Source organism: Lytechinus variegatus, chromosome 7, assembly GCF_018143015.1.
Source record: "Lytechinus variegatus isolate NC3 chromosome 7, Lvar_3.0, whole genome shotgun sequence".
In the NCBI taxonomy this organism is placed as follows: domain Eukaryota; kingdom Metazoa; phylum Echinodermata; class Echinoidea; order Temnopleuroida; family Toxopneustidae; genus Lytechinus; species Lytechinus variegatus.
The window spans coordinates 44,249,263-44,372,837 of record NC_054746.1 but is presented as its reverse complement, the minus strand read 5'-3'; the positions used below and the strand labels follow the sequence as shown (position 1 = coordinate 44,372,837).

General features: G+C 35.9%; 2 protein-coding genes across 3 annotated transcripts; one reads left to right on the top strand and one right to left on the bottom strand.

The window, feature by feature from the left end:
* Nucleotides 1–2,000: 2,000 nt before the first annotated feature.
* Nucleotides 2,001–26,852, bottom strand: LOC121419415. Of its 2 annotated transcripts, XM_041613873.1 has the most exons (4): nucleotides 26,692–26,852; nucleotides 26,068–26,378; nucleotides 6,039–6,313; nucleotides 2,001–4,765 (listed from the first exon to the last, which is right to left on the bottom strand). In XM_041613873.1, exons 3-4 carry the CDS (start codon nucleotides 6,232–6,234, stop codon nucleotides 3,732–3,734), a joined length of 1,230 nt encoding a protein of 409 aa, XP_041469807.1. In that variant the 5' UTR covers nucleotides 6,235–6,313; nucleotides 26,068–26,378; nucleotides 26,692–26,852; the 3' UTR covers nucleotides 2,001–3,731. The 2 variants fall into 2 exon arrangements, with proteins under 2 accessions (XP_041469807.1, XP_041469806.1); XM_041613872.1 differs by having other exon boundaries at nucleotides 26,068–26,852.
* An 11,600-nt stretch (nucleotides 26,853–38,452) lies between these two features.
* Nucleotides 38,453–107,865, top strand: LOC121419414 (usherin-like). The gene is made up of 65 exons (XM_041613871.1): nucleotides 38,453–39,314; nucleotides 42,865–43,024; nucleotides 45,446–45,578; nucleotides 48,742–48,907; nucleotides 49,588–49,765; nucleotides 50,234–50,421; nucleotides 51,352–51,567; nucleotides 52,412–52,505; nucleotides 55,959–56,110; nucleotides 56,342–56,516; nucleotides 60,136–60,331; nucleotides 61,664–61,962; nucleotides 62,514–62,871; nucleotides 63,377–63,569; nucleotides 64,071–64,234; nucleotides 64,710–64,868; nucleotides 65,892–66,092; nucleotides 66,552–66,845; nucleotides 67,271–67,540; nucleotides 68,060–68,226; nucleotides 68,525–68,669; nucleotides 69,064–69,291; nucleotides 69,620–69,895; nucleotides 70,707–70,997; nucleotides 71,655–71,809; nucleotides 72,501–72,756; nucleotides 74,363–74,566; nucleotides 75,213–75,293; nucleotides 75,884–76,075; nucleotides 76,443–76,553; nucleotides 77,140–77,343; nucleotides 77,787–78,073; nucleotides 79,683–79,830; nucleotides 80,226–80,540; nucleotides 81,049–81,228; nucleotides 81,441–81,591; nucleotides 81,850–81,992; nucleotides 82,611–82,747; nucleotides 83,194–83,329; nucleotides 83,754–84,050; nucleotides 84,428–84,625; nucleotides 85,206–85,421; nucleotides 85,892–86,137; nucleotides 86,759–86,968; nucleotides 87,334–87,536; nucleotides 87,925–88,133; nucleotides 88,860–88,959; nucleotides 89,765–90,050; nucleotides 90,560–90,619; nucleotides 92,459–92,646; nucleotides 93,108–93,319; nucleotides 93,786–93,946; nucleotides 96,081–96,278; nucleotides 96,639–96,793; nucleotides 97,198–97,399; nucleotides 97,887–97,994; nucleotides 98,512–101,675; nucleotides 102,236–102,355; nucleotides 103,071–103,306; nucleotides 103,846–104,063; nucleotides 104,564–104,749; nucleotides 105,333–105,407; nucleotides 105,975–106,216; nucleotides 106,764–106,988; nucleotides 107,485–107,865. The coding sequence occupies exons 1-65, from the start codon at nucleotides 38,824–38,826 to the stop codon at nucleotides 107,566–107,568; spliced, it is 15,693 nt and encodes a 5,230-aa protein (XP_041469805.1). The 5' UTR covers nucleotides 38,453–38,823; the 3' UTR covers nucleotides 107,569–107,865.
* Nucleotides 107,866–123,575: the final 15,710 nt, after the last annotated feature.

The window sequence follows — 123,575 nt, the reverse complement described above, 5'->3', positions numbered from 1 at the left end:
CGATTATGCCTTGCTCGCGGGCAGAGAATATCAATGCCAGGGATCGAACCCCAGACTTCCATGTGTCTGGTCAAGCATATTAGACCACTCGGCCACACACTCACTCTCTCTCACTTACACACACACACACACACACACACACACACCCGCCCTCACACACCCAACCACCCTCACACACCCTCCGGCCCACCCTAACACACCCACCCAACCACACACCCGCTCGCCCACCCTAACACACCCACCCAAAACAATGCCAATGTGTCAGATTTATGGAGAGTCAAATCACTGACAAAAATAAACGAAAAATGTCCCAAGCATACGCTCCAAATACATGTTTAATCAAATACCTTATTGGAAGCTCCCCCCCAAAAAAAAAATGAACTGACGAACGATACACCAGTTGAAAGCCGATAAGATACAAATTACAACAAAGCTAATTGCAAGCATTTTTACAGCTTTTATACCAGCTCAGTATTTCTTTTAGAAACGTTCCAATTCGCAAATCTAAAAAGGGTATCATTTTGCTATTCACAGTTCACCAACAAGGATTCTCTGACGTCATCTTTTGTGGATGCAGCGTTATTACCTGCGTTTGTAAAAAGAAAATTCATATTATTTTCTCTTTTTCAGTAATTTTTTTTTGATGATTTGCAAAGAGAAATGTCTTTGGAGTTATTTAGTGCTTAAATCAACGTTAAGTCACAGCTTTCTTGTCTACATAAGCATTTCATCTCAACTCCGACGGACCACATCGGACATGTAGGATGACGTCATTATAATTCAGGTGGTTGAGAAGCCCAATGAAGCCCATTATCGAGAATCACGAATTGGAGTGTTTATAAAGCAATATACCTATCTAGTAAGCAGTGAAATATATCAAACTTGCATGATTTATTCCGATTCTTCACATTACAAACAAACTGACAAAAAGAACACCTTAGATTTTGTCTTGTTTTTGTTTCAAAATCGATTTAATTTCTCTTGATATTTTATACAAGTTCACACTGAAGATTTTACGAGTGCACACACGACACAACTTAGTAAAACAAGATAGACATAAAATCAATTTAGAATTTCATGCAATTGCACTCCAAAGTACCCTTTTCATAAAAATGCGCATTCCCAACAAACAAACATATATAGGCCTACTGTTCTCTTCTGTTCAATCGTCTTTGATAATGACATCATGCAATATGTACCTTCATTCATTTGCATAAAGACAAATGCAGGCGCGTTCATTATTTTGATCGAACAAAATAAAAGTTATAAGTTCTTGAATGTAGTACAGTTTATAGCTTGGTGGGATATTAAAAAATAAGAAGGAATGGAAATACTGTGAAACGAAATATTTTAGTGATGTTTAAAATTATATTATTACTATTATTATTGTTAATATTATTATTATTATTATTGGGGAATGTCATTCAAGACGACAAAATAGATTGTTCTGTATGTCTATTTATGGCTTGTATATACTCTGAATTGTGTATTATTTCTGGGGATATAAAGTCAGAGATCATAGAAATATTGTATTACACGGAAATTGTTGGGATTACTGTTCAGCAGAAAAAGGAGCATCAGTCGTGCAGAAAGTCATTCATATATACGTTCAGCGTCACGAAGCGATCGCTGGGTCCCGTTGCATGGAATATATAATTATAGTAAAGTCTACTGAATCCATTCATTTGATTGTCTGAAGAGTAAATGATACTAAGATCATGATGGTAGATACGAGTGATTGAATAAGTAGCATTATTTTAAGTTAATATGGAATGGAGCTAAGAAGGACTTAATTTATATGTATTCATCAATTTCTTTATTCGTTTATGCTTTTGGGTGGGGTAGGGTTAGAGGGCTTTTTTTAAGAAAAAAAAAACAAGTGCACTCCAATTAAGTTACCAATAATGCATATAGCATTTCCATTTATTTGAAAGCAGGATAAAAGAGCATTGTAGATTAAATGCCTTGCTCACGGGCATAGGTGCCGCGGCCGGGGATCGAACCCCGGACTTTTTATGTATAGCCAGGTGCCTTAGACCACTCGGCCACGGCACCTTTTGATATATATATTGAATGATCGACCAATCGATCCACGGGAGCCAGGAAAAGCTATAGGTCTGCTGTAAAATATTATTCTTTAACAAAGTTTTACTGGCCCAATTTATTGTTCTCTTTCAAGACACATTTATTATAAGCAATTGGAGGGAGCGATGAAAACCCCAAAATTTCCATGGTTGGGAGCGTTATGTTATTCATCATATGCCCATTATATTAAAAATATCGTCTGCATTTAGTCATATGGATAAAATCTGTGGAATCCGTATGCTTTCCGAAGCCATTTTGCATCTATCAACTCGTTAATAACAAATTATAATGACTCCATATGCGACCAAGCGCAGCGAGCAAGTAAAAGTCAACTTTTGCCCCTTCATATTAAGTGAGGATTCACAGAGGGACTCGACGTCGATGAAATAGTTATCATCATTAAACAGCATTTTTTTCTTGTTTGCTGAATTAGCGGGTGGGGTGTGTAAGTGAAACCCAAAATCTGTTTGTAGAACCGCGTCTGGTGTTAAGGCAAATTAACTTTTAAACTAAAAAAATATTTGAGTTTAATCGAAGTCATCATCACTATGCACTCGTGATCAACAGTAACAAAAAATCAGTTGATAATGTTTTATTTCATTCTCTCCAAAATATAGGAGGAAATTAGAAATATACAACAAAGTTCCTTCTATCTTGTCAAAGATTTAAAAGGAGTAGTTCATTCAGGCACAATAGCATGTTTAAAATGATAAAAGAAAATCCCAAACAATTTGAAAATGATTCTTGATTGTCATGCAAATGATTATAATGGTGGGTCAATCGCAACTTCAGCTGCATACGTACCCTGTTATTCATGATTTACGACGTTGATAGAAAATATATATCCAGACACTTTCGCCCACTTAAAGTGATTATATATAGTACACAAATCATAGCTGATACTTGAATAATATCAGTAAATAATCATAACTCTAGGCGAATCGAATGGATCAATGAAATGGATACATGACATCATCTCTTAAAAGTGTCATTTTTTTATCCTTGCTTTGTATTATTCAGTATTATAAGTCTCGTGTTTTGTTTTTATAGTAAATCTGGATGTATTTATGCAATGTTTTAATGTATTGTTTATTATAAGGGCCCTGATGAAAACCAACAAATGCTGACTAGGGCTACCCTTTTTTAATATGTGAAATAAATAAGTAAATAAATAAATAAAGCAAAGTATGTTTCTCAGATGTTGGGTTTGACTAGCTCATGTCAAGGACGGGACAAATCACCGTGTACAAGTATATGGACGGAACCCGTTTATATGCATGATCCGTGAAAGTGTGAATAACTGCATGACAAAAAACAAATTATGAAAATTTAAATTCAATAAAAATCATTTTCAAAGGGCATGGTATTTTACCGACATTACATCATGATATCATTGCTCTCATAAGTGTGTTCTAAAGCAAAATTACTCTGTGAATACACACGCAGAACCGTTAAATCTGTAATCATTCATAAACGTTATGCAATTGATGAAGCAGAGAGGAATATCCGTGTCAACCTATTTGGAAATCCTGAACAAAAGCTGACAGTATAAATCTATGTGAAGTAGATTAAGTAGAATACCATGCCCTTGATGAACTGAAAAAATAATTTGCCCCAAATGAACAAATTGTTCAACTTTCATTGCGTTAAGGTCCTCCAACACAGGCCATAAGACTTTGAAAAATACTATCTATATCCCCAAGCACTGAGTTCCTTTCTTCTTCTGGCATAGAGGTTTGAATTTGTTCATGGCACTGATCAATTGGCTCTTGACATTGAATGTCCTCATGTTCTGTGTACCTTCCACCATTGTTCAAAAGCATTTCGTTAGAAGGATAGACTTCCCAAGCCATATCTTCAGAGAAACGCCTCCTAGGTTGGTTACCTTGATATAAACACGGTGGTTCGGACACTCTATCAGGACCACCTAACCATGGTCTGCGATAGCTTCGACGTTTCTTAGGCAATACCGTTCTACAGTAGTCTTCTTGCCTAATCTCTTGCCTGAGTTTAGTCACCATGTTGGCTATCAAGACAGACCTTCGTAATGAGACCTCAGGGTCATCTATACATCGCATCTTATGCAACGACATGTCCAAAACTCTCCTCCTATCACAAGCCCTGATAGCTTCGACGTCCTCCTCAGACATGACCATCAAATCAGAAGTTCTACATGATGGAAGTATATCCGGAATCACATTGTCCATGATATCGGGTGACGTCGATGTCATCGATCTCGACTTGAAATCGTCTCCGTCGTAGCACATTGGTAATTCAATCTCACTGCTTACATCAGGAAAGAAATCATCCGGATCACAGCGACAACATTCCTCGATAGGTCCACAACCATTACATCTTAAGATGGCCTCTGCATGATTCATCTGCAGATTCTCTGAGACCATCGTCATTTCCTGAGGTGTCCTACACCCGCATTCTTCTGTGTCATCTAGCATCTCACATAATTTTCGTTTTTTGGCGCCATGGCAGCTGGTAACTGTCTGCTCATCCCTACCATACTCCACCTCGACGTCCTCATCAAGGAGACTTCGCCCACCCATTGCTATCGGTTTTCGAACACAGCAGTCAGATCGTGAAGACGGTGCTATCGGAGTTTGGTGGTGATGAGTCGTCTGTAAAGGAGTACGAGTGCAGCTTACCAAGGGACTACGAACTACGTTCCCTGCATGAAAAAAATAAATCAAAAGTTAACTTAATACTTACGGAATATCTCTAAGAAGTTAATTATATTAGAATCTCACGTTCTTATGCCAGAAAATGCCAACCTGTCAGAAGATCGCAATGAAAGATCGATGTTCCAATATGATGTGTTAGGTATGAAGCACTATCACCATCAGTAGGATTATAATAATAATGAACATCAATCTTCAAATCAATTAGAATTACAATCATCATTCCGATCTATGATGCCGCATACAATGCCTATGTCGACTAGATTCACTGGATCTTTCATTACGTCAGACAACTGAGGTTTGGAGCATCTATCTAATGCTCTCGTTTCAAGGGAAAAGGTGATATTCCAACAGAGCAAGTGAATCTTACCGATTTATATACAAATACATATATTTTTTGCATCATTGCTTTGAACTAAATGCTTCGGCACCTCTCTATTACGAAGGAAGCCATACAAGAAACACAGGATGAGAGTGATACGAGTATAAACGAGCTCAGAGAAGTCTCCCATGCTAAGTACAACATTAGGTCTTCGTCAAATTTCGACGATTGTGAGGATTCAATGAGCGATAGCGTCTTGGAAGTTCTGAACACTTCATTTGAGACAATTAGCAATATTTTACTTAAAAGCAAACATTTATAACCAACAATCCATACATTTATATCTCACTTTATCGCCTATATTTTCTACTCACCAAATGTTCTCTACATCATGCAGAAACCACTATTTGTTTACTATATTTAACAACATTTTCCTGTGATAACTCGTCTTCTACTCGTTAAGGATTAAATAATATAATCTTTCAAAACACCATCCTTGACACCATCACAGAGATCGTCTATTCTTTGATTAACCCACCACCGCGAAAGCCATAGTCATAGTGAGAGAAATCATTCCAACCATCTCTTACTAATTAGACCGAAAGCCCGAACTTAGTATAGCTTACATGCAATGCACAAAACTCACAATTATGCATTTTGCGAAAGACTTGGAAATGGGACTTACACATACACAGCGCGCACACTCACGTTGTTGCCGCACACACTCACACGCACACTGCATACGTCAGCCAGCGCATAAGTGGCGCCTGAAAAGCAGGGTCTCTTATCCAATCAGCATGATTTGAGTACGAGTGAAATGAACGGTCACACAAGATGGATTTTCCATGCATTAACTCATTCCTTTATTCCCCTCTCTCTCTTTCTCACTCTCTCCCTCTCTCTATCACTTTCCTATATCTATTCTCTCCCATTTTCCGTACCTGGGCTGGTTGCGTGCGTCGTAGATTGGTGGTTGTATCGGGGTGAGATGCTGGAGACGTCATCACAGCCATCGTCAGATGCTACGAAAGATTCGTCATGGTAACAGCAGTAGGGTTGATGATCGGGGCAAGGCAGATGGGATGCGGATTTCCATGGAAACGGAGAATAACGCTCAACGGGCACGGCAACGGTCATTGCTGGCGGACAGTAGTTGAAGTGAACGAACCCTTATCATCAAGGCCACGAGGAACTCTTCGATTCAACTGACATACATCTGAAACAAATCAAAAGAAAAGTCTAGAGAGTTACTCTTTTCATCTGAGTGTTCCTACGGCAAAATGCAAAATGATATCATGATTTACACCTGAGTATAAGAAAAACAAAATCTGACTATCTAATGTATCATTCCTGAGGGTACGTAAATCGTCATAAGTAATGAGTATTGAATCATGTAGGGCCTAAATGTATTTAGGCTACATCAATATAAAGCTCACTTGAAAGTAAAAGAACATTATGTTAAATAATGTAATGTCGAGAGAGAATTAGCATGCTGGGGAATATGCAATGTCTTCTTTAATGTTCGTATTAGATATAAAACATGTAAAGTATTAAATTTTGAGACTAAATACACTTTGACCACAAATGGACTGATAAAACAAGCAGTGAAACAATTTTAGAATCACACCCAAAATATTAAATATGAAAGAATTCGTGGACTAATTCAATTTTTATGGATCATAGTGTAAATGAAATAGAATGACTGTCATTTTTTTATAATATTAATAATTTTATATACCGCAAATTGTTTTTAAGCGGATAAATGCAATATTACAACTGCAATGAAAGTCATACAACATGTAAAATATTAAAAATTACGTTTCATGCATAATTAAGAAACACTGATGGGGGAAAAAAAGAAGATATTTATGAACATGGTGGTACCCGCATGGCAACGGTTGTGGTGATAATGAAGATGATAATAACAGCAATGTGACTTAAAATAACTTATCCTTGGCTAATCAACAATCATTTTGGTAAATCCACACGTTTCAGGTTATGACAATACTAGCAAAATTTCACGTTTTGCTCATATTATGAGAACTTATCGATTGATCTTTGTCTTTCTCCAGATATAATCATTCATATTGGTAGCTTTAAAGTCTCATCAGCTATTAAATCATCATCATTATCAACAACAACAACAACACCATCATAATTATAGCTGAACAAAACCCCACCCCAGTATTTTCTCCAGGATAATGCTTCCAACTCATCAATATGATATCTTTCTGAGCGATGTATATCATACATTTTCAGTGATTTATTGATGTACAGTGCGTCCCAGAAAAAAAAAACCGTGATTCCCACTTTTTTTTCTTCAAAGGCAATTAATTATGATATTTCATTTACATTACCATATAATTCAACTATTCCTCTACATTTTCATATTTCATATGTGACGAACACTTCACGCATAATGAGCAAGACGGGTTTGAAAGTTTGATGTCAAAATCAGGACAAAATTGGACAAGATTGGTTCGTGATATGACAACCGTGCTTATTCGACAATTGACTCATTAGCATTTTTTTGGTATTCGTTGTTAAGTTTCTCTCACTGATCCCTGAAATGAGAGTGAATTCAGATTAATGCGTTAGTTTCTACGCAAATCGTTTCTGATATAAGCCTCAATATTTATTGTTTGTAATCTGCCATACGTGATTTGCTAAGCTGTTGGTCTCAAATTAAAGATGAGATTCCATCCTTACCATAAGTATCAAATTCATAGTAAACACATGTTTATTGTGGAATCTATCTCTGAAAACGGTTTCCATCTTTGTGGGACGCACTGTATATATATAAATCTATATCAACATTGTAGCTGTTTATTAATATTGTTTGACTTGTAATCAGGCCTTTGGTTTCCTTTGTTTCCCTAGAAAGTTAAGATGGGTCATTTTGATCGCATAGGGTTGGCATCCTTCTTAACTTGCGTTCACCAGCGCTTCCATGTAAAATAAGTAACTAGAAACAGTTAAACTACTGATTTACTCTGACCGGCTTTTATCCAAGGAACCTTACCATCCATCAAGTAGGTCCAGCCTTTATAAAGGTAATTTATTTTAGTATTTGAAAATAAAATGCAAATGAGACAACCTACTTCTCAAGGGATCACCAACGGCGATAGCTTCTCAAAATAAACCTCACGGAAATTACATCTACCAAAGAAGATTTTTTACAAGCCATCTTTCTATAAGGCTTCTCCCACCTCCTCATATGATCCGTGTACCGATCGCACGCTGATGCTATATTCAGCCCCTTTACCCTTACAACACATTTCCAAGCCACTGTTTGAAGTGTTAGTTGGTGTCATGCCCTAGTTTATTCACCCCTACATGGTCACCTTAGATTCGTCTATCCTAACCCAGTGTTTACGTGACAAGATCTTCGTTGATGAAATTTGTTGGAGCAAACCATTAGTAGCACTCAGAATGATCTGTCAGATAGACGATGGCCGATAAGATACCTATCGACACGGCTCATAAGATCAATGCAAATGAGTGTAAATGGATGCCGAGAAGGAGGCACACTGTCAAGGAAAATTCACTAAGACCAAGTGACATAAAGCTTATGCGATTGATTGTATCATTGAGTTGTACACCATTTGATAGCATTTATCACTTTCGTGCTTACTAATTATTTCACAAAAATCAACTGACCAATCGATTGATAGCACAAGGATCGTGTCATAAAGGAAAGAAATGTATGTATATATATATATATATATATATATATTTAAATGGATGTCGTTCTAAGTGTTTGACAGGCCATTAAAGAGTGCGGTTACTATCTCAGAACGGTTAGTTTGTAGTTAAATCTTTCAAAATACTATAACAATAAAAATATTATTTTCCGCCCTCGTTTATCTATGGAATAAATATTATTTATGGAATCAACCAAGTATTTTCCTCATTCTTTCTATCTTACCAATTTATTATTCCCCATGTTCTTATAATGTTTTAGTGGGTTCGTGAAGACTACTTCAGAAAGATTAAATGCTCAAATAAATTAGTTTAGCTCGCAACATATGTTTTGAAAAGTGAATTTTTATCATAATACCTTTGAATACCTTTAGAGGAGTTTATTTCGAAAATGAGCATAAAGGTATAAAGGAACTTACCAGCCACCCCAAAACCAACAATAAGTAGCCCAAATTTAATATCTAAATTTTATATTGAGCATGAAAACCTTTGTTTGAGCTTTAAAATGATTATAATGACAACCCCCACAAGTACTTGATTGAATGCAGAGGAAATTCAGCGACAGGTTTCAAAAATAAGAATAAAAGATTTGAAGTTCAGGGTTTATTCAAGCATGAGATATTTGCACTTTGCAATCTCAGTTCAACTTCCAAGCAGCACGAAGAAATGGTGTCAAAAAACTCTTGTGTCTTTTATTTTCATTACAACTTTACAACTTAAAACTTTACCAGCATATAAAAGAAAAATGATAATATGGCTCTTTTGGTTAAGTTATTTTTTTTTTTAATATTTCGGTTATTTACCGAAAACCTTCCCTGTTGGTTTTGGTTTGGCGTGTTACTTCGTTTTGAGCTTGAATTTGTTCGTTGAACATATAAGGATATGTCTGTATAATACAGTGCTTTTGGGTCATATTTTGTTCCCAAATGTTAGTTCCTTCAAAGACAGGTAGCTAGATCGAGATTATACTGTAGTAATATTATTTAAAAAAAAACACATTTAACAGCAATGATGGTAATGATGCCCCTCCCCTCCCTCCTCCTCATGTCCACCTCTTCACCTTCCCCCTCCTACATCACTTTCGTTTTTGAAACAAATATATTCATACATTAAAAAGGTGTAACGTCGTAAACACTGAATAAAATAACTGAAAATTTCGTTAACATTTACATATGGCCTATAATGAAAAGCTAAAAAAATTATATAAAAAGTAAACCTTTGAGCATTAACCCTGGTAAGCATCTTTTTGCTTGCTAATCTCTTTCCCTATTAAAATCCCCATCATCAAGGAGTGATTTTTGGTCATTTTTTTCTCGACAAAACCATCAGCACCTCTATTTAAGAATCGTTCCCAGGTGCCTAAATTAAGCTTTTTAAGAAAACCAAAACAAAACAATATGTCTCCTCGTAATACAGCAAATTAGTTCTCTTCTTTGGATAGACACATGGAGCTAACAGAGATAGCTCTTTGGATAGACACATATAATTAGTTCCGCTTTAGCTCCACTTGGAATTCATTTCACTCTGTTTTAGTCCAAAATGAGCTAATAATCTTGTGCTTATGACACAAATCAAAATGATCATTCAGGCGAAGAAGATGACTAAATCATCATAGATAATCGATAAGGCTGAAGTAGCGATGATTTACATATTCCCTCTAGCATACACTACAATGACATCGCCCATCCATTAGTACGCTTGAGATCATTGTATGCATACGATATTGCCTCATAATATAGAATGTGCCCACAGACCCTTTAAATATCCCCAGCCATTTCAATCTATCATTTAGGTATATGTAATCTGGTAAGCAATGTATGCAATCCTGAAGTGAATCCGAACAGTGATAATAATCAACAACAATGATACAGGAAAGATAATTGTTTTTCATCGTTTATATTCCTATAATCATAATTTTTATTTTAATCATTTTATTATCATCTCCCTCATCACTAGGCCTACCATTATCATTGGAGCTTTGACTGTGACAAACAACAACAAAGAAACAAAATAGATTCAATGAATGAAAAATAAAATACATTTTTGTTTACTTTTCATAAAAAAACAATGATAAAACTCAAAATGAGCCTAATCATACACCAAAGACATATCATATCAGCCACGTGGAAAAGGCCGACAATTTTTTTCTTACCAATGTAGAAAGCGGGATAGAAATACTGTTTTAGAAATAAATGATTTTCTTTTACGATTTTCCAATATATGTATGAAATTAAGGGATTTTGTTTTATTAGAGCTCCACCCACACCAAAGAAAACTACTGAGTTTATTTCAATTGAGAGTTGAGCGGTACACAAAACGCATAAATTCGATATCAGATCACATCCCATGGTTTATAAATTATTATTCTAGTCTAAGTAATGAATCGTGTCTGTATTCAGAGTCTATACTTGTATGTCCATTTGTATGCAGCCTATTGGCATGGTTTGGCTAACAAGGTATTGTATGCATACAACATGCCCCCTTTCAGACGTGCTCTCATCACCATCCCTCACCGGAAATTAATATGGAGTCTCAGAGTCCGTCCCTGGGAGAACCTCTCTCATACAACCACCAAGTGTGTCATAATCATAGGGAGGTTCTCACTTAGGGACATCCCCCATCCATTGTTGGGTCGCTTAAAAGGGTGGGAGTGTCAAATCCACCCCTTTAACTTTTAACCCCATTTTATCCAATATGAATTGTTTATGTTATTACCTCATGTAAATCTAATTCAATAATCTCTTTCTAAGATATCAAAACCAATCAATAATTGAGTGTACATAATTTAATTGCATTTACTCTTATCACTGGTACTCTAACGGGGCCTATTGACCTAATTTCTTTTTCAAAATGATATCTCGTGTTTAATTTTTGTATTATATTTATACGCCGTAATTGTATTGGATTTCCTGTAATATTATTACGATTATACGTTATCCAAACCAAATATGTTCAGTATAAAATCTAAAAATTCGACGCATTTTTTTTATTGTTTACCTCTAGCTTTGCTCACTCGCAAATGTCTAAATTGCATATTTTAAAACGCAGTCCCATTACACCCCTTTCACTACTGTCTATCATATGGCCCCCATTCCCTCTATTAAACAATATATATTTTTAATCTAGTTAACTTATATCCTACTGGTGTAGTGTTCTGTTTTGATCTATCAGATCAAGGATCAGCTGATTCGTATTAATCTAAGTTACAATCATAACATATTTTCCTTCCTCTTTCCCATTATCCTCCTTCCAGATTAGCTTCAATCCATTTTAATAATCCCAGAGAGATTTTGATTGCTCGGAAAATATTTCCTCACCTTCTTGGGCTTGGGCCCCTAGCCCGCCCTCATCTAAAATTACGAGAAAAAAAGGAAACCGATATTACAATATTGGAAACCAGACACAAATCAAACAAATTGTTCTGTGAGGCATAGGGGTAGTATCGTACATCCTCTACTGTACTGAGTTCTGAGTGGAGGTGCCGTGGCCGAGTGGTCTAAGGCGCCTGGCTATACATGAAAACTCCGAGGTTCGGTCCCCGGCCGCGGCACATTATGCCCTTGAGCAAGGTATTTAATCTACAATGCTCTTTTATCCTGCTTTCAAATAAATGGAAATGCTGCATGCATTATTGCTTAATAAGTGTGCACTTTTTGTTTAAAAAAGGGCAATCAAGCGTTGGGGAACAGGTTGAGGTGACTGATCAGTTTTCCTTTACATCTGAAATGAAGACAGAATATTACATAACTAACTGCCCTCTTCCCCCCCCCTCCATGCCCTCACCTTTCTATTCTTACAAGTGACTATCTAATCACTTCAAATACAAACTTTCAATATACTTCAATGTGTTATTTCATGGTGATTCGCTAGGCCTATATGGCATCTGATGGTCATTTTTAATACCGTCATTCAAACAAACGAACCAAAATGGCTTACATAAACATCTGTATCAAAGCATTTCAAAAATATGATACTTTAAGTAAAGTGTTTTACTATCGGAATATTGGAGTCAGTGAAATAGAGGTGTGTACATATAACTTTGACTTTACTAAAACGGAATCTGTAAGACAACAACAAAATTACATGAAACGCTTGATAAGGATAGTACTCAGTGATTGTGAGCACACAATGGAGAAATATTAAAATCGGCCTTCATATCATAAGAAGTACTATATTGCCATTCATTGGCTTAGATTTTCACTATTAAAACATAGTTCTCATCGATATTTTGATATAAAAGTGGTCATCAAAATATCATAACTTATACTGTTTAAATACCATTTCAAATAACCAAATAATATTTCTTTTATGATCTTAGAGTGTATTAAAGGCTCGTTACAAATCCTGACCGTTTAAAAGAGGCGCATGGTGTAGTGGTTCTAAATCCCGTCTCATAATGAGAGGGTGGTGGGTTCGAATCCTACTCCAGGCGTTAATTTCCTTCAGAAGGAAATTGATTTACTATCAGGTAAATGGGGACCTGGTAGCAATTTATATCGTAAAATACTGAACGCCTAACAGCAGGTTTGCTACACAGGGTAATCATGCTGCATTTATTGAAGAGCGCTTATTACACTTCTGGTAAAGATATATCAAGCAAATATACATGTTATCATTTTTTAAATATTGGCTTAAATCATTTCACATTTGAAATCCCCATACACTACCATAATAGTGGTGATATAATCAAGACCAATAATGGTTTAGTGAAATAAACACACACCTATGTGTTGCAAGGTATCATACAGCGGCGCGGTATTAGTGAAACTTTGAAATTCAAATGCTTTCATCTTAATAATCTTCCCTCTTTTTTCCCTGACGCATTTGCTAGAGCATTTCTTTTATTTCTTTTATTCTTTTCCCAATCAAGTAGATGTATATTTTTCGCCCGCGAAGCATTGTCCGTGATCAGGTTACATCAGTTTCGAGTCGCCAGCTCTCTCGCGGCGCCACTATTAGTCTCACTTCCAAGGCTTTTAAAAATACTTCGTTGCTCATCCGTTCTAGATGTTAATATTAATTTCATTACTACTACATTTGAAGTAGAATTTACATCACATAATATAACCTTATCCAGCTAGGGAAGACATATAAATTACATGCTAGGTTTGTTCGAAAGATATTCATTTGTTCTAATTGTTTTTCAAAGAAAAAGTATACCCGACGCCTTTAACAGAAACTATGATATGCATATAGAAAACGGTAAAACACGACCTCTCTACTTACTCCTCTTAAAAATAAATCTTGAAATCCTTTCTATCAAGTCTTCACGTATAGGCACATCACAATTCTCATTTAATACTTGAAAAAAGCGAGGACTTCGAACTCTATTAAAGATGTTCATACTCCATTATGCAGACTATGGTCACACCTATATATCGTAGGCAGTGTATAAATAGTGGAAACTTTTGTGATTTGATTCATTAACAGAGTAACAAACTGGTGTGAAAATTAGCATACAGCATGAGAAATGGATTCATCAAAACAAGCTTGTGCATAATAACAGCACGATTAGAATGGATATTTCATCGTGTGAAAGTAGTTTGTATTGATGATCATTTAACAAAATCACGTTTCCCACTTAAAACCAAAAATGGACATGTGTATTCTTTAGACTAAAAACGTAGGAGTCACGATTTTTGTAAGCCTCATCCATAATACTTAGTGGTAAAACTTAGATGCATTTTTAATTCTCGAATAGTGCGATCGCCGTTCTTATTATTTGTTGTATAAACCCACATCGTTTAATTTCATATTCATATAAAATCATGGTAATGATTAAGATATTTTATGTCTGTAAGCACAACTAATTAACACGAACATCTACATAATCCATTAGTGAAATATAATATTGCCAATATGTGTGATTTGCGAAGTATACTCTTGAACGAGGTTGATAATATCGTCTGAGATACTCCTACATGTTGCTATGGTAGCAGTGTTTCCTATTGTATACAGCCTATAGACTCCGATAACTCTCTTTCAGTTGCGGGAAAAATTGGGTCTATTCACATGACACAAAAAGTAGATCGATATATATTTGTATTTGATTGTTTTCTTTTCTTTGACTAATGATACATTGGGGATTTTATTCATGATTAGAAAATTTTCGATACAAATTCTAATTTGAATTTGTTTTTATAATCTTTAACAGATACAAAATTGTTACATAATTCCATTCGAGAGAATAACTGAAAATCAACTGATAAAGAAAGGGTAGATACATAATTATCAGTTTGTCTTGTATGCATATTACATAATTTGTATGTATTTTTTATGATATGCCTTGTTTGGGTAAGATAATCAATTTTCATGTCAGTTTGTTTCTAAATAAGACAAATCCTTCTTACATCGCGGCGGGGTAATTCGGGGGGGGGGGCATTAAAACAAAACCAAGGGTATGACGTGGATGACTCTTCCTACAAAATGGAGCTATTAGTTTTGCAATACAAAATGACACTCTCAAAACTGGTATTTTAGGGGAAACCCCACAAGAACCTAAATGACAAGAACAAATGAAATGATAAGTACACATTCAAATTCCAAATCGCTTCATTTAAATTCAATCTCTGCTATAAACAAACATGTAAGATATGCATACTAAACGATTGTTCTCTATCAACTTTCTGTTTGAGTTGGCCTTACCTTTAATAGATTAGGGTAGGTTATTATATAATCATGGATCTTCATCACATTACTTTGTCACCTGTTAGCATAACAGAGGGATATTTATTGAATAGAAAATAACGCTCCAATAATTAGCGGGTAAATAATTACAAATACAGTAAATAAATGTATTTTATCTTTTTTTTCACATTTCATTGATTATCAAAATATCTTGAAATGAGATTTACTGGCAGATAGGTTAACGTAATGGGTAAGAATTGTTTTATAATGATGTATGATATTTGTGTAGTTTAAGTATTGTTTTAGTTAAATGTTGAAATAAAAGGGATAATGGGGATTGCGATTTTCGTGATCATGAGAAAACTTACATTACAGGAAATATCCAAAGTAAAATATGCTTATACCTGTAAAACGGTGATCATGAGTATCGGCATTTTACGTTCTTGTGAACTTTATTGACCGTGATTTTTACAAGTCGACAATACAATATTGGCGATTGCGATGCTGGTATGGCATTGAAATATGATTCAAAGTAGACAATCTAATTCATGAGTTCAGTTGGTATTGTTAATAATTAAGATAATCGTAGTTTACCATCAGGAATGATGATAAAATTATTCGAAGCATGCATCACAAAGTTTATTTTTTTTAAAAAATAGGCTCAAAGGGGGCTAGATTTTACTCAAATATATCATGCATTAATAAGTAGAAGCTTGGATAACATGAGAATGAGCTATCGTAGGGATCCAGGGAGCGTTATATCAAAGGACTATCGGCATGATCGGACGTTTTATCCGACAATTCATGTCTCTATCTGAGAGTTACCATAGTAACGGTGCTTCTTAACCAATCAAAACAAGGAAAGTTGTCAGATCTGGCAACTTGTCGGACAAAAATGTCAATGAAACGTTCCACTGGACAGAGGCGGCTCAAGGGTAAATTTAATTGGGGAGGCAGGGTAATCTAGAGATGACATTACATTGTCTCAGTTCAATTATAGGGTAATGCATAACACACACCAGCCCCCTTTTTTTAATATTCTTCCTTTTCTCCCTCTTAGGAGTCTATTTACTATTCTTACCCTATTTTGCTACTTTTAAAATTGATAGGAAAGGTCGCCCCTTTCTCACTGTGGATCCACCCCTGGTGTAGTAGTATTGTTCTGATCACATTAGTCTGTTGAGTTACCTTGGATGTAGTCATAATAGCTTCACGTGATTAATATATCCACTGAGGTTGACTAATAGACTAAATTTAGCTCCTCACTTTACGACGAGAGAGAACCGACTACCAATTAACCCATAGCCAATCTGATCGTCGTCATACGCATGGTATTGTATTACACATTAAACCCAAATCAGATGTCTAAATCAGTTTTCTGGCTTTGTCATTGGAGCTTTTAAAACAAATTCAAGAAACCTATTTGTAAAAAGGAAAAAACATAAAATATCAGGGTAAAAAAAAATGATTGCATAAAAAGTATTCAAAAATAACCAACACGACAAATAGAAAGGTAGAAGATAACTCGATTTCGAGACATTCTGTTTCAAATGCGTATTGTAAATAAAATGCTATTTTAAGAAAATAGATGTACTTTGCACGTTTTCCTTCGTTGGTAATATCGAGTGATAATGGAAAGAATCGTTAATATACAAGTAAATCTCGATACCATACGTCTAGACTAGTGAGATAAAGTGAAGTATAACAGGGCTGAGTTGAAACACACATAAATAAAATCTGGGAAAAAATCCATTTAGTAATGAAATGTAATAAGCATATTGTAGTTTGAATGGCAAATAATTTGCTCTGATTTATATTTCATTTCTAAAAATAGAAAGATCACAATGGGAAACTGGCCATAAATGCCTTGCATCAGTTTCATTGAATATATATGAAATCTAAAAAGCCAATCTTCATTGGCAGTTTCTGAGAAACGAATGAATCATGAATACAAAATGAACGCTGAAGACATCTAAAAGCCGGAAGGCGATATACCGGTGGAAAACTGGAATCAGAATAATTGATCTACATCTGATGGTGAAACATTCTTTATATCACATGCCGAAGCGATCTTTTGCCAATACACATTGCACTTCCGAATAACCGTCAATCGCAGACAGCATATCCATAAGCCATTCATTACCGATCAACGGTCATATAACGAAGTTAAGAATCATCTTACTTTTATCTCTTCTTAAATCAGAAATATTTTTGTCTGTCTTCGATCTGATGGGCACTAAAAAGCTCAAAAGTACTAAAAAAGAACATAATATGCGCCCCCTTCACTGAGGTTTATTACATCCACATAGAATCACTATTACACGTTTAATCGCTCTGCTAAGATGGTTATTATGTGAGGGGTAGGTGATTGTATCACGCACGTCCCTGGCTAAACCTATTAATTCTTGATTAGGTAATTCCCCCATGAGAAATGATACAGACAAGTTCTACTACTGTTTGACAAAATATCTCGTGGCCTAGTTCACAGGAGCTCCACTCATATACGATCTGAGTCAATATGTGGTCTGTGATGGCCATTTTTTTCCTTTTCATTTTATAATTCTTTTAAATCTGAATGTTTGATCAGGGGTATCGATTTATAGTGCATGGTCCATCTCATTGTGAAAACATCTAATGCATTTTCCAAATATAAGGTCCTGAATAATCCATTTGCAGGGATAATTCTAGGGTATTTGAAAACATCTTGATTCTAATGATTTCATTCTTTTGTTGGATAAGCTACAAATTACTGAAAACTTAATCATGTTAAAAGACGAATTTTGAATAACTTATCTTTACATAAACCATCCGGATTTAGACATCTACTGAAGACAAAAGTATATATTTACTCGGACAAGAAAAGGTGTTTCATAGTGTCTTCAATGTTCAAAAGTAATTGAATGCATGCTGAGGTTGTGTGAATATATCATTTTGTATTAGGCTGTGACTGACCTGGGACCAAGAGACTCTAAATTGAAGACTAGAAGACAATTACTTGTCGGGTAAGACCAATGTGACGAGGCACGTATGATTCATACTTGGCAACCGAGCTGCCCGGAATCGGAAAGGTGGCCATTCATTATGTCAACTTACTGGTGAGGGAGCTTAGCTTCCTAGTCGGGAAGCTTTCCCCGAGTGTCATGCTAGTTACATGATATATCCTTACTATTTCGCGCAGAGAAAGAACACTAATCAATTTCATATGTCTTTAATCTTATCGCTAAAATTTGCTCGATTACTCAGTGGTATAGGGTGATGAATGTCAGATATAGATCATAGTGAGTTTAGAAAAGTCTTCTTCTTATGACTTGTATTTTGGTTTTCAATGGCTGAGCTATTATTTATAATAGGGTATAAGTGATTTTGAAAGTTCGCAAAGAGTACTTTGTGGTAAAAAAAGATCAATAAAATATTTTAATATCAATTCAAACATTCTAAACTTGTAAAGTGCATGTAAGCATTCAAAGTTCATCTATACTTCTTAGATTTTCCCCCCTCAATGACATAAGGTTTGCCCACATGAGCGAGTAAAATATACTTTTTAGATCACAGGTCATTGGTACGTTTGATAATAAGATTCATAAAATGTCTCTCCATATCGGTAAGACAATAGTTGCAAGTATTGAAATTGCGCTAATTGAGATGTAAAAAAATTAAGTGCAAAAAATATGTAGGTCCCTCATGATAACGGAAAAATTTCTTTGTGTTATTGTACCTTGATTGATATTCCCTTGACACTCGACATTAATATGCAAAGTTATGTGATATAACTGTATTTATTTTGTCGTGCTTATTTACTCCATTTTAATGTTTGATGCACAGAATGTGAATGTGATTTCAGTGTAAGTTTTGTTCTTGTATGACAATAAATAAATTGTATTTTATTCCATTAAATTCAATTCAGTGCTACAATACTACTTTACACATGGAGTGAAATTAATGGATCACTAACACGTGAAAATTGTCACTGTGAGAAGAAACATATATTTTCAGTATGCTCCTTTTTTTCCTTCCCTATTTTCTCCCTTTTACACTTATTTGGCAACTCAATGTGTATTTCTGGTTGATTATTGTAAACAGACCACTGTCTTGATGGGTTTAATCATTAAAAACCGTTGCATTGATTTATTACCATAGTATCACCCTCAACTACATATTAGTAATATTGTCATGAACTTTTGACACAGAATACATAAATCAGAAATTAAGTTCTGAGTACGGTTTCACAAATTCATCATTGGTGAAACTTCAGAAACGATCCAGTGAAACATAGTATATCGAGCGGTGAACTTGTACTTTATGGCGGTTTTATGAAACGACACCCAGTGTCTCAATGCCATTGGATAAAATTTCAAACGCAGACAAGTAGCTATCGAGGCTGGTATAGTCACACACCCATCATTAACCCGTGATATTGAGGCATCCACTCGCATCCATAGGGGGCACGGTTGAGCGCTTTCCCAATAATGGAATCATCACATTGGATGAGTTCTCCATCAGGTCTGGGGTTGATATAACTACCACGCAACCTGAACACGTCTCGTATATCATTCGTCATTGCGTTATATTCAACGTCGCATTAATGCAACGTGCTCTCTACTTATTGTAAATTTTATTCAAATAGACATCATTCAGAGCTAATTTTTGGTATCAGTCATAATTATATTGCTATCTTATTCAATTTCTATAACCAAGTGAGTTCAGTCTCTCCCATCTATATCAGTCTAGATAAACACTGAATTCAGCAACGATCATGATAATCATATTTAAAAGAACAACTAATTCCTTACAATTCCTTCTGACCAATCTTAAAAAATGTAATTACAAACGAATCCGAAACAAATCATCAATCATTAATCTTAAATAATTAAAAAAAAATTATGATCCAAATCGCTCGTCTTGTGCGACACTGTCCCTATAATCACAATTGTTTGAGATTGATTTGAATAATGAATGATTTCAATATTGTAAGCTTATGCCATGAATTCATGTTCAACAAAACATTTATCACATATCAAATATTGTGAACTGATTCTACTTCTGACTTACAATTACAATAAATTATGATGAGATGTTTACAAAGATGAACCTACGAAGCTGTTTTGTAGAGGTAGCTGTTATATATTCTCTTCATGAACTAGATTTACGCTTTATACACCAATGGTTAGTGACGCGAAGACGGCGCCAAAATCTCATCTTATATTGATGTGAAAGCGTGAGAGACAGCAAGATCTAACGAGCAATGTATTTCTATTAGAAAAAAAAAACAGTATTAAACGAACATGAATTATCCACCTAAATTAAATAAGGATGGCAAAATATGTTATGTGCTATTACTTGCATCAGGCTTTATAATATCGGTATATTTAATAACTCTTTGAAAAGGCCTACCTAAAAATGCTGTCAAATTGATTATACTTAATTGGGAAATATAAGTTGATATGAGATGCTACAATTAGCAAGCAAATGTTGTAGTGTGTGACATACTTATTAATCTTCGATATTAATGGGTCCCGTTTCATAAAGACTTGTTATAATAACAAATGCACAATTTCTATAGCAAATTCACTATCAGCCAATTAAATTGAAGGATTTCAGTAGCATTTAACTGTTATTGTAAATTTGTTAATATGACAAGTTTTATGAAACGGACCCCTGACCTCTAACAGTCTGATTTACTGATCTCATGGTATTCTTAGAAATATCATGAGGGGTTGATAAGTGTTGGATATTTATAATAAACTGCTTTCAAAATTATGTACCTGAGCGATGAACCCCCTCGAATTTAAAACAAAATTATTTTCAATGATTTTCAATGGCATATTAAAGAAAGATATATTGCCCACGTATTACAAACATTTCGATGGAATTGTGATGTTGAAAAATACCATTATACATTATTTAAAACTGAATTGAATTTAAGTATTTATTAACAAAAACATATCATATTTGTGACAGTTTCGGGGTGCGGCAGCCCTCAGCCTGGAAAATCATAGCTCCAATCCAAAACAGACTTGTTAATAAAAAATGAAAAGATTAATTGCAGGTTTAATTGGAATTTTGAAAAAAAGAATGAACCCGGTACACGAAAAAGGAGAGCTAATCACATTAATATCATCGCAGTCGAGATTGGGTGTTCGAATTATGTTCATATGCAGGATAATTAAAGGTTTTGCCTGTCTAGCAAACACTGCAGAGCATGCTCGTCATTGTCTGGGCCTTTACCCCCTCCTCAATCTAATGTCTGCCCCCTGGCAGAAGCACGCTTGCATTGTTCACTCGAAAGACACTTGAATAATGACCGTGGACGGAATGCACCACGCAGGAACGGCGACAGATGTGGAACATTGACTGCTTCAATAAAAGTCCCTTTCAGTGAAATCCACTTCACATTAACAAAGGAACACTCACATTTATATTTTCCGTCAACCAACCAGCCAAACCCCCATGCAACCCCTCTCCCACCTCTGTTCATAAACCGTATTCATGCATACTGTATTGACTCACAGAGAATTAATATCTAAGGGTTGATATTACAGGGAACCAAAGCATGAGAATAGTACAATAGGCATGATATGTCTTTCACATGAATTGAATGTTGACATGGAAATCAGCTGAGTCTTCAATATTCACACGTATTATGTTCAAAATCCGCTTATAGATCGATCCAAATAATTTACATTTACGTCTTGTTTATTACGTGATTCAAATTTATGGATTTTTTTTCCTGGGAACGAGGTATAGTAATCATCATACTAAATATTTTGATTTGCACAAATTACCTGTTGCTATGTGTGGCAAGCTTTCAGGTTGTCGATAACGATGTTTGTTTTAAAAGTATGCATGAAATTTGAATATGTGAGTAAATACTTCTATGAAAATTTGACATTTCAGAGAAGTGTGACATATTGAGTAGAGTTTTATTTCTACTTTTTGACCAAAAGCTATTCCTGACGAGACGATCCGGAAGTCTATTTATCCTTGCCTGATATAGCAACAGTACATGGAACTTGGATTCAATGTTTATTTTTAAAAATTATTAACATGATAGATTTTGATAGTTTCTCTCTTGACATGACTGTAGAACTGACATAGTCTGTCATAGGGGTGAAGGAGTGGAGTCTCAGCTCACACTGATTTTAATACAATCAGTAAACATTTTAATGAAAGTACATTATAAGCTTGAGAGAAGATAAGACATTTTTGTGACGTCTCTTCTATTATGCCGTGTAGGTTTACTTAAAACTTCACAAAATGACAGACATTTAAAATGAACACACATGTGCATCAGATGTAAAATAGGAATCACCATTCATACGCAATCTATTATAAAGAATCATGCATTTAAAATGTGGAATTGATGAGTATTTATAGAATTTATGATACACAGCGTAAAGTCGTAGACTATATCGGGAGCAGCTCGCGGGTGACGTCAAAATTTCAACATCTAATAATTCATCACTCTGTTGATGAATGAAAGTCTGTAATTTATTATTTATTCTCAGTATGAATGATAGGATGGCAATACTTTGAGTGAGTGTGTAGAAAATGTCTGACGTTGTTCGTGATGACTTGCCAGACATAGCGACATCTTATTCATGACATCAAATATTATTTTAGTCAGTACTATCTATTCAGAGAATACCGCATCTTTCATTATACCGATCATTGTTACTAAAATAAAGAGATGATAATTAAAGCCACCATCTGCCTACCACCAAGTTCACGAAGCTTGTGTCTTTACATCGTCCAGAAGAAAAAATGAAGGAAGGAGGGAGACAATGAAAAAAAAACCCAACAACTATGGTCGTGATACTCGTTTATTATCAAATGTAGAAAATTCACTTTTAGATTGCCATGCCCCATCCCTATAAAAAAGGGCCTGTATAGGTGCTGTCCCTGAAAAGAGTGGTTAGGGTTAAGTTTTAAATAAAGAAATAAATAAAGTTTCAGAGAACAGGATGCAATCCTGGATACTTTACTCTCCCTTCTTGAGCTCAATATTCGTATCACGAAGCACCACATGGAACTAGAGGACCTTAACTGACTACATAATGAGCAGAATCCTACCTTCACTAGTCGTACCACAGAGTATCATACCAGCTCTCATGAGAGATATCTTCAATATACCAATCAAACTTAACTGACGTGACAAGCAAGTGTTGCTTCATTACAACATAATATTTTGACAAGCATTGTAAATAGATTACTAGCACTTGATAACCGTTAAATGCACGTCTGCCAAAACCCGTCGCCCCAAGTCAGAGGTAAGGAAATTAAATATCCTTCATTGAAGATAAATACTGATGGTGAATGCTGGCAACAAATCAAAACAATTCGAAAGTATTTGAAACACGCAGAGTGATGCATTTATATTACACTTAACGATTGATTAATTATTCAAAGATTGCTTTCTTAACATTGTATATATAATCTGTAATTGGATAGGTTAAGTCCTTCCCGTATTGATATGAATTACAATGATTACTCTTTCCTATTTATCGTGACATTTTCGTCGATCAAATAACAGGAAATAGCATCATCATTGTTATATCGCTTGCATGCATTATACTTCATGTGTGAGAAAATATGTACATTCAGCAAGCTTCTGTTTGATGTATCGTTGCTTTAAAATAAAAGAGAATTGCAGAAATGGACAAATAAATTAACATGGAATTAGATGAATAAATATATTACGAATAGCAATGCAATATAGGCCTCTTTCATCACAATAACATGGGATATTAATTCAGATTATCATTAAAGATTTGAATAGTAGTGGTGTATTACTTTGTACCTGCATTTCACTGAAAGTTTAATGAAGCAAATTTTGTTGCATGTATTTCATTCTCTTCTACCACTTCCCTTTTCTTCGTCGCTACTTTCCTCTTTCTTATTATTCAGATATTCATCCAGATATTGATATAATAAATATTCGAAATGCAAAGATTAAATGAAAAGAATGTGACTTTCAGGTCCCGTTTCAGGTTGGTTGAATCAGTTGAATGCATAATTATGACCATGATGACTGTAATATTGAACGTTGATTGAATGATGTTCAACTTATAGAATGTAAAGTATTGTTTTATTTCAAAAAGAAAAATTATATGAACATAGAGGTGCAAATGATCGATTCACTCAAAACCATGAATCAGTGATAAGGGGTTCTAAATTTAACAAAACCTGTTGATTAAACTCAATTTGATTCAAGAAGGAAATCTATTTTTTTTCACAATGTGAAAAATGTTAGTTAAATTAATTTTTAAATCTCATTAATCGAAAAAAAGAGTTCAATTATATGTTTATGCTAAAACATATAAGTCCTACAGTATAATACTAGTTTAAGTCAAAACTAGTGTTGTCTGTTTCACCCATTACTTGAAATTAATTGTTAATATCAAATTTTTCTCTTGCCATGACAAACATTTTCTCTTTTAGCAAGTAAATTATGATTAAATTGACAGTATCTAGAGTAGACGTAATGAATGTGTGCTTATATGTCTGTAGGAATAACTCAAACAATGATCTCGGGTTGTCGAGAAGAATCCTCTAAAAACTTTGCTAAATTATAATAATCAACGGGTCTACTTTAATAATAAAATCAATATCATTGCAAGAATACATGGATCACTATAATACCTCAGTCGCATTTGCTCAACGGCGACCGTACGGCTATTTGATAACAGCCGTTTAACTATTTTTTTTGCAATAGCTACAAAATTTACAAGTGGTTTGAATTAAGAATGAATAAAACGGCTGTTTTCTATACTCGCCGTACGGCCGCCGTAGAGAAAATGTGACTGAGGTATTAATCATGTGAATCAACCATATTACAAAGTTCATCCGATAGTTACTACAGTACACATTCATCTCATGTGACTGAATAAATGATACTTCTGCCAAATACCAAAGAGATTTATCTGATGAAGTTTTTCAACACAAAATTTCCATCGATCGATATTCAAATGAATAAAAATATCATAAGCATATAGTCTGCATCGGGCAGTCTTTCTGAAAATTACCAAAGCTTGAATTCATTAACGACAACATAATGATGCACATTCTAACAGAATATGGTGGGTGCAGTATTTACAAATGCATGAATATTATCATGACATTGGTGGTAATATTATCCTGGCATCTTCCCCACCCCATCCAAGACAACATTAAAGTATGTCTATTGATCAAACAATAGATCAGCCGAAATTATGAATTATTATTATTATTTGAATATTACTGATTTACAAATTGAGATCTTATTCACGGCTTACTCGTCAATAGATGTATACCGAATTTTGAATATTTTTGTTGTGTTGTACAATCGTTACGCCTATTAGTTTATTTTGAAAGCTAATCGCTTAAAAAATGCCATACCAAAGAACATCGTTTACTTGTACCAACCAATCAAATGATTACGCTTTTCTTGAAAGATAAAAATTCAGTGAGTTTATTATCGTCCTTGAGTTCTATTCACAGTGTGCCTGATGAGGTCTATCAAGTTATCTGATGGTATTTTTAAGTTCATAAAGTCCCATTGGATATGCATCATAATTGAGCAATAACAACAATAATATAAATAGCATAAATCTATGCATGCCTGGCAGGATGCCAACAGGTTGACTATCATTAGAAGATACATACCCTTGATTATCTGTCTGGGAGTTAAGTTCATCAAAGATCTACAGATAATGAAGCAGATGAAATCAGAAAGCACGCATCGACAGTCAATGACCTTCATAAGATACCAGTCTGAGATGGTATACAATCTTCACTTTGAATCCATTAATCCGATTTTAATGGACACACCAATTACCAAGATTCCAATTACAAAGACGCATTTTAAATGTCCGTGCCCCAAGTGGTTGTTAAAGAGAGTGTGTATAATAAAGTCCTAGATTTTCTTCATGAGCGTTAAATATCATACTTTATGAGTCAATAGCAGAACGTAGCACCTGGAAACAGTCCAAATGAAAGCGGAGGGAAATTATGAATCACTGATTATAGTCCTTTCCAAATGTGTGTTATCAGTGGGAGACAGGATTGCAAATACCCCGCTCAACATTACATCCGCGCGCTTTTTAATTGCCAAAATGCGAATCACATTCGTGAAGTACAGAGTATGTCGTCTGCAATCGTTCTCAAATCACCCCCATACAGTGTAACAAATGTAGGGTAAAATTGAAGGCGCATCATTTGGTAACAGGTAAATGCATAATATAGCATTGACTTTGTAACCTCGCTCGCTCTATCACTAAACCCACCCACCTAGACTACTGCTATTAATAGCAGCTGGGACTCTGAATATTACAGCAAATCGCACAAAAGACTCGACGATGAATGCATCCATATATTAATCACTCCTCCCGTCCGACTACGCAGCCAACATCAACGTCGGAAAAAGCGCCCGAGGCCCTTCCCGTTACCAAGCCTACTCCCCCGTGTAGTTGTGAGTTGAATGAATATTATTCACGGTCCTTAGTCATGAACGTTGACCTGCTCTGCCGTGTGGAAATGCAAGAACCCGCAACAAAAGATGAGTGTTTGCATTAAACCATGTTCAAAATTGTTTCCCTTTTGTGATGAAAAGATGATAAAAAAAATCGCGTCATAATAAAAACTCGCCTGGATTCTAAAGCTTGCACTTTGCTCCCTCGCTCTTCAGTCTAAGTGTTACATTGTTGTATCTTCTGTAAATTCTCCTAAATAGTATTTCAATAACAATAAAAGACTGCATTGAAATCTCGTATTCATTAACAATACACAGATAATTCAAATAAATCATTTTCATACAACTTTTTTCTTCTTAATTAGTTCGGCCGATGCCGAATCATATTGTGTATCATGCCATCGTCATTATCAAAGTGTGTCAAAGGGTTATGTTTGTGTATGATGATTATCGTGTAAATATAGTATTCAGGGAATTGATAATCACTGAGTTTTCTGTTTACATTTGTGTTTTATATTTATCCAAACATGCAGACAAGTAATCCTTCTCATGGAATGCAGTAAAAGTCTATGTACAGTAAAAATATTCATAAAAAGACAAATACGTGATCAAGATCAAAGACAAGTACGTGTTCAACGTTGGTACATCAAAACAGTTGGCCAAAAAGCATTAAACAAGAAGGACTGTGCAAAATTAATGTGATAAATTATTGATCATTTATTGCCCATTTTATTGAACTAAACTAAATAAACAGCAAAAGAACAACCAATTTATTTGCAGTGTAGAGTTAGAATACTGATAAATGATTTAGCTGATGCCGTGTTTATAATAGTTGTTTGCGCTCTGTATCTTCTGGAAAATTCTTCACATTGTTGCTGCTGTTATTGTAGTTATGATATAATAATGTAAACAAATGAATATATTAATACATAAACTATAATGATTGATGAGTATCTTCCTATTACACAAACTGATAAGATTTCTAAGTATGTCAAAAGTTTGAAATTTGTATATAATTAACAGACTAACCGTTCTTTAGGGTGTTTTGACCTCTCTTTGTATTTTTTTTAAATTCGTACGCAAATTGTTCAATATAATTTCCGATTTTCGAACAATATTTCCTCAAGGTATAGGGAACAATTAGGCATTCTCGGATATGAATCCAATGTATTGATAGAATACATCAATTTTTTTATCAATATTTCAGAAGTACGAATCAATATAATTTTTGTTTTAGATTTAAAGTTATTTCATGGTGTCTCGGTCTATACCACCTAATCTATTTAGTAAATTTATACTGAGAGATGATTTGAAGTATTTTATTATACGAACAAAATCACAGTGTCATGTTCTTGGCACAATGATAAGTTCAATATATACTATTCTAAATGATCTCGATAGATGTGAATCTTCTTCGAATCTCAAGCCTACACCTGGTACCAAATTGGACAAGGTGCACTGTAAAAACTGTGGTGTTAAAACTGACACCAATTGGTGTTAATAGAGGACCGCATCCTCAGGTGTTAAAAACACCCTAGAGATTGAACATAACTCCAAAGATTGTAAATGTAACAACCATAGGTGCTGTAATAACACCTATAGGTGTAAAACTAACACCACCAATTTAACACCGGTGTAAAATAACTGGTGTGGTCCTCTATGTACACCGGTTAACACCACAGTTTTTGCTGTGTGGTATACCAATCGTCCGATGTCTCTTAGAATTTATCATAAAACTCTCTATCCTCTGATTGCTTACTTTAATACCATGCATGTTTTCTAAAGTCGTCAAAATACATCGATCATTGCCATGATTGATATCATTATAGCATTAACCATATTGTTTGAACACTATGGCACTATGGCCCGTATTCTGAAGTCGGGTTTAACATAAACTCGGGTTTAAAGTTGTGGTTTAAGTAGCCAATTGTTACATAAATCACTAACAGAAGAGATATAATATTTCAGCTCATTTGGCTCTCATCATTGTTGTCAAGGAAGTATGAATAGATAATTGTCTTCACCATTGAAGAATCAGGAAAGAGCACAGTAAAGGTAAGAAACATACAATAAAAATTTTGACACTTTTGGCTTCCCATAATTTAGCACAGAGTTAGACAATGGTCTAAGTTAAACCTGACTTCAGAAAACGGGCCAATATGTCTAATAACTGTTTCCGTTATTGTATGAGTTGTCAGCACGTATTTGTTCCTGTATATTTTCTTTTGGAAAATTCATAAAGTTAGTAATATGGCTTTCGTTTATCATTCAAACCACATAACACAGATAAAGAATCACGACACGATGATATTAGAACGAGGCAAACAATGATTCAATTAATGCAATCATGCATGGTTATCTCTCACTTGAAATTATTCATATTTCACAATATGACTACCAGCATAAATCCTCGACCTTGTCCTTAATACGTATGTTCCATGATATATAATGAGCCTCTTCCACATCATGCTATATAATGTAGAAATTCACAGTAATACTAAAACTCCTATACCAGCGGGGAAAAAACCTAATTATCTTCGTCATGGCGGTATCATGTTAATTCAAAAGTTAAATTCTCAAAAACATAATGAGTAAACAATAAACCTTTTCCATGGCCCTGGAAAGCTGGGGTGCTTTTAAGCACCCTCAAAAATTCCCTTGGGGTGCTGCGTATATCATTCTCCATAGGCAGCACCCCTAGGTCTTATGGAAGATGTGAAAAAAAAATGGAAAATGTAACCTTAAAGACCTCCATCTTGTAGGTGACTCGACATTTGCTTCGGGCATACACTGTAAAAAAATGAAGTGCTAATTTAGCACTTACAGTGCTTGTGTAGTGACTGCACTACGAGTGCTGATTTTCTAGTTCAAATTTAAACTAGAAAATCAGCACTGTCTTGTATTGCAGTCATATACAAGCATTGTAAGTGCTAAATTAGCGCTTCATGTTTTACAGTGATGTAGGGATAGGGTTAGGATTGTAATAGAGTTTTGGTTCCTAATAATGTAAAGAGAAGGGTTCGAGTTTATTTAGTTTTGGAGGTTAGATTTTATGTTTATCTTACTGTGCATATCTTGTTCCATCGGAGCAGTTGTCGTCGGAGCAAATGTCATAGAACCATTTTGTAGCACCCCAGTGAAAATATCGTTCCCAGTGCCTTGACCTTTTCAGAAATAGTTTTGGGTGACGGTAATGTGTGCGTGTGAACTTGTGCGCGAGGGAGGGTGTAGGAATGTGTGTGCGTGATTTTTTTTTAAATTGACAGTTATTCAACAGAAAATTATATGGTTACTCATATTTCACTGTAAGGTTTACATTTCATAATCATGTGCACGTGTAGGCGTGATTTTTATTGACAATCAATTACAATAATAATGATTGTAACATTTGTAGGACGCTTATTACAGGTGTTTCTAAGAGAAATTGTGTTGTTACTCGTACATGAGCTTTTTGTGCACATGTAGGCGTGTAGTTTAATGAATTTGTTTGTAAGCGGATAGCCAAGATATGTAATTTTATTTTCGTTATACCCTCCCCCACTGATGTATTTTAATCTTTATTGCTTCAATTAAACAAAATATATGTACAATTTTCATCGTGTACAACAAGATAGATCAAGTCTCAACTTAGTTCAAAATTAGTAAAATGGCTCCATTTTTATAAAGTAGCATCTCCTTGCCATTTTAAAATGCAATAAACTATCCAACATTTTCAACAAATTTCAACTCATTTATGAATAAAGCTAAAGAAAGTAGTCGTTCTAGACATTTTGTTCGGAAAATGAAGTATTTTACAAATAAAATGATTGTGTTTGAAAGATGTCGAAACCCCTTTGAAACTTACTTGGAAAACCAAAACATACATCAATATTTGAAATTTTTTCACAACTTATATTGTGAAAATTCAGCCATGCAAGTATTTACATATGTCCAAAATTTAGTTACAATAGGACATAAACAGGATAAGTGTATCGAAGTTTGTGGTTCAGTTTTACAAAAATTACATAATGGTGAATTCTTCACACCTATCTTAAACAACATTTGATATACGACGGTGAATAAACTTATATTGGAACATTCTGATGTTTGAATCCAAAGTAACCCAATAAAGAGTCAAAAATCTATTTTGCCATTGGATCAAAAGACTTACATCTACACTTTAATCATCAGACCATTTTTCACACTGCTTGGTTTCTGATATATCTAAACAATGTTTTTTATAAGCTTTAAATAGCAGGATTAAGTCACCTTCTTATATAACTTATAAATCTCTTTAAACTATTTGCATCGTCAGATTCATCATTTGTATCACTTGATATTAAAGTATTTTCCATTCCTTTTTTTAAATAAGAAATCAATGAAAAATATTCTAAATAACACTTTTTAGGCAGGTTAAAGTTGTCTTGAAGTTCATGAAAAGTTTTAAATAGTCCATTATTCTTTATAATATCTTTTACATATAAAATACCTGCTTCAAACCACTGTTAAAACATATTGTTTTACCGTCTATTTTAATATAAGAGTTATTCCACAATATTGATTGTGTGATGTTCATATACCGATAAATGCTCACTTTTATTTAAATTATTGTTGAAATTCAATGAATTCAATTTTGAATTCGTTGAAGAGTGGTCTTGAAGTAAGGTGCATTGACATGAGTACAACAATCGAGTGTCTCTGTCATTGATGGTTAAGTGACCATTTTGACCTTGCTGTATGTACCTAACATGCCTAGGTTTTGCCGCAATAGCCGCAGTAGACAGTAAGTAGGTTTACCCACTGCTCTCAGCATCTTGTCTATCCAGGTAGCCATTCAACCTTCAATGACCGATTCCAACCGATGTTGTGTGTGCGCTTCGGTCAGAAATGAAGTTTTAAACACGTTGGAAAAGTCATTGAATCATCCGTTTTACGGCCGGCCAATAACGGTCAAGACGGTCACATTAACCCATGATCGAAACGCAACTGTTTATCTTGAAAAATAATAAGATTTCGTTAGATTTCGGTCCATCGGGGTGGGGGTGACGATTCTAAGCTACTTTACAAAATTTGAAAATCGAGGGGGAATCGCCGTCAATTGTGAGAATGATATAGTTCAATCTTCAGTCTACAACGGTTGTAATACGGTCAACTATACGGCTGCATTACGGCAGCCGCTCGGTTTAGAACCGACACTTGATCGTTGCTCATTGTGCAAGCATCTTGTTAAGAAACAGGTTGCTCAAATTGAGAACGACCTAACCAAAATAGTATGTGATATTTCATTAACTATGTGTTGTAAAAAGCTTGGCTCAAAACAAATCTTTGAGACAACTATTATTGACACAGAAATAAAATATCCTGCTTTTTTTTTGGGGGGGGGCAGAAGTAAACTTAAATGTTTTAACTTTACTTTGCTATGCTATACTTGGTATAATGATTATTTTGTTGTGAATACATTGAAAGGTGTGTTATCATTCAAGTGTGGCGACATCATTGCACAGAATGTTGAATTATGGTTTAGGAACCTGTCTACAGTAGATTTTAGTAATTGTAGGCTTGCGGTATATACAAGGCTATATGTTTGTATTGGCTGTGATACTACTTAAAGGACAAGTCCACCCCAACAAAAACTTGATTTGAATAAAAAGAGAAAAATTCAACAAGCACAACACTGAAAATTTCATCAAAATCGGATGTAAAATAAGAAAGTTATGGCATTTTAAAGTTTCGCTTATTTTCAACAAAATAGTTATATGAACGAGCCAGTTACATCCAAATGAGAGAGTTGATGACATCACTCACTCACTATTTCTTTTGTATTTTATTATATGAAATATTTTGATTTTCTCGTCATTGTCTTGTAAAATGAAGTTTCATTCCTCCCTAAACATGTGGAATTCCATTATTTTAACATTTTGTGCTTCAGGCAAGGAGGTCCTAATTGTCAAATTCGTAAAAATTGAAATATTGTATAATTCAAACAATAAAAAACAAAAGAAATAGTGAGTGAGTGACATCATCGACTCTCTCATTTGGATGTAACTGGCTCGTTCATATAACTATTTTGTTGAAAATAAGCGAAACTTTGAAATGTCATAACTTTCTTATTTTACATCCGATTTTGATGAAATTTTCAGCATTGTGCATGTCTGATTTTTCTCTATTGATTCAAATCAACATTTTTCTGAGGTGGACTTGACCTTTAATAAAAACGAAAAGGGTGACAAATCTCAAGAAAACAAAATAGAGGAGTGACAATGGTTGTCGCCATTTTAAACACACTGTCATATACCGGTCTTCTGATGGTTTACGCCTTTCCAGAGTATCTTGAACGCATTTGTTCAACAACTGATAATTAACTTTATGGCGACCGCACACCTTACGATTGGTCTGCGACTCAGTTTTGGAAAAAAAAACGTAGTAGAATGTGATGCTAATATTGAGACTTGGAATATCTTAACTTTGTAATGTTCAAAATCATCGTACGAATACCTATATTCAAATCTGTGACTATGCTCCTTCTTAGAATAAAAGCAATTTAATATCTAGTCGCAATGACGTCATAGCAGTCGTAGGATTGGCTACGATTTGAAACTAATTTGGCCTTTACTCCAAAATTAAGGCTTGCAATCTTTCAAAATGGTTATATTAGTATTCTTTTAATTAATTTTAACCTCAAATAGAATGATATGTTCCATTCACAATTTTAGAAAAATGAGCAAAATTCGATTTGTTCCAAAAGCGGATTGCGAACAGTCGTAAGGTGTGCGGTGGCCTTAAGGCAACCTGTGAATTTTATGCAATATTTACGTGTTCCGCATTCATTTTTCTAATTGAAACAAAATTTCAATTAATTTAATTTAGAAGACTATGTGAGAACATTTAAGGTTCAACATTCAAGGACATTTAAGGTTCAATATCGTATTCCTGTAATATCTCATTCAAAAACATATATGAAAAAATAACTCATTGTGCAGGGCTATTTATAATAACCCAAGGAAATACAATCAAGTATCGTTATTATTGTACACCAATTTTATTATTAGAAAAAGGTAATGTTTAATTAGCTAACTTATATCACTCCTATAAGGTAGAAGCTGAGATTACAAAGGTCTTCTGTCATGCCTATATAAATACGCTGAACGTATTATGGATAAAATACACACGGTAATAGGAACATCAAATTTCTTCAGCCACTTTAAAGATTCCGGTTGCTATGCATTTCACTCTTTTGTTAAAAGTCAAATAATTGTTAACTTATGCCTTTCTAGTATTGTTACAAATAATAAAGCTTATATAGGACTTATTAGTTTTTTAATGATTATGTGTGTGACTCTATTTGAAGATGCGGTTTGTCGTAATACGCAGCATAAGAGTTTGTGTAGTGTGTGGGGGTGCGTGGGTGTGTGTGTGTGCTAGTGGCGCATATTTTGAGGGGGCTTCTTAACTGACAGTGAAAGTTGGTGATAGATTTTGACATTATATCATCCAAAATATATCATATTTTACCATTTTTCTCTCATTTTTCACCTTTTCTCCCTCTTTTTTTCCTTGATCATGGAACTTTTTTGGTGGGCCAGCTGGCAAGCCCCCCCCCCCTAGTTTACGCCATTGGTATGTGTTATCTTATCGGTCTGAGCTCCTGAAACTTCATAATTATGTTTTCCATGCGTTATATGTATATGAAAAAATGAAACCGTTTTCAAATCGATTCAAATACATTATACTGTAATAATACATCCAAAATATTATATTTAATATAGAAAACTGGATCCCATTATACGAAATAATCTGCCACAATAATTTTAACAAAAAGAATAAGAGCAAAATCAACAACTCGCCAAGCGATAATGAACAGATGAACATGTACTCAACTTAATAATAATCATTTACAAAATATTTTTAATCCTTTTTTAGAAAGCTTTGAAAAAACATATCTCAACCTTGGTCTGTATAACTTGTAATATCTCTTTTGATTCATTACGGCGTATACTCCCGGTAGAAGTACGTGTGTTTTCAACAGAATCAAGAATACTTGAATAAAACATTCCACTCTCATACGTCATGAAAGACGTAATACCCAAGCCTCTCGTGTTGTACCCGTAATAATCAGAATAATTGTGATACCCTAATACAGAAAGGTAATTTTAGACTGCATGCCTGGTGACGAACTTTTCTCAAATAAACAGTAAAATTTATTGTCATTTGCAGCTATATTTATCTGTTCAAAAGTATTTCTGAACAGAGACACCTCAAGATAATGGATGATCGCCTGCACGGATACCTTTATAGAACATAAACCGCAAAAAAAGTCAATTTAGTACAACTAAGTTCTTTGGTGCACAGTGATGTGGGAGTCACCATATCAAATAAGAAGGGTGCCTAAGATTTCAAAATAGGTGTAAAAATATATATATCAAAACTCACAAAGGAATAAATACTAGACGTTTATATTCCCATGTTTTGTATTTTATTTTTTCATATTGCACTTGAAATCCACTTTCACAAGTGTTGGTTTTATTGTCAACAATTTGTTCGACGTTATATGACGTTTGTATCCAGCCCCCATACTATTTCTTAAAAACAAACATAGTTACCATTTTATTTGTTGGCTTTGAAATCCCCTCTATCTCAACCCCCACAGACATTCATTCTTATCTTGTGATATTGTACCAAATCAACTGTCTTTGTATAGATATTGCTGTCCTTTTAAAAATCTTATCACAGTGATTTTGTATGAGTTTGGAATTGAAAATGGTAGAGGGTGGGGGGGTAAGGCAATTCCCCTGCCCACCTATAGCAATCAGTTTTAAATTTAATATTCAAAGTGATATTACCCCGTTTCTGTATGGATTGGATGTTTTATGCTTCTTATATTCCTTGGAGAATAAGGTCTTCTGAATGAGTAAAATACCGTTGTAATAACTAAACTTTATTATAGAATCCTTATATCCATACACGGAATCATGGATACGCCCTTATTATCATGATTATGAGAAGACTAATAAAGAAGAATATAAAAAAGTACTCTTGTCTATCTTTAAAGTGCCAACTTCGAATACAATGTTCATGTAAGTTCGTGGAGTATGGCTAAGATCCCGTGTCGGGGCGCGTGTGAATATACATGACACAAACATGATAAGAGAGAAAGAAGGAGAAAAGGTGAGCATGGTGAAGAGACGGAGGGAGAGGAAGAGAGAGGGAGAGAGAGAGAGAGAGAGAGAGAGGGGGGGGGGGTAGTTGTATTTAGACAAACATTGCTTACAATGCATCTTTCATGCTTATATATAGAAAGGTAAATGGGCATAATACTCAGCAGAAGTTTATAAATAATATTTTGGAAAAATACAATGGGGATTTTTTTTTGGAGGGGAGTAAGGAGAACTTGAAGGAGACCGCCCCCTCGAAAAATCACTTAGAGCTTTGAAATGGGTTTGTATTAAAATATGGTGACACAAACATGGTTATGAAAGTGTCTATTGTTCGGATGAAAATTAATACCCATTTGTAAACGTTTCTTTTAAAATTCATTGATTGATGATTATTTCATTTTGGATTAACACATTCAAACATAAAATGAATTAAGTTACAGTCAATTTCAAAAGTAAAAAGGGATACTAATGAATTGTCCCTGTATTTATTCCCCCCCCAAATAAAAAATTGGTAATCAGGAAAAAAAATAATCCTTACAAGTTTTATAACCAGTTTATATATCAAACACTTAAAGGACGAGTAAACTCCAACAATAAGTTGATTTGAATAAATATAGAAAAATCCAACAAGCATAACCCTGGAAATTTCATCGATATCGGAGGTAAAATAAGAAAGTTATGACATTTTATTTTTCACAAAACATTGATATGCACAACGCAGTGACATGCAAATGATAGAATAGTATATACAGGGATATTGCATATCCCTGGTATATATGTGATACTCGCTAGCTATTTCTCCCCTACCCAGTGGCATACCTAGGACTTTCCACAGGGGGGGGGGGCAAAAACGTCCGCCAAAAAATTTGACAAGCAAAAAAAAAGGTCTTCAATCACAAATAAAGCATTTCGTACCAGAAAAAAATTGACAAGCAAGCAAAAAAAGGTCTTCAATCTCGTCAGGGGGGCAAGAAAGGTCTTTCAAGCTCGTCGGGGGGGGGGGCAGACTGCCCCCCGTACATGTAGGTACGCTAGTGCCCCTATCCCCATTAGGAAGATGAAGAAAGAATGCTTTGAAGAAATATTGAACTTTTCCGTCGATCAGCGGATTCTTGTTTCACGGTCAACTGACGTTCAATTTGAGATGGCGCTATAAACGAATATGCGCTTTTTAACCATTGCCTCAGTGATGATATGGATAGTGTTCCCCTGTAATTAAAAGCCATCGAACTTTATAATGTTAGAAGACAGCTCATATTTTATCAACAGGGGCGGTGATCACCCAAAGACCCTCAGGGATGAGCAACAATGAATCCCGATCAAAATATCCTGGTTCAAATTTTTTGTAGTTCGAAATAAAAAAACAGTTTGAATAGTCACTGCGAACAGCAGATCATTTATTAAAAGGCTTGTGATTAATGATATACTATCCAATCTATCCGATTGTAAGATTATGTTTTCTCAGTTTTGATGAATTTCTTTATGAACGAACCTCCTTACAAACATGGTCATGTATATACATGTATATCTATAGGCCTACATCCATTTTATTTGTATTCGAAGGCCTGGGGTGCATCCAGAGAGTGGATTAGAATAAAAGAGAAAATTTAAACAATAACGCTGGTATTTGATTAAAATCTGATGTAAACAAATGAAGTTATTACATTTCAAATTTTCACTTATTTTTCACAAAATTTTGATAAGCACTGTGCATAACACGGTCATGGTAACTTCAATCAATTTCTAATCAAGCCTACGCTTATTAGGGCCTGTGTTCGCCCCTTTCAAAGAGCGAATCAGTAATTATGAAATTCTTCGTTGTTCGTCTCGTCTTCAAGATTTCTCTCTGAATCAATGCAATGACTAATAGACGTGTTATTGGTATTTCTTCAAACTACTTCACTCCCGCGGGCGAGCTTATTGACATACATATTTAGCTTACTTGCATTGAGTAGTTTTCAACTTTATATGGTATTAAATTGTTTAGAGTAAGTATTTTTTGTGAGTTTGGCTTCGAAAAGTATTATATTCAAAATTGAGGTCAATACTTGAAATTGTCTTTTTTTAGTTAATAGCAATCAGAGGGGGGACGCGCGATGGACCAACCAGCCAATAACAGTGGGTGTAACGTGAAAGTGGTATCTTTTATGCGGCGCCACTCACCCATGTTAATACCCCTCTTAAGCAAATTTTGAAAATGTCCAAATGTCCACTCTTAAATTTGACTGAGAAGAAAGCATTGCGATCAAGGATGAATAAATGTTTTCCATTGTTAATAAATGAAAGACATGGACATACACGTATATTCGCAGATTGATTTTCTTCATTACGAGATTATTGCAAATCAATCCCAATTAGATTAGGTTTAATAGACTCCGAACCCATCCGAAGCTACATGTATCTGCATAATTTTTGATTTTATTGCGGTTACATCATTGGGCTTGTATTATTAAACTGAGGTTTTATTCAAAGATTGAATTTAAATTCAACCAAATTGATAGGCCGTATTACTTTTACCAGAAAGGTCTACTTTCGTAGATATACTATATAGTGGGGGAATTCTACGGTGACTCGAACAATAATAAGAGTTGGGTGGGATCATATTTCAATTCCACCTGTGACTCACTACACTACCAACCGGCAACGGACGCCATTCCATCGCTAGCGTCCCTTGTTACGAGTATTACCATGTTCGTGTACAGGATCGGCTATTTGAATTTCAGGATGTAACGTGTCAATAATCGACATTTTCCCAACCGTTTTTACTGCTCGCTTTCATTTCATGTGAATAATGTTCGTAATTCAGTGATCTAGGAGATGGAATTGACCAGAGCAAACAAAATGGAGCCATTTGTAACGTTTATTTCGTGGATGTTCGTTTGTGTTATTGGCCGAGCAGCCGCACAAGGATCCTTCCCGGATTTGTTCAACGCCGGGGAGGGCCGGACGATTTCGACCGAGCCTCCGGTGGGTACGTGCGGCTACAACCCCAACACCGGTGATGCTGCTCGTAGTGGATTTTGTAGGAGTTCAACAATATCTTCCTCTGTTTCATCATGTACAATAGCTTTATGTGATCAGTCTTGCCCAGGTAGAACTAATTTGCCATCACCAATTGGTCTTTTAAGTTCCGGTAGTTGTATAACGGAAGATTTCGCAAGTACAAGACCAAACTCTGAACCAAATGAGCCATCATACATTTTTAGAAACACTCCTGATTGTTTTTCTGCTCCCGCTGTACCAACTGTTGGTAATGATGGTAGATTAACCATTTCTCTTTGGATTCGACCTGATGTCACCACCGATGGGTAAGCATCAGTTATGGTCTTTTGAAGTCAACATGGTTTTTACGGGGGATGTGAAATCAGATCACATACATGTAAACCACAACCTTGTTCATGGAATTCTAGTCCCATAATCCGATTTCAAAATTGTTATTATCAAGCATTTTTTTTAAGATTGAGAAAGATGATTAAAGAGGGAAGGTTTTAGGTACATGTACATGTTGCATTATTTTTTTGGTCCCCAAAATACAAATTCAGCTATAAATGTTATTAAGGTTATTACGCCATGCTGCATTTTGGTGCTGATCTCTGATAAAAGCGGAGGAAGAAGAAGAAGAACAAGGCAAGAAAAAATAAAAAACATTTTTATTTCTTTGTATCTGTCACCTTGCGAGGTCCGATGTGCCACAAGTAGTTTGTGAGCCGTTAATTGAGAGCAATTGATCTAGTGTATAGTACTCTTTAATTACTCTTTTTATTCTGCAGAAGTGTTTAATTACAATTTGATTTAGCCTAATTAAATATCTTATTTTTTCAGTTGTAATTTGATTTCTAAAAAAATGCTCATACATGTAGTTTCCATTCTTAGTGTAAAGTGAATATTTAAATTAGTTTGCTTTCTCCAGGGTCTTTTAGCCATCAATGTATTTCTTTAATATAGATGTACATGTAATACTGTGTGAATCATTCAAAATGCTTATTTTGTGTTTATTTTATGGTAGAACATGTATTCTAATTGAAGTGAATTTGAATTCATTTTAAATCTTAAGAAGAAAGTGTAAGAAGGAGGAGAAGTTCAATTTTGCGTAGTTTTGTTGACGCCAATGACTTGCACCTGGATACATTGCACATGTTCACTTTAAATTTCACTCTTCTGAGATTTAAAAAGTGGATAAATGTACCTAAAGCAAAGTAAATCAATGTCATGTGGCTGTCAAAGTATATGAAAGAGAGAATTTCTTGAGATTTGCCCTTTGTCCCTGTGACTGTGAGCAGTTGCCATTGAACTGGATAGCCACCAGGCTAAGACCACACATACATTCATCTGGATTTCAAAATGGGATTATACTTGTCTATTGATGTCAGATGTTAAACCACATTTTCTTTCATATTTTGTAGCATTTTAAACATAAACAAAATATGTAGCAGTGTGTCTAGAATTTCAAGTGAATATAGGGTGGGAAATGGGAATATGAAAACAATTGATAGAATAGCAAACCTTTTTATCAAAGAGGACTCGAAGTATTATAAACCTTTTGGGAAATAAAGGCATTCACACATGTGACTTTGATCAGAATTCAATTGACCTATGTAACCGATATAGAAAACAGATAATATTACAGATAATGTACTTGTAGGTTGTGATAATTAAAAAAAAAGCTCGTTCTGTACACATACTTGTGAAGAATCCATAACCATCAATTTGAGAATTAATATATTTTCAGTCCTATGATAATTTGTTGTAAATCATGGATTGAGACTACACATCTGTAAATGCATGTACTGTCACAGATCTGAAAGCAATGTATACTTTGGGTTTAATCTCTTCTACTAATTCTTTCTCTGTAAATATTGCTGTGTACATGTAGGCCTATTTGTCCTGTACACCAACGCTAAATAGGAAGTTTTCAACCTTACATCCATCTGTCCTGTAGCTTTGCTGAAAATATGTTTTGTAGTCTCCAGACAAGATTTTATCTCTCAGATCAGAGAGATAAAATGTAGTTCAATGGCAAATAAGACTGATGACAGTAAAGAGTGGTGTCCTATCAAATTTGCTGAGTTGGACTCTCCTCCAAATTTGTACACTGTGTATTTTACGATTCATACATTCTAGGCCTATACATGTATGTATATTATTACTTTTTTTATGATTCAAAATAATAAAAACAAGCAGCCAGTACTTACTTGTACGTAGAAAACACACAATTGTACATGTATGTTGATGTTAAAAAAATAACATCTCTGTCTTCTTTTTGAAAAATTCACTATGAGGTGATGCTGTGAAGTAGCAAAGACTGTTCTGTTTTATAATTGAAAAGTGTTATACACTGTAACATGCCACAGAAATAACCAAAGTTATACATGTCCATAGGGTACATGTAGTGCTAGGGGCATTAACCTTGTTGGCTTTTTAAATGTCAAGTCCACCCCAGAAAATTGTTGATTTGAATAAATAGAGAAAAATCAAACTAGCAAAATGTGGAAGATTTCATCAAAATCGGATGTAAACTAAGAAAGTTATGACATTTTAAAGTTTTGCTTATTTTTCACAAAACAGTGATACATGTATGCACAACTAGGTGCGTCAGTTAATGATGCCCATCACTCACTATTTCTTTTGTTTTTTTATTGTTTGAATTATACAATATTTCATTTTTTGTAGATCTATTTGACAATAAGGACCAACTTGAATGAACCAGTATTGCATGTAATTAATACTCATTCCACATGTTCAGGGTAAAATCAATTGTTGTTTCACTTGACAATGAGGAGAAAAATAGAATATTCCCTATTTCATATAATAAAATGCAAAAGAAATAGAGTGGATGACATCATCAGTTATTTGCATATCCACCAGGATGCGCATACATAACTGTTTTGTTAAATTAAGCAAAACTTTAAAATGTAGGCCCCTAATAACTTTCTTATTTTACATGCGATTTTGATAAAATTTTCAGTGTTATGCTTGTTGGATTTTTCTCTTTTTATTAAAATCAATTTTTTGCTGTGGTGGACTTGTCTTTTACCTTGACATATTTCTCAACATACACTGTACCTCACATTCTAACTAAACTGTACCTGTACATGTAGGTCACAATGCTCTTTGCCCAAATGCTACATGTACCTTTAATTTAAAAACAGTAAGAAATATCACTTGAGGATTTTTATCATTTTGATAGAAAATTCCTTGAAAAAGGTACAATGTAATTTGGAAAACCATCAAGTTCTGTTGAGTCAACACTCAAGTCAAAGGGGATTGTTGTGATGGTTGATTGATGATAACTGTGAAAACAATGTGTGTTTAATAATGTGAAGCTATAAATCATCTTCTATCACATCTATTGCTGAAAGGGAATGTCACTGTAGTAAGTAGAGCGTGGAATCTTGTAGACATTACAACCATGAAGGAATGTTCTGGTGAAATGATGTGATTTTGCACCACAATGGCTTCATGAGAAATATATTTGAATAAATATTGACTTGTATTATTTTCTCAATCTGAGAATGTCAATCAGTCTAATATCTCCCATGATGATGATCTCTAATAGCCCCCTTTTTTTGGTTAATTTTTTTTTTACTTATTTGAAACTTTACTAGGCTTATGCCTTATGGTAATAATTTGATTCCTTCTGTATTTGTAATCTGAAAATACAATGTACAGTTTAGATCCTCAAAAGCACATTTTTATGTCATCCATAAGGTTTGTAAATGTAGTAAAGTAAAGTAGTGAAAAAATACTCTTTGGGAATTACCAAAATTAAGAAAAGATTTTAAACGATACTGTATGAGTACAATATGATGATAGGGATCCTCACGCGGTTGGCGCTTCTTTATTTATTTTTTTATACAGTACTATAATTGAGCGAAGGTCTTCAAATAATGACATCATCTATGCACTTGTTGTATCTTCGTCGTCTATCACATTTGATTATCGAACTGCAGAGGGCGCTAAATTTCTCCAAATTCAAACTGGCCTTCAGGTCAGTGAATGGCAGCACATTTCCGTACAGGTAAGTTTAATTTACCCAGGGTGGCCACTTCAGTTCCAAAAACTGTTCTCCCAGCGGGCCTATAAACATAAAAAAGTGATATCTGTTGGGTATTTAAGATTAGTGCCATTCTTAATGATAATCTCATTCTAGTTTTACTTTGGATTCATTTACAATTTTTGACTGCAAAGATCTTTTTTTGCCAGTGGGTACAAAATTTTTTTTATTGTAATATCTGAATCTGAGAAATCTTTCCATGATACTGTTTACAAATTTTCTGAGATTCAAGTAATTTTCATTTATTACAAAATATACTTGAACATGTATGTACATGTAGGCCTATGGCTACTATGGCATACATGTATGCATCATGAACAATTAAATTAATGCTTTTGCATTTAAAATAATTTGCTATTTACATGTACATTTGTAGGTATCTTTTTGATTGGCACAAAATATTTGTAAATATGCTGTGAATCTGTTGCATGAACTGCTTTAATCAATACAAATGAATTTACATGTACGTACCATTTGTTGCTTAGGGAGAGCTATACTGGAATCTGTCATTTCTGTTGTTTACTTTGACTGCTGGCGACAGCTGGGATGTTAGAATGCATGACTTTCTTTTCCATGTATAGGGGAAGGCGGGGTAAGTTGAGCATAGGGGCAAGTTGAGCCACCAGCCCCAGGCCAATAATGAATGAGTCAGACATTGTGGTGGTGTCATGTATTGATGACCCATAGCATAACCCCTAACCCCACCACATTGTTTTCAACTTTGAAACAAAAAGTAGTTTTTTAGAGGGAAAAATATGAATTTCAGCCAAAAAAGTAAAAAAGAGTGTGAAATAGATAAGTGTTTTATAAACACACACGTCTTTAAATATAATAAAGACATGATAACAACATTATTAGTCCAGGTATGGATCTTCCTTCTTGTCATAGTCTTTTATATGATGGATGCATAATAAATATGTGGATACAAAATTATCGCACTAAGTTCGGACTGGGGTAAGTTGAGCCAAACAGCATGGGGCAAGTTGAGCCATGGTCATTCCTATGGTAATGTATCTTAAAAAACGAACAAACCATAAAAATCGATTGAAATGCTGGCTGAAAGGAGCAAATTTACATGACTGCTCTTTTCCTTTTAAAGGATGTTAGTATTTATAGAGAATTAGCAAGTGAAAAGACTTTAAACAAAAAATTGACATGCTGGTTCTACCCTCATACATTTTGTACATAGTTTTTGTGGCTCAACTTACCCAAAAGGTGGCTCAAACTTACCCCATATATGGGGCAAGTTGAGCCATTTGACATCGTTTTTTTCAAAGGTCACGATGACTTTCAGTGTTGGGATAGAAAGTTATATATAGGTGGAAAATATTTCAGAAGAATTAAATTTCAAGGCAAGGTACTTATTTCGACAAGATTATTAATCATATCAATTCTAACATGCAAAAAGCAAAAACTGTCACAACTTACCCCGCCTTCCCCTACTATTTGAATTGGTATCAGAACACCTACATATGGGAGAAAATGTAAGCCTTGCAGGGAAAATGTACAAAATGATGTATTTCTACCTTTATGGAGTCAATTGCAAATAATGGGAAGATTTTCCTTTCTTTGTTAGAATGCTATCATTTTCCATTATTTTATTTAGACTAATTGTTGGAAGGAATTGTGCATACTTTTAAATGCTGAATTTGCACTTGTAATATTTACTCTAAGTTGTATTTAAATGGTTAAGGCCTACTTCTGGTTTTCCATTCTGAATAATCCATTAAAGGGGAATGAAACCTTTGGAACAAGTAGGCTTATGTCGAAACATAAAAATTAAAGAATAACAATAAAGAAACTTTGAGAAAAATCTGACAAATAATGAGAAAGTTATGAGCATTTGAATATTGCAATCACAATGCTATGGAGATCCCCCCATTGGCGATGCGACAAAGATGTGTGATGTCACATGTGAACAACTTTCCCTTTGATGGACTATAAAATACACCCAAAATGTCACTTTTTGCTTTTTCTTATGGTGATACAAACTCTTTATCCATGATGTATTCTTTAAATATCTGTATTACAATTACATGCCCTCCTATAGAAAGAACACATGATCATGATAGATGTGATAAAAGAGGCAGTTTAACTGAAATATATACTAATATAATGGGGAGAGTTGTTCACAAGTGATATCACACATCTTTATCGTATTACCAATGTGAGGATCTCCATAGCATTAGTGATCACAATATTCCAATGCTCATAACTTTCTCATCATTTGTCAGATTTTTCTCAAACTTTTGTTGATCTGTTTCTTTGGTTTATCTATTTTCACACAAGCTTTCTTGTTCCAAAGGTTTCATTCTCCTTTAATTAATTATCAACTTCAAAGTATGTACAGTATTGACTTACCATATAATGCTTTTGTTCCTGTAGGTGTTTGGAACAAAGGCTAGTATTTTCATTGATGGTTTAGAGGTAGATGGTACACCGTTTGAAACCATGAACCTTCAAGGTGAAATCATTGATGACAGCAATGGTCAGACAAGGATTGGTCAGAGAATATCAGGTAAACTTTTATTTCCCCTTTTTTTAAGACAAGTCCTAGTCATATGATTGAATTGAAATGAAATGAAATTGTTTCTTTAATTCACTCATGAATTCACAAATTAAAATTCAACTCAAGAGGTGAATTCTGGTTAAGTTTCACTCAAATTACAGTACGAATTTTGTGTCTGAAAGGCTTTACCTCCAAAACATCTTTTGAGGGGGCACTTCAAGCACTTCCGTATGGTCATGCACTCATCGTAGTTTGTATTTGGGATACAATGCTTTGATTGACAAGGACATACTGTCTTTGCTCAGGGAATTCAAATGAAAATCACAGTTTTCAAGTGAGCATGTGAAAGGTCCGATGATTCTTAAGACGAATCGCAATCTTTATTACAATGATGATTCAAGATTCACGTGTGAAAAGACCCCTAGTGAAATGCAAACTAAAATACATCTATGGGATTATCCACTAAAATTTAGTTGCACTGGACCTTTGTTCATTTATTTATTTACTGATATATTCATATTTCACAAATCCTCAAAGTACATTTCGTAATAAATCATGTTTACAATGAAAAGATGCATCAACTGCATTACACATGCAGGATTAAAATGCACCAATGAAATGAAAAAAGTGTAAGGCAGCATTACGAAAATTTCCTGTTTGATTCTCGACCGCACTTCGGACTGCAAACTGCGGTCGGATACCCCGTTTTTCGTTTGGAAACTCTCAAACAACATTTCCAACCCCGATAAACCCATCTTGGCCAGGTAATCCCCTTGTCTCAATTTCACCACCACGGGCCAGCCAAACGAGCGTTGAGCCAAGGACGAAATGATTAACAACAGCTGTGCTATTACGTAATACTTGTCTGCCTGTAGAAGGATCTTCAGAATGAAATTATTGTATTCTATATTAATCACGTTTTCAAAGGCATATTACATTCAGACATCCAATACTAGTCCATTTTCAATTTCGAACGAAGAAAATCAACCTCGAAATAAGGAAAGTAAGCGAATAAAAATGACGGCATGTTTTGCAGAAACCGAGCTCAGCGCTGCACATGCATCCCGTCGTGTGTGGCCCCCTACTGTGACTGTATATGCCGGGCTCTTGCGTTATCTTCGGACCGACGTCAAGAAACAGGTGTTTTGAAACTTAAATTGCTTGCTTGGGGCATGTTAGCGTTTGTCGTATTTGGAGAAGAGAATTGATGAGAAGGGAAACCAGGGTATAGTGATCTCAAATGGAAGTTTTCGTCATGAGGAGGGGCCTACTGAAAAGCAAAGCTTCGTAGCATATCCTGGTGTTCCCCATGGATATCATCTTTCACCTTTCATATTCACTTGACTCATTGTGAATAGGCTTACAATATGTTCTCAATAAAACTTAGTTTCATAACATAGCGTATGTACATATTGTAACTTGTAAATACGGGGAACAATGCTACATCAATGAAGGGAGGTACCGTGTGGTCACACTCATTCACTAATTTTGAGTTTCAGGGGACTCAAGAAAAATCTTAATCAGCAAAGTTTTTGTGAAATATATCACGTTTAGTATTCCAGTGTTTAGTTGATACATGTACCTTTCATAACACACTTCTTATCATGGTCTATTTCAAGTTTTGCAAAGTTGATGTTCACATGTGCGCATTGTAGCTTGAATAGTACCATGTGAACATGGCTGTCAGCAGTCTACCCCCTGGGTGTACAGATTGCATAGATGAAGTGATGAAGAATATATTATCCATTCATCATTCATCTACTAAGCCATTGGTGTCTACCTTACATTTCCTTGGAGAAAAGAATGATGAGAATGGAAATACTCCCTCCCACTTACTTTATTTCTTTGTCTGCCAGATCATGACAGTTTATTCCAACATTTACTACAGAATGATGAAATACAGTACTTCCACCCACTCTTTGTCCTTTCTTGGTCTGTGTACTGGTACATGTATTTCTTGACAGAGTGGGTTGATAGGGATTTTTGTTTTCAGTTGGATGTGCCAAATGTTATCATCTCATCATGTATGTATTTTTATAAAAAGAAAGAATTTAATCGATGATGAGAATGGGAAACTTCGATCCACCCACTTTCTGACTTTTTCTACCAGTATAGGCCTAATGTGAAGTAATTTTCTTGACAAAGTGGACCTGCATTGGACCAAGTATTTATAATAGCTTTATCCCGTCTTTCCATTTCAATCTTTCTGCCTGTATTTTCTTCCATTCTTCACATTACACATTGTGAACCATAAACCTTCTCCACGTTATACACTGCACCATGCAAACCTACAAAGATCATCTAGCTTTATCTTGATCTATAATAATGAAATTAGGGCCTAGTTACTGACCAATACTAAGTCATTTTGATGAACGAATTCTTACAAGATAATAATATAGTGAAACTTAAAAAACCCTACAATGCATGCAAACTTTGACATATCAGATTGATAGGGATTTTTTTTTACCTTTTCTGATATTATTTGTAGATCTAAATTCTATCAAACATTCAATAGGCCTTATTACATGATGCAGATGTTTTGCTTACAGTGTATGTTCATATACCATAATCTTTTACATTGTATATATCAAATTCTGGTTTGAATTTGAGCATAAATATCTAAAATCAAAAAGAAAAATTGAATGTTGACATGTCTTTGAATTGCCTGCCTAGTATGGCATATTCAGCTATTGTTCACTCTCCCAGAGTCAATGTCTCTTGGGTTTTAGCTGTCTAGTCCAATTTGCTTTGTACTATGATTATCAGTGCTTACAATCTCAAGTCCTAGTGCTGAAGCACAGAAAGTGTGTTGCATATCATTTGAGGAGAAAAACATGATCTTTAAAAGACCTGGAATTTACACCTTAAAAATACCTAGATGTTACCTCAAAGAAAATTTAATGCAAAAAAGAACAATATGAGATTACATGTACTCTGTATTGAAAGAATAGAAGTTGTAAATTGAAAATGTATCCCTATATAGACAGAATGCACAATACAAAGTAGGCCTACATCTCAATACTACATTATATTTTTTCACTGATTACACCATGTATATATAAGAAGCTTTTATTTCTGTGAATTGGTGTCAGATCTTGTAATTTAAATATGTAGGCAACCAAAAAAAATTATAATTTTTTTTTATTATCTTGAATGTGTCATTATTTCACAGGAACGGATCAGTTTGTTGGCAGGATGCAAGATCTGAATTTCTATCAGGTAACTTTGACCAATCGTGAAATAGAGGAACTAGCAACAGGAACATTTCCTCAGCTCCATGTCCAATCGGACTGTAGGTGTCCAGACAGTCATCCAAGAGTAAATCCACTAGAGGAAAGGTATGATTGGAACTGTACCTCAATAGATAGTCCTTTTTCTTTAAATTGATGAAAAAAAAAGATGCTTATGTCCAAATGTAGAATCCTGGGGAGGGTTTCATCAATATTTTCATCCGACAAGTTGTCAGATCTGACATCTTTCCATGATTTTGATTGGCTAAGAGGCACTGTTCCTATGGTAACTGTCGGATAAAATGGGACTTGTCGGATAAAACGTCCGACAAGTCCTTTCATGAAACGCCCCCCCTGACTGTAGTTGTCTTGGCAGTCATCATTAGGTGAAACTGTTGGGATGAGTATAGGACCCTAACCATATACTTTCTTACCAATGTCCTATTAGCCATCTTAATGTGAAGCCACAATGAAGCAACATGCTTCTTGATATTCTTTAAGAATACAAAGGGTCCAAATCTTGTCCTAATATGGGACAATCATTTTTATTCTTCAACTGGAACCTAATGTACAGAGCCTAGAAATTGCATCCTTCAGCGGTCAATATGTGAGTGTTGTGAGGAAAAAAATTGCAGGAGTCCTTACATCATCACTCCACATACATGTATATGAGAAATCATCAAGAAACTTAAAAATAATTATCACGTTTGTAATACACTAAGTATTATTTTGTTACTTGTAATTTCCATCTCAAGCACTTTGATCATCTTAACCTCCTTCATGTATAGGTATTGCTTAAAGAACGGAGAGCCAGATACATCAGCAGATCAGATCAGTCGTCTGAATCAAGACAGTCATCCCTTACAGTTTGCTAATGATGGTGATCTAGGAAGTTATTGGGTATCTACTCTGACCAATGGTAGAAGTATCACAGTGGACATTGATCTAGGGAGCAGGGAGTATCAGGTAGGTCTGATTTGAGTCCATCCACCCTTCCTGAGTTTTCCACTATTTATTCTTTCTCTCCGTTATTAGTCCATACCATGAATGATGGCTTGGTGGTAGAGTGCCTTCCTCTTGAAAGGAAGTTCCTAAGTTCATTCCGTTACTAAGTTATACAATATACTTTCCATAGGGGAATATGCACATTCTATCTGGAAGTGTGCAATGGGCTTGATAGGGAAGAGTTTTTTATTTTATTTTATATACTCTTGATGGATAAAACTTCAAATTCTTTCATCAGTGTTGACTTGAATTGAGGATAGGCTGATGATACTTATTAGTACGTGGTAGTTTGATGATGTTACTGTAATGCTACTGTAAGTCTTATGCAACAAGGTCCCAGCACAATATAATTACTCTGATCGGTAAGTTTCAAAGACATGCATAACAAGTCAACTTTCTTTCCTATCTTTATCTTTGATATTCTCCCAGGTGTTCTATGTAGTGCTACAGTTCTACAGCCCTCAGCCCATAAATCTGACCATCTCTCATCGCAGCGATAGCTCGTCTCCTTGGCAGGTTTGGCAATACTATGCCCAAGACTGTCAGAGTGCATTTGGATTGGATAATAATGGAGACCTGGGCACACCAACATCGGTCAACTGCATTCAGTTTCCAAGGTAGTGAAGCATTTTTACACTATATTGTTTGTTCATATTTATTTCCATATAAACATAAAAATATATACTTGATCAAATTTAACAAATCATTATTAAATATGGAAGATGGCCCATTTCAGCGGTATTAACAGAACACCACCATTGGGGTCCCATATTGATGTTGATGTGATGAGATATAACCCTCCAATTATTGGTGAACATTTTGAAAATAGCTCTTTCACTTCTGTTTTCATCATTTCTCCTCAAGAGATCAGATAAAAATACAAAATACATGAAATAGACAATGAATAACAATTTATAAATGACAATCTATAAATGACAATCGTTCATCAAACAAATTAAAGAAAATGAGGAGAGAAATTGCCTAAAAGGAAAATGTCTTTTAATGTTGTGAGATGCAATGTGTCATATTTGAATATATATTTGAAATTGTATGTTTAGAACAGGGACCCATTTTTTAAAGCTGTTCAAAATGTAATGCAACACTTTACCATTTAAGACTGGAATTTGCTATGAAAGCCTTGTGTTTGTCCTGTCTGTTTTTAAAAGAACACATATTTTTGTGATTTTTCGATATCACAAAATATACCTTGGCATTACATGTAAATGAAATTTTGATAGTATATGTATCATAAAAAACCCTCCCCATATTTTGATTGTAGCCTATGCAATATTTAAAAACCAAGAAACCCATGGAGCTTGTTATATCATATATAACATATATCATTTTTAAAGGCCTGCATAAATTAGTGAAAAATTGTATGAACCCCATACCCCATTTAGTCAAGTAAATGAGTTGATTTTAAGTTTTTATGCATTATAACCATGATATGATGGAATTGAAATATAGAAAAATATATGTGCTTCCATCTCTCAGATACCATGTTGGTATATAATGAGCTTAATGATATTTATTCACTTTCATTTTAGTGACATTCCGTACTCCAAGGGAAACATCACCTTCCAGTTACTAGCCCCAGAGCCAGTAGCCCGACCAGGTTATAATGATTTTTATAATACTCCTGATCTTTTGGAGTTTGTAAGAGCTAAAGAGGTTCGCGTTGTGATGGAAGGTCATTATCATATCAACCCCAATTCTGTGAGACATATGTACTATGGCATTGAGGAACTCACGATAAGTGCAAGGTAAGTTTCTCACATTTCATAATAATTCTTCATTTTTACCCTCTTTCAGGAAGCGTATGTCAGAGAGAAGCATTTTTCATCATAGTTTTCAATTTGTACATTGTGAGACATGACAAGTGAGTCAATTATGTCATAAATGTCATAAGAGTCATGATTTTTTTTTTGTATGCTTGATCTGTGCAATTGTAGAAAAAAGTTGTTTTGTGCAAGCTTTTTAATAGAATTTGAGCAGTCATATCCCACTGACTTTGTACATAAATATTGATGCTTATCATTGTTGCTGCTCTCTTTTGCACCTTGTCTGAATGAGCATTTCTTAAATAAAGACCATCTCACATGAGCTATATGCAATTCCATAGAACTTTAAATCATATTACCTCTGTCTGCTCTAGTTGAAGCAACCATTATATTTTGTGCAGTCAAAATAAATTCTTACCAGGTTCATTTCACCTTGGTCAAGTGCAGTGTAATATGGATTTAGTAAAGAAATAATATAGAAATGCTACCTTCAGATTGAAAAAAAAAATTCCAGGAGAGTAAGTCTGAATCACTACCCTCTGATAATTTGTTGAATTGATTATATTGAGTGATTGATTTTTAATTTGTTGAATTGATTATATTGAGTGATTGATTTTTAATTTGTTGAATTGATTATATTGAGTGATTGATTTTTAATTTGTTGAATTGATTATATTGAGTGATTGATTTTTAATTTGTTGAATTGATTATATTGAGTGATTGATTTTTAATTTGTTGAATTGATTATATTGAGTGATTGATTTTTAATTTGTTGAATTGATTATATTGAGTGATTGATTTTTATTTCTTTTATGTGTATATTCAGATGTGATTGTAATGGGCATGCCGATACGTGTGATATCACATTAGATCCATACGTCTGCAACTGTCTTGATTCAAGCTTTACAACAGGAATTGATGTAAGTTTCATCTTCTCTGTGTTTTATTTAATACTTTTTACCCAATTAACAGGATTTGATTTTAGTTTTAAACACATTTTTTTTCATGCCCTATGTTATTTTAAGGTGGTGGCTCTATGGAGTAATTTTAGTTTGTCACTTATTCTTTATTTTGTAGATGTTTGTTTAATTTCTTTTATAGTTTTGATGGTAAGCTGCCTAAAACACACAGTTTTACATTTTTTATACAAATTAAAGGTCAAATAATTGTACTAAGACAAAATTGGTTTGAATGAATTATAATTTTTTTTATAAGATGTAATGCTGAGTTCGTCACTTATTCTGTATTTTGTATATTTTAGTTTTATTTCCTTTATAGTTTGATGATACATGTAAGTGGGGAAAAATTGTTACTGAGACATTTTTTTTCAGAGTGGAATAATAAAATTCATACAAATTAAAGTAGTTTAATTCCAAGTTGAACAGACACAAACCTTCTTAATTATCATGACATTATGAGTTTGTCCATGTAATGTTGGAAATTTGTACAGTATACATTAAATTTTTTTTTTTGAAAATTAGAAATGTTTTAATTTCTATGCTTTTTACCATGCCTGAATGTGGATTTACTTAGACAAAATTATGTGTGGTTTCTTTGAAGCTTCTTTGCGTCACGTCTGCAGCCATACACTTAGTAAATATTTTATTTTTTATTTATACTCTATTTAATCATATTGAAGTTTCAAAGAATTGCAATGAAGTCATATCACCTATTTATTCAACATATTTAACACTTTGAAAAATTCAAGTGCTACTTCAAAATCTCAAGTACTTTAGCTATGGCTTTAGTGTGATGTATTGCTTGAAGTCAGATTTTGGCAAGTATTCTAATAATGGTTGCCATCAATTTGCAAGATTGTCAGTTCGTGGGCGTCTTTTCTAGATTGGGGGCAGGAGTCAAAATCATTTACAAATACACAATCTAAAAGAATAAAAAAATGAAAAGAGATAAATGTGTCTCATCTTCAACTGTTTGGGAATACTAGTTTCGAAAACCAGTGAAAATATGGACGATGCAAACACATTAAAGAGTCAATTTACCTCTACATATTTGTGAATAGTTCCCTTTGGGACTCTCTAAAGATAATAAACATATTCATCAATGAAAGTTATCTATCAATATGTGTGCATTACCCTAGTGAACTTTTTTTTGAGACAGAGACATATTCAATAAATTATTTATGAGCTGGTAAAGAACAGATAAAGAACAAGATTAGAGATAACAGATGAAGTGTTGTAGTGGCGGCGATAATAAGTGGGCATAAATATTGTTTATATAATTTCTTAGTCGATTTTAAAACCAAAAATAAGAAGAAAATAGTGATAAAGTGGAAATAATTAAAGCATAAAGCACTTGAATAAAATCATACACAGAAGGATAGGATGAGCGAGAGAGATCTAGAGAAAGAGAGGTGGTGGGGTGTGTTAGAAATAGATGAATAGGAACATTGAATTATGATTGAAAGAGAGAAAAAATAGAGCAAATTGAATGTGAGAAAAAGAATAAAATAGAAGACATGTAAGCGATGTAAAACAGACAGAGATGTATGGAAAAAGTATAAATAAATTTATATATATGTTCAAATTGTGCATTATCCAAAGCGAGGGTGTGTAAGAGAGAGAATGAGAGAAAGGTTTAGAGAGAGAAAGAGAATGATTTCATTTGTTAACATGATCCATGATTTATTTTTGTGAAATATTGGATTATCACACAAAAACACATTCATAAACAAATTTAAATCAGACACATACAACGACGTGCAGAATCACATGTTGTTCATCAAGGTCAAAAGTTCACAACTTGTTATTTTCCTACTTGGAAGTGTTTTTATGCTTCTTATGTTCCTAACTGATCAGCGTGTACATCATTTTTTTATAGTGTCTGTGTGTTGTGGAAATAAATAAATACAGAACCAAGGAGAATGCAACGATTGTTCATAGTTTGCTTATTCATGTAAATTAGAATATATGTTCAGCTATAGACATGGGTGTTGGGGTGTTATTTTGAATGTCCCAGAAAATCATGAATCTCATAAAAGTCTCAGAAATTTAAGATCTATTCAGTGAATGTACTGTATTTCACCCCTCTTTTTTTAAAGTAGACACTTGCTCCTGGCGTATTTATGATTCTCTTGAAACTCATCTTGAGGGATGAGAGTTTCAAGTTCATACTCTCAGATTTACAGACGGAAACTGGATGAAAGATGAATTATGGAAAAAATCTGGTTTAAGTTGTCACTGAGGAATGTGGGGGTGGGGCACTGTGGGAGGCTAGTGGGTATGGGATTTATGAGGGTGCCATGTTATTGTAGACAGATGGACCATGTGTTTATAGGATTTGTCATTTGTTTGGAGTAGTTTATGAGTGGTTTAGGGTGGGATCAAATCTCATATGGAGCTGATTGATGATGTTTGGCTGACCATAGGAAACCAGGGACACAAAACCCACCACAAATGCTTACTAGAACTCCCCAAATATGTCCTCAACTTGTATTCAATATACGCCTGAATAAGAGTAAAATTGAAGGATTGACAAGTGGGTGGTTTCAGACCGCCTCGAAGTTCGCCAGTTCCAGGTATTCTCTGATCGGGAAATTTACCCCGATCAGAAAATACCAGGTATTTTGGTAATGTGAAAGCAAACTACGCGTAATTTCCCCAAAAGAAAATACCCGCTAAATAGTAGGTACTTGGCGAAATTACGAGAACTTTCGTGTCGTTGGGCGCGGCGGCGTGGTTGACTGCTGGGCTAGTGATTTTGAATCTCCCGCCTTGCCTGCTTATCAGACCACACTGCGCATGCTCGTAACTTCGGGAACTTATCCCGAAGGATGTGTTTCGGGGCGGTGTGAATGCAGGAATAATTAACGGGTATTTTTTAGCCTTAAAAAGTTCTCGTAATTTAACGGGGATTCTTGTGATCGAGGCGGTTTGAAACCGCCTATAGTGTTATTTTGGGAAATTATGCACACAAAAAATTGTTATCAAAGCATTTGAAAAATTGTAAAAGCAATCTCAGTGAGGATTTAAGGTAATCATCTTGTATTCTTTGTTAACTTCATCAAATAAGAAATTGTTTGAAGTATCTGATTGGAAATGATACTATTGCAGTTGTCATTGAATACAGAGATCATCATCAATGCGAGACAAATACATGAATCAATATGAAATTATTAATAAATACAGTGACTTTTTGTGCTCTTAAAGTGTGTTTCTTGGAAAAGGATATGTTCAAAACACATGCTCATCAATGATGAATTGTGTATAATAATGAGAAAAAAATTGGTTCTTGAATATACATTTACCTTATTGTTTGACTAGAAATTGAATACATTATATCAGTATGTGATACTAATAGCCCTCTGGGTGAATGGAGTAATTGATATCTTATTTTTCTCTTTGTTTTGCTTACAGTGCGGGCAGTGCTTACCTCTGTACAATGACAAACCTTTTCGTCATGGTGATCAAATCAATGCGTATAACTGTAAACCCTGTCAGTGCTATGGACATGCCTCTAGTTGTTTCTATAATGAAACCCTTGATGATTCACCAGACAGACATGACAGGTAAGAATTGTCTTGTTCCTGCATTTCTGCTTTGTTTGGTCTTTGATGACTTATGGAAAGACTTAATGTTTAGCAAGTATGGTAAAGAGCAAAAAGAGATGCCAACTGTTGAGTGTTCTGTAAAGGATTTTGTCAGTATTGATATTAACTGAAAAATTGGCTCTTGACCAATCAGACACAGAGATTTCAGTAGCTTATAACAAAATAATTTGACATTCCTTATCACTGTAGGGGTGGCGGAGGGGTGTGTTTCAACTGCCAAGACAACACACAAGGACAACATTGTGATGAATGCTTAGAAGGGTTCTTCAGACTTGATAGTGTACCATTGGACTCTAATGATATCTGCAACCCGTGTGAATGTTCACTCAATGGCACAGTAGCAGGGGATCCCATGTGTGAAGAGGTAAAGTAGTATTTGTACAGTGGTGGTGGTGGTGGAAGTGGTAATGATGGTGGTGGTAGAAGTAGTAGTAGAAGTAGTAGTAGTAGTAGTAGTAGTAGTAGTAGTAGTAGTAAAAGTGTTTGTGTTGTTGGTTGTGATGGTAGTAGTAATCGTAGTCGTCATTGTAATAGCATTGTAGTAGTGGTGGTTGTGGTCATAGTAGTAGTAGTTTATATATAGTGTGAATCAGAAATATATGAATGAAGGAGGAGGATGCCCTTGTAGGGAGCATCATAGTGCAAGTCAGTAACCCTTCATAAGAGGGGAAAATGCTGACTGATCAATAGATGATGCTAATGGTGATCATGGCAGCCCGTAGGATCCAGCAGATAAGGTAAGATTTAAGGTAAGGACCTGATCAGAGCAGCTGTGCTAAAGCCAAGGTAATAATATGCACTGCTCAGATACATTGTATCTTTTATCCAGTGGATGGTGGGGGGGGGGGTGAGGTGTCCTAGGTTCCTCTGAATACTTGTTGCGATGAGTTCAACTCATAAGAATTTGACATGATGTTTTCTGATTTTTCCAAACCAGAATTGAATTAAATCACTTACATCCTTAACGGAATGAAAACCTTACAAATATATACAAAATAGAATGTAAGAAAAATTAACACTTTTCACTACAATTATAGATCACACGGTTATGAGTTCAAATCCTATTTAGGTACTCCACAGATTAGTAGCTTTGATCTTTTACCCGGAATCAGAAGGTTATGAGTTCAAGTCCTATTTAGGTGCTCTAGGGAGTAGAGGTTTTGTACTTTAGCCTTTAGTAGCAAGGTTATGAGTTCAAATCCTGCGTAGGTGTCTACGGAATAGTGGTTTTGCAATGCAACCTTGAATTACAAGGTTAAGAGTTCAAATCCTACTTAGGTGTCCCAAGGAGTAGTGGTTTTGCACTTTAACCTTGAATTACAAGGTTATGAGTTCAAATCCTACTAAGGTGTCCCAAGGAATAGTGGTTTTGCACTTTAACCTTGAATTACAAGGTTATGAGTTCAAATCCTACTTAGGTGTCCCAAGGAATAGTGGTTTAGCATTGTTACCTTGAATCACAAGGTTATGAGTTCAAATCCTATTTAGGTGCTCTACGGAGTAGAGGTTTTGTACTATAGCCTTTAATAGCAAGGTTATGAGTGCAAATCCTATTTAGGTGCTCCAAGGAGTAGTGGTTTTGCACTGTAACCTTGAATTACAAGGTTATGAGTTCAAATCCTACTTAGGTGTCCCAAGGAGTAGTGGTTTTGCACTGCAACCTTGAATTACAAGGTTATGAGTTCAAATCCTACTTAGGTGTCCCAAGGAGTAGTGGTTTTGCACTGTAACCTTGAATTACAAGGTTATGAGTTCAAATCTTACCTAGATGCTCCAAAGAGACAATCTTGAATCCTGCCTAGGTAAATAATAACGATAGTTGCATAGCACTTCTTTCCACATGATACAAAGCACATTAAATAAAGTTTTTATTGGGTTTCCATAATTCATACATAATCAATACAAGAAACTGAGAGAAAGAAATAAGAGAAAAAAAGAAAAATAACAAAGCAGCATACAAATTATTAGCAAACATTAGGAACAATACAGCATATCAACAAGTAATTGGCAAATGATTAAACAAGTAGTTAATGCATTCAAATACAAAGCACAATTATTATTACATTGGCTTTAGCTTGAGTTACCTCCTTATCAGCAGCACTCAGTGCATTCAAGGAACTAATCCTACAGGGTACACATTCGCCTCGTCTGGGTCAAGAGCAGTACAATTTAGATCGATTCCTTATTGAAGGAAATTTATCCATGACTGTTTCTTCAACCAACAACCATTTTTATTAAAGGAATGGTGGTTTTGCTTTATTACATTCAATAAAAAAGTCACAAGTTCAAATCCTGCCTGGTGCTTGAAGGAGTAGTGTGTTTTGCAATGCAACCCTTAATTACAATCTTATGAGTTCAAATCCTGACTAGGTGCTTGAAGGAGTAGTGGTGTTTGGAATGTAACCTTGAATTACAAGGTTATGAGTTCAAATCCTGCCTTGGTGCTTGAAGGAGTAGTGGTTTTGCACTGTAACCTTGCATTACAGGGTTCAAATCCTGCCTTGGTGCTTGAAGGAGTAGTGGTTTTGCAATGTAACCTTGAATCACAAGGTTATGAGTTCAAATCCTGCCTTGGTGCTTGAAGGAGTAGTGGTTTTGCAATGAAACCTTGAATCACAAGGTCATGATTTCAAATCCTGCCTTGGTGCTTGAAGGATTAGTGATTTTGCAATGTGACCTTGAATTACAAGCTTATGAGTTCAAATCCTGCTTTGGTGTTTGGAGGAATAGTGGTTTTTGGAATGTAACCCTTAATTACAATCTTATGAGTTCAAATCCTGACTAGGTGCTTGAAGGAGTAGTGGTGTTTGGAATGTAACCTTGAATTACAATGTTATGAGTTCAAATCCTGCCTTGGTGATTGAAGGAGTAGTGGTTTTGCACTGTAACCTTGCATAACAAGGTTCAAATCCTGTCTTGGTGCTTGAAGGAGTAGTGGTTTTGCAATGTAACCTTGAATCACAAGGTTATGAGTTCGAATCCTGCCTTGGTGCTTGAAAGAGTAGTGGTTTTGCAATGTAACCTTGAATCACAAGGTTATGAGTTCAAATCCTGCCTTGGTGCTTGAAGGAGTAGTGGTTTTGCAATAACACCTTGAATCACAAGGTCATGATTTGAAATACTGCCTTGGTGCTTGAAGGAGTAGTGGTTTTGCAATGTGACCTTGAATCACAAGGTTATGAGTTCGAATACTGCCTTGGTGCTTGAAGGAGTAGTGGTTTTGCAATATAACCTTGAATCACAAGGTCATGATTTGAAATACTGCCTTGGTGCTTGAAGGAGTAGTGGTTTTGCAATGTAACCTTGAATCACAAGGTTATGAGTTCAAATCCTGCCTTGGTGCTTGAAGGAGTAGTGGTTTTGCAATGTAACCTTGAATCACAAGGTTATGAGTTCAAATCCTGCCTTGGTGCTTGAAGGAGTAGTGGTTTTGCAATAACACCTTGAATCACAAGGTCATGATTTGAAATACTGCCTTGGTGCTTGAAGGAGTAGTGGTTTTGCAATGTGACCTTGAATCACAAGGTTATGAGTTCAAATCCTACCTAGGTGCTCCAAAGAGTAATGGTTTTGCACTGTAATCTTGAATCATGAGATTGTAAGTTAAAACCCTGCCATGGTGTTCCAAGGAATAGTGTTTTGGCACTAATATTTGAATCACAAGGTTGTGAGTTCAAACCCTGCCTCGGTGCTCAAAGGAGTCATGGTTTTGTACTGTTACCTCTTGCTCCAATCATTTGTCTTAAGTCGATTTGTTAGGGGATATTGGGTGGTGATAGAGATATATTGAAATTCCAAAATTTATCGGCCCCTCAAAAATCAAGCGCTTTTTTACATAACAGTTACGTGTAAGTATATGTAGCATTATCATTTCTGTGGTGCTAGTTTACTCCTAGGTGATTCTCAATTGATCTTTTGCCATTTCATAATATACTAATAACATAAGAATATTTACAATTCTTATCAATTATGAATATTTTCAGGTGAATGGTCAATGTAACTGCAAGCAGTATACATCAGGTCGTACATGTGATACTTGTCAGAATGGTTACTTCAATCTAGATGCTTTTAACCCTGATGGTTGTGAGCCATGTCAATGCATCTTAGCTGGTACAATCAACTCAGATATCTCATGCCATCAACAAACTGGAGTGTGTAACTGCAAACTCAATGTCATAGGTTAGTATACCTTAGAGTGTTATTTTTGTCTCGCCCACCAGAGGTGAAGGCGAGACTTAGGGATCCAAATGTCGTCCGTCCGTCACAAACCTGTAATGACACATAACTCCACAACCGTAAGTCGCTTTTTAACCAAACTTGGTTGGTAGATGGACTTGGGGGACCTGCATGTTATGCTGCAGTCGGAGGTCACATGGTAAGGTCAGAGGTCATTTTGAGGTCAATGTTTAAGTTTACGTGCAATGTTTAAGTTTACGTGCAAGGCTCTTATGACAAGTGTTATTCCATCCCAGTCATTTCACAAATTAAATTTTCATTTAACAGAGTCTTGATTATTTTTAATTGATGTTACATGTCCATATACCATTGTACTTTATAATGAAATAGAGAATTATTTTCTATTATCATGTCAGAAACACATGTTTAAAATAATACTTAAAGGTAAATGCTAGTTTTGGTAACGATATCAAAATGAGTTCGTACAGAATCCAATAAAATGACCACCAAAGTGTCTGTTTGTATAAATAAAACGCATGTGCCAAATGATTCTGGAAGAAATTATGTAATTGCTGAGAAATCAGCAAATAAGCACAGGATTCGGGTAGGGCGTCGGGCCCGACGCTCTAAGCGATAATTATACATTGTCCCACGTGCGCTTATCTGTGTTGGGGATCTTCGGTGTGAACATTTTTCAGCGTAGATTTCAAGATTTCACAAAGTTCAGTTAATGTAACTGTACCAGATCTAGATCCTCGATGATATACTGACAATTAAGCCTTGTTTTACAGACTTTCTCATGAAACCAGTGTTTACTGTAACTACTGGAATTTCTCTTTAAGAGCAATATAGGTTAAGATTCATACGTGATGGAATCTAACCTTTGATTGAGCAATAAAAGTTGATTGATTAAACCAATTAGCTACTGTATGATTTTGTGTTCTCAAGCTTTTGTTAGTTCTAAGCCTTACAATGTATTTCTATATGCTTGAATGTCTTTTTGTTTTAATTACGTTGGTGAGGAGGATGACATGATGGGGGGGGGGGGGTAGATGCTTGGTGATGATTGTGGAGGAAAAAGGATTATGAGATAAGAAGGTACCTGTATATCATCCACTTTCAATAGAAGATCCTCCATGGATAATTGATCAGTCTGAGTGTTTCAGTTTGTGGATGTTTCAACTTATAATTTGTACACCGTTTTTCTTGATATTTTTTTGTACTGTAACATATGTAGTGTTCTTTTATGTTACTTGCTTCTGACTATGATACTTCTATTGCTGTTTAATACACAAGGGAATTACTTAGAAACAAACTGTTTTCACCCTTCCTTAGGTGACAAGTGTGACCGTTGTAACTATGGTTTCTATGACCTTGCTGCTTCTAACCCATTTGGTTGCCTGCCATGTGGTTGTGATCCTGATGGTTCAAGCAGTATCTACTGTGACCCTACCAACGGTCAATGCCAGTGTAGATCATCCACCCAGGGTAGGACGTGTGCTGAATGCCGTGATGGGTTCTATGGCTTGGCATTAGGTGGATGCTCTGAATGCGATTGTGATGATGCTGGGACGGAGCCAGGAGCACCATGTAACAAGGATACGGGACAGTGTGTCTGCAAGGCTAATGTTCAGGTTAGAAGGATACCACTACTGGTAGTCTAGAAAAGAAAAATTGGTTTCATAAATTGAGATTGGGATTTTGACCATATAAAGTCACACTGTATGGCTCTTATTCTCAAAGGTATATTTAATGGTTTTGTGTATTAGTTTTACTTGATTGGGGCCTGTAATCGTAGTATCAAGCGTGAATTTAGCCCTCTGTGATGAAAACATTCAATTTTTATTACCGTTTCTCAGTAAATGCCCTAAATTAAGAGTGATTAATGTATAAAATCTTCATAAAGTATGGTTTCAAACCAATGATTCAAAACCACCTGTTCCTGTGAGAATGCAGAACTGTGTATTGAATTTAATAGCAATTATTTGTTTGGAATTTAGATTAAGACTCTTATGGCGGCACTGCCCGATTTTGACAAATACCAAATTTACAGACTTTTCTATGGCATCAAATATTTTATAACCAACTCCATGCAATTGAACCGTAGTGATATTTGCAATGAATTGAAGTTAAATGTGCATTTTTAATTCCTTAATTGTAGAGTTAATATTGATTTTGATTGTAGGGTGTACGGTGTGACCAGTGCGCTCCATCCTATTACAATCTCCAAGCTTCCAATTCTCAAGGTTGTTCACCATGCTCCTGTAACACCGACGGCACAGTCAATGGATCAACCTCCTGTGAGGCTGTCACTGGTCAGTGTGAATGCAAGACCAATGTCCTTGGACGGACCTGTAATTCCTGCGCTCCAAACACCTTTGGTCTTGATGCAGACAATGTAGATGGTTGTGAGTCTTGTGGATGTGATGCTACTGGTACACAGACAGGATCAAATGGAGAGGTGTTGGTCTGTGATCAGAATTCTGGACAGTGCTCTTGTCTGACAAACAGACTTGGAAGAATATGTGATGTCTGTGATGATGGTAAGTTCATGGTTTGACTCTCCATCACAAATTGATTAATACTTTTTAATGGGAATTTTGAATAATCAAAATAGGACAAGTGGGGGAGAGGTGAGGTTTTTTTTAGAAAGATGATTAATTTCTCTACTAAAGGTCATATTTTGAGATGAAATGTCTAAAGCTGATCTTGAAATGTTTCCAGTCTTACCATTAGGTATTGTCTTTCAATGTGTGTCCAACTTCAGTATGAAGCATGATACGAATCATTTTAACGCTGAGATACTGTTTTTTTTTTTACCTATGTGCTCACCAGAGGCAGAGCAATTTATTTTTATTGCCTTAGAAGTGCCGATTTCAAACATTGTCAGAGCCTTATCACCCTTTGTTAAAGCATTTATTCCTATGAATAATTTAAGAATCAGTCCTCTCATGTCCATAAAGATTTCTCGGAACCCGGGTCAAATCAAGCTCTGTCTTTATTCCTAAAAAGATGAATCACTTACCTGTACCTTCTTCTCTACCACAGGGTTTTATGTGCCCCCATCTGATGGGCGTGGCTGTCTGTCATGTGACTGTGAACCATTGAGTACAGAGCCTAATTCATTCTGTAATTCATTGACTGGTCAATGTCAGTGTCGACAAGGAAACCCAGATGTAACAGGGAGAAGATGTGATAGCTGTCTGGAAGAGTACTTCAATTTCAACCCTAGTACAGGAATGTAAGTTACATCTCCTCATTCACTGCAATGTTTAACCTTGTTTAGTGTTGTTGTATTTCATATTTTGAAAATATCTTTCACCAGGAGTTTATTTTAGCTTTGCAATCTCTAGTTCAGATAATTTTTTAGAATGTTATTATTGTTATTACACTTGGTGTAACAAAATTTGTTTTAGATAAAAAGTCTACACATTGTACGATGGTGATTATGGCAAGAAACTGTGATGTGTTGTCGACCATTTGATCTTCTGACGCGTTCCCCTCTTATTCAAATTCATTTAACTTCCAAATTATGGACTCTGTAAGAAATAATAAATCTATCTCTTTTGGCAAAACCGAATGCATGAAATACATCCATTATTGTATTAGAGCATGAACATTTTATGAAATAAATGGCAATAGTACCATTACCTCCCTACTTGAGACTTACTAAGCCCAAATTTATCACATACATTTATTACTAGACTGAACACATGCTCGTCCATTTTGTCTGATCTTACAGGTGTTCACCATGTGACTGTGACCCTAGAGGTAGTGTGAACACAACGTGTGATTCAAACACTGGTCAGTGTGAATGCAAGGATCTTGTGACTGGTAGACGATGTGATACATGTCAGACATCATCAAGTAATCTACAGGCTTCTAATCCCCAAGGATGCTCAAAGAGTAAGGATAAGCTACAGACAAATCAGATTGTAACCCAATGATGATAGTAGTCAAACAAAAGGCAAACATTTCTAATATGGGTTTAAACTTCATTGTAAATGCCAATTAATTGTAGTAGGACATTTCTCTGTTCAAAAGAAAAATCATCTTTTTAAAAAAATGAGCATATTTTGTCTGCTTTATGATATATCAGTTTGTTAATTTGTCCTAATGTATCATGCTTTTACACATTTTGCTGATACATGTATTTCTTTGCATGTATGTGATAAATCTCATCTGGTGCCCATTGACTTCACCTGACCGGAGTGCTTTACTAAATTTTGAAAGTATGAACCTTGATAACATATACTTTTCTAATCAAACTCTAAAACTTTGTACATTTGTCCTTTAAGTAGGGTGCTGATATAATGAAAGTTTAGTTACATTGTGCATTGATTTAATTGATCTATTTGTGTGTTTATTGTTGATCATCCAGCTCCCGCCCAGCAGCCTCCTCCAGTGTGGCAAGCAGTGAATCCATTCTCTATCTTACTAACCTGGGGTCCTCCTGATGAACCCAATGGTAACATCCTAACCTACTTGGTCTACAGGAATAATACTCTCGTCTATAATGGATCAGCTGCCAATCCTCTAGGTAAGGAATCTTCCTTTTCATTATATCAATATACTACTACCTACTACATGTATATAAACACTGCCTAGAGGGTGATTTAAAGCGGTCTTTATTAGCAGGTGGTCATTATGGTCAACCGGTGTGTTGGCTCAGTTGGTAGGGTGTCTGTCTCACAACCTGGAGGTCGGGGGTTCAAACCCCGGCCTCATCAGACCAAAAGATGTTAAAAGATGGGAGTTGCTGCTATCCTGTTTGGCGTTCAATGGTAAAAGGGATAGAGCCTCGTTGATCTGGCGCTGCACAGCGGCTGCCGGCCCAAGATCAAAGATTCAAACAATAAAATATGGATTTTTATAATATAATAATATAATATAGGATATTTATATTGCGCACATATCCACCTTGTTAGGTGCTCAAGGCGCTCCTATATTACCAAGCTAAGCTAGGCGTTCATAGCGCACACAGCTTCTTAAGGAATTACTTCCTACCAGTACCCATTTACCTCACCTGGGTTGAGTGCAGCACATTGTGGATCAGTTTCTGGACAGCCAGTCACAATGAATTAAAGTTGACAGATCTGACAAGTTGTTGGACAACAAATTTTGGTGAATAGCCCTCTTTACTTTACCCATATCCACCAAGGTAATGCCTGCTCTTTGGGAATTTTTTTATTAGGTCCACATTGTCAGCATTGAGCTCCTAACCTTTCTGAAGTGGTTCATAAGCCAGGGATGTTTTACAAAAGTTTAAGTTTGACTAAAAATCAGACTTAAATTCCCAGTTGTGTATGGTATATGATGCATCACTGCATTGGTCAGTTTATTCAGTGTGATACTGTTGGCGCCTAAACATGACTTAAGTTAGACTTAACTATTTGTTAAACACCCCCTCGTTATGAATAGTCACTGTATTCTTCTGATAGTTATGTTCCCTAGTAATCAGTGCACTGGAGGAATTAGATCCTACAACTTACCTCATCACTTTACCGTGGTGAAATACTCTTTGAGTATAGATTAATGTTTCATTCTCTCTCTCTTTCATCAGGTATCCAGCAGTTTGAGGATCAGAACCTTTCTCCCTTCACATTCTACAGCTACTATGTCCAGTCAGTAAATGAAGCTGGTCGGGCTACCAGCCCCATGGTCATCGCCCAGACACCTGATGCTATTCCTGCTGGTTTTGATGTCTTGGTCATCACCAACGTCCAAGCACGGTCAGCAGACTTCTCTTGGTCTCAACCTGCAGGTCAGTGTTTAGTATCATCATCATTATTGATGATTTAAACTGATGACATGTGATAGAATCTCTTAAGAAAGAATCGCAATCCCAAGCCAAATTCCTGTACTGAATTACAGATAATTGAAACACTACGCTATTCAGTTTAAATCTCCTGGATTCACACATTTAGACTGCCAAACATACAAGATAGAAACTAATGAATCAGTAATATATGTTTTTTCTCTCTCCTTTTCTTTCTAACTCTCTGTCTGTATATTTCAATATCTTCCACTCTATTTCTCCCAATGTGGTTGGTTAAAAAAAAAACCCTCTTGAATGCATTTGATATCTTACCACAGCTGATTAAAAATGTGAGTAAAAGTGACTTTTTTATGTTATTTCATCATGCATTAGTAGTTTGTATTGTATTAGAAGGAAGTCTGTGTTATCATAATCCTTATGATAAATCCCTTTATTTTTTTACAGATATATCAGCGAGTGTGACCCAGTACATCTTGACCTCAGTGACACCTAGCAAGCCAGACCCTCCAACACAACACTTTAGTGGTCTAGCAACCAGCTACCAGGATACAGACCTCATTCCTTTCACCAATTACACCTTCTATTTGACTGTGTGTACCCCTGGATCCTGTGGACAGGGGCGACCCACCCTGGCTTACACCCCTATGGCACCCCCTCAAGGAGTCATGGATCCTAATGCTACTGCTCTAAGCCGGAGTTCAGTCTTTGTGAGCTGGGACCATCCTACGGAAGCTAATGGTAAGTTTTAAAACCATGCGTTCAACGTGATTAATAGTTCTGATTAATAGTTGTGATTGATCCACTTAATCTCGACAAGAAAAAGACAGTGACTCCAAAAGCTAGAATGCATAAACATGAACGTCGATTCAACTTTTTTTCTCTTTAAGACTCATACATGCACCTTTGTCAAATCGGTGAACTGCTTCTCATTTCCAAAGGGATGTCTACTTTTTCCTAGAGGAAGAGTAATTGAGTTGATGGTTTTCAGGACTTGAGATTGATCTGATCAGTCTTTTGCAAGACAGGGCTCTATCAAGCCCTATCCCAGGATATAAGGCTCTGCCATTTACTTCGAATAATTATATTTGTAATGGCAAAGTTAAATATTTACTTCCAATTCCACAAGTTCATGAACTGGGTCATTTTGTATTCACACTCACCAGGTATCATCACTCACTATGAGCTGTTCTTCCGAGGCTATCCTGGACCAGATGGTATCATAGACCCAGCAGAGACCAGGATCTTCTACCCTGCAGGATGGTACAACCCTAGACCGGTCCTAACACCCCTAGAGGATCCTGCGGAGCCACCTGTTACTAACTTCACCCATACTGGTCTTGATGCATTCACTCGTTACCAGTACAGGGTGACTGCAAGGAATCTAGCAGGAACAGGACATAGTGGTTGGACAACCGTTAGGACTGCTGAAGCCGGTGAGCTTGATTGTCCATGACCCAGGAGAATACTATTATGCCTATTTGGAAGACAAGAAACTGTTGGATTTTGGCGTATTAACTAATTTGTGAAATAAATAATGATTTTGCTAAATATTCACAGAAGTTGGGTCGAAAATCATAATCATAATGATAATAATAATTTGGTTATTTATTAGCCACTTATAAGTTGTAAGTATCAGATTTAGTATTACCGCAGTCATCAGATTCAATCAATGATTTCTGCAAAAATGTGTACACATCCTCCACTTCCTGGGAGTAATCCAGCCAATGAGGTGCACACAATACCAAACTAGCTACAATGACTCTCACTTCTTACTAAAGCGAAGCAACTATTACACTTGTCCGAGTACAACACTCAAAAGGTCAGAAGTCATGAATACAAAAAAAGTAGTAGCAAAGAGGGGATGAAATACTGAATGCTTTTTAGGGAGAAGAATATACATTTAGCAGTCATTACAAGCTAGTCATGTATATTACTTTAATTTTGTTTTTCAGCCCCTCTGTCCACACCAGCCCCATCTGTTCTTGGTGTATCTAGCTCAGAACTTAACATCAGCTGGTCTCAACCTCAGGATAATGAGATTAGAGGTGTAGTCATCAGCTATAAGCTCTATCGTTACATTACATCAGATGATCCATTCGCTCCTCCAGAAATACAAGAGGTAATCATGTTCATGCTATTTTTATTAAATTGATAATAGATTTTTTGTTCTCCAATCTCCTATCAGTCTACATTGCATTTAAACTCTATATGAATTGTACTTATATAATTGAATATTTTCTTGGATGATTCACAATTTCCTTTTGTGAATTCATATACATATTCTTTTCCGTTAGCCAGCTAAGGTACCACTAGACAATACATCTGCCCATGTGTTAGGAAAGTCCTCAACCTTATTATGGTACATTGTAATCTATTCACAAATAATAATCTTTTGTTTCCATGATATTTACCTGCAGTTGGTATATTCTGGTGATGGCAATGGTAGGTTCTTTCTATTAGGAGGTCTTCAGCCATACTCTATCCATTCATTCTCTGTGGAAGCCTGTAACAGCATTGGTTGTATCCTCAGTCCTAGGGCCAATGGGAGGACACTTCCAACTGGTAAGAGCGCTAGAACACAACTTGAAAATTGATCATAATGTATTTTTACATGATTGATTGCATTGATAGTGATAGTCAATAATTTTTTAAAATCAATCCTAAATGCTTCAAGTTACTTTTATATGGTTTGAGCTTTGAAGGTTTGCATGGTAGTAAGACTGGGTGGTGAGATTTGCGGTTTTATAGGGATATTGAGAATAATATGCAGATTGTGATTATACTTGATGTTAGGTTTTGTGTAAAGCTTTCATGATTGGCTTATTGTGCAATTTTTCATTGTAGCAACTCTCTGTCTTTGAACCTGATCTTCATATGAGGAAATTAAATTGAATTCAATGCTGATAATATTTTGTATAAAAGAAAGCAATTTTATTTCTTTGCTTTACTTTTACAGCTCCAGAAGGACAAGGACCTCCTTTGGTAGATGGTTTTAATTCCACCGTCATGCAAGTCATATGGAATCCCCCTATCATGCAAAATGGACCTGACCCATCTTATCAGGTTCAGCGTGTTGTAGCATCACTTAGCAGGACTCCTCCACGTGTGGAGAGGGGTGCTAGGTTCACTGGTGGAGGATACTATCTCTTCTCGGGGAACATTCTTCCATTTTCATCATATACTGGTAAGAACTATCACTGACTATTCTGTCATAAATTCATGATATTCAGACAGTAATTTGGAGTTAGAAACTTTCTCCTTGATATACATTTATGATAATCAAGGAAATTGAAGTCTTAAAACAATAGATGCAGATTTTGTTATCCAACAAATGGCGTTTTCTTATCTTAAATTTATTTTTGTGATTGACGAAACATAAATGTTAGCTTTGAGCACTATGGGTGAATTTTTTTCATTGAAACTGCATTTATGAAGGATATTATGTTGGACCTTAAATTTGAGTGACATGGACTACACTAACTGTCCGGTGTATACTGTTTTGTTTCTTTCAGGTATTGAGTTTGAGTTCCGGGTAACCCGCCCCACTGATGCCCTATCCCCTGTCTCAGCCCTCCTGATGTTTGCTGCCTCCGATGGTGAACAGGAAGAGTTGATTGTAGTCCAGTTGAGAGAGGGGCGCCCATGGTTCATCTTTGACCCTCAAGGGGGTATAGCAGGTGCCACGCCCATGGATCAGGGTAGGACGTATGATGATGGTCTGTGGCATAAAGTCAGTATCTCTCGAGCTGGTAGCGTTGGAAGTATCACTGTGGATGATACATACACTGGTAAGAATATACATTAATTGCTCTTCGTAGTTTGTTTGATTGTGTATGCCATAATGTGTTTATTGACCCCAGCGTCATGGAACTCTCTTTCTGTTGTACCCGTGAGAAGGAGGATGATGAATTGCTTTAAGCTTTGATTTGTAGATTGTTTGGATTCAGATGTGTGCAATAGTACACCTGGAATTTTATTATAACATTCAGGTGTCTCCTCTATCATAAGTCATCGGATTACATTACTGTCCATGTTTGTTCTGTGCATTTCCGGAAAGTAGATATTTTCAGATTGTATGTTACTTGCTGAAGTTCTTCAATAATGATAGCCTCCTTTGATATAATGAAAGGTGTACATTAGTCCATGCCCTCTTACAAAGAAAACAGCTGTTGAAATATGGAACAAAAGAGAGCTTAGTCTGATAGCTTGCTGTGTAGTATCAAGTGAAACAGGATGTTCAATTGTTAAGAGCCCTTGTAATGAAGGGATTATTAGATTAGGCTAAATGGTGCAGATTATTCTATACTTTCCTGTCATAAGAATCCTCATGATACTATGTGTTTGTATTCATGGGCATTGAACAGGGATACATGTATTACAATAGCTCTCATAGAGAGTAAACATGGTCTAGCAGAATAAACGATCAATTTTAATTTCTGACAAACAGAAATTACTGACTAATACCAACTAAATTATTATGTTTGCTCTGTTATGGATCAGGTAACCTTCTAGTGTTTCTAGGCCTTTGGTATCAAATATTTAAATTCATCAACAAAGAAACTGATTAATAATCCTTGAAAATTTCATTTTATGATGCAGGTACTGTCACAGCCCCTACAGCATCAACCATCATAGGAGAAACTACAGGCCTCTATGTGGGCGGTCTCCCTGTGAACTTTGACCTACGAAGATCAGAAACGGAAAATCTAGCTGTTATAAGGACCAACCTGATTGGGTGTTTGAGGAATATCCGAATTGAGACTGCACACGTTCCTACCCCCATTTGGAGAGATTTGGATTATTCCAGTGCTTTAGAGAGAGTACAGGTTCCAGGGGGTTGGCAGGGTTGTCCCACAGAGCTGGAGAGGGGTGTTCACTTTCTTGGCAAAGGTAAAATAGATACCTATCATTAGACAATATCCATCCTTTTATCATAGTACTCTTTAATAAGGAGTTTGCCAATGCAGTTTCTTGAACTCTTTGTTTTTACCTTTCTATAAATGTAGCTATTCCTAAAAAAATGCCGTAGCAAACAGGTTAGAGAACCAAAACTGAATTTCAAATCTGGTTTTTATTTCAAAACTATTCTAAAGTTTGGACTCCAGTTTGGGCAGAAACCCTCTACGAAACATTAAATGTTTAAGTAAAACTAATCTTGATTTCTATAAAGTTAGAAGCAATAATTTACAGTCACAAAGACCACAGAAATAAGAAAAGACCTGTTACAAAAAATGGAAGAACTGAATAAATCTAATACTTCTTTGCTTGATTTATGCAAAGTCATGATATTTGATGAAACATATGTCTCGCAGTTAAAGGATGAAATACACAATTTAGAGGGAGGATAAACTCTCACAATATATCTGGATTATAGCCCTTTATCAAATCAAGGTGTCTCTTCTTCTCTCCTTTCCCATTTACTCTTTATTATTCCTTTGATAATAATCATAAAATCTTTCCCCATCATCTGACTTGCATACACATTTTCCCCTCTTTGCTCTGCTTTTATATGTTTTCTGTCTCATCCCACACGTTTTTGCTTTATAGGATACCTTACCTTGCCTGAAGGTATCTTGAATGGAGGAAACAGCTTCACTCTAAGCCTTGATATAAGAACTCATTATCAGACTGGTCTAGTGTTGTTTGGATATCATCAGACTGGTAGCTACTTACTCATCCAAATTGTTGGTGGTAATTTGCAGGTGAGTGAAAATAAATGATATTTGAGCTGGACCATGTGACAATCTACATTCAGTCAGCATTTATTATTGAATTTAAATTGTTGTTATAAATTTTATAATTGAATGTATCTTTCTGTTCCTGAGTGTCACATTTGCAAATTTGTTCTTAGATCAACAGTAAACTGCGGTTTAAGTATAATGAGTTGTATGTTACTACTTTGACAATGATGCAATTTTTGGTTTATTTGTCTTCTTGCATCTTGCGTTAACTGTCAAGAAAAATTATTGTTCGACTCTTCAATCAGTGTTTTCGATTAGCAAAACTACTGATAAATGACACAACTGGATATGTAACAAACGATGTATTTGTTTGCATGCTGCAGCATAACTAAGTTAATGGCAACCTATGTATGAATAATTACTATCAAGAGTGAATATGATTTTAAACATATTTTGGCAAGTCATCACAAAGTGTAGTTCTTTTAATTTTATTGCAGAACTTGTATTGCAAGTTTCATTTCAATGAAATCTGCTCAGGAAGGGGATCTTTTATAGTGTTATTGCTAAAGTAAAATGATTTAAGTACATTAGAAAGATATTAGAAGTAGATTAAGATGCAGGTTACAAAATTTGTACCATAATGAAAACAAAATGAATAGATGAATTAAAGATGATTTAAAAAGATAATGTTCCCTTGATTTGTTATGTGTAGATCGAAGTGTCTGTTGGCTCTGGTTCACCTGTTGTTCTTTCCATACCAAACACTGCCCTCTGTGATGGTTTATGGAAGAGTCTCATGATTACCAAGGTTGGTAACCAACTGTCAGCATCCATCAATGGTGGAGTGTCTTCCGGTATCCAGCTTTCATCCTCATCTCTCATCCTTTTCTCTTCACTTCATCTTGGTGGTGTAAGAGATGAATCAGAAGCAGCAGGATTCCTTGATGGTATTGGTGTAAATGCACAAGGTATAACAAATTTACCAATTGTTGTTAAATTAAGAAATCTGTTTTTGGAAACAAGAAATAAGTGTAATGAACTAGAAATAGATGTTTTTTAAACCTAAACTTCATGTATTCCATTCTTATTTTTGCATTGGGTCTTGTTTTTATTTTTTTATAGTGAAATTTTACCCAACTTATCCTGTAAAAAATCAATGATGTCATTAAAATAATAAAAGTGTGAAAAAATAGTATTATTTAATTCTCTAAAAAATAGTATTATTTAATTCTCTAAGTATTATTTAATTCTCTAAGTCTTTTATAGGGACCATCTGGTTATAGAAAGCAACACGTTGAGTTTATAGTTATTGAAGGATAAGGTTCTTTGCATGATATTCCAATTACTCTATGTACAAAAAAGGGTTTTGCCTTTATAGCATTCATTACTGACTCCCTAAGAAGTCTTGAAGAGCTCTAAAATAAGACATCATAATTACCTTGCCTTTAGCAGAGCAGCTGTTATGCATAATTCTGAATTACACATGCTCCTTATTTGAATGTATTTGATCATCCGTCCTCCATAGGATTTGGTGGCTGTATGAGAGAGTTGACCATTGATAACATTCCAGTGAGCCTGACATCTGATATGACAGGCAACCATAATGTCTACCTAGATGATGCTAAAATGCTCATGTTCTCCATTATTTTGTAGTCTTTAAAGGACAAGTCCACCCCAACAAAAACTTGATTTGAATAAAAAGAGAAAAATTCAACAAGCATAACACTGAAAATTTCATCAAAATCGGATGTAAAATAAGAAAGTTATGGCATTTTAAAGTTTCGCTTATTTTCAACAAAATAGTTATATGAACGAGCCAGTTACATCCAAATGAGAGAGTTGACGACATCACTCACTCACTATTTCTTTTGTAATTTATTATATGAAATATGAAATATTTTTATTTTGTCGTCATTGTCATGTGAAATGAAGTTTCATTCCTCCCTGAACACATGGAATTCCATTATTTTAACATTTTGTGCTTCAGGCAAGGAGGTCCCAATTGTCAAATTCGTAAAAATTGAAATATTGTATAATTCAAACAATAAAAAACAAAAGAAATAGTGAGTGAGTGACATCATCGACTCTCTCATTTGGATGTAACTGGCTCGTTCATATAACTATTTTGTTGAAAATAGGCGAAACTTTGAAATGTCATAACTTTCTTATTTTACATCCGATTTTGATGAAATTTTCAGCATTGTGCTTGTCTGATTTTTCTCTATTGATTCAAATCAACATTTTTCTGAGGTGGACTTGACCTTTAATAGGATCTGATGGTTGTATGAGAGAGTTAACCATTGATAACATTCCAGCAAACCTGACATCTGGTAGGACACGCATCCATAGTATCTACCTAGATAATGCTAAAATGCTCTTGTTCTCGATTCTACTGTACCCTTTAATCATCTATCCCTTACAGGTTTTGGTGGTTGTATGAGAGAGTTGACCATTGATAGCATTCCAGTAAACCTGACATCTGATATGACAGACCTTCATAATATCTACTTAGATAATGCTAAAATGCTCTTGTTCTCCATTCTACTGTATTCTTTAATCATCTATCCCTTACAGGTTTTGGTGGCTGCATGAGAGAGTTGACCATTGATAGCATTCCAGTGAACCTGACATCTGATATGACCGACATTCATAATATCTACCTTGATGGATGCCCTCCCGTCACAAGCAGCGCCATCCAATGTGCCGATCCACAATCAGAATCCATCTATCAGGGAATCAGGAGGAATGTCACAGATAGTGGGCTCAGTATATTTACAGGTACGATTTCTCTATCGACTGTATAGCTTTAATGAAAGTATAGGCTTCTTTTCTGATGCTGATGGGCTGATAAAACTCTGTACCTCAAAATTTAGATATTTTGTTGACAGCTCAGAATAAGCTAGATTTTAGAGTTATAACATGGGTAACAACCTTCTTTTGCCTCCAAAGAGTTCTTCACAGGTATCAGGAGACTGTTTACAAACAGTATGAGACTGCCACCATTGCCATAATCTTAAAATACAGCCTTTTCTAAGCTGACCTCAAATTTTTTTAATTTTTAAAATATTTATCATTGTACCTCAAAATTTTTAAATTTTGAGGTACAAGGTTTTATTAGCCCAGCCATGATATCTTAACTTGAGATTTAACTTCAGGTTTCTAAATGAATTCAGATAATGTGAGAACATCATTTTGTGAATTGTAAAATGGCATTGAATTATTTGTTCAAACTCTGTCTCCTTGTATTGTCATTAGCTCAATTAGTGATATTTCTAATTTTGATTAGTATGTGAAAAGAATACAAGATATTATTATTATTAGAAGATGGTATTGACAGAGATCTCAAACATGTTGCACATGATAAGGAGATGAAATGAGTTGTTCTTTGATTTATCCTGTACTGTGTTTGTGTTATCTTTCTCAGAGTATCTCTACCAAGTAATAGCTTCTAACATTGCTGGGTCTACTGATGGTCCATGGGCTGCTGGAAGAACTAGAGAAGGAGGTTTGTCTTTCAAATCAAATTTTACATGATTCTTTAAGAATTTGAATTATAGAAAGACCTTTTATTTTTTAATTTCTCAACATTCATAAGAGCAGTGAGATTATGTTTAGCCTTCAAAAATCTGAAAAATTTAAAATGATATTACAAATGATTGAATGAGAGAGAAGTGAAAGAGTTGTGTTAATATTAAATCATGACAATTATGTGATAAATCCGCCAAATTCTGGTGATATTACAGTAGTATTATATTTATCATATGTTTGTATTATCAGCCTTTAAATTTGCTCTCCTTATTTAGATAGATAGAAGCAAAGATATTACAAATAGCATGTGGTGTATGAGAGAATATGTTGCTTTTGATCTGTCCTTTGTCTGTTCATAAATATGGTTTCATCTTTGCTACATCATTTTATACAAGATGTCAATGGTGACAAATCATAAGTGTTGGAATTATTAGAAAATAGAACAAAGATTGAATGTAGAGTTTGCATCCATGAGATCAGTTGATGAATAATCAATGCTTAAAAATACATTCATATGCATATGAGAAATGTCTCACTCATTGTTATATCTCTCCTTGAATTTTTCAGCTCCTACTGGGCTGACCCAACCCATCGATCCAGTATCCATCACAGGCTATGTTATTCAGCTGCAATGGCAGAGACCCTCAGGCAATACAGGTCTACTCACACAGTACATATTATCAGCATATAATCAAGATCTACCTGACATAGCACCAGTTCAAGCTTTCTTCACAGATACTACGATGTCAGAGAACATAGGTAAGATCAAAAGCATCTTAAATGATTCCTTTTGTCTGCTTGACAATATCAGGCGTAATATTTCAAAGTTTAGTGAATGAGCATTAAATAATTGATTCTGAGTACTCTTTAATTAGCATATGCATTTTTTCCCCCATAAGATCAATTTTTTACAGAGGAATGATAATTAATTTTTAAATGTTTTTAAAGTTGATCAGAAGGTATTTGTATGTATGTACAAAGAACTTCTTGATGTCCTGTGGTCACAATTTCTCTCCTGGTATGAAATGGAAAATGTAGATAAGTGTGGTGATGTGATTGCTTGACTATATGGGTGGAAAAAAACTTAATAAATCACAATATCTTATTTGTATCGTTTGCTTTTTAGGTAATATCACTGATGTAGTCCCATATACTGACTATGATGTGACTGTGACTGCATGTACAGCTGGAGGTTGCTCAGAAAGTACTTCAGTTAGTGTGAGAACTAGAGAAGAAGGTAGGTTCATCATAGATACACAATCTTTCCATTATTGTAAGTTTATCATCAGGGTCCTGTAACACAAAGCTTAGCAATGATCATAGAAAATTTTTCTACGATTGATTGCATCGACTACAATGTACAATCAATTGTTAAAATCAAGCGTACGATTAATCGGTAACCTTTGTGTTTCGGGCCCCATAATGAAAACGCAACTTTTTTCCCCCGAATATTAATTCTAAGAATATATCAATTCATTTCTCTGTAACTGCAATTTCTTTATGAGGATAAAAAAATTCCTTGATATTTTTCATAAGTTTATGTAGAATAAACTAAACTGAAATTTGGACTGATCTGAAATTTTATTTCATGGAAATAATATAGATATCTATTCAGTATACATAGAATACAAGAAATAAAAGAAAAAGTAATTCACTTTTTATATTTCATTGTATATATTATATTTTTCTGAAAATGTGTGGTTTCATTTTTATGAATAAAGTTGAATGTAGTTAAGAAATGAAATATCTTTTGACAGCTGGCATTTTTGAGGTATAACTCATTTGCTGTTAATTTCTGAATGACTTGATTATTTTCATGATAGCTCCCTCTGGTGTCCAGTCACCTGAATCGCTTTCCAAGACAGCCCGTACCATCGTAGCAGGATGGGCATTACCAGAGAGACCGAATGGTGTCATTACATCCTACCAGCTTCAGGTTGATGGTGTTACCGTCTACACAGGCACAGCACGTAACTACACACTCACAGGATTAAGTGTCTTCAACCCTTATAGACTTCTTGTTATAGGTAAATATATTTATGTTCCGTTTTCATAACAAAATAATATAACCACCAGTACACTCTTTTACGAGTCTCAAAATGGGTCTGATTTATCATTGTTCATCCATAATTATCAAAAGTAGATTGATTTAAATCGTAACTTGACTCTGTGCATTTACAATATTACTGTTTGAATTCTATTCATTTAAATATTAAAATGAAATTAATTAATTTTATACTCTTGTTCTGTTCAGATTCTGTTTCATTTGCAAATATAGTAACTAGGCAGCATCAAGAGGACCTAAGAAGAATACTGAAATATTAGTGAGCTTGTTGCATTGCATTATCAGTTCAATGGTCTTTTCTTTATATTTTAATCCTTCCTATTTATAAAATAATGTATTCTGAAAACAAATTCATCTATTTTGCAAGTAAGATAATCTTAATTCCAATTTCTTTCTTGTTTTCAGCTTGTACCCAGATAGGCTGTTCATCCAGTCAAGAGGTCATCATTACAACCTCTCAACTCCCTCCCTCCTCTGTCGACCCACCTACTCTATTCCCCCGCAGTCCAAGGTCCATTGAAGCACGATGGACAGCTCCATCTCAGCCTAATGGTATCCTACAACGTTATGTTCTTTATTCATCAACCGTGAGTGGTGTTGTAGGGGATCCAGTCTTCAACACATCTGATCTATTCACCGACTTTCTACTTGATGACCTCACACCAGGAACAGTTTATTATATGTCAGTAGCTGTAAGTATCACTTGCTTTTTCTGTAGAAGTTCACCCTGATATCAATTTATTTATAATTTCATTATTGCTCTATTCTTTGCAAATTATTTTCACTGTTAAATCATATATTATTCTTCCTTATATATTTTTATAAAAGCTTATAAACCCATCTTTTTGTAGTTTGTAGATGTAAGATTGTGCAACTCTATTCAATTTATTGATTGTAAGCGAACTGGGCCTAATGGGAAAGTGTAGTATAAATAGTAATAGTATATTATTCTTCCTTATACAGTGCGTATCAAAAAAAAGTTTACACTTTGAAAAAGCCCTGCGAATTAAAAAATATGCAATGTGTGGATGATTTTTTCACATACAATCTTGTGTTTGGGTCTCATCTATCTAATGAAAGTAAAAGTTTGGACAGAATGTTTCACTTGAGTGAGCACTGTCCATTTTTGTAAAGTTCGCAGAAATCTGTTTGCGCAGAAATGCTCGTTTTCACGCTGTGTCAAGGGAAATGGCGAAATCAAACTTACTCTGTGAAACATCTCTCTTACATTTCCCTTGCTCTTGTAGTCAATTGAAATAAAACAGATTCATTCAAGCATTTTGTAACACTTTTGCCACCCAAATTGAAATTACAACACTTTGTAAGCACAACCTTTATCCTTTTTGCGCCAGCTGGATCTCAGGACATTACTGAATCTGAACAAAAGTTTATATCAGACATCTCCAGCATTTTGTCACTAAGTTTTTATCATTTAAAGTGGGTTTACATTTCATTTTTCATTTAATACTTATACTTATTTCTCCACACTTTTCCCAAGCTTAAGAGTGATTAGCAAAATGAAAATCAAGCCTAAGCCATTTCATGTAAATCACAACTCAGTGTAAAGCAAATATCGTCACGATGGCTTCGGTGTGTGGGGGAGTGGGGTGGGGCGCAATACACTCTTCGAAGTGTTTGGGCAATGAAACAAGTTAAAAAAGGTAAAGGATATCTTCAAATCAATTTTAATAGCTAAATTACACGTGTTCTTCATGATTAAGATCTACTTTTATTCGCATAGCTATTTCAAAGTTCTGCGCAAATCATTTTTCACCAACTTTTCAAAAGTAAGTGGTGCTCACTCAAGCGGAAATATTTTTCGACATTTTAAGTGTCATTTGCTTAAATGGATCTGTACCAAGGTGTAAATGTGGAAAAATCTTCAACAAGTCACTTATGTATAATTTTACAGGATATTTTCTAAGTGTAAACTTTTTTTTGATACGCACTGTATAGCACTTAAAATGTAGGGGAGAACGGGGTGAGTTGGAACATGGGGTAAGTTGAAACATTGTAATTTTCTTTAATGCCTGTAAAGTAAATTTATGCAATACTGCCCTCAAATTATTGTTATTGATAATACAACTGTATTGCATAAATTTACTTTACAGGCGTTAAAGAAAATTACAATGTTTCAACTTACCCTATGTTCCAACCAACCCGGTCTCCCCTACTTTTAAAGAAATCTATAAGCACTCATAAACAGACCAAGATTATTTAATGTGTCATTTCATCTTTGTAATAGGATTGTAGGTAATAAAGCATTTTCAAAGACACCATATATCTGCCTTTCTTCCCCAGGCATGTACTGGTGGTGGATGTACAGTCAGTGATCAGAGTAGTGTAAGGACAGAGGAGAGTATTCCAGAGGGGGTACCAGCACCAATCATAACAGCTACTAGCCCATTTGAGTTAGTTGTTACATGGACTCATCCAACACAGCCAAATGGTAGGTCTACAATAGTGCACCATATTTATGTTTACCAGTATTACCACTAAGCATAATTTTGATTCTTTGTTTTAGACAGTAATTGACCAAATGGGTAATTGGTAAGAATTGAAAAGTGGTATGAAACATAATTTTTTACCAAAGTGGATGTTAGACCAAGTGAATGTTGGACCAAAGGCAATTACACTAAGGAAATAGTTTTTCAAACTAGGTTAGACCTGTTGATGTGAGGTCTAATATCTACTAGAAAGTGTGGTGACTAGCTCTTTATGGCCAAATTCTCCAATTAACACCTCAGAATACACATAAATCCCACAGAGTGGCAATTTTTCTTACATATATTTTTAGGAAGTTATTGGGGACTGTAAATCATTTGATTCTCATTTCTCTGACAGGTGTAATCATCAGCTATGCCCTGGTGCAGAATGGCATTGTGATTCAAAACTCCACCGCCATGTCTTACTCCGCTTCCAACCTTGCTCCATGGAGTCTACATGTCTTCAGGGTAGAAGCATGTACCTCCAAGGGGTGTACGTTTGGGCCAGAGGCGTCTGGACGTACCCGTGAAGCCCCGCCACAGGGTAGCATTGATCTTACTGTGTTTACTATGAATTCTAGGAGTGTGAGGGCTACATGGACCTCACCAGCCCAACCTAATGGTATGCTAGTCTATGAGGTCCTCTTCACTGGTCTCTTCTATGTGGCACCAGGTTAGTCAAATCTAACATTCATTAGTAATGATATGAGGTAGGGTTGGTCCAGGATCTTGTCATAAGGAAGGCATAGGAAGTTGATCTGTGGGAGGGGGAGGATGGGTGATAGCAAGCTAAATGAAAGGGAGGGGGGGTCAATTTAAAAAGGGAGGTAATACCTGTTGTGCAAAGAGTATATTCCCTGTTACAGGCATGTAGTAAAGCAGCACTTCAATTTGTTATCAAATAGGGCACATATCTCCTGTGCACTCTTGAATCTGCACCTGATCCAAGGTAAAAGGTTTCTTTTACCAGCCTGTTAAAATGATAAAAGACAGAGTAACAGGAACTGATTCAAATATCTGACATTAAACTAATTTTGTTAATTAGATATCACCTAATATCTGCTTTGTTTATTACCTTTATTACCTTTCTGATTGAAAATTTTCATTATTGTGTAATCCAGACATTACTGGTTATCATTAAACTTCAACTTTTTATCTCCATCTTTTAAACATGCATACAGAAGCCAACAATTATGCTATTGTAACAGAGCAAAGAGCCCTGTATAATGGAACCATAGCCAATGAGATCGTAGAAGTTACTGGTTTGATCCCATACTCAGCGTACTCCATTCAGGTTAGAGCTTATAACACAGAGGGCAGCATTCTCAGCAATGAAAGGACCGTTACCATGCCAACTGGAAGTAAGTCATGCTCGTAGGAAGTGTATTACATTGAACAGTTAGTCCAAGATAGAAATGATGTGTGATATACTTTATCTCAGTGTTATTTGCATCGTTTTCATTGTCTTTACTTTATAAAGAACCTCTTTCCAAAGCTAATATAAGTAAAATAATGAATGAAACTTTACAAGTTGCCAGCTCTTACTCAATGCTATGCCTTGTTTTTCTTTCAGCACCTGATGGTGTCCTGCCTCCTATGTTAACTGCTACTGGACCTACGTCCATCCAGGCTACATGGGACGAACCCGCTAGGAACAATGCCCCAGGAGTACCTTCATTCCAACTCAGATATAGACCTGCAAACCAACCAGGAAACCAAATTGAGTGAGTGTCAGGGGTGTTCAATCATCTAAAACAGGGTGTCATCAAATGTTGAAGTGTAGTTGTCTTAATAAAAGGAGGTCATTGCTGAGTGTCCAATGTATGATTGCAATATCAAACATGCTTTTGGAATCAGTAAGACAATTTTCACTCAATATGGGGTTGATAAAATTTAAATGTATTTGCACTCCTAATGTATGAATTGAACAGTTTATCATGCAGCAAATCTGACGTAACTGTTTGTTTCTCTTATATTTACAGTGTGTTTAGCAACTCCGTACGAGTGATGAGCTATACATTGACCGGTCTACAGGCATTCAATGAGTATGAGTTCAGAGTGATCGCTATTAATAATGCTGGACAAACCCTCAGTGAATGGGCTTCAGTATTCACCAGGGAAGATGGTAATTTTATTTTCCTTATTTTGGTCATAGAATAGATTGCGCATTATGTAGAGGTGTTGTGGCTCAGTGGATAAGTCTCTGGACTTTCAACCACAAGGTCTGGGGTTCCAATCTCACCACAGCACTTGCATCCTTTGGTAAGGCGTTTATATAAATTTGCTCCCTACCCAGGTGTAGTAAATGGGTACCCAGTAGGAAGAAATTCCTTGAATGCTCGAGTGCACAATTAGAGTACTCATGCCAAAGCCAGGGTAATAGTATGCAATGCGTAGAAACATTGTATTAAGTGCTTCATAAATGTAAATTAGATTTAATCTTCATTTATAAATTCATATGGGAGTGATGAATTGATGCAATCATGATAGTTTCTGAAATTTTTTATGGAGGTATACTTTTTTTCTATGTGCAGCTGAGAATCTATTCAGTTAAAATTTTAAGCTTGTTAACATAAGGAATATTAATAGAAGAAATTGTTATTTCAAAACTTAACAAGAATCGAAATTTTCAGACAGAAGTATCCAGACAAATCCTTCATTCCCAATGTAAATTAAGAATAAGTAATGTGATCATAAATCCACATATTGCTATTATATGTAATGTATTTTGTTTTCTGTTCAGTACCTGGTCCCATAGACCCACCTATGGCTACTGATGTACAGGCCTATTCAACCATTGTGACATGGGAGTTTCCTGATACACCTAATGGCATCATCACATCAATCAGACTCTATCAGAATAATGTCCTCAAAACTACAGTAAGTTATACATCTCATGATTTATATCTTAGTAATGAAATAGCTGAGTTCACATATCATAATCATGTTTGCCTAAAGATGTCAAAATTGTTGGGGGTTTTCTTCACATTATTGCAGCGATATGAAGTTAGAATTTATTACAGCTGTTAGCATAAAAGAGAAAATTGCTATCTCAGATGCTCTAATCTGCATTCATATTGATTTTTCAAAGGGTTGGATCTAGTGTATGCTTCATTCCACTTTTTGCTGTACCTCTCATATTTCCTTCACCTTTTTAATTTTTAATTTACATTAAAATAATTCTTTTTTCTTGTTTACAGTCATATTCCTAAACCAGTTAGTTTTACATCTACACATACGTGTTTTGTAGTAATTTTTTTTGCATGCGATGCTTGACTCGACAATGATATAATCTTATTTTCATATTTTTCTGCCTCCTATTTCAGCTTCCTGGTAACGTTACCCAGTTGTTCATTGATGACCTTACACCATTCACTGACTACATGTTTAGTGTTGAGATGTGTAATACTGTTGGATGTACAAGAAGTCCAGACTCAATCACCTACACTACTCCACAAGCTGGTAAGGCTCATACAGGCATCAACATTTTGAGTTCATATTTGATGGGATATGAGGCACCCCTGAATAAAGAGAGTAGTATTTTTTAATCACCTGGTCCAGTCAAATTCTTCAAACATTAAGAAATGCTTATCTATTTCTTTTTTAATTTGACAGACACAGTAGAATTCAAACAAACACATTTGAATCTCATCCGTACTTAATAAAAATTGCAATTCTTAACTTGAATACAGCTGGACATAGCAAAAAGTTAAATTTGCATACTGGATTCAAACTTTTGTTTTTTATTGATAATAATTTAGTTCAATTTAATGCCTTTTTATTACCTGTAGGTCTTCTGTATCACGATTAAGAGGCTTTAGCTATGAGTTTCAGCCAGGTTTGATTTAACATACAGGTAACTGATTACTTTTTTTCTCTCCTTCAGCACCTACGGGTCAGTCACCTCCGTTACTCTCTTCCCCTACGCCTACCTCTGTCCAGCTGTCATGGTCACCCCCATCCATGCCTAATGGTATCCTAACAGGTTACCAGATTGAACGTCGTCATCAAGGTTTCACTGCTATCTTCTCAGTGGTCTCTGTAGCTCCTGGTGCTCCTAGAGTCTACTTAGATCTATCTGCTGCCATCACACCTTACACAGCGTATGAATACAGGGTCCGGGTGACCAATGCTGCTGGGAGCTCTACTAGCCAGTGGGCCAGTGTCATCACAAAGGAAGCTCGTAAGTTTATCTGTAGGAATAATGGGCTCTGAATGAAGAATTTGAACATCTCAAAGCACAAAGCTAACTTCTAGAAGTTCAAAATACTCTTTCTAGAGAGAAGACATAATAGAAAGTCAGGGAATTCCTCTGTTCCAGTAAAGAAAAAAAATCATGGAATGTCATAATATATCATTCATTTGTGTAATTAACTTTGCTTGATTAGAAGAAAACTCACATGAAATAGCCCTTAGATCTCTCAGATCTAATAGTCATAGAAATGTTCAATTTTCTTCTGAGAAAATTCATGGAAAGTCTGGGAAATTTGAAAATGTTAAGGTATATGAACTTTATTAAATTTAGTATTTCCAAATCGATATCTATTTTTATTTGTTTAGCTCCTGGTGGTGTACGTGAGCCATCAGTGACAGTCCTTGGACCTGATTCAGTGATGGTCTCTTGGGAAGAACCAGCTCAGAGTAATGGAGAGATCTTGAGTTATACTATCAGGATGCCTGATCCTAGAATCTACCTAGACCAGACCAACCTCACATCATACACTGTCTACAACCTGGTTCCTTATACTGAATACTCAGGTGAGTCCTGTATGATTATTTGATTGTTTTGTTTCACTGCAAGGTTATGTCCATGGGTAATCAAAAGAGTAACTACCAACTGGAAAAGAAATCATTTAGTGAGGTCTCTCATACATAATAATAATGACAATGCAGTTCTTGTACAGCGCATATACATTATGTCATAACGTCCCTATGCACTTCCAAAGGACTTGGATATCATTATCCTGGCTTTAGCCCCGCAACCTTTTACAGCGTGGTGGCATTTCAAGGAATAAATTCCTGCCAGGTACCCATTCACCTCACCTGGGTTGAGTGCAGCACAATGTGGATGAATTTCTTGCTGAAGGAAATTACGCCATGACTGGGATTCGAAATCACAACCCTCTGTTTCAAAGTCAGAAGACTAATCCACTGGGCCACAATGCTCTACATGGGTCAGATGTGCATGCTTCATCAAATTGCTATATAAATATTATGATAATAGTATCATAGGTCCTTTCCTATTATGTTAGAGTTAATTAAAGTAATGTATGTAATGTGAAGTTAAAGCTTGTGTCTGTAATGAATCACTTTACATTGTATTAATGTGCTTTCACAGTGACCATTGAGGCATGTACTGCAGGAGGATGCACACAAAGTAATCCCACCTCGGTGAGGACCGACCCCACCCTACCGTTTGGGCAGATGTCTCCTAGAGGTGATGCTATCACACAGACTTACATCTCTGTCATCTGGTCTCCTCCTAGTAGACCAAATGGACCTAACATCCGTTATGAACTCCACAGACAGAAGCTTAGACAGCCACTGAGTACAGGTACGTGTATAGATTAAACACTTATTTTACCTCAAGACATTTATTGCATATTACTGAAATCTGATACAGAATGGCTGTTTCATTAAACTATTTGTAAAGTTATACATGATGTCATGATCCAATGAATACAAAGTTGATTGCATTTCCTGTCTTTTTGTTAAGTTCAAGTCATGATGTTGATGATTATACTAAGAAAGCCGCTAGCACACCAACTGGAAATCGGTGGGTTACTGGATTTCAAGACCAATGCTCTACCCACTAAGCTGTCTAACCTTCTAAAATTTCTCCTGAATTTGATGGACTTCAAATTCACTACAAATATTTGTAAGCAGTAATTTAAAAAAAGATCGGCTTCTTTTGAATTAAATCTCTTTAGGTGTATTTTTTCTTATGGTGCACTTTGTGATAACTATGGTTGCTTTCTAGGCCTCGTTACATCAGTATTATAATTATTGTTCTTTATTGAGTAGGTCCAGTTCAAGGACTGAACTTCTGGGAGTTCATCTATGCTGGAGATGATACAACATTCCAGGACTTTGGATTGTCTACATTCACCACATACATCTATCGAATCACTGTCTACAATGACATTGGGTCAGTGACCTCTGACCCTTCTGATGAGGTCACAACCTTAGCTGGTCAACCAACTGTAGCAGGAACAATCACTGCTGTGGCAATGGACCATATTTCAGTCTTACTCAATTGGACAACTCCTTGTAAGTTCATTACCGGGTATTTCATTTTGCCGTTTTTGTGATGTAGACCAAATATGATTGATGCTCTAAAATCACAAGATTGAATTAAATGTGACTAATAAAGCCCTTCTAACAACTTTTTTTCAATTCATATTCATGGGCTTGTAAATTCATATTCATGGGCTTGTAAATTTCATGATATGCATTTTCGTATATATAAGTCATATGAAGAATTGTTCTCCGTATTTCAACAAACAAATTACTGGAAGGAGGGGGGGGGGCAAGGTTAACAAATCAAGCCTTTGAATTCTGCATTTGCTCTGACTGTTTATTTGAACTAAGCTGTTGAATTACTCTATTGTATTTTAGGTGATATTTCTTCTCACTTTATTTGTGTAATGTATAATTCCCTCTGTACTAGGGAAGCATTTCATGGAGATTTTTGTCAGAGATTTTACTGACTAATTTGCTTTCAGCCAATCAGAAGCAGGTATTTAGTATGGTATCTTGGAAAAAAGTTTCCATTGAAAATCACTTATTGTTTCATGGAATGCTCCCCAAATGTGGCTTTCAATTACCTTCTTACATCAGAAGTTCCTTTAAATATTTTACATCTTTTCACTTTTTTTCCTCTAAATCCAGCTTTACTAGAGCTTCAGGGTGATGTTGTAAACTACTTCATCTTGGTGAGCTCTCCTTCTAGACAGTTTGAATTGACCTATGACCCCAGTGTGTCAGGTGAACTCTTAACCTCACTAATGCCAAACACAGAGTACGAGTTCCGACAAGTCATCTTCAATGGAGCGTTCAACATCACCAGTCTCCCAGCTGTGACTCAGACATTAGATGGAGGTTGGTATTAAAAGAAAAAAAAATACTTGATTATTTGTAGATATTGTTTTTGCACATTTTTGATAAACACTACTCTCTATGGGACCCACCACCTTCTCTTAAAAAATCATTTTTTTTTATGTCTGTTTCCAGGGAAACTGAATCACAGTACCTGCACAGTCCATGATGTCTGATAATACAATTATACACTACCCCAACTTTTACTTTTTGTGGACCCTCCTTCTCTCTTATTGCTCACAAAAGCACTTCACATTCATTTTATTTAATTGTACTAAGAATTTTCCTTTCTTTTAAGCTGTATTTTAAGAGCAGGGTTGTATGTATTACATCTAAACATGTTGATGCTTATCTCTCTTGCCTTGTAGCTCCTGAAGGTTTTGCTGCTCCCCTGATCAGTGTTCTAAGCCCATCAGCAGTCAATGTGATGTGGTTACCACCGGATCAGCCAAATGGTGAGATCACACAGTATGTGATCTATCTAGATGGTCAACCTCATGGTAGTGTGGAGAGCAATCAATTACTCTACATCATGGCTGGTCTACAACCTTACACTGTCTACTCTATACAGGTGAATATCATTCAAACTAAAGTCCTTATTCTCAAACAGGTTCAATTTCAATTTATATGTGTAATATATGGTATATGAAGGTCAAATGAGATAAAAACAATTAGATGTTTAATTCATCAGTTATTTTGTTAGTCAAAAGCTTTATTCAAAATTAAGAGTAAAATTAATCTTAGTCATCCCAAAGCCAAACTTTCCATCTCTCTAAAAGGCCATAGCTACAGTTGAATGCTAAATTCTTTCATAAAGAAATTGCAAGTAAGTAAAGAAAAAAAAAATGGTTGATATCTAGTTTTATGGGACAAATTTGGAAAGATTTATATGATTAAGGGCTATATTTGTCTTGGCTTTTTGCCATATTCTATTTTATGTTCCCTTTCTACACACTCAGGTTGAGGTATGCACAGTATACGATTGTCTGTTGAGTAACATTACCGTGGTAACGACCCTTGAGATTCCGCCAGCCGGGGTCACTGCTCCTAACCTACGTGTGCTAGGTCCTAGAGCTATGGAGGTATCTTGGGCCTCCCCTGCATCACCAAATGGAATCATCCTAGGATATGAGATACAGCGGAGGGAATATCAACCTTGTTCAGATAGGTAATGATTCGTACAAACTGGAAAGTCTCTTGGGTCCCAAAACACAAAGCTTGACGACTGATCTATCAATTGATTTTCATGATTAACTGTACATTGTAGTCAATGCAATCCATCATAAAAATGTGTTTGCGATCAATTGTACTTTGGGTCCCATGACATAGAGTTTAGTGTTCATAGTGCTGATTGGTAAGGCTGATTGAGGGAAGTAGGAGGGAAACATTACTTTCTAATGTTGACATCATTTCTGTGATAGAGGAATGTTTATTCATTTCTTGCTTTCTCTGCTCTCCATAGGACACATCCTGTTTTATTTTTGTTTAATAATTATCATAATAATTGGATTTATGTAGCGCTTTTTCCAGAGGATACAAAGCGCTGTTGATTGCATAAGACAAGTTAAGGTTTATGGTGTATAAGTGTGTTTTGAGATGTGTTTTGAAGAGGTTAAGAGAAGAGAGGTTTCGAAGAGATGGAGGGAGTTTGTTCCAAAGACAGGGGGCAAGAGATTGAAAGGAGTTGAAACCGGCCTGTTTTCTGGACTTTGGAATTACATAGGAAGGAGCAGCAGTAGAACGAAGAGAGTATGTAGATCTTTGTTGCTGAAATAATGAAGAAATGTAAGAAGGTAGTGTGGTTGACAAAGACTTATCGGTTCATGTATCATAGGTTTTAATCTTTAATGATGAATAATAAAGTTTCCTTTCATATATCTCTGTATCATTACAGACCTAGCACACCTTCAGATGGCAGTGATTCAAGCTGTGGCTATGTGGAATGTTTACGTTCAGAGAGTGTCTGTGGCAGCCAGTGCTACTCAGGGCTACAGGTCAGTATAAACTTACTTCATTTTAAAATCTTGTTTTAATAAATGAATAGCACATTCCTACATGAGTACATGTCAACTTGTATAATTTCATATGATTTATCACCCATAAATTCTCTGTCCATATTAACAAGTTATGATGAAAAATGATTGATATATGCAGAAATATATTATAGGGGCATCATGGTCTAGTGGCTATGACTCTCATCTTTCAATCAGAGGGACGTGGGTTCAAATCCCAGCCATAGTGTGTTTTCCTTCAGCAAGAAATTTACACACATTGTGCTGCACTTGACCCAGGTGAGGTGAATGGGTACCCGGTAGGATTTATTCCTTGAATGCTTTAGTGCCTTTATGGCGGCTCAGCTATAACCGGGGTAATGATATTAATAATATGATACCACGTATCAAGCGCAATAGAGTATATGCAATTATAGTAGCTGCACCATATAAATAGAACATATTTTTTATCATAACAACTATGATTATGCTTGCTTGTTTCATACCTAATGCGTACCTCTATCAGACGTCTCTAACTGCTCTGCAATAATGTAGCCTAATCGTGGATTTGATTACCATTTATTTCATATTGTTTGTTATGAAATTAGATCAGTAACTTTTACTTGCTTTAAATTTGTAGCTATTGAGATTTCTCAGTGTGAATAAGGTCTCTTTTGATGATGTTGAGAAATGTCAGAAATAGCCATATGAGGGATTATGGTATGCTGACACGTGTTGAGCATCCAATTTATCATGGTATGCAGTGAGATGGTGATTCAGAGATGCTTAATCATTACTGTGTTGACAGGCCTGTTGTGATGGCATACTACACGACACTCAGCCAGACTACCAATGCTGTGATACTAACTACCTGATGGCACCGGTCAATGCATCCACACCGTTCATCTGCTGTGGTGGTCAGTTCCACAGTGAACAGGTCAACTATGAGTGTTGTAATGGTCAGTATGTCCAGGTGTTCCCTGGTCAGATCTGTTGTCCTGACCCAGATGAGGATAGGGTAGCTGTAGGATCAGGTGATGCCTGCTGTGCTGGTGTACCATATGATTCAAGTGGTCCTCAGATCTGTTGTGCAGGTAAGATAATATCAAGATTCTTACAAGTTACAATGTTAAATGATACTCTATTTTCATAGAAATGGTAATGAATTTGTGTCAAGTTGTATTAGATGTAAAAAGTAACATAATATTTTCCTGGTGCATTTTGGAGCATATCATTCTGACAAATGCACCAATTGGGTTCAATAATCATGCTTTTGGCCTGTTTTTTGTAAAGAAAATATAAAGCATATGAATGTCAAAATTTCTCTCGTAATAAAAGATAAGTGAGTACTTGACAATATACCTGGAATGTTGAAAATGACTGTTAACAATATCATGTTTGGCATGTGGAACGTTTTCTATACAGACTTTGTTTGTTAGATAAAACGCCCAGCCAAGGATATACACATCTGAAAGATAAGACATACAAATGATAATATTGCTGCTTGTACTTATATTGTTAAAGATCTGACATGATATTGTAGTTATAGTACATTTTATTGTTTTCGTAAGATGATAATAAACGCACCAACATTTATTTACAGGAGAGTTTTATGACAGGAGTCAAGGTCTTTGTTGCAGTAACGTCTTCCATTCTTATGAGGGTAAAATAAACCATGACCAATTTAAATCTTGGATCACTTAATAACTCAAACTTTCTACTACATGATTTCTTTCTTCACTAGATAACCCTTGTACTCTTGCAATCATTATGTAACCTGTGATGTAACCCCCTCTTCTCACATAACTGTATACTATTAAGTATGTGGGTTATTGATGGTTTTACTGAGCTGTTTGACATGTAACTCCATTTCTTACTAATTTTGTTTTCATTTAGGAATCATAGTGCAAGGTAATCTCAGACATTGTCATGATTGATTGATGTGTTCTTGACTGCTCCTTTATTTGAAACGAGCATATAGTAGTTTCTGTTATGTTATGCTTGAGTTTCTGTCATTATCTATTCTTTATTGAAGTGATATATAAGCATTCATTTTAATTTTGTTGACACTTTTGTCATGCTGAGGATAAGTACATGACCACAAAATATATATTCATCCATATTTCTATGAGAATTGAAAAAAACACCAATTCCACTTGTTATGTTTTGTTAGACACAAATTTTAGTTTGCTAAATATATGAATGTTTTAGATGACATGTAATATAAATTGTTTAAAATCCCATACACTTTTTTATATGAATCACCAAGATATACAGTTTCTCAGAGTCTCAATTCCCCCCCCCCCCTAGATTTGATCACATATGGTAGCATTTTCATTACGTTTTTGTCTTTTTTGATGATCTTTTATTTTTCAATTATGCTCTTTCCGTATGCAACCTTATTTTCATATAATTTTGCTCTTCATATAGATGTTGAATTGTTATTCTGTATTTCCAATTTGTTAAATCTTTCATATCTGTGAGTTTATCTATGGCTTTTTAGTTATTTCTTTACTATCTTTTGTGTTATCATATCTTGCATTTTATCCTCACTCTATTAGATGTCCTAATAATATTCTGTCTTTTGTTGTCTTAATGACTTTCCCACTTTCACAAATTTTTTTTAAAAGTTTTGCAACCTTTACAATCAACTGTCCTGCGAGAATAAAAAATTACATTTTTTTTTTGTAATAGTGGCATGACTTGAAATCAACCATTTCTTTTGTAATATTGGTGCTGATTTGATTTATGCATTTTGTTTCAAGCACTTTGTATAATAGATTTCCATTGCTGTACATGTCATCACTCTGTACCATACATTCCTATATTATCTTGGGATGATTCAACTACATCAAACCAGAATTGGAGTAGTTTAGCTCTGTATTGACTTCTTGCCTTCTATTCTATTTTTGTTCGTGTAGTCCTAGTTTGTAAAAATATATATTTTTATATTAATAAATTATAAAACCAATGAATTTGTAAAAATCAGAGCTAGATTCAAATCCACTTTCAACACCCACTAACATTTTCAAAGTCATTTAGAGGCAGAGATGGAAGAAGGGGGGGGGGGGGGGGGTTGAGGTGACCAAGATTTGCTTAAATTGCAAATAGCGACTGTGTAATGGATGTAGACTTTTTCTGATACAGAGATATTTTTTTATGATTTGTTTTAGGGGAAGAATATACAACCAAAGGGCAATATGAGAACTGATGATTGGTTTTAACATGTTACAGGAGATGATTTCATACGAAGGCTTGAATGTATGCCTAAGCAATGCCCTTTCAGGGTAAAACTGAGATTAAAAGGTGAATCAAGGACAATTTTCATGTTCTGTGATATCGAAAAAACGAAAATTCATATTTTATTGTTCAAAACAGTAATCAGAAACAGATTCCTCCAAAAATTTGTTTAAGCTTGGCGACTTTGACCTTTAATTTAGGATATAATGTCATTGTGTAATTTGATGTTGACCATTTGTTTTTGTATGATATTCTTGTACAGGTCAGTTTGCTGATGGGATGAGTGGTCAGTGTTGTGGTGGGATCATGGTGTCTGCTACAATGACCTGCTGCTCCGAGAGAGACATGGGTGTGGCATATCTACCAATAGAAGGGAATGTTTGCTGTGGTACGGAGTATGTTAATATGACAACATCATTGTGTTGCACAAGTGAGACTGGTGTAGCTGAGGTATGTCAGGAATGAGGATATTATTGTGTTGACCTTTTGTCTATTGCAGTCATATAAGAAATAAAAGACATTGAAATTTCGGTTTGGTTAAAAGATAAGAAATGCCAATGGGACTTGTATAAAAGACTATTATTGCTTGTTATCTGCTTTAAATTTCCATGTTTGTGAATGGTAGATTTTAGTAAGATTTTTCTTTTTTATCAAACAGTGTAATGTATTAAAAAATTTTATTATGATATTACATATGTTTTTGAAGTATATGGAATAGTTATAATGAGTATACTTTTCTGTCTGATAATTAGGATTTTGTAAGAAAATTAGACATGTAAAATTACTTTGTATTAAAAATACTTAAGTTTTATATAAGTAAGACTTTCATATGGCTTTTATGTCCCTATACATTTCATTAATTTTGTAAGTTATGAAGATTCATTTGCCTATAACCTCTGTATCTTTGACAGACCTATACATACGACACCCCTGATGCTAGACAGCTATCAAACGACCAATGTTGCGGATCTCAGAGGATCTCTCCATCTCAGGCATGCTGTAATGAAGTTGGTTATCAACCTGGTTCAAGGGTCTGTGCTGATCGGAGTTCATCAGCTCAGGGGCATTGTGGGATTGGAACGGTCTGTCCAATCAGTCAGGCTGTATCTTCATTCTGTGACAGGTAGGATTTATAACAATAAAATGATGGATATGTGGGCTGTATGAAAATTAAATTAAAATTAAAGAAAGTAGATCTTTATTAGTGTCTTTATCATTATCATCATTGTAATGATTACTTGTTGTCATTTTAATAATCATTTTTGTACTTAAAATAGTAGTAGTTGGAGAAGCACATAAGTATGCTGTTGTGGCAATGAGAATCTGTCTATCACCACTTCAGTAGCCTTCTTTGGCATGACATCACTTATCAATAATCCGACGTGAATCATTGATATTGTTGTGTTGTAGTAGTACAGATGGTGGTAGTTGGAGTCATGATAAAGTTATTTTCGTGATTTTGATTTTAATCGCTGCAAAGGTCATAAACCATTAATGGTAAATTTAGACAATATTGCACTTAGCAGAATTTACAAAATATCTAAGATTTTTTTTCATTCAGTGATGTAATTACATTCATCTTCCAACAGGTGTGACTTTGATACCAACATACACACATGCTACTCGGTTGATGCCGCCTACATCACTTCATCACCTAGTAATCCTGGTACTCCCAGTGGTTCTAACGGTCTGTGTCCTTCTGCTCTAATCTCTATCTATACTACAGGACCAAATATATACTCCTATCTTGGTAAGTAATTCCTAGGGTGCGTTTATTCGACACTTTTTTACCCTAGAATCATGATTAGAATCATGATTCAAATCACGATTCTGCAGAATCACGATTGCGTTTAGTCGAAATTGAATATAATCATGATTAGAATCACAAACATGAAACACGAAAAAAGGGGCGTTTGGAAAGACGTTTCTGTAGAATCACGAACGAAAAAGGTCGTATAAACGATATCGTGATTTGAATCATGATTCTATGACGTCATTGTGTCGTGCTTCTTCCGGGTTCGACTCAAAGGCGCGCGCTGTGTTTCGTGCAGGTTAATTTTCGTGCAGGTTAATTTTCGTGTAGCAGTATTGCCAGCATTTAGGAATTATCATTCTGTGTATTGTACCCCCGGGGTTGTACTGTAGCGTCATTTGTATATTTCATTGTTTTCATCAATCATTTCTTCAAGTTCCAAAGGCACAAATTGGACTGATCGACGATGAATTAACTCAGGGCTCTGCTTGTGCTTTGGGCTCAGCCTGAAGCACAAGCATCCCTTACCGGGATTCACAGAAATAAGACGATCCCTTTCAGCGGCGCTTGCGAGGGAGGGATTTCAACGGAGATGTGGCACCGCCTGTCGAGACAAAATTAACAGAATTCGTGCCCAGTACAGGACCATCATAGACAAGAAAAATCGATCGGGAGGTGGGAGGGAGGATAATGACCCCTTCTGGTTCCCGATCAAAAACAATATGAGGTACAATACACGGAATTCTGGAAGTAAAAGATTTATTTTTCGGAAGCCGAGTAAGCGTTGCACTTGCACAAACGTTTGCTCGTTAGCTCCGGCGGCAGCAAAAATCTAGCAGCCGACGTGAAGTTAGAAACACGTGCGAAAATGTTGACCTATACTTCCTGGGTCAAACTGCGCACTGTGATGCGCACTGGATCGGCCCGAATTCAGGGAGAAACAGCGTTAGAAAGATGGTCGTATAAACGCTGATTCTGTCGGATCGTGATTCATGCTGCTGTTTTGAATCATGATTCAAATTGTGATTCAAATCATGATTCTGGGTCGAGGTCGCATAAACGCAGCCCTAGACTGGTGTCTGAGAAACTAAAGTTATCTTTGGAAATCCAGCTTAGTTTGACTTCTATCCATATATACCGTGTTTACACAGTGACACGGCTCGGGGGTTCGACACGCGAGCCGTGCTCAACACGGCAATTTTATGCTGTGTAAACGCGATCAGTGTGATCCGCGAGCCGTGTCGAACACAGCTTTTTTGATCCGCCAAAATCGTAGGTTTCAACCCGCGAGCCGAGTCAGACTCGGCAATTTTTTCGTGTGTAAACAGAAAGCCGTGTCGAACTCTCTTGACCAGGTCACTGCGCGCGCTTTCACTTTTGGCATTGTTGTTGTTCGCACGGACAAGATTCGATTCCGGCGGTGAATTTCCCGCGTTTAATTTGCGACGTCATAATTCTTCTTCCGTTCGAGATCCGCGAGCCGTGTTGAACTCGCCTTTTTATGTGTACGTATAAACGCGATCTCTGATCCCTTCTTCGCAGTGTTCAACCCGGCTCGCGGATTCAACACCCGAGCCGAGTCAATGTGTAAACACGGTATCACTGTCTATGGGGGTGTTGTAATCTAGAGGTCATTTCTCTTTCCTATGAAACAGAGGATCATGTGTTTGAATCCATCTATGAGGTTTATTTCCTTTAGCAAGGAAGTCATTAACACTACTCAACCTTGTTGAGGTAAATCTGTACTAGTCTGCAGTTACAGACCCTGATCAACTTTGATCAACAAATGAGTCTCCTGTATAATAGTCAGAGTAGGCTGTGCATTGAGACCACTTGACTCAGGTAAGGGTTTGCAAAGAAGACCAAATGGGTACTGGCATGATATATTCCTTGAATGATGTCAGAACTATATGGCCCCTCAGCTACAGATATCGTAATGATATTATTTACCTTGTATCTTCTATAGATTAAAGGAATGTAGTTGCTTTGCTGTGTAGATGGGTTGATGGATTGTAAGAGACCTGTCAATTACACCTTTACATGTCTCCATTGGCTTTTTTACAGTCTGATATCTGTATATTTCGTTCAGTATTCCATTGACACGTTTTCCATTTGCTTTATCTATTCACAGATCAAGGTTTATCCCCCTATACAAGGTATGAGTACCTAATCTCAGCTATCAATGCAGCAGGAAGCTCAAACAGTGGTCTTTCTAATGCTACCACAGATGAAGACATACCATCTCAGGTCCAGTCTCCTGAATGGTCTGTTGAGATGGATGTACTGGATACTATCCAGCTAGCATGGGATCCACCTCAACAACCGAATGGTAAGATAAAAAGTGGCTCCCGACTTACAGCTTGTTCACAAAGCTATAAACCCCTGTAAGATGTGTGGTGTTCAGACGTGGCTTGATGAATATTTCTGTGGAATGCTAAAAGTCACACCAATAAAACAGACTGAAAAATGCTGATAGTATGTATTTTATAATAATATAATAGATTTTGTCATTGAGGAGTTGATGTGACTATGATGTAATGGCCAATGTTGGACTCAATAGCTCATGATAGCATATTTTGCATTGACCTTTAAAGAAGTGATTGTTCCACTTATATTCTGCTCTTGATAATCTTATCAAGTGAAGTCTTCATGATATTTATGATATATTTCTGTTTTGTTTCTTTCTCAGGTATAATTGTAACATACATCTTGAGAAGAGATGGTATTGAAATATACAGAGGAGCAGATACATCTCATAATGATAATACAGGCATACAACCATTCCAACATTACTCCTATATATTAAGTGCTTGTACTAGAGTTGGATGTGCTGCTAGCCAACCGGTAAGTCAACAAACCGCAAACAACTGATAATGCTTCTTATTTCTTCATTTTTCCTTTTTATTAATATTTCATTTGTTTATTATTCATGGTTTTTCATGTTTAATCATGTTATGCATATTATCACTCATGTATAATTCATTGGTAAGTATGTTAAGCTTTCGTTTAGTTTTAGATTAGGATAATGCTTTTTGGGGGGTTATTGCTGTCAGTTCAGGTCACAGTGGATCTATGTTATTTCTTGTTTGCATTATGTAATTCTACACACTGGTGCTCACACTTATAGAACATAGAAACAAATTTTGTGTGGTTCTCGAGTATGGTAAGTGATAGAGGAATATCAAGAACATATCATATATGTATCATTAATTGTGTCAACCATTTGTTTTTTTATATGACCATGACAGGTGGTAGCAGCTACCCTTCAGGCACCCCCTGGGAATTTGTTTAACCCTCTCCTAGCTGCTCTTAGTTCTGATAGCATTCAGATCTCATGGCAGGAGCCTGGTCTTCCTAATGGGGTAATACAGGGGTACAGTATCCTTCTAACAGGTGTGACAGAACCTATCTATCAAGGTGGACCGGAAGATTTTCAATTCACTCATACAGGTGGGTATGATTGATTAAAAAAAGAGAATCAGATGATATTTGCAGGCTTCATTGATGAATTATTTGATTGTTTGCCAGAGTAATGTAATAATAGTAATTGTGTAGATTTGAAGAGCGCACATACCATCCAAAAACACTCATAGCACTAGCTCAGCGACTGTTCTCTTGAATATCTATGTATGAGCTACGAATATAAACTATTTTACATACCAATAATGTTCAGAAAAACAGGTAAGATGTGGTTTATATGGCACCAGACCAGATATTTTATGCACTTTTATGGAATAGGCAAAGTGTAATTATTTTTCAGTGTAGTTCTGAAAATATTTTGATTGGTTGGTATATGTATTACAGAAATTCAAATTAAATTAATACTTGTGTGTACGACCGAAGAACAAGTTTCAAGTATATGTACAGGTGGTGTGAAACACCATTAATAATTACATGACATATCATTTATGAAGTTATTGTGAATTTTGTTTTACAGACTTGGATCCTTACACGGTGTATGAGTACAGACTTGAAGCCTGTACATCAGCTGGATGTTCACTGAGTGATCCAGTATCAGTAAGGACAATGCAAGATGCACCACAAGGTGGGTCTCCATTTATGTTGTTGGATTGTCTCAACTATTTGATTTTCATTAGTTTCCTCAACATCATCATAATCAGCTTTATCACTACCTTCATCGCAATTTTCAATGCTGTCATAATCATGAGTACCATTTACAATTTGATTATTTTCATCATCATCATTTAATTATCATCATCATCATCAGCAGCAGCATTGTCATAATCTTAATCAGCATGTGTCATTATCCTCCTCTTCATCATCATAATAATTATTGTTGATTCATCTTTTTACATTTTGAATCTGTAGTTTCTCTCTTCCAAATATGACTTTATGACTTTTTGTGTTTTATCAGTTTTCAGAATTTTCAGCAATGAGGAAAAAGTACACTAATTCATATGTGTTCACTCTCACTGAATAATGATGGGTTTATACCATATATTCATTCATAGAACTGCTTTGTGTTTGATAAATTCAGCTCTGTTTGTTACATTAGAATTATGATATATTCTTTTTATCATTGTCTTATTTTTGTCTTGCAGGTCTTGCACAACCAACTCATGTTGTAGTTAGTTCAACAATCCTAGAATTATATTGGTTTGAGCCTTCACAGCCAAATGGAATCATCACTTCTTACATCCTTTACCGCAATAGTGAACTTGTCTACGCTGGCAACAATTCTGTTTTGATGTATGTTGACACTGGCTTAACACCTAACACCAGGTATGAGTATGTGGTGTCAGCTTTGACAATTGCAGGACAATCAAATAGCACCATCCATGTAGCACAGACACCGTTCCTTACACCAGAGGGTATACCACCACCAACACTGACAGTGCTATCTGCAAGGTCAATCCGAGCAGTGTGGACTCAGCCGACTGTTCCTAATGGTGTCATCAGACAATATGGTATTGTTATCCTTAGTGGAACTCCGGATGAAAGAAGATTGGTATCCTCAGATGACACAACTCTAGAAGTGGAGAACTTGACACCATACACCCAGTATGATATGAGAGTTCAGGTTTGCATTGATACTGGATGTGGAGTAGGACCAAGAGCTTATGCAAGGACCTTTGAAGCACCACCAGAGGAACAGGGTGCCCCAACCTTAGTATCCACAGGACCAAGTGTAGTAGAAGTCTCCTGGGAACCCCCTGCTAAACCAAATGGTATCATCCAACAATACTTTGTGTATCGTAGGCAGTATGGAACAACTCAGGAACTTCTTGTGTTTCTTACTGAAACAGAGCAGAGTTTTGTGAATGCAGGAGGGGGATTGGCTGCATTTAATCTCTATGAATACAGAGTAAGAGCACAAAATTCACAAGGAACCACAGACAGTCCGTGGGCATCCATTAGAACTCAAGAATCTGTTCCCATAGGTATCGCTGCACCAAATCTTGTAGCTGTCAGTCCATATGCAGTGCAAGGCACATGGTCACCACCCACTTCACCGAATGGTATCATTGCCTACTACCGCATTGAGTACCAAGAACGACCAAATGACCCCACAGCCACACCTGCCGTTGTAGTAGCAGCAACAGTAGAAGCCACTGTCCTTCAAACCACATTTTATGGCCTGTTACCTTTCACATCATACCAGGTTCGCATTGTTGCTATCAATGGTGCAGGAGAGACGAGTGGTCCTTGGGGTCCTGTTACAACTCTTCAAGGTGTTCCAGGTGACATTGGACAGTTCTCAGTAGAGCAACAGTCCAATGGTTTAGCTCTGTTATTGAGGTGGGATGAACCTGGACAACCAAACGGTGTCATAACCAATTACTTCATATATGAGGATGAGTACCTCATTGCACCAATATATACTGGACTCACAAGAGAATATCTCTTTAGGAGATTGACTCCTTACACTGAGTATGTGGTTGTTCTAGAAGCATGTACCAGTGTTGGTTGTGGAAGAGGCAATCCACAGACTGTAAGGACTGCTGAAGTAGCCCCTGCTAATCAAGCTCCACCTACCCTTGGCTTTGTGAATTCAACAGCAGTTGTCCTGAACTGGAAGGCACCTGTAGATCCTAATGGGGCTATCACCCAGTATGATGTTATTAGAAGATCAGCAAGACCTGCTTCAACAGAGAGAAGGAAGAGGAACACAGATGATAGTGCCTTCACAGTTACAGTCGTCATTCATTCTGAGTACAACACTGATGCCGAAGACTACACCTTCGTTGATAATTCTTTGCAACCATATCGTATCTATGAGTATCGCATTCGATCCATCAACTCTCAGGGTTCTGTAGACAGTGACTGGGTCCAGGTAGAGACTGACCAGGCTGCTCCTCTTGGTGTGGCACCTCCCACTGTTAATCACATCACCAATACTCCCGGATCACTTGTTATTGGATGGACACCTCCCACAGAAAGTAACGGCATCATCACTGGGTATCGACTGCAGAGGAATAGTAGCACTCCTTTCAGTTTTGAGGCAGATTATGGATTCCAGTTTACAGATATGAATCTTCAGGCATTCACCATATATGTTTATACCATCACAGTATGTACCCAGGGTGGCTGCACCACAAGCTCAGCCACCTCCATCAGAACTTTAGAGACAGCTCCCACATTTGTTGATCCACCAAGTCCAGTCGCTATCAGCTCTAGTCAGATCATGGTCAACTGGACAGTACCTTCCATTGCTAGTGGTGAGATTGTACAGTACCGTCTAAAGGTTGATGATGAGGTACGATACAGTGGTTTAGGTCTTTCTACTACCATCAGTGGTCTGATTGCACACCAGGAGTACACATTTGTCCTTGAAGCTTGTACTTCTGGTGGTTGTACTGACAGTCCAGAGGCTTTAGCTCGTCCATTTGAAGCACCCCCTATAGGAATGAATCCACCATTGTTGAGGGTTCTTAGTGCTACAGCCATTGAAGCAAGCTGGTCTGAACCCAATGAACCCAATGGCATCATATCACGCTATGAGTTACGTAGAGATGGAAAACTAGTATATGATGGTGATGCCCAAAGGTACCAGGATTTTGGTGATGGTGGATTAGGACTAACCCCAGGTCAGCAGTACTCCTATGTCATCACAGCCTTCAACAGCCGGGGTCATGCTATAAGTGATGCAGCCATAATTACTACTTCTTCATCCTCACCAGCTGGTTTGAGTCCACCATTTGTCACCCCTTTTTCTTCACAAATCATCAGTGCCACTTGGCAGCCTCCAGCATTTCCTAATGGTGAAATCCAAAACTACACCCTCTATGTAGACAACAATATTGTCTACGCTGGAAGGCTATTTAGCTTTGACATCCGGGGCTTGGACTTCTACACCTTGTATGAGATCCGTGTAGAAGCTTGCACCACTTCAGGTTGTGCTCTAAGTGATAGTGTGGAAGCAAGAACCTTTGAGCATACTCCTAGTGATCAGGTAGCTCCTTCTCTGGAACCTTTGGCCGACAACCTTGGCATTGCAAGTGGTATCCGGGCAGTTTGGAATGCACCAAGTAATGAGAATGGCATCATCCTTGGCTATGAACTCTACCGGAGGAGTGTGGATCGCATGACAGGAAGGAGATCTGACCCATCCTTGTTGATAAACACTACCCTGAGGGAGTATGTAGACATGGATCCATCACTGATACCTGATGAAACATATGAGTACTTGGTAGTATCCTTCAACTCTGTAGGAGTTGCATCCAGTCCCTGGGCCTCTGTCAGGATGCTGGAAGCACCACCACAGGTATGATAATGTTTTACTTTATTCTGATAAACACATAAAGTTAAGATCCTTTCAGCCATCACAATATAAAATACTTATTTTCATATTGCTACCAAGAGCTTGCGATATCAAGTTAAGTAATTAAGGAAGCATGATGTTTGTTTGGTGAGGTACATCTGCACAGGTGTACAAAGTAAATCTTTTTTTCTTTTTACCTTCTAGTTATATGGTTAGGATTTTAATCCAAAATAACACCTCTCATGCAAGTCATACATGGGTCTCATGTGAGTCCTATATTTCTGTGTTGATTGACATGAACATTGAGTCAAGAGATTGATGTCCATGCCTAATGACTACAGCAAAATTGCTTGTAAATAGGACAAGTGCTATCTTCCAAAGGTCAAGTCATTTATAGTACTTTGAGAAACGATCATTAATGTTGCGTCATGCAAGGCGTGATAAAAGGTCTAAAATCTGCAAGCATGACTAGACATTACAGATTCATGCTAAATATTGATCACATTGTCTAAGAGTGGTATGAAATGATTTGTGTCATGTGTGTGATTTCCTTTCTCTACTAGGGTCTCTTGCCACCTCTGGTGTCTGAACTAGAAGCAACAAGTCTAAGCCTGACTATTCAAGAACCAAGTCAGCCAAATGGAGCCATCCAAAGATATGTCATCTACAGGAATGGGACTGTGGTAAGTGTTGCTGGTTGGAACTTATTCTTGCTATTTTGAAAAACCTGTCTTAACATTCTGAGAGAACTGATAATATATATATATATACGTGCGTACCTCGGTCTAGTGGAGCATTGAAACAGAGGGTCATGGGTTCAAATCCCAGCCATGGCGTAGTTTCCTTCAGCAAGAAATTAATCCTCATTGTGCTGCACTCAACCCAGGTGAGGTGAATGGGTACCTGGCAGGAATTAATTCCTTGAGCGCGTGAAAGCTGCTTGAGCTACAGCCGGGGTAATAATATCCTCTGGAAGCGCACATAAACGTTATTCATAATGTGTTATGTGCTATACAAGAACTGACTATTATTATTATTAGTGATCTTGTAATGTCTTCAAAATATACTCACAGTTAAAAATGGGGAAGTGAAGATATATTCTTCTTAATATATCTGCTTGTAGTATATTATATAATTTTATATTTCATAGATCATTGTAGAATAGACGAGGTTTACCACAAGTTGAAAGGATTATTCAGAAGGGCAGAACGTCAAGCTTGAATGTGAAGGAGCACCTTTTGTCCTGTGCTCACAATATTTCTTGTCAAAGCCTTTCGTTCTACCACATCTGAGGTAATCATTTATATTAGGATTAAAATAATAGGGTTTTATTTAAATGCTTTTTTTTTAGGTTTGAGCGTGATCATTTATTTCATCCCATGTTGCTTTATCTTTCAGCTAAGCCAGACAACACTAACCAGCTATAGGGATTCTGATCTCCTCCCATACACCACCTACTCCTACTCAGTAGAGGCTTGTACATCAGGGGGATGTACTACCAGTGATGCGGTTACCGTGACAACCATTCAGATGGCACCAAGTGGACTGGATTCTCCCGTTGTACTTCAAACTGATTCTACATGGATCCAACTGAGCTGGGATTACCCAACAAACACTAATGGAATTATTACTAAGTATGTTGAATTATACTTTTGTTTTTATGGTAATTGTATCTAATCATTACTTTCACTACTGAATTTATTAATTCTCGTATTCTTTGTTCAAGGATTGCCTGCTTTTAGATGGCAGCATGCTAAGTATTGAGATAGAATTATTTAACTCCAAAATAATTTACTGTAATAAATCTTTATGCCTCAAAAAATTTTCTGGTCTTGCAACAAAGTGATATCAGACATGCATTTTAATACACCGAATGGTTGTCTGTATGTGTTTGGTGCACCCCTTCCCCCTTAGATACTGTTACCTCCTTTATTTGATATTTACTTCTTTCACATTCTAGTGTATTGTCCTTTTTTAGAGAGAGAAGAAAAGACCAAACCATATTGAAGATATGCTTTAGTGAAGAAGTATTGACTATTGTAGGTCTGTAGCCTGGCAGACTCTTTCATATTATTCATCAATCAAGCAAGATCCTTTCTTTACCATTCTTGTTTCCCATATTGCATGGGTTTCTGAATCATGAATCTTAATATTCCATCTCCCTTTCTTGTAGGTTTCAGTTGCTCTTCCGATCAGGTTGTCCTCTCACAACCCAGCCTTTTGAGCAGACCTGTCCCTTTGAGGACTACAGTTCTATTGATAAGGACCTGGCACTCATTCATAATGTCACTGGTCTGAGACCCTATACCCGTTATGAATTTGTGGTAGTAGCTTTTAATGATGCTGGTCGGGTGGAGTCATCTCCAGTTCAAGAAAGTACACTTTCAGCATGTGAGTATAGGATATCAATCCTCTATACCGGTATATTTTTATATGTTTATTCGAATTACAAATATGCATTGTAAAATCCTAGAAATATACATTTTAATTTAAGAATGATTATCATAATACATAACTGTCTACCATCATTTTTTTTCAAAACATCAAGGTATAGTTTCTTCTCTAATGTTGCCATATAGCCTAGGGTTCAAAGTCTGATATATCCTGTCATTTATTTTCACTTTCTGTGAAGTACATGATGCTGCATTGCTTGTTTGTTTGGGGGTTTGGTTTAAATTTTGAAAAATATTTTCAGGACTTTACTTTTGAACTCACATTTTGTATTTGTTGGTAGGGCCAAACGATTCAGATTTCCTAAGCCTTCACAAAGTCAATTATTCCCTTCTTGACCTTGAGCTTTATGTTTCTTTCTTGACAACATTGATTTTTGCTTGATAAAAATAAATAACAAAGAATTTCTTTTCTGTATTATATTTTGTGAATACCTTCAGTGCCTGTGTTTGTGAGCAGTAGCAAACCTTCCATCAGTAGCAACACTAATAACAGTCTAATCACAGTCAACTGGGCTCAGAGCTTTGTACTCAATAGTATGCTCAGAGAGTATATCTTAGTAGAGAATGGTGATACCGTCTACAGTGGGATAGCTACTACAGTTACAAGGCCTCTAAAAGATACAGGTGAGCAGAGAAAGCATTTCAGTCTTTTTTGTTAGTGGTACATAGAATGGTAATACAAGGGGCAACTGCAGTGGAATTGGCCTTGATTCAAGGAAAAAAAATACATTAGTGTTCTGGAATATTTGTATGAACAGCTTGAATCAGGATTCTGATATTTCTCATATTAAGAAAATTTTTATATAAGAAACTGTTGTCTAGGTGTTTGACTTCTCAATGAAATATGGGATAAAAAGAAGTAGTCGTTCAGTAGTCTAGATTTGTTAAGTGATATGTTGTAAACAAAAAATTTGAGGGTTTCAAGAACTTTGATTGAGAGATTTTACGTTGAGCCAATCATAGTTTGTCTCCTCATGGAAGTCAGAAATCTGCCTTGATTGAATTCCCAGTATATTGGAGAAGATTGCAGATCTGAGAGTCTACATCAATTAACTGTCGACTCCAAACATATTGAATATTGCTATATGTATCAATGTGGTGACAATACGATGTACACAAACTTCGTGATTGTTTCTAATGTATATCATACTAATTCGATGTGAAAAAAAATCAGTGTCCTTTCTCTCTATGTCTCTTCCTGTTTCAGAATATGAATTCATAGTGAGTTGTGTTACATCGACGGGCAGTGTATCCTATCCTACAATCATATATCAGCCTCCATGTAAGTCTCTATTATTATTACTTAATGATCATTGCTAATATTATTGATGTTACCATACTATGTCGTCGCACGCACCACGAACCGTCCTCTCTGAGCACTTCGATGTGAAAGTCAAGCGCACTGTATCTATTCCACGAACCGTCCTCTCTGTTACGTTGCCCACTGTGGCATAAATAATTAACTTCAAGAAAATATAAAGATACGGGATGAAACTTTGGAACCTGAACTTTTTAACAAAGACACTGGTAGATAATTTGCTCTCCTAGTAGGTGCACTTATTGCTGGTTTAAAAAAAACCTTTTCTTTAAATGCGTTTTCTGCAAAAGTAACTTTCGCATAGAAGTGCGCAGAGAGGATGGTTCGTATTGCGTGCAACGATATGTTATATATATTTTTCAAACATTTTCTTACATTTCTGATTTTTAATAATCGTATAAGGTTGATGTGTAAAAAAGTGTTCAAAAAAATAAAGGGCAAATCAGGAACAAACAATGCTCAATCTGTACAAGCAGTATTGCATGTGAAGACAGAAATACATCAATTAAATCTGTTTGCTTTTAATTCTAGCTACTGGTGGACCTCAACCAGATGCCCAAACCCAGTGGTATAGCTCTGTATGGTTCATTGCTATCATGGTCTTACTGGGCGTGGTCATCATCTTCATCCTCATCGCCATTGTCCTGAGTCGCACCGGAACACGCAAGCCTTATGCAAGAGAGAGGACTCCTCTACCGCCAAGACAGAGGAAAGCTCATAACTTCACCTTCTCTTCTATGTTACCCAGATATCCAGAATCAGAGAGTATACTGGTAAGAACCTGTCATGAGATAGAAAAAACCTTACAAGTGCAACTAAATGATAACTAAATTCACAAAGGATTTTCCTATTAAAAACCAATTCTTGTTTTTTTATGTGAGTGTATGTTCACAGAAACAGAATATGACCCAAGAATATATTTCCTTTGTAAAGTATATGATGGACATTTTGGGTGTATTTGATGCTTATGTTAATACACTTATATTAGTACATTTTGACTTGACCATACCTTCTTTTTGGTCTGGACAACATAGACTTCATTTGAAGAAGATATCTTGAAAAACAACCTCTGAATTTTTGTTCATTTGTGAACCCATTTTGATAAGAGATGTATGAGAGTAACCAAAGACTGCGTTCTCAAGGGGCAAACTTGTTTGCATTAAAAATGCTCTAATAGTAATACTGGAGCAAGTAGAGATTTGGTAATAATCACCTTCCATGTGTAATATGTCAATGTCTTCATCTCCTGTACAGCATTTCAATTTGTCTTCTTCATTTGTTTGATATTCCATTCATTACTTTATTATGATTTCATTGTAGGATCCAATCCCTCAGGCCATCAGTCGACATTCTAGTATGCACAGCTTACACAATACATATTATAACCCAGCATTCCCTGCACCGTCACCGCCCCGTCCTACTAGTAGAACATCCGAAGTCATGGATAAGAACTCTCTTAAATACCTTGATGATGATGATGGTGTAGCTGCTTGGGATAATACTACACCTCTTCCTCCGAAGATGGATTCAGGCATGGTTAGCTTAGTAAGTTTACATCAATTATGTTCATATTTAATCCTTTCTATGTTTGATTTGATTGGCAACAGTGTTAATTTATTTTCATTGCTTCGTTCTGAAGTGATATGTCTTGGGGACAAAATGCCTTTCACATTGACCTTTTCAGTTGATTGGGAGTGTTGATGTAAAGAGCCAAAACAAGTGGGTCTCAATTTTAGGGTCAGATATCTTCAAATGGCTTGTTTTCTGCATTTATAGTTTTGCCTGCTCAGGTCCTTTGAATGAACTTTGATGTTCATTCTAGGTGCTTAAAGATAAGTGATTCCACAGATTAAGATGACTGTCATTTTAATCCTAAGTATTCAGTCATTTTATCAAGAAAGTAAATCGAGTTATGACTTCTCTATCATTATATTATCCTAGAGTTTGGTCTTTCTTTCATTATTTTTCCAATATGTTTTTTTACGAGCTCTTGTAATCCATTTCATTAAATGTTTCTCTTTCTTTCCATTTTCTTCCACAGTTTGAAGATGATGCTATGACTCATATCAGCCAACCATACAGCTATACTAAAGAACAGACTATGTTTACTGACACACATTTATGATCCACAATTACAAATATTTATCTCCAAGACCAATTTTTTCATAAATGTTTGTATTTGTTTGAGTGAGATGTAATAATATTGTAGATAAATAATCAATTAAATTGGTTTGAATAAAGATGTGAAATTGTAATTGTATGAATTTCTTATTGATTTATATTTTATTTGGGCTGATTTAGGTTTGGAGGAAAGAACTGAAATACAAAATAAAATCCAAAGTCTCATTTATTTGATTGCTGGTTTAAGATATCATAACTATGTACTATATGTTTGAAGTACGCTAGTAATAGTGTACATACAGTGGCATGTGTAAAAACAGGTCTTTTTGTTCGCAAAATTAATGCAATATTATCATTACTATAGAATAACTTGATAGTAGTACATGTCTAATCGCATTTCTCTTCATAACACGTGACGTCAGAAAATATTTATACAAACTTGGTCTGAAAGGTCACTATACTACTACTCTACACTGCAGATCAGATGCATCCGAGAATGAATTAAAGGTCACAAAGTGGGTTAAAATCATTAGGTAGGTTTTAATGTCAATCTGTAAATGACAACAGCACTCAGCGGTACACCTTGCTGAAGTCTAAATTCCTTATCAGTGACTATTTAGGAATCCTTGAAAGTCAGTACACATAGTAAAATACTGGGTAAGCGTTAGTATTTGCAAATTGAAGTTGTGTGCTGAAAAGTTTTACAGTCATTCATTTTCTTTATGGTAGCTGATAATTGTGATTGTCTATAATGAAGCGTGTTTTCAGTTGTTCTCTTAATTTTGTCAAACTTATCTTGTTTGTATGTTTTCAAGGATTGTTTAAGATATTGGCTGTATTTTCTGTTATTTTGTTATATTCAAACACAATCTGAAGCACACTTGAATTAAGTTGATATAAAAGCACAAGCATACAAATAAAACTCTGATGAGAGCATGATTGTGAATTCTTATTTTCAATTTGACAAAAAAAAAGATTAGAAGGAAATAATGATTGAAGTCATGATATGATATTGGCAACACAGTGGAAATATCAGAATTTCTCTCCATGCAATAGGCAAAGTTCTAACTTTGAAATAAATTTTTAGTACACAAACTTGAAATAAATAATGCAACAACATAAGAAACATTGTTTATGTAGTGTTTGTCACAAGATATGTTATATGAATATTGTGAAAGATTTAACATGTGTTTTCACTATATAACTAAATTTCATGCAACCTCGAATTCAAGATAATTTGTAGCAGTAAATTGGTGTGCGTTTTTACATTCATATGCGTATTCTCATGAAGGTAAATTTACTGGTGATTTTCAACATGGCTGCAAATTTTTTACTCTTGGGTACTACACTTTGTATAGATTTTTAATGAAGTACTTATTCAAAATGTGTTTTTTAGTAGTGGAAGAATGTAAATTTAAAGTTTTAGCAGATGAATTGGACTCGAAATCACCTTGATATTTTGTATTATAAGAGTAGTTAACTGATATGTTCAAAATTGATTTAATTACGTATTTCTACAAATAAAAATAATATATCAACTCTTTAAGAATAGATCAATCTTATCTACAATATCATTACTTGATATTGGTGTCAGATTTAAAAAAAATGTAATTGTGTTAAGTCAGAATAGTAAAAGAATAGCGAATGATATAAATTATATTTGATGAACGAGTACGGTATAAGTTCATATGTATAGCTACTAGAATTGCCAATCATGTATGATTGATTGCTTTTGATCGTTGTGCCATATGGAAAATATTAATTGAAATTGTGTCATGATGTTATTGCCTCCTAGGGAAGCTAATGATATGGCAGGTTTATTTTACATCCTTTTTTTTTAGATTACTCTTAATCTCTTCTATAACCACCTTGAGGCTAGATATGTTTATAAGCCATTTCTATACTGCTGGTCATATGTTTTGCAATAGAGTATGTGAATCCAATACATTTTCAGTATTCTTTAAAAAAAAAAAGTGATGCCCCATATTTGATTCTTGAAGGATTAGGGTTCATATGAGGCAACTTGGCAGAATGACTTTTTTTTATGGGAGTAATCCATATTCCACCATCTTTTGGAGTAGGTCAACATTTAGGGTTGCTGCCTGTATAAAGTATTCTTCTATTCTGTGTCATTTTGTTCTATCTAGTTTAGGTAAGCAACAAGTTGATAGCAATCTGTAAACCTAGTATGTTATAGATGGGTACCCAACAGGATTAATTCCTTGTATTTGCAGCATGGAGATTCTGATTGGCAGCTTGTACTGAAGCCTTCAGTTGGTAGTTATAATAGTGCACCTCAGAATAGATTATTTCTAAATAGATGACGCTGTATAATTGACGTCTATTATTTTCATAGTTATTATTACAGATGATATTATCGACTTGAGAAAGTTTTACGCATCTCATCTTTATGAGAGAATTGTTCATTGAAAAATCCTCAATGCATTATTAATTGTAAATATGGCTATATATCTGGCTGAAAGTTTCAAAATTGCATTGGACCATGTTTTCCTAGCCTATATTCATCACCTTGTAAAGACTATATGTCGAAACTTACAAAACCTTGACTATAAATTGTTGTGTCTTTCACTTTTGTGATGATTGTACCTTGTAGCTCTATATTTTAAAAGTAAATGATTTGTATTTTGCTGTGAAACAATAATAAAATGCATTTTATTATTAGAATATTGTTTTTGATTAATTTTGTTTACATGTAAAATTGATGTGATTCAATTCAATTATAAAACGTTATTTCAAATGAATCTTGCATTGGATTGGTCAAAAGTAAATCTTGCTTGGTGTTCCAATCAATCATCATTCGTAGTGATGTAAGTTTTCAAATTAGCTGATCCCTTTAGCCCATTCAGTTGTAATACACTATTTTGAGTAGGCACAAATTGTTTAGACAAATGTTTTGTTCATAATGTACATGGTACTCTTGAAAAGCAGTTATAATTGATTTAAGAGACTTCCCTGCTTCAAGATAACAGAGATACATGAATGAAGAAAAAGGCATGTGTGTATATTATTTTATTCCATTTTTTTCCATCACATGCAGCAATCATTGAAATAGTCCTTTAATATTTCACCAGTAACCTGATGCAGAGGTTTGAGCCCTGGTCACGTCTTTCGGATGGTGACGCTAAAGGTCGGTCCCAGACGTAAATAATCATTTCTGATTGATACACGTTTGACAAAACACACCAGTAACTTGCTACAGCAAGATAGATTAAAAGGTAGCTAGTATATTTTAAAACTAATATATTTCAACTCTTTAGACAATAGTCATGATATTTTATCCTTTTTCATCCCCCCACCAAATTAAAAAGAAAAGCAAGTATTAAATTTACCCAGTTGAGTGTCCGGACAAGTTGTGTGTCTGGTCAATCGATTTTAAACAGCCATTGGAAACGTTTAAAGGGAAAATTTCCATGAATTTTTAGTATAAACTGTTAAGCAATATTATAGAGAACAATTAAAACAGACCATTATAGCAACTATTGGATTCATATTTTTATATGTAATTCAAAGCTGAAAAGAAGGCTTCAAAATTATAAAGTGTCCGGACACCTACCTGCCCCCCCCCCTTGGAAAAAAAAGAAGAAAGGCTAAACTGGAAAAAGGACCAAGATAGCTGGAAGGAGCCTCATTTGATTCACATCTTCTACTAGTAATTAGTTATAGACCCTGAGCCAAATACCTAATATCTTGCTTTCGTGAACCTTTCTGAGCTAGTGGTTCTCGCTCCTTCATATCTTCTCCATTCTTTTTCCTGGATGAATCGCATCAGCACTGCCGAGAATAATACTGAAAATAATATCTAATATCAATTTAATAATTTATCAAAAATAATGTAGAAGTTGTCTCTCCTTATTTTGTTTTTTAACTTACATTTGATTGTTGAAATTCGAGGGTAATATCTCTGTAAATAACTCTGTTGAAATTAAATTGAGCTGGCGCCCTCTATCGGCTAAGGGTTTATATTTTAATTACTGAGCCGCAATCTTTTTTGAGTGGTAAATGTTGCTGCTGAAATTTCCCCTCGTATATCTCGGTAAGCATGCTGAAATTTATCGAATCAATGTCAATGATATGAATATAAGAATTGTATATTACAGTTGGAGATGATGAGTGTAAATCGACCGTAGATCTAAATTATGTCAGAAATTTGCGGTTACTCGCACTCTCTGCTCTAACGTTACTTTGCGAGGTTGTAAACAAACATTGCATGCGCACACGATTTGGCTAATGTGCGATTTGGATACGTTCATCACGAATATGTGAATTTAACGATTCATTTGCGTGCATTAGAAATCACGCGCATTGAGAATACCAATTGATTATAATATGAAGAGCCCCCCCCCCCCCCCCATTTCTGTGTCCGCTTCAGATTCAACTAAAGACAAAAGTCTGTAGATTAAGCATGAATTTCTTTAAAATTTAAACAAAAATCAGTTGGTATTTTAGCTTGATAATGAGTTTGTTGGCACAACGAACAATTGTGTACAACGGATAGCGGAGCGTGAACGTAGCGGTCGTGTACAGTTTTGCTTATTACGTGACGTCATCCAGCCCTTTGCCGAGAACCAATTTATGAATGAAAATATAGTAAGCATGCGCAGTGCCACCCATGGGTTCAAAGCATCTCGCGTGCGAAGGAATATCAGTCGAATGCAACGCGACACACACGACACAGTTAAACTTTTCTGGGCTTTTGCCCACATAAAATATTACTTAAAATTTTATATATCACATTCTGCTATGATACTTACCGAATCATTTAGATCCTTCCGTGACTTCTCCTTGAAGTTTCTTTTAAAAAACATGTATATTTTCTTGATCTTTAGTGAAGATTTTACGGAGATGAAAACTGCTCAGCGCGGATATCAATTTTCGCCTAAAGAGGGCGCGCGATTTATATTCATATCAAAGACACGACAAGGGAAAGACTAGGCACCTACACTACTTCTACACGCAAATCGACGCAAGGCATTACGCGAAGTCCGTGAAGTGTCCAATCTTTTCATTGTATAGACTTTGGGATACCGTATACGTATTATTGACGTTCGTTAATGCTGGTTTCTTTCCAGGCATGTATATTATTTTCATTTTTTTTTATTAGTCATCTTTTTAAATTCATTGCAAATAAGTGTTATCATCACCAATAATAATCTTTAATTATGTTTTTGAAGGTATTTCATTCATTGGTGCCCATAATTAGTAAATTAATCATAAGGATTGCGCATTCAAAGAATTTAGATACAGTTATAAAATTACCGAGGAGCTGAATCAAGTTTGTGAAATTATTAGCGCCACCAACGGGCTTCCTTGTATTTCCGTGGAAGAGACAAGCGAAGTCACTTTCGAGGCCGAGGTAAGCGAAATTTGTTTTTTTTAATGATTATTATTTTATTATTATTTTCATATTTCTTTAATCTATTGCTACTTACCGGCAAGAGCCCCGTGCGTAGCGAGAAGGAGTTTCGGCAAATATTACTTCAGCAATGAAGCGATGTTTGCCGACTACTTTGAAATCCAGGGTCAAACACGGTCTATTGTACGAGGTTAGTACATACTAACCTCGTACAATGTGTGAGTGGCGCAGTGCAAGCCTTTTAATTCCCCACACAGAATTCCACCAAAACAAGTGTGCAATTCTCTATCACCTCGTACCAAAATCGACCTAGAATTTCACTTTCCCGTATTTTATATGAATTATGAAAGGTATTCTCGGAGGATCTATTTTCTCACCGATACTGCACAGGTAAGCAAATTTCGATTACTTCTTGCTTTTCCGTCAAAATCTTACGAATTAGCGTCTATATGTCATCGTGTTCGTTGGAATTTGTAGAGTCTATCGCAACGTGCACAAAGTCAATTGGCTTCCGGGTTTCGGAGCGTCGCGTGAATATGCATGAAATTGCAGAGTTTCGATAATTTTTGATCGATACCGGAGCGATCCGATCACGAACCAAAACCATTTACGGCGTACACAACGTGACCGGATATCGTTATCGCTATCGATACTTCCGCACGCAGTCCGAAGGAATTATTTTTGGGACCACGTGGTCATGACGTGATCTGCGCGATTGACCAATCAGCGGTCTTAGAATCGCTGTGCGGAGACGATCTATCCGTTGTACACAGTCTATGGACAATTGTTCGTTGTGGTTGGTGTGCCAGGCCTTTTCTTGAAATTTGTCGACTCTCTCTTCATCATCAATGCTGAGTTGTGAATTGTGTGTGCGTTCGTGTATGATGGGATGAATAGCGTTACACAATGAACAATTGTCCATAGACTGTGTACAACGGATAGATCGTCTCCACACAGCGATTCGAAGACCGCTGATTGGTAAATCGTGAAGATCACGTCATGACCACGTGGTCCCAAGAATAATTCCTTCGGACTGCGTGCGGAAATATCAATAGCAATAACGATATCCGGTCACGTTGTGTACGCAGGAAATGGTCTTGGTTCGTGATCGGATCACTCCGGTATCGATCGAAAATTATTGAAACTGCATTTTCATGCATATTCACGCGACGCTCCGAAACCCGGAAGCCAATTGACTTTGTGCACGTTGCGATAGATTCTACAAATTCCAATTAACATGATGACATGTAGACGCTAATTCGTAAGATTTTGACAGAAAAGCAAGAAGTAATCGAAATTCGCTTACCTGTGCGGTATCGGTGAGAAAATAGATCCTCCGAGAATACCTTTCATAATTCATATAAAATATAGGAAAGTGAAATTCTAGGTCGATTTGGTACGAGGTGATAGAGAATTGCACACTTGTTTTGGTGGAATACTGTGTGAGGAAATAAAAGGCTTGCACTGCGCATGCTTACTATATTTTCATACATAAATTGGCTCTCGGCAGTGGCTGGATGACGTCATGTAATAAGCAAAAATGTACACGACCCAGACCTTCATTTTTTAGGATCGCGCCGGCGCTCCTACCGCGCTCAAAAAAAAATAAGGAGAGCAAAATATCGCGCTCCTAAAAAAAAAAAAATTGAAAAAAAAATATCACATCTATAAATCCATGAAATGGCCTTCTTTTCCATAATTCCTTGAAATTGCTTTGATTTAGTTGAAAACTATCAGAAAAATTAAGAATATTCATCTCTTTCCTGACTCTGATTTTAATTGAAACTCGGTAAATATTGCAGTCCCATGTAGTCCCATATGTAGATTTTCATGGCAACACCATGGAAGTCTACATGTGGGACTACAATATTTACCGAGGTAAGTTCAAATCAGAGTCGGGGAAAGAGGTGAATATTCTTAATTTTTCTGATATTTTTAAACTAAAAGTATTCAAGGAATTATGGAAAAAAGAAGGCCATTTCATGGATTTAAAGATGTGAAATTTTAGCATTTTTTTTTCAATTTTTTTTTAAATATTTTTTTTTAATTTTTAGCAGGAGCGCTTACGACATCTTGTAAATGTATTGACATGACCCAGGCCTAGTTTCACCACAGATTAATTAATAGCTAACACAGCTATTGCATGTATACAATGTTAAGAAAATCTATTTATCATACATGTATTGTAATGAATTGATTTAAATTGAGCTCCTCATGGAGAGCGATTCTGAGGAGCTCAATTGAGCTCCTCAAAAAAATAAGAGCGATTTATTGAGCTCCACGAAATTATAAACGTGAAGGACTGACGACCGCTAGCGTTCACGCTCCGCTATCCATTGTACACAATTGTTTATTGTGCGTTTGGCCAGGAGGCTCCTAAGTAGAGAGCAAAAATCATTAACTAACGTTTGCTTACTCTCCATGGAGCCACTCATCCTTGAGAAACAAAAAAGACTTGTGTTTCTTTTGCTGTCTTTTATTTGAAAAAACCCCATACAAACAAACATTACAAAAGCACACACACACATACAACTTAAAGGGGAAGTTCACCCTGACAAAAAGTTTATTGTAAAAATAGCAGAAAAAATAATAAAAAATATTGCCGAAGGTTTGAGAAAAATTCATCAAATAATTAAAAAGTTATTAGAATGTCAATTATTTGATTTGTGACGTCATATGCGAGCAGCATTCCTACATAGCGAATGGTAAAAAATCAATGAAATTTCATTTTCTCAGAAAATTAAAAATGGTTTTTCACTGTACCTTATGTATATCAATAGACAAATCATTTCACACCCGATCATGAATAGAAAACAAAATCAAGTCATCAGGAACCATGCAAAATTTGAAATTCATGCATTTTATATTACATAACACATGGGGCAGCTGCTCGTTTATGACGTCACAAATCCAAAACTTTGAACTCTAATAACTTTCTTACTCTGTGACGGATTTTCCCCAAACCTTCACCAATATTTTAAAATATTTTTTCTGCTATTTTTACGACAAAGTTTTCTTCAGGGTGAACTTCCCCTTTAATTCATGACAGCCATTTCTCATGAGCCATTAAAGATGCCAGGGGCCGATTGCACGAACAGTAGAGGCGCACGGCCAATATTGGAGACTGTCTCCCATGAGAGAGGTTACATGTATCTCCAATATCAGAGACTTTTATAAAGAATTTGGGTATCCAATTTCAGAGACATTCTCCAGTTTTGGGAGACCATTTTTTTTTGTTTACATGTGCTGCAAAAGGATTAACTTGGTGCCAAATAAAAATGTGATAAGCAGATTCCTCATGAAAAATTACCCCTTTTCACTGTCTACATGTACCTTAAAAATTGACCATCTACTTTTGTTTTATAAGGATTTTTGTTGTCATCCACACACAAAACAAATAGGCTTCTGACATCAGTGGGACAAAATTTTGGGTGGAAAAAATCATGCTTTTGTTAGTGTTGTTTCTTTTGTTCTTTTGCAAAGCAAGTCTCCAATCTGGGAGATTGTCTCCCTTATTGGAGAGAGTCTCCCATATTGGCCGTGCACCTCTACTGACGAAAGGGTCTTTGCAAGAACCGAGTTTCGTGTCACCCATGTATTATGATGTGCCATAAATAGCAAAAAGTTTTTTCAAAATAAACGTAATGACTCGGGCCTACGTTGCTGAAAATTAACTTTTAAATGTGTGTTTTATACTGTACATGATTCTCAATTGTTATTTTGTATGACCTTTAAAAATAAGAGAAGTGCTGTCATAAATTTTTTTAAAACAAATTGAGCAAGCAGTTATTTCTGCAGGGCAAGCAACTTTTATCATCACTTGCCCAAAAGGGCAAGTGATGAAATTTTTTTTGTAGAGGCCTGACGTCCTCTGTGAAGTCGCATGTTTCAAAGTGAAAACACGCAGTTCTGGTTGGTTAGTCTACTAACTATTGCTAGCATATATTAGACCTCCCAGACATGCCGTCTATTACATAACATCCCCAGGCATGCAGCCGAGAGAAAGACTTTAATCCCTTCTCTGTTCTGAGATTAGCCTTGATTTTCCCATGATTTGTCAATGTAAGGTTGCTTTATAGGCAGTTCTCTTGTAGTCTTCTGGGCAGAAGCACTGGTTTTGCCTAAGGAGTGCATGTGTTGTCAACTTGTGGGCTCGACCTAGCAGCACATAGAAATTGGTTGACTTTGTGTTGACACTGTATGTTGCATTTACTAAACATCATGCCCCATGTTTGAGACGACTCATCTAGTTTGTTGAGGTCAACCTGGAGTATCTGGTGATCTTATTGTGATCTAATCAGCTGGTATAATAGGCAATCATCACAAATTTTTATATGTATTGTTTTATTTTTGTATATATAAAAATGACCCCAAAATTGGATTAGGTATGAGGGAAAAATATCCCTCAGATATATATATGCTCAGAATGAACCAAAGAGCATCAAAGAACCCCAGAGCATGGACCCCGGCCAAAAGGACTTCGTGCTCGTCATGTGCGCTTTGCGCACATCAATTTAGTTCACAAACAAATTTTCAGGCCCAAGAGCAATTTGCCAAGTCTGGCATCCCTGTGTATGTGTACGCCCACTACAATAGATTATGTGTAGCTACGATAGGGGAGGCAGCTGCGTGACTGTATTTAATATTGGGTCTCCCAGATCTGGATAAATCCTTTATCCGAATTGGTGCCGGTCCCAACATGTCCGTATAAGAGAGGTTGGACTGTATTCAGTTTCAATGCTAATGGCCACCAAACAGAGCACCCTTTTATTAGGGCCGTCTGCACCATCCTGAGTTTTCAAATTAGCGCGCTGTTTCTGATTCGGCAAATTATCCCGATCTGAAAAATCTTGAGATTGTTTGTACATGTAATGCAGACGCAATTATCGCGCTAGTTCGTAGGATTAATCTTGAGATTGCAATCCCAAGTCAACTCGGATTTATTTGCAAAATAGCGCGCTATTTTACGAATTATCCCGCTAATTCGTAGGTGCAGACGCACTCGAGATTGGACTCGGGTTAATTTATTCATGACGTCAGTCCATAATGCAATTCGCGTTCCATTTCCGCCTTGGTCAAAACATAAAGACATCGCGATCGTACCGATCGCATGCGAAAGTCAACATTATATCGCGAATAGCGTTCATCAATTCCCCAATCAGCAACGATGGTGTCCCCCCAGTGAATGGATTTTGGAAGAGACCAGACCGATGGGGGAGGCGCTCATTATCGACGATGGTCATAGTCAATAACAACACTGACAGCAGTGTTGTCATATTCCTTCGCAAAATGTGAGCAAATAGCATTTCTTTCCTCCTTTTCTCTCTCTCTCTCTCTCTGTCGTTGCCTCCTTCTCCACCATCATATTAAACAAAGAATACTTCACTCGCTTTATAATTATAGCGCGGCTGAGCTGAGAGGATTGTTGCATAACAACGGTCGAATTCAGCGAAAGTGCTATACTAGTGAAAAGAGTACATGTATTTGATTGCATATCGCGGGAAGTTATTCAAAAGCGCGGGCTGTTGAAACTCCAAGATCGAAAGTGCGCATGCTCGGAATATCGGGCTTGTTGCCTCGCTCGAGCAGGAATCGCTCTTCTTGCGATGGTGGAGACGGGGTTTCTTGAATCTAGAGATTAATCGCGAAGAGGGCCGATCGGGTTAAAATCTCGAGATTGAGCAAACTCGGGATGGTGCAGCACCTGACCTCCTATTGAGATGATTCATTGGATTCACCAAATGGTGTGCCATCTATCGGTTACAGTGGACAGGCCAATTTCTAGCTTTGGGATCAATATCACAGGCCAGGCACAGTGCTAGTGTAAGGTAATGTACATGTAACTGTGTGGGTAGGCCTACATGTGTTTCTCAAAATTTTTAAGTTTGGCAGTGTGCAAATCATTCTGATGCTTCACAAATGAAAACTGGCAAAAGTGGAGGCAGAATTCACCCAAATGGTCTAAAGTTTACCGAAGAATTTGCAGTACCGTAAGTTTCTCTCCCACCGCTTGGACCCTGGTTGACAGTGTATGTATGCAAGCCGGGTGAACCGTAGGCAGGCCAGTGTATTATAATTGCATGTATGCAGCGCTTGCAACTGATAGGTAGCACACCATATTGTGAAATCTCCAAATTGTTGAAATTTTTGTCTGCTGGGTACTCAGTCATCAATCATAATAGCATCAACTATATTTTTGGTTGACTTTCATACCGAATACATGTAGGTGGTGTTAAAGTGCTCCTGGGATGTATCCTGATTAAATACATGTAAGCTGGTTCTCTAACAAATATGCCCCTTTTACCTAAGTTGTTAAACCATGCACTATTTGTATTCTTTATACAAATTTATTCTCTTGGTTATGATGATTTTCTTTAATGTTGCATTTAATTCATTCCTTTGAAACTTTAATATTGGTATGTCTCATAGGGAATAATTTTCCTTGCATCGCAATTTCTGCCACAAGAGAATGCTACATGAAGGAATCTTTTGTGAAGCAAATTTTTTTTTACTGTGCAAAATCTAATAAAGCTTTTCTCTTATGACCAAGAAAGGTTAATCAATGTTGGTATTAAAGCAAAATTATTCCCTGGTTTCATGATATAGATACATACCCTGACTTATATGTACATCAGATTATGCTTTGATGTACTACATGTACCTCATGTATAGTGAACTTTTCAAATTCTGAAGAAAAAAAAGATACCATCTGTTGAATTCTATTGGTCAATATTTCTTCTAGAAAAGGAGAGACCAAAATTTAGACCATTAAAAGGGAAGACAAGGCATTCTGACATCTTTTATTTTCCCGGTGCCTTCATTTTTTAGCAGATCACCACTGACTATGAAATTGGCCCAATGGGCTTGACATGTACGTGTACATGTACTGCTAAATCCATGCAGCGCAGGAAATTCTTGAGGCCTACACATTGTACATGTATCAGTTTTATCCTCTAAATTGGGATTCTAACAATTAGCTGTCTCAAGTGTGATTGTTTCGGGGGGCATTTCAGTGGAATTTTCAATTTTTCTTAACAAAATATATTTTCAAATATCTAGAAGACCTCTGCAATCACATTACTAATCAACAAAGAAATAGACATCGCGGTCACCAAAACTTTCAATCAGTGTTGAAGTCATCTGACTTGTGGCCTCTAAATCAGTCATTTGGGTCATATAACATTCTCGGCAAGGCCATAAAACCCCCTGGCCTTGCAGGTTCAAGGTGTTAAATAAGTTTATTTTACATGTTTACTTGTTTGATAATCTCAAATTGTACAAGGTTTCAGTGATCTGTCCTTGGTACACCTAATGCTCTACCAGTTGTTTATAGGTTCATGGACCTGCAGTTTAGGTCCATGATAGGCTGAGTGCATTCTATGCAAATGAGCAAAATACTTAACAGGCAGATTCGTTATCAGAGATGTACAATGTACATGTATATTAGGGTGTGTTTATGCTTCCATTGCGAGGACAGAATCTGTGTTCTCAAACGTCGATTCAAAACGTCGATCGTAAACGTGGTTCTGGGAGTGCTGTTTATGCTTAACTTTTCAGAGGCGCAATCACGATCTCCAGCTGGCTTTGCTTCGTAATTTTCGTTGAGCAGGAAAGCGAGGTCATATTGGGCGCGCCATTTTTCGAAAGTTTTTTTTTTCCGAGTGTTGTTATGGGGAAGGTACGTCGACTCTTATATAAGCATTGAACAATTTCCTATGTTTTAGTCATTGCATGGAGCTTCTTGATAAAGCCATACAATTTCCACCATGATGAGGATTATAGCAGAGATGCCAAGTTCAAAAAAATGTTATGCGTGAGATTTTCATGACTCGACGTCTCTGTGCGCGCGCGGCCAGTACTTACACTCGTACGTTGCGAAAAGGCGCGCGCACATGAGAAATGGGCTTCAAAACTATGCGATGCACGCACGCGATTCATCGTATCACGTACTAGCTGTGCGCTGACTGCACTCTCGATTCGTCTCGCGTGCCTGGCTAGACGCGAAGGCGGTCGGCCAGTCGTATAATCTGGCGAATAATGCTACTTTTTCTCCTTTTTTTTTCTGTCGGGTCCCGATGCGTGAGAAAAATGGGTGCTATGCGTGAGATCGTGAGACGGACCCTGAATGCGTGAGTCTCACGCACAATGCGTGAGACTTGGTAGCTCTGTTATAGTAAGAAAAAATAGAGAATATCAAGTATACAAAATAATAAAATATCTAGCTACTGGGGCATCTGGTGATATTTCCTCATTTATATCTCATGTTCCAGTGGGGTTTTTTTGTGTATAAATCCCTCAACATTCATTGTGATGACAAATTGGAAGAGAAGAACTACTACACATGCAAAACAAGGGAGATGAGAGGGGATGAGAGGTAATTCCGTGGCTCCTAACATGCGACCATGGAGCAATGCGACTGTATTTGCCCGCGGATTTTCATCTCACCGGAAGCATGTACCAAATGACGTCATTTAAAAACGTTTACGATCTTGGTTCTGTTCATACTTCCCCAGAAAGCCTGATTCTTGTCAAACGACGTTTACAAATGCACCTTTTTGTGAGTTTACGATCGGCGTTTTGAAACAGCGTGTAAATGAAAGTAAGCATGGACGCAACCGGGTTTTGGACTAATCACGTTTGGAAACGCTGATTCTGGCCTGAAAAGTGGAAGCATAAACACGGCCTTAGAATGACCTTCAAGTAGCTTGCTCTATCATTGTAAAACAATCACACACTGCTTAATTATTCATTCACCAAGTGCAGCAGTGCCAGAAAGATTCAGTAAAAAGATATAGACCTTTTTTGCTTAATTTCAAATTAAGGTTTAAATGCCTTTCCAATAATATCCTGATAATTACACTGTGCTTTGCAACCTTAAAAAACTAATGTAGTGTATGTGAACCTATCAAAAATGAAACTGAAAAAACAGCCACTGGTGGAAAAGGTATAGGCCTACTTGGCCAGTTTTTTTAATATCAAAGAGCAAAGAGAGGTGCATTGACCAATCTGACAGCCAATGGATTATCTCAGCTCTGGCTGCTTTAGATCTATAGGACACTGATCTCACTACCATCCTAAAACTTGTTTACTGGAAACTAGTTTAACGTGTAATGAGAACGGTCAAAGTGGTCTTGGAAGCGATCTTCCAAACCAGTTCAGAAAACCACCTCACGATGTAGTTTGGAAGATTGCTTTGCCTCGTTAAACTGGTTTTAGCGTAAGTGAGGAATCATGTCAAACTGGTTTCCTGAACTGGTTTCCAGTAAACCAGTTTTAGAAAGTGAAATGAGAACGGGGTCTTAGATCAGAAAGCTGGAAATGTTCACACTGAAGTCACAGCATACATGTAGAAGGGATAGTGTGTTTTTTATTGCTTGGAAAAGACCCAACATCTGTCAGAATGCATAGATATACATGTATTTTGTACCAGAATCATTTGAGCTTTATTTATTGATTAAAGCCTTACATGTGTGTGATGTTTAAAACATTCCTCATTCTGACTACCTGCAGTGGCATTCCATGCTCATTCATGGAAGGACTAACTACAAGTACAAAGTCTATAGGAATTTGTACCAAGATAATGAATTTTACTGTGATAAAACTGTCTATTTCAACAATTAATATTCTTCCTATGAATTCCATTGGCTTTATTAGACACCACATGTACATGTAGGTGTTATTTGTATAAACACAGTATGACAAAGTGCAAATCCCCTGCAATTTATCTGACCTTGTAGTATTAGTCATTGTGTAATTCAGTTCATTTGCTGTTATGATGGCAATTGTAATGATGCAAAGTACAAAGCAGGGTTGGCCTACAATGTACGCTATAGCATGCTCCATGTTTGCTCATAGGATTGCAGTTCACACTCAGCATCAAATGATAAGAGGATCATGCCATGGGTGGCTTGATATATACAATTTTATGACAATTTTTTTTATACTCTTGAATGCATAAAGGTGCGGTGGCAGAGTCTTATTGGGTGGGACAATATATGAATTATTATTTGGCTTTTATTTAATGTAAAAATTTGCAATCATGTAGAGTCTGAAGTTGTATTTACGAGTACAGGCTCTTATGATTGTTTTTTGTATACCCCAGTGGGATTGAGAAAATTTTGCACTTCACTGTACATGAATAGAAAGTTTATCGACTAGTGAGTTTAGGAGTAAATCTCTAAAACCTTGCCTCAAGCCTCCAGTGATTCTTAAGGTGGTTTCAAACCGCCTCGATCACAAGAATCCCCGTTAAATTACGAGAACTTTTTAGGGCTAAAAAATACCCGTAAATTATTCCTACATTCACACCGCCCCGAAACACATTCTTCGGGATAAGTTCCCGAAGTTACGAGCATGCGCAGTATGGTCTGATAAGCAGGCAAGGCGCGAGATTCAAAATCACCAGCCCAGCAGCCACCCACGCCGCCGCGCCCGACGACACGCTGGGCTAAAAGTTCTCGTAATTTGCTTTCACATCGCCACAATACCTGCGACCTTGGAAAAATCCCCGCGAAAGTTCTCGTAATTTTGCCAAGTACCTACTATTTAGCGGGTATTTTCTTTCGGGGAAATTACGCGTAGTTTGCTTTCACATTACCAAAATACCTGGTATTTTCTGACCGGGTAAATTTCCCGAT

Bases quoted from the DNA above. Each gene is read 5' to 3' on its own strand.
- LOC121419415 (XM_041613872.1), bottom strand. From the start codon at position 6,234: ATGACCGTTGCCGTGCCCGTTGAGCGTTATTCTCCGTTTCCATGGAAA. The intron at 4,766-6,038 runs GTACGGAAAATG...TTTTTCATGCAG, and splicing joins GACGCACGCAACCAGCCCAG to GGAACGTAGTTCGTAGTCCC.
- LOC121419414 (XM_041613871.1), top strand. From the start codon at position 38,824: ATGGAATTGACCAGAGCAAACAAAATGGAGCCATTTGTAACGTTTATT. The intron at 56,517-60,135 runs GTAAAGTAGTAT...GAATATTTTCAG, and splicing joins GGGATCCCATGTGTGAAGAG to GTGAATGGTCAATGTAACTG. The intron at 60,332-61,663 runs GTTAGTATACCT...ACCCTTCCTTAG, and splicing joins CTGCAAACTCAATGTCATAG to GTGACAAGTGTGACCGTTGT.